Raw genomic sequence first — 122,221 nt, forward strand, 5'->3', positions numbered from 1 at the left:
TTGGTTTAGTTGTATTCAGTTATTTATTCGAGGACTTCATTAAACAAGGTAATGTAGGGACTACACCTTCTCCCTGTCACAATTGGAACATCAAAACCAGTACACTATAAAAATGACTGTTTTTTGTTTATTGCTAAACGTTTTTGAATGGTCAACCCTGTGGTCTCCCTGGTCCGGATATCTCTCAGGTTCCTTGCAAGACATGTGACTAACACCAGGGGGAGTCATTGCTTATAGGCCAAGTAGATGTATCTTTTTTGTTGTTGTTTCCAAGTTTGAGGACACCCAGGACAGTAACGTTAGCTAGGTTTCCATTCAATTGGCGACAGATTTTAATGCGAATATTGAAAAATTCGCATTTTATCACCAGTGGTGTTTCAGCCCAACTCATTTATTGCGGATACAAATCAGTGCGTGACGACTGTGCACACAAAATGTAGTTTTTACATAAGTGTACCGAATTAAATGTAGAAAAAAATCGCATTTTCAAGTCTTCGGATAGCTCTAGCAAACAGCTCGCAAATAGAGTAAGTACAGTGCAGGTAGGCTGTGCAGGTAGTTTAGTCTACATTATGAGATTATTTTGGATAAGAGCAAGAATATTTTTATTTGTCAAACGGTAGTCAAGCATCGATCATTGTCACCTCGATATTGGAAAGGAGCATCAAGCTCATCATTGTGCACGTTCACCCTCTGTGACGTTCATCATCATTGATTTCATCTCTAGCCTAATAAACGGCATGGTTTACCGAGTCGTAGTAGGATGACCGTACACCATATCATCACCGTGACTCCCAAGTTTACTTCGATATGTTATCAATATTTGCGTAAAAAGCGTTTCCACCGGAATTTCTTGAACAATTAATCTTACCAACACAAAAAGATCCCACCATGTCGAACGAACAAATTATAAAATTGTACCGAAACTTCCTCTTTCCGGCGCAGCTGTCGTTTCTTTTTATAGGTATGATAAAAAGGCATGATGGGTATGATTATTATGGTCATAAAAACTGGGTAAAACGTGGTTAATGTTCCGGGTTCCAATAACTTTAACTACACTTCTCAATATGTTATTGTCTGGGTATTATCACGTCTATGATCAAGTCAATGAGTTTATCGGACTTCCGATAGGTAACACGGATCAACAATTAGGCAACAGTTTGGCTTATGGAGCAACAACCATGACTCAATAGAATTTAAATTACCACAATATTACCAACCATATTTGGTAGTTTATTGCTAGTCTACAATCTGAATATGCTACTACTTGGAAAGCACATGATATAATTCCAAGAAAATACAAATACCCCAATCACGTTGAGATACTTCAAAGGAACTTAATTGAATGAACATGGAGGGAAAGGGTAATATTCCACAGAACATATATTATGGCCACGTTTTTAACATATGTGGATCAAATATAATATTGTTGTGAAATATGCATATCCATTAGTCATAGTCTACGCCTTTAAGAAGTAGCCTACAAGATAAGGTTTCTGTTTTTAGCTCTCGCCACTCATCATTAAAAATAGCGGAGAGGGTGTGAGAGAGTGCGGTAGCAACATAGCCCTCAATGGCAATTTGGTGGCTGAAGAAGGCTGCATGAGCCCCGGAATATGTATTTCGCTCATGTCCTCATCCGGGACCGACTCAACTTTAGGATACTTTGACAGCATCGTGGCTCCTTCCAAGCGGGTTCACCAAGTTTTTATTTTTTTAGATTGTATTTTTATGTCATCTTTTTTTCTTACACAGGCTATAAAATCATTTTGATTCCATATCTGAATAGATGTATTGCCAGTCAATGTATCTTTATGAAGCACTCAACTATTTGTGAATTCCTCTTGGAAGAACAGGTGTTAAAAATCTGCGGATTCAATACAAACTAAGGCAAAAAATTGTTACAAAGTTGCAATTTAGCGTTTGGATAGAAACAACACAGGAAGAGGTCTTGAAGACGGATGTAACTCCATGACCAATGTCGCGCGCGGTAACGAATTTGTGATTTGGCAAATGTTACTCCCAACATTGTGACAGTAGTACTTTCCTCGACGTGCTTTGGATTTGTCTTCTACGTTCAACGAATTGGACCAGTAGCCTAATTGTCGGTCAGAAACCAAGACATGGGGACTCAGGGCACCGGACGAAAAAGAAATCCCAATAAGGACAGGTCGACGGCCGAGGATGATGCCCTTAATCTCATATCAAGAGAGGTACGTATTTTACATGAAAACAATACGAAAGCTACTTTGCACTTCCATTCAACTTCCACTACTCAGTATTTCTATAATTTCACCCTCATTTTGTTCCCTTCCTTTCTCCCAGCGGCAGGAATATGTATTTTTGACACAATAAGCGCACGAGGAAATAAAGTATAGCGCACACTGGACCCCAAAAGTGAAAATGTCCTCATACTATATTAGTTTGCTTTTCTCTAGCAGGCTAGCCAAATTATTGGTTTGTAAATATACATTTCATTGTTGCTTTGGTTGCAACTTTAAATGGTGCCTGTCCAGTGCCAGACACGTGCCCAACATAAAGAACAAAGTGTGTCAATGACTAATTCATTGGCTAACTCACTGTATAGTTTTAATCCTACTTTATGTGCACAAAAGCACTGATGTATGTAGACTAGGCTATATGTTCTTGGAGCAGGGGGCAATGATCACCCTTATCCTATTTGTGGCCATGTAGCACTAACTTCTTATTTCACTTTCATTTTGCATTACATGTGCTAACCTGCAAGAATCCCTTCCCAGTATGGTTTAGTCTTGGCAGCAGTGATATGCTGTTGGTTCTATGACAGGTGCTGAAGTCGTGCCTTACTCATGTTGTGACTGGCGAATTCACTCTTCCTGGTGGACCCGCACTTCCTGTCTCTTTGTGATAAATTCAAAAGAAACTGGTGATCTTGATGCTTCACAGATTAAACCCTGATGAAGGCCTATTGAGATCAAACCATTTGTAATAGATCCATTATATCTGTGGAGCATCAAGATCTCCAGTGTGCTGGAATTTCTTTTCAATTTAGCACAACATTTTCTCCAAGCACTGTAATACGATAGGTGTGCGATCTATAGGCCTACGTGTTTTTTTAATCAGTCCCTTTGTTGTCATACTTCAACTCTTTGTTTATTTTAAATGCACGTTTTAATTCTTAAAGACATGCTCCGGGACTTTGGCGAATTGTGTTTAACTATGTCAGTATTTTTAAAACCTCCGGCTTTGGGCTGGATGTGTCAATATGTAGTTCATGCATGCATAATCTATGAGCAGAATTACTGTTTTACCTCAATTAGACACGAAGTCCGGCAGGTAGCCTAGTGGTTAAAGTGTTGGGCCAGTAACCGAAAGGTTGCTAGATCGAATCCCCGAGCTGAAAAGGTAAAAATCTGTCGTTCTGCCCCTGAACAAGGCAGTTAACCCACTGTTCCCTGGTATGCTGTCATTGTAAATTAGAATTTGCTCTTAATATAAAAAAATCTCTAGTTTGAAACTGACATTTTTTTTTGGAACCTTTGGTGATGTACTGCAAGATTGGCCCACAATCTAGCAATACAATTTCCAACCAATGAGCTACAGCCCCTCCCCATTTGAGTGACAGCAATTAAGATGCATTTGAGTCTTCATTGATGAGAGACAGACTGTAGCTAACGGAGTCTACACATGGATTGTGTAAACAATTGCCATTATTTTCAACATGTCAGCTGAAGAGGTACAGGGTACAGGGTATGCATATTGCTTTTAGGAACACTGATTTATGAACAGATGTACACTATATATACAAAAGTATGTGGACACCCCCTCAAATTAGTGGATTTGGCTGTTTCCGCCACACCCGTTATTGACGCGTACAGCCATGCACTCTCCATAGACAAATATTGGCAGTAGAATGGCATTACTGAAGATCTCGGTGACTTTCAACGTGGCACCGTCATAGATCGTCAAATTTCTGCCATGCTAGAGCTGCCCTGGTAAGTGCTTTTATTGTGAAGTGGAAACATCTAGGAGCAACAACGGCTCAGCCACGAAGTGGTAGGCCACACAAGCTCACAGAACCAGACTGCCAGATGCTGAAGTGGGTACAAATAGTCTGTCCTCGGTTGCAACACTCAATATCGAGCCTCTGGAAGCAACGTTGACACAAGAACTGTTCGTCGGTAGTTTCATGAAATGGGTTTCCATGGCTGAGCAGCCGCACACAATCCTAAGATCACCATGCGCAATACCAAGTGTCAGCTGGAGTGGTGTAAAGCTCGCTGCCATTGGACTCTGGAGCAGTGGTAAATGGCCAGCACATTATGAAACTAGGCCTATAAATCTTTTGTCAGAGTCCATATATGACACAACATGGGAAACATCCCATCAACAAAAGATTGCTAGTCCAAATCAAATCTTACCTGACGCCAAGAGCCTTTTGTATGCTTGATCATCTGGCATGTCTGCACCCAGCTCCGCAATAGAATATTAAAGTGATTTAATTATTATTTTTTGAATTATGTTTTGAACGTGTTTTAGTTGGCTAGACCGACAACTATGATGTTCCCTGATATGCATTTACCATGACAGATAGCTAGCGACTTTAGATTTGAAAGCATGCTATGACACAGACAGACTGTTGGGTAGCCTTGCTAACGGAGACACAGACCCGATCCTCTTTACACAAACACTCAAAATAGGCTTCTCACTGAAGACGATATAGCATTGTTTCTCATGCTAAAGCTTAGTCTCTTACCGTTCCACCGAAGAGAACTTTCTTAACACTGTTTCTATTCCTTGAAGCCATCTCGGAAAGCATCCAGTATCTACTATTTTTCTGGCTTTTTCTTTCATTAACTGCCCAACCATTTGATAGATCAATCTAGTTTTCTCTGACATAAGTACCGTAATTTCCGGACTATTGAGCGCACCTGAATATAAGCCGCACCTACTGAATTTAAAAAATTTATATTATTTTGAACATAAATAAGCCGCACATGTCTATAAGCCGCAGGTGCCTACCGGTACATTGAAACAAATTAACTTGACACAGGCTTTAACGAAACACGGCTTGTAACAAAAATAAATAGGCTTTAACGAAACACGGTTTGTAACAAAAATAAATAGGCTTTAACGAAACACGGTTTGTAACAAAAAATAAAAAATTAGCAGTAAACAGTAGCCTACCAAGAAAGTCATTGGTCACTATCTTCCTCCTCCTGTGCACTGAAACCACTGAAGTCATCTCCTTCGGTGTCGGAGTTGAATAGCCGCAGAATTGCTTCATCCGATATTGGATCGTTTTCATTGTCGCTCTCGTCACTTTCATCCGGAGGCAAATCCCCCGCTGAGCCCTCTTCAACACGCAGCAGTCCAGCCTTTTGAAACCCGTTGATGATAGTGGATTTTTTTGACAATGCTCCACGCTGTCAGGACCCACTGGCAGACTTGACCATAAGTTACTCTTCGCATGCGGCCCGTTTTAGTGAAGGATTTCTCCCCACTTGTCAACCAAGCCTCCCACTGAACACGGAGCACCACCTTAAATGCACGATTTACACTGATGTCGAGTGGCTGCAAGTACTTTGTTGTGCCCCCAGGAATCACAGCTGGAATTGAGTTTGTCCTCTTGATGGCTTCTTTCACAGAATCTGTTATGTGGGCCCTCATGCTGTCCAAAACGAGCAAAGCCTTGTTCCTGTGAAAGAATCCTCCCGGTCGCTTGCTGTAACACTCCGTATGCCATTCATGCATTAGGCTTTCCATCATCCATCCTTTCTTGTTGACTTTCACAACAATTCCTCTCGGGAATTTTTCTTTTGGCATTGTCGTGCGTTTAAAAATCACCATCGGTGGAAGCTTTTCTCCTGATGCCGTGCAGCTCAGAACACAGGTGAAGCACGTTTTTTTTTTTTTCATGCCCAGTTGTTTTCAGCGTGACGGATGATTCACCTTTCCTGTTGACAGTCCGAGTGAGAGGCAGGTCAAATGTCAGAGGAACCTCATCCATATTTATGATGTCGTGCTGGCCAATGGAATGCTCCGCTATCTTTGCATCAGTGAATTTGCGGAAGTTTGAAACTTTTTCCTCGTAGTCGGTAGGGAGCTGCTGACACAGACTCGTCTGTACCCTGATGGACAGGCCTTTACGTCTCATAAATCTGAGACACCACGATGGTCCTCCTCTAAAATCCTCAAACTTCATTGCGGTGGCGATTGTTTTGGCTTTCAGTCGGATCTGCACAGTTGAAACACCTCAGCCGTCTGCTCTCTGTGTGTTGACCCAGTCTTCGAGCTCATTTTCTAGTTCGGGCCATCTGCTTTTCTTCCCTCTGAAAGCTTTAGTTGTCTTCTTGCACTGAGTCAATTCCTCATGCTGCTGTTTCCAACGTCTTATCATCGACTCATTAAGACCAAGCTCCCGTGCAGCAGCTCTATTTCCTTTTCCAACAGCCAGATCAATCGCCTTCAACTTGAAAGCTGCATCATATTTACATTTAAGTCATTTAGCAGACGCTCTTATCCAGAGCGACTTACAAATTGGTGCATTCACCATATGATATCCAGTGGAACAACCACTTTACAATAGTGCATCTAAATCTTTTAAGGGGGGGGGGTTAGAAGGATTACTTTATCCTATCCTAGGTATTCCTTAAAGAGGTGGGGTTTCAGGTGTCTCCGGAAGGTGGTGATTGACTCCGCTGTCCTGGCGTCGTGAGGGAGCTTGTTCCACCATTGGGGTGCCAGAGCAGCGAACAGTTTTGACTGGGCTGAGCGGGAACTGTGCTTCCTCAGAGGTAGGGAGGCGAGCAGGCCAGAGGTGGATGAACGCAGTGCCCTTGTTTGGGTGTAGGGCCTGATCAGAGCCTGAAGGTACGGAGGTGCCGTTCCCCTCACAGCTCCGTAGGCAAGCACCATGGTCTTGTAGCGGATGCGAGCTTCAACTGGAAGCCAGTGGAGAGAGCGGAGGAGCGGGGTGACGTGAGAGAACTTGGGAAGGTTGAACACCAGACGGGCTGCGGCGTTCTGGATGAGTTGTAGGGGTTTAATGGCACAGGCAGGGAGCCCAGCCAACAGTGAGTTGCAGTAATCGAGACGGGAGATGACAAGTGCCTGGATTAGGACCTGCGCCGGTTCCTGTGTGAGGCAAGGTCGTACTCTGCGAATGTTGTAGAGCATATGCATTTCTCCGTGTCTTTGCCATGATGAGGGTGACAAAATGACTACCGTAATCAGAATGATTGGAAGTTTGAGAGCTCTCGATTTAATCTAAACAGTAAACAAAAAAGTTGTTTGACCTTAACCCGTTCGTCAATTTCATTGGTCTAATGAAAGCTTCATGCCGCCAAAAAACTGAGCACGTCACAGAATGTTTTTTTTGAGAGAGAGAAATTTGAAAGCGAGAAAAATCAGTCATTGTTTAAGCCGCGAGGTTCAAAGCGTGGGAAAAAAGTTGCGGCTTATAGTCCGGAAATTACGGTATCAATAGCATCCTAGCTACATGTTTGGTACAATTATGGCTGGACGAACCTTCCTCTATGGCTGGCTTGTGTGAGTGAGAGGGCTATCTACACTACATGACCAAAAGTATGTGGACACCTGCTCATCGAACATCTCATTCTAAAATCATGGGTGTTGATATGGAGTTGGTCCTTTGTTGCTATAACAGACTCCACTCGTCTGGGAAGGCTTTCCACTAGATGTTGGAACATTGCTGCGAAGGCTTGCTTCCATTCAGCCACAAGCATTAGTTAGGTAACAGAAACCATATGCTTTATGAGTGCGTTTGCACCGTTTTTTGAAAAATGCTGAATTGTTTATCAATTATCCATTACTAAAGGACCATAAGGATATAGTTTCATCTTATTTAATTTGATTTTATCCGTAAGGCCTATGTTATGTCCATATCAGGCATATAATACTCCAAATGGGCAAAATGTCCACTTGTCGCATATGATCATAGGAAGTCATGTTCCGAACCCAAAAGTCAGTGAATCATGTCCAAATGGTATATATAATGACCAAATGGTATATATCCATATGTTAAGTCCTGAATCAGCCTAGAAGGTCTATTAATCATGTTTGATCATAGGAAGTCAGAATTTCTCATTAGTGTTGATTACAGCCTGCCCATTTCCTGACAGTAAATCCCTATTCAAATATATTGGCAATGGACAGTGTCCAATTGTAGTATAACATGTTGAGACTGTCAATATATTATATGTGTAATGGACACTGTCCATTTAGCAATATATTGCCAATGGGCCTTTATTCATAGTGCATCTTATCCCTTACACTTACGTGTTCATTTCAGCATGTCCATTTTGTAATGTGAAGTCCTTATACATTGGCAATGAACACTGTCCAATTGCAGAATAGCATGTTCACACTGGCAATATATCATATGTGTAATGGACACTTTCCAATAGCAATATATTGGCAATACAGTTGAAGTCGGAAGTTTACATACACTTAGGTTGGAGTCATTAAAACACGTTTTTCAACCACTCCACAAATTTCTTGTTAACAAACTGTAGTTTTGTCAAGTCGGTTAGGACATCTTTGTGCATGACACAAGTCATTTTTCCAACAATTGTTTACAGACAGATTATTTCACTTATAATTCACTGTACCACAATTCCAGTGGGTCAGAAGTTTACATACACTAAGTTGACTGTGCCTTTAAACAGCTTGGAAAAATCCAGAAAATTATGTCATGGCTTTAGAAGCTTCTGATAGGCTAATTGACATCATTTGAGTCAATTGCAGGTGTACCTGTGGATGTATTTCAAGGCCTACCTTCAAACTCAGTGCCTCTTTGCTTGACATCATGGGAAAATCAAAAGAAATCAGCCAAGACCTCAGAAAAATAATTGTAGACCTCCACAAGTCTGGTTCATCCTTGGGAGCAATTTCCAAACGCCTGAAGGTACCATGTTCATCTGTACAAACAATAGTGCGCAAGTATAAACACCATGGGACCGTGCAGCCGTCATACCGCTCAGGAAGGAGACGTGTTCTGTCTCCTAGAGATAAACATACTTTGGTGCGAAAAGTGCAAATCAATCCCAGAACAACAGCAAAGGACCCTGTGAAGATGCTGGAGGAAACGGGTACAAAAGTATCTATATCCACAGTGAAACGAGTCCTATATCGACATAACCTGAAAGGCTGTTCAGCAAGGAAGAAGCCACTGCTCCAAAAGCGCCATAATAAAGCCAGACTACATTTTGCAACTGCACATGGGGACAAAGATCGTACTTTTTGGAGAAATGTCCTCTGGTCTGATGAAACAAAAATAGAACTGTTTGGCCATAATGACCATCGTTATGTTTGGAGGAAAAAGGGGGAGGCTTGCAAGCCGAAGAACACCATCCCAACCGGGAAGCACGGTGGTGGCAGCATCATGTTGTGGGGTTGCTTTGCTGCAGGAGGGACTGGAGCACTTCACAAAATAGATGGCATCATGAGAAGGAAAATTATGTGGATATATTGAAGCAACATCTCGAGACATCAGTCAGGAAGTTAAAGCTTGGTCACAAGTGGGTCTTCCAAATGGACAATGACCCCAAGCATACATTCAAAGTTGTGGCAAAATGGCTTAAGGACAGCAAAGTCAAGGTATTGGAGTGACCATCACAAAGCCCTGACCTCGATCATATAGAAAATGTGTGGGCAGAACTGAAAAAGTGTCTGCGGGCAAGGAGGCCTACAAACCTGACTCAGTTACACCAGCTCTGTCAGGAGGAATGGGCCAAAATGTACCCAACTTATTGTGGGAAGCTTGTGGAAGGCTACCCAAGTGAAACAATTTAAAGGCAATGCTACCAAATACTAATTGAGTGTATGTAAACTTCTGCCCCACTGTGAATGTGATGAATAAAATAAACGCTGAAATCATTCTTTCTCCTATTCTGACATTTCACATTCTTAAAATAAAGTGGTGATCCTAACTGACCTAAGACAGGGAATTAATACTTGGATTAAATGTCAGAATTGTGAAACTGAGTTTAAATGTATTTGGCTAAGGTGTATGTAAACTTCCGACTTCAACTGTATAACACTGTCCAATTGCAGTAGGAAATGTTTGCACTGGAAAAATATCTGTCCATTAGCAATGTATTACAAGGGGCATTTACTATCAGGAATTTTACATGTTGGGCATTTCAGCAATTTAACAATTGTTATGCTTGTTGAACTCGAGACCGCCTAGCAGTGATGGTGGTTCCTCTTCCCTGCTCGTTCGTGTTGATTTCAGCCTGTCCATTTGGTGATGGTAAATCGCTGCTTAAAGATATTGGAAATGGACAGTGTCCATTGACATATGATAAATTGCCAGTGCCAACATTTGCAGTATGAAATATATCAAATATTTACCATCACTAATTGGACATGCAGTTAGAGGCCTTAAACTAATAGTCCACAACTGGGACACTGTACATGTGCACTCTATCTATGCTGTCCTTAGACTGTTTGTTTATGATGATTCTGAGCAATGACACATGCTCTGTCCAATCAATTTATTGCCAGTGGACAAAATGTCCATTAACCGACCTCAACCCAGTTGCGATGGTTTTTGATGAGTTGGACTGCAGAGTGAAGGAAAAGCAGCCAACAAGTGCACAGCATATGTGGGAACTCCTTCAAGACTGTTGGAAAAGCATTCCAGGTAAAGCTGGTTGAGAGACTGCCAAGAGTGTGCAAAGCTGCCATCAAGGCAAAGGGTGGCTACTTTGAAGAATCTCAAATATATTTTGATTAAACTTTTTTTTGGTTACTACATGATTCCATGTGTTATTTCATAGTTTTGATGTCTTCACTATTCTACAATGTAGAAAATAGTAAAAATAAAGAAAAACCCTGGAATCAGTAGGTGTCCAAACTTTTCACTTGTACTGGATAGTGTAACTTTTTTTTTTGATTTTTCTCTGTCAGCACGTGGTCCTGTGTGACGACAAATGTAGTAGTCAGAATGGATCACTATTTAATTAAATATCTCAATTTGTAGCAAACTTCAAAATAATTCACTGTGGGGGATTGATCTTGATCATAAACACCATTTGGGCCCAATACATCGGTACATTTTTTGGGGGGGTTTTGCTGTTCTGGCGATCGTAATTTACATAGGCATTCTAGGGCAGACCTGCGCTTTTGACACCATTAGGTTGCTACACAGTACTGCCCTACCAAGCAAAAAGGCAGTAACTAACTCATTTTTAGACAAAATGAGCAATGTCATTTTTGCTACATTAAATACATGCTTAATCATGTGGACAAGTATCCTGCCTCTATTGTGTTTTGGAGAAAATGGGGGTCATGTTAGCAGTTACTGCATAAAGTTACTGTGAAACCAAAGTAAATAAAAGCAATTTTTCTCACTTCCACACTATAAGCAGTTACTGCCTTTTTGCTTGTTAGGGCAGAGTAGCCGACCAGCAGAGCTTGACTTCACACTCCAGACTGGGCACTGGGGGCCTGGGTTGCACAGTGAAAGAAGGTTGGCCCAGGCCTGCCCAGCATTATCCAATGAGGTTGCAGGGCAGGCCCAACAACTTAGTGGAAAGCCCATGCACATGTACACACAGCAGAGTGAGAGCAATGACGGGGTGCACATGTGACATAGTAGGCCATTTTTGGGGACCACTTTTGGCTCGTGAGCACTACTTTAAGAACCACTGGCTAAAAAGTATACAAAAGTTTACAGTGCCAAAATTCAATGTCTTACACTGAAATAACATGTTGCATTGGCTACATGATTTAATGAAGTGTGATGCCTCAGGACACTAATTTGTGGGGTGAAAGGGCACTACTTTCACGTTTCAACTATAAACTCTGGGTCTTTGAGACCTTTGTCTGAGGTGTGACGCACACAGGCTGAATGTAGGCCTTGAAATGCAGTTCCATATGGTGACTTCCTGAGTGTGCCAACACACTTTTTATAGTTCTAGTTGTTAAACAGTCCTATCATGCTGTAAAAGACAAGCATCTTGAGTCACTGTCTTACATGTGATACAGCTCAGGCAGTTTCAGTAGTACATGTCTAGAGGGTGTACTTTACCACTGTGCTCCCAGGGTAGGAACAGCACTGTTGAATGGAAGGAAGTGCGGTCTGTTCAGACTCATACCGGATGTTGCATCAAATGGGCATCTCACCTCAGACACCTGACTCACTAGTGACTGTTGCTTCATGATTACCCTTGCCAAGTCGGTAGCAATTGGCTATCTGAATGTTATCATTTTCTGGTATCAAGTTAGCAGATTGCTATTTACTTTACAGTCTGGGGTTACACTTTCTTGAAGTTTAGTCATTGTTGCTTGCTGTAGACCATGTGCAGTGGGGAGAACATGCTGTGGTTGGTGATGTCTGCTGGTAGTTTTTAGGGTTTGATACGTACAGTTTAAGGGCCAGTTCCCCACAGCTGCCCTTGCACATTTCCTGAGTGTTTTAAGAACACTGTCAGTGGACAGTTTGCTATTGTCATAGAAAGGTAGCTTGCTGTAGCTTCAGGACTGTAACTACTATACACAGTTAGAGAAATACTGTGCCTTTAAGTGCAGGCTGGGTTGAGTCCCACAATGGCAGCCCTCTGACAGGATGGTATGTCAGTCCTGATGAGCAGACCAATTCTGCAACACAGGCTTTAAAAATAGAAAGGCCCTAAAGATCAGCTGTTACTGCACCCTGCCTTCAGATTGGGTCTGTCGCGGGGGGTGGGGGTCTAATGGCGCATGCCAATAGCAAACTGGTCCACTGGAAATGGCCACTCCATGGAAAAGGCATGGCAAATGACTCTTCGGTAATGGAGCCTTTTTAAGTGTAGGCTTCGAGGCATCAGGAGCTTGAGCTGTTGAGGTGGTTCAACTGTATCTTGTTTCTATATGGGTTGTTGTGCAGAGCAGTATTAGGCTTAGGAAAAGTTTAAATGTATGGTTATATGTGTATCCTTGACTTAGTATGGACAAGGGAGAGGAGACCACACAGTAGGAAGGAATGTTCTGGCTCAGGAGGTTTGCACACTTGTAATTCTGTACTTTTTGCCAATGTCAAACACTTCAATATAATAATTCAAACAAGGATTTCTGGTACGTCACCATAATGAATCTTGCCAAGGTAAAAGTTCATAGAAAATGTTGAAATGTGTTTAATTCAATGGTGCATTTGAAAGATTAACACTGGCACTAACGCTGCCAGGAAAACTTCTATAAAGTTACATTTTGGGATACATATTTTGACGACATATCGTTTTGACAATATCGCAATATTTATTTTTGCAATAGTTGGCTGTACCTGCACCGAAACGCTATTTTTCCTTCATAACTTGTTCTCCATCCTTATTTTTATAAGCGAGACAATGTTTTCAGCACTTTTATTTCCATGACTGATCAAACCTCACTATTGTCCCTCAGCAGCAGACATATGGCGAGCAACATGTTTGGAACATCAAATCGCAATAAAATCACAGTATCAAGTCACTACATATTGAATCATGAGAATCACAATACGTATCGTATCGGCACCTAAGTATCATGATACCAAATCGTGACTTCCTTCCACTATGTGTTCAATACAAGAAAATCAGGAGCATTCTTTAGACCAAAGGGTGGGATATGGAAATGAAAGCAGTAAAAAAAAATACAGGCAAAGTGTCCTCACAGTTGAGTCTTTGAATAGTACACAGTGTTGATGATTAAGGAGGCATTGACTCCTTGGAATTAGAAGATGAATATGGATGTAAAGGGACTTACCTCATACATTGAATAAACAAAGCAGTGACTTAGCACGTGCAGAGGTGTTAGATTAGTTAAGCACAGTGTTTCGTTTGTCAAATGTTTTAGGATCATCTATCGATCACCTTGTCAAGAGAAGCTAGAGGGCATTTGATAGAAGATGAGAGAATTGCACAGTAGCTCCACTGTCTTCTTTCACCTCAGTTCCATTTGCCCTCCCAGCTATGTTGATTCCCCTAGTGTGGTGTTGGATGTCAAGTGCTGTGATAATGATGGCAGGCCTGGAACTCAGCCTGTGGGAAGTGCAGTCAGTTTGCATGAATGCACTGGTAAGAGTGCACCACAGTGTGCTGGGATCACCTCCTGTTTAATGTAGGCTATTCTGTGTTAATGTCTGCAGTAAACTCATTCCTTGATGCATTGTCAGCCTGTAAAACCTACATAGCAACCTTGGTTAGACATCAAATGCTAGCCTAATTTGATTTGTTTCTAGTGTTTAGACGCTGACTTGAATGTCCTAATTGAGGGATTATAGCAAAAGTTAAAATTAGTCACATTGTGACCTTGTTTTTAGCTGTCTGTATATGTGTCCTACATTCTGCAGTCTGAGTTAAATAGTGAAAAGTGTGAACACGAAAGCATGTATATTGAATACTTGTCCTCTTACTGTTAGAGGATATGACTGGATTATGTCTGTAGAAGGTGAAAGCTTCACAGTAGTGGACGTTGATTGACTGCAGCAGTCCCCACACTCTACTGGGATGTCTTTCTCAGTGATGGTGAGGGAAGATGACACAATTCAAATCCTGAGAAGGGTTCAAATAAGTTCCCGTTCGTCCTGCTGCATCTGCCTGACACTTTCTTTAGAAACCGGCATGTCTTGGATTGCTCTTTGCTGGATTAGGCTAGCATTCACGACAGCGGTGGACGGGCATCCTCAGGGTAGAGCATTCTCCTGTCTTGCCAAGTACCTCAACTACACAATGATTTAATCCACAGAGTTGAGCGCAGACTATAGTTTTTTTGTTGTTGTCATGAACCTCCAACTGAGTCTCTATGCAGTCGATACTTTAACAATTTCAATTCTTAAAACCATACAATGTACCAGTGGAGGCTCCTCAGAGGAGGAAGGGGAGGACCATCCTCAGTGAATTTCAGAAAAAGAAATTGTGAAACATTTAATAAAGGTGTCATTTTCAGATAAAACTATACTGAATATATTCACGTCACCAAATAATTGATTAAAACACATTGTCTACAGTAGCCTCAACAGCACTCTCTGGGGTAGCACCATGGTGTAGCCAGAGGACAGCTAGTTTCCGTCCTCCTCTGGGTACATTGACTTCAGGACAAAACCTAGGAGGCTCATTGTTCTCACCCCTTCCATGGACTGACGCAGTAATTATGACAACTTCTGGAGCAACTTTTTCAACCTATCAGAGCTCTAGCAGTATGAACTGCCAACCCAGTCAAAGGATCTGAAAATGAATCTAGTACTGAAAGCATAAGCTTCAGCTAGCTAGCGCAGTAGTGCATAAAATGTGGTGAGTAGTTGACTCGGAGAGAGAGACAATGGTTAAACAAATGTCTTCCAAAATGAAGAAGTATGAGCAAGAGAGCTAGCTGTATTTATTTTCACTTACCTAGCTAGTGAATGCAGCTAGCTAGTTTAGCTTGCTCAAACAGAGAGGGATACTATGATAGCTAGCTGGCTATGGCTATCAACACTAGAACTTTTCCAAATCAAGGTAAGCTTTTGGTTTTATTAATTTATTGCCACAGGGGCCCGCCGGTGTAACTGCTTACTGTACTGCAGGATTGTAGCGGGTTTATTAATGCATAAGTTCTAGTAGCTAGCTGTTGAAAATAACATTAGCTAATATGGTGACAATGAAGTAGGCTGTGTGTAGAGGTTAGCGGTTATGGTGTGAAGGTTTGGCTTCAAGTTTTTTTCACCTGGTCACAGACAGCTGTTGTATTGTGCACTGAAGTCCACAAGCGAAGGGAAAAGGCGAGAGGAGAGCACGTAGATGCATGCGAGAAGGAATTATACAACAAGCAAATCATGCTGTTTGTATGTGGTTGCTATGAAAGTGAACTGTGCGGTCATCAGGGATGTATTCATTCCGATTCTGTTGAAAAATGTTTCTTAAATGGAAGCAAAAGGAAGGGTGATAAACATCTGAATTTGTCCAATAGAAACTCTCGTTTGCAACTGTTGCACTAATGATTGTACCCTAGATAAGCTAGATGCAGGCAAGAGTGTGCAAGGTGGTCACTGTCTGTCACCTTGATTACTAAAGCGTTTCTCTCAACCTGTGCACCTACGTTGTAAACTTTAATTCGTAGACTAGATTGTAGCAACATCATGATGGGTATAGAGAAAATTGTATCATGTAGTAGCCTAAGCCTAATGATGTTACATTGAGCTGGGTGAATGTAATACGAGTAACAGTCATCCTATATGCTGTAAAAGAAATAAGGCCATGCTCATAAAAAAAATCGTCCTCCCTCATTTTAAACGGCACCGACCGCCACTGCCGTGTACCTATGCTTGTCCTCTGTTGCAGGCCTTTCTTTGTTTGCTGAAATCCATACTGTTTCCTCATTGCTGTTGCTCTAAAATGGCAACTCAGCTCAAATGTGCATGTACCAATTTGAATCTCAACAAGGAAACAGTCGGTGGTTGCATTTGATGAATGTCTTATTAAAAAGTATGGATATCAGCAAATAAAGGCACTCGACAACAGAGGACAAACAGGTACACGGTAAGGGTTGAAGAGTTAACATTTTGAAGTATCAACTCAGAGTCAGAGGTTAATTTACAAAACTCTAGTCTGCTCAACATCTGTGGATGAAATCCACTATCAGCGCTGATGGCTGTCGAGGATTCTGTTGACGTTAGTGTGTTTTGTCTCACTGCGGTCGGGAGACAAAGTAAGTGGAAGATTAAGTTGCCATGTCAACGTTAGGTGACAGACCAAGGGGAGTGGAGAATCAAGTGTTTAGATTAGTCTGGTACCCTGAAGTTAGGAGGGGCACAACCCACATCTTAAAAAATGTCACTGTCATCAATGGGACAGGCCAGATAATTGGCACATTTGAAAGTCCTACGCACACGTGTGTACGCAGTCACACACAAACATAAATACAGAGATTAATTTTAAAACTGCATATACACAGACATCTAGGCTACATTGTGTCATAGACCCAAATGCATGCATGCAGCAGTTACCAGTAGGCCATGTTTCTAAAAGTATACCCTTTTTTTATGGAATAATGAGCTGTCATTTCACTCCTGTTTCAACTTCAGCATTTCCAAATCCATTAGCTCAGCTAAAAAGTATGCCAAATAAAGAAGCAAATTGAGGTTTACACAAACATGGAGATGTAAACATTAATTCTCTAAATATTTCTTTATATGTTTAGACATGGACGAGTGGGTTCGGTTAGCCTAGCCTGCTCTGACCCTCAAAGGGAAGTTTCCATAAAAGGATATTGAGGCACTGTGCTTTTGCTTCCTCTTGATGACATCACACACAGGGCCCGTAGAGATAGTTATCACAAACGCCTTCCTGTTTATTCACTTCTAAACCCAGGGAGCACTGTTGATTGGTTGGTAAGAAGGAAGAAATTACATGTCAAGAATTAACAGTAGGGGAGGGTGGGTAAGTTGAGCCAAAGGAGTAAGTTGAGCCACCCTTGTTTGAAAGAAATCTTACACAAAATTAGCTTAGCAAATATTTAGGAGGATCAGGTCATTTCATGGAGTCTGTGATTTCTTCTTCACATGGAAGAATGGCAAGCAATTTGGGTTCACATAACAGATCATTACACAGGTGCACCTTGTGCTGGGACAATAAAAGGCCACTCTAAAATGTGCAGTTTTGTCACAAAACACAATGCCACAAATATTTTGAGGGAGTGTGCAATTGACATGCTGACTGCAGCAATGTCCACCAGCGCTGTTGCCAGAATTTAATGTTAATTTCTGTATGTCGTTTTAGAGAATTTTGGCTGTACGTCCAACCGGTCTCACAACCACAGAACATGTGTATGGTGTCATGTGGGCGAGTGGTTTGCTGATGTGAACCGCGTGCTCCATGGTGGCGATGCGTTTATGGTATAGGCAGGCATAGGCTATGGACAACAAACACAATTGCATTTTATCGATGGCAATTTGAATGCACAGATACTGTGACGAGATCCTGATGCCCATTTTTTTCCTTTATTTTTTTAAGCTATCTGTGACCAAGAGATGCATATCTTTATTCCCAGTCGTGAAATCCATAGATTAGGGCGTAATTTATTTATTTAAATTGACTGATTTCCTTATATGAACTGTAACTTGTTGCATGTTCTTTTTTTACATTTTTGTTTAGTGTACTTGTTACCATTGCTAGCCTTTGGATTAGCAGCTCAGTGGGGTTTGAAAATGACACCCCTTCAATGGCGTTTTTACCAGATATGCCTGGATAGCACAAGGTTGGTATGAAGGTACTATATCACAATCTGGATCATGTCCAAGCCTGAAGTCAATCGTCAAGTTTGCTGACGACACAACAGTGGAAGGCCTGATTACCAACAACAGTGAGACAGCCTATAGGGAGGAGGTGCGAGCAATGGCAGAGCGGTGCCAAGAAAATAACCTCTCCCTCAATGTCAACAAAACAAAGGAGCTGATCGTGGACTACAGGAGACGGAAGAGAGAGCACGCCCCCATCCACATCGACGGCGCCTCAGTGGGGGGTCTAAAGCTTCATGGTGTGCACATCGCTGACAACCTGAAAAAGTCCTTTCACACTGGCAGCATGTTGAAGGCGGTGCAAAAGCCCCTCTTCAACCTCAGGAAGCTGAAGAAATTTGGCTTGGTCCCTAAGACCCTCACAAACTTCTAGAGGCACCATTGAGAGCATCCTGTCGGGCTGTATCACGACCTGGTACAGCAATTGCACCGTCCGCAACAGCAAAGCTCTCCAGAGGGTGGTGGGGTCAGTCCAACGCATCACCAGAGGGACACAGTGCCTGCCCTCCAGGACATCTACAGCACCTGGTGTCACAGTAAGGCCAAGAAGATCAAGGACCTGAGCAACGACCTGTTCACCCCGCTACCATATACAGTGAGGGGGAAAAAAGTATTTGATCCCCTGCTGATTTTGTACGTTTGCCCACTGACAAATAAATGATCAGTCTATAATTTTAATGGTAGGTTTATTTTAACAGGTGAGAGACAGAATAACAACAAAAAAATCCAGAAAAACGCATGTCAAAAATGTTATAAATTGATTTGCATTTTAATGAGGGAAATAAGTATTTGACCCCCTCTCAATCAGAAAGATTTCTGGCTCCCAGGTGTCTTTTATACAGGTAACGAGCTGAGATTAGGAGCACACTCTCAAAGGGAGTGCTCCTAACCGCAGCTTGTTACCTGTAAAAAAGACACCTGTCCACAGAAGCAATCAATCAATCAGATTCCAAACTCTCCACCATGGCCAAGACCAAAGAGCTTTCCAAGGATGTCAGGGACAAGATTGTAGACCTACACAAGGCTGGAATGGGCTACAAGACCATCGCCAAGCAGCTTGGTGAGAAGGTGAAAACAGTTGGTGCGATTATTCGCAAATGGAAGAAACACAAAAGAACTGTCAATATCCCTCGGCCTGGGGCTCCATGCAAGATCTCACCTCGTGGGGTTTCAATGATCATGAGAAGAGTGAAGAATCAGCCCAGAACTACACGGGAGGATCTTGTCAATGATCTCAAGGCAGCTGGGACCATAGTCACCAAGAAAACAATTGGTAACACACTACGCCGTGAAGGACTGAAATCCTGCAGCGCCCGCAAGGTCCCCCTGCTCAAGAAAGCACATATACATGCCCGTCTGAAGTTTGCCAATGAACATCTGAATGATTCAGAGGACAACTGGGTGAAAGTGTTGTGGTCAGATGAGACCAAAATGGAGCTCTTTGGCATCAACTCAACTCCCCGTGTTTGGAGGAGGAGGAATGCTGCCTATGACCAAGAACACCATCCCTACCGTCAAACATGGAGGTGGAAACATTATGCTTTGGGGGTGTTTTTCTGCTAAGGGGACAGGACAACTTCACCGCATCAAAGGGACGATGGACGGGGCCATGTACCGTCAAATCTTGGGTGAGAACCTCCTTCCCTCAGCCAGGGCATTGAAAATGGGTCGTGGATGGGTATTCCAGCATGACAATGACGTAAAACACACGGCCAAGGCAACAAAGGAGTGGCTCAAGAAGAAGCACATTAAGGTCCTGGAGTGGACTAGCCAGTCTCCAGACCTTAATCCCATAGAAAATCTGTGGAGGGAGCTGAAGGTTCGAGTTGCCAAACGTCAGCCTCGAAACCTTAATGACTTGGAGAAGATCTGCAAAGAGGAGTGGGACAAAATCCCTTCTGAGATGTGTACAAACCTGGTGGCCAACTACAAGAAACGTCTGACCTCTGATTGCCAACAAGGGTTTTGCCACTAAGGCATGTTTTGCAAAGGGGTCAAATACTTATTTCCCTCATTAAAATGCAAATCAATTTATAACATTTTTGACATGTTTTTCTGGATTTGTTTGCTCTTATTCTGTCTCTCACTGTTCAAATAAACCTACCATTAAAATTATAGACGGATCATTTCTTTGTCAGTGGGCAAACGTACAAAATCAGCAGGGGATCAAATACTTTTTTCCCTCACTGTAGAAGTCAGAGACACTACAGGTACATCAAAGCTGAGACAGAGAAACCGCTTCTTTCTCCAGGCCATCAGACTGTTCAACAGTCACCACTAGCCTAAGTCACTGTTCTAGCTGGCTACCACCTGGTACTCTACCCTGCACCTTAGACTGCTGCCCTGTGTACATAGTCATTGAACACTGGTCACTTTAAAACAATTATGTTTACATACACAGTATATAAAATGGTGTGTTTTGTATCTATCTATTTCTGACATTGCTTGTTCTGATATTTATTTTTCTGGATTGTGTTTTTTTTTTTTATTGCTAGGTATTACTGCACTGTTGGAGCTAGAAACACAAGGATTTTGCTGCACCTGCAATAACATCTGCAAATCTGTGTACACAACCAATAAACTTTGATTTGAAATGTTGCAGTTTTATAACACATTTCCTGCACTTCTACAAATCGTGTAATGACTTATGCAATGTTAATATGATATCTGAGTGATAATGACTAACAAAATCAATGGGGGCTATCAGGAGTTCAGGTGCCCTGTGTGCCTGGTTGGTATTCGGCCATGATAGCTGGCTAGACTAACTAACAATCTAAAAGTTGTTAGATGACATGGCTAATTGAGTGACTGTCAGTGACTAAGAAACTGCTGATGCACAACCAAATTTTGAAATTTCACCTGGTGTATCCTACTATTCTTACTCTCAATAGTAAGTTGAGACCCCTTAGCTACTGCTTGTGTTGCTTTTGTTATTGATTACATTACCTACTATGCCAATTTCGATGTATAAAATGGGCCATAACTTTAAAACTAGCAGAGGTATGTCATCAGAGTGCACAACAGAACATTGTACTGTCTACACTTGGTTTGTTGTTTATATTAAAACATTTTCAGTAAATCCATTTTAATCACAACTTAAGTTTTGTTGCTAAGGTTTCCATGATGCGGTTAGCCTTACGGCTGGGACTGCAAGTTTGTTCCTTTTTTTTGTTGTTGCATGGATTCTGTGAGTGCTAGCTGGCTGTACTACAGACACCTGTTGTCGTGGGAAAGACTCATTGTTATCTTTTCGTAAAACAACTGGTTGCAGTAAAGAGCCAACCTGGATACTAAGGAGATCCTGAGGGAAATTGACGTACCAACAGCTTTATGCTATGGAGGAACAACATACTCCATCATGGAAAGATCTGACTACTTCACAAAATAACTTTAACCCTCTCCCACTCTTTTTTTTCCGTCTCATCCTCTCCCACTGAATGAATATTATGTTAAGGAAATCTTTCCAAATAATATAAAAAATGGAAAATTAACAAATGTACAGAAAGATCAGTGCAAAGGCCAAATTACAGAGGAAGAACCTTTTGAGGCTATTAAATCCTTTCAGTCTGGAAAACCCCCAGGGCTTGATGGCATACCGGTAGAGGTATATCAAGTATTCTTTGATATACTGAAAGCTCCACTGTTAGATTGTTTTAACTACTCCTATAGAAATGGTAGTCTGTCAGGTACACGGCAGGAAGGTCTGATTTCTCTATTATTAAAACAAGACCCAGATGGCAAATATAAAGTCCCAGTCTATCTAAAAAACTAGAGGCCCCTTACACTTCAATGTTGTGATGCAAAAATACTAGCGAAATGCATAGCACTCAGAATTAAAAGGGTTTTACCAGGTATTGTTCATCCTGATCAGACAGGTTTTTTTTACATGGACGATACATTGGAGATAATATACGACAACTACTAGAAATAATAGAACATCATGAAACGTATATGAAGCCAGGAGTGGTATTTATAGTGGATTTTGAAAAGGCATTTGATAAAGTAGATGGGATTTTATTTATAAATGCCTGGATTATTTTCAATTTCGGTAATTCTCATGTAAAAATAAATGTATAGCAACCCCAGGTGTAAAATAGTAAATAACGGATACTTCTCAGAGTTTTGAATTGTCAAGAGGAGTTAAACAAGGGTGTCTGCTGTCACCATATCTATTTGTTATGTCCATCGAAATGCTAGCTATTAAAATCAGATCCAATAACAACAATAGAGGATTAAAAATCCAAGGCTTAAAAACAAATGTGTCCATGTATGCCAATGACTCAAGTTTTATATTAAGTCCACAAGCTAGATCCCTGCAATGTCTCATTGAAGGTCTAGATAGGTTTTAGTCCAGAGAGTACAGAAAAGTTAATTATGATACGTGTGCAATATTACGTATTGGATCCTTAAATGCAACTTTAACATTACCCTGCAGTTTAACTACAAAATGGGCTGATGGTGAAGTAGACATACTCGGTATTCATATCACAAAATATATAAATAAGCTCTCCACAATGAATTTCAATAGAAAACTTGGAAAAATACTACTTGTATTATAGAGCATGCAGTAAAGCTTCATAGACGCCCCCCAAAAATTGTGTTGGAGCACATACAGATGAAACATTATGGAGTCTTAAAGGAGGCCTGTGTAAGGTCAAAATGTCAATGTTCCAACTTCAATTATGCTTTCAGATACAAATTTCAAATATACACTACTGTTCAGAAGTTTGGGGTCACTTAGAAATGTCCTTGTTTTTGAAAGAAAAGCAAAATTTGGTCCACTAAAATAACATCAAATTGATCAGAAATACAGTGTAGACAATGCTAATGTTGTAAATGACTATTGTAGCTGGAAATGGGTGATTTTCTATGGAATATCTATGTAGGTGTACAGAGGCCCATTATCAGTAACCATCACTCCTGTGTTTCAAATGCACGTTGTGTTAGCTAATCCAAGTTTATCATTTTAAAAGGCTAATTTATCATTAGAAAACCCTTTTGCAATTATGTTAGAACAGCTGAAAACACTTGTTCTGATTAAAGAAGCAATAAAACTGGCCTTTAGACTAGTTGAGTATCTGGAGCATCAGCATTTATGGGTTCGATTACAGGCTCAAAATGGCCAGAACCAAAGACCTTTCTTCTGAAACTGTCAGTCTGTTCTTCTTCTGAAAAATGAAGGCTATTCCATGTGAGAAGTTGCCAAGAAACTGAAGATCTCGCACAACGCTGTGAACTACTCCCTTCACAGAACAGCGCAAACAGGCTCTAACTAGACTAGAAAGAGGAATGGGAGGCCCCGGTGCACAACTGAGCAAGAGGACAAGTACATTAGTGTCTAGTTTGAGAAGATGCCTCAAGTCCTCAACTTGCAGCTTCATTAAATAGTACCCGCAAAACACCAGTCTCAATGTCAACAGTGAAGAGGCGACTCTGGGATGCTGGCCTTCTAGGCAGAGTTCCTCTTTCCAGTGTCTGTTCTTTTGCCCACCTTTAATCTTTTCTTTTTTTTGGCCAGTCTGAGATATGGCTTTTTCTTTGCAAATCTTCCTAGAAGCCAGCATCCTGGAGTCGCCTCTTCATTGTTGATGTTGAGACTGGTGTTTTGAACACAACACTGAATACCTCTGTGCACACGACACCAATGTGCAGTGATTACAGTGGGGAAAACAAAAATGCCCCCCAAAAATCCACTCTCAAATTGCTTCCTCTTAACAATCTCTTGTTTTTACTCAAACGTGGTACTAAAAGATATGGCGTAACATCCTGTGTGGATTAATACTTTGGCGACTTACCCCAGCATGCAGATCAAATTTGATTTGTCAAATGCTTCATAAACAACAGTTGTAGATAGATAGACGAACAGTTTAAATGTTTACTTACAATTCATGTTCCAACAATTCAGAGTAAATATAAAGTACCAGTACCAAATCGATGTGCAGGGGTATGAGGTAATTGAGGTAGCCATGTACTGTACATATACAGTTGAAGTTTACATACACTTAGGTTGGAGTCATTAAAACTCGTTTTTCAACCACTCCACCTATTTCTTGTTAAACTAGTTTTGGCAAGTCGGTTAGGACATCTACTTTTTGCGTGACAAGTCATTTTTCCAACAATTGTTTAGACAGATTACTTCACTTATAATTCACTATCACAATTCCAGTTGCTTAGAAGTGTACATGCACTAAGTTGACTGCCTTTAAAACAGCTTGGAAAATTCCAGAAAATTATGTCATGGCTTTAGAAGCTTCTGATAAGCTAATTGACATAATTTGAGTCAATTGCAGGTGTACCTGTGGATGTATTTCAAGGCCTACCTTCAAACTCAGTGCCTCTTTGTTTGACATCATGGGAAAATCAAAAGAAATCAGCCAAGACCTCAGAAAAAAAATTGTAGACCTCCAAACGCCTGAACTTATCACATTCACCTGTACAAACAATAGTGCGCAAGTATAAAAACCATGGGACCACGCAGCCGTCGTACCACTCAGGAAGGAGACGTGTTCTGTCTCCTAGAGATGAACGTACTTTGGTGTGAAAAGGTGCAAATCAAACCCAGAACAGCGGTAAAGGACTTTGTGAATATGCTGAATGAAACGGGTACAAAAGTATCTATAGCCACAGCAAAACAAGTCCTATACCGCTCAGCAAGGAAGAAGCCACTGCTCCAAAACCACCATAATAAAGCCAGACTACGGTTTGCAACTGCACATGATCATACTTTTTGGAGAAATGTCCTCAGGAACTGTTTGGCCATAATGACCATTGTTATGTTAGGAGGAAAAAGGGGAATGCTTGCATGCCGAAGAACACCATCCCAACCGTGAATCACGGGGGTGGCAGCATCATGTTGTGGGGGTGCTTTGCTGCAGGTGCACTTCACAAAATAAGGCAATGCTACCAAATACTGATTGAGTGTATAAACTTCTGACCCACTGGGAATGTGATGAAAGAAATAAAAGCTGAAATAAATCATTCTCTGTACTATTATTCTGATATGTCACATTCTTAAAATAAAGTGGTGATCCAAACTGACCGAAGACAGGGAATTTTTACTAGGATTAAATGTCAGGAATTGTGAAACTGAGTTTAAATGTATTTGGCTAAGGTGTATGTAACCTTCCGACTTCAACTGTAGGTAGGGGTAAAGCTGCTAGGCAACAGGATAGATGATAGACAGTAGCAGCAGCGCGTGTGTGTGTTGGGTCCAAGTATGTGTGGGTAGAGTCCAGTGTGTGTGTGCATAGTCAGTGCAAGAGTTGGCGCAAAAAAGGGTGAATGCAGGTAATACGTGTATCCATTTCGTTGGCTATTTAGCAGTCCTGTCACTTAGGTTCTGAAATCACAATCACCCACTCATTAACTGTTTTTTTGCAGATTAAGTGTTTTGTGTTAGTAATGTATCAATATTTACAGTTTAGAAATTAGCTATGAGAAAGTCAATGAACATATAGCACAACTTTGGATTTTACCCCATCTCAAAATTGAATGGTTTTGACCGTTTGGAAGTTTTTGGTGAAATTATTTTCTCCTCCTGCTTTGGCCATGAGTGAGACTGTCTCAAGTTATGCCTCATTATACAGGGTAAAGTTGATCATTTCATATCTAAAAATGTCCATATACACATTGCTTAAAGCAAACCTACCAAACCTATTGCTGACGGTGAACCTGAACAATCAAAATAAAATCTATTGTAAGCCCCTTTCAACAGGTATAGCCAGATTAGTTGTATCTCTGGTAGCGTACTTTTATTCCGGTAAAACACCATTTTCAACAGTGCATAGATAACATTAACTTAGAAAATTATACTGAACAAAAATATAAATGCAACATGCAACAATTTCAATGAGTTATAGCTCAGAAAGAAATCAGTCAATTGAAATGGTTTCACGTGGTCTGCGGTTGTGAGGCCGGTTGGATGTACCGCAAAATTCTCTAAAATGACGTTGGTGGCAGCTTATGGTAGATAAATGAACATTCAATTCTCTGGCAGCAGCTCTGGTGGACATTGCTGCAGTCAGCATGCCAATTGGACGCTCCCTCAACTTAAGACATCTGTGGCATTGACAAAACTGCACGTTTTAGTGGCCTTTTATTGTCCCAGCACAAGGTGCACCTGTGTAATGATCATGCTGTTTAATCAGCTTCTTGATATGCCACACCTGTTAGGTGTATGGATTATTTTGGCAAAGTAGAAATGCTCACCAACAGTAAACAAATTCAAACAAAAAATCTGAACTTTTTGTGCGTATGGAACATTTCTGGGATCTTTTTTACAGGTTCTGTTTATATTTTTGTTCAGTCACTCGACTAATAAAGCCTAATATTGCGCAAGCAATTTTAGCATTTGAATGCTAAAGGTGCCTTGCAAATGTACAAGATCAGAAACGGGCCGCCTTCTCCACGTTCAGGAACAGGCAGCTTACTCCACATTGGTCAGTGCACGAAGCTGGGCAGAGTGCGCAGTTTGACTAGGCTACTGATATTCCCTAGGGTTGTTCTACAAGTCATTTTGCATGCTGATCAATGACTGTCAGCAGTTACATGCTTAGTTTGACACTGAAGGAGAGGATGCATCAGTTTCTTTAAACGTTTGATTTTTGGAATGTAGAAAAAGTAATATGAGCAAAAAAAATGTGATTCGACAATTCTTAACGTTTGAATAGATTTTCGGACCGATGTAAGCTACATTTGGATTGGTTTGGGGTCCGTGGACCAATGCAGTCGTATTTTATGCATTGGTCCCAATTGAAATGTTTCTGTGAATTGTTACATCCCTAGTGTTGCAATGTAAACCGATACTGCCTTAAATCTAATGCCACTCTGTCTTTCCTCCCTACCCTGAAATGGAAAGCCAGACTGAGTTATTTTGTTTCTCCTCAGGGACAACAGGGTGGCCCATACTGTGTGAACCAATGAGAAACATCTGGACGACCTTCCCAGAACAATTTTTAGCTTGGTGATGCTCGCCTTGGTTGCAGCCCCTTCCACAGTATCCACAACTGCTTTTCTGTGAAATACTAACATGCCAGCTTCATGTTACCGACTGTATCATACCACGCATTGGAGAATTTTCTAAAGTAAACTCCATTGTCTGCAGGTGACTGTGCTATCAAATTGGGAGAACAGGTGAGATATTTTTGTAAGCAGTCTTGTGACCATGCTTGGATACCAGAGTACACTTCAGTGTTCCACTGAACCTCATCAAAAACTGCTTTTATTATTTTCACTGCTGTCTAGTTTTGTAAATTGCACTGGACTATTTCACAGATTGAATTACACTGCCCCCTTGAAGGAAGCTTGAAGCATACTGTTTATTTTACCCTGGTGCACTCGCGCGCACACAGCTGCTGACCAGTTTTTCTGAAGAGCTGAGAAAGCGGCAGCTGGTCGCGTGTGTGTGTGTGTGTGTGTGTGTGTGTGTGTGTGTGTGTGCTATAAGGCCTCGGGTGACATGTTCTGTCATTGAAGAACAGGGGGCAGCTGTCAGTTTCTTTTCCATTTCCTCTGATCCTGGGGCCTGTACAGAACTTTTGCACATTCTATCCTACCCTAGACCAGGCCTAACCATCATACCAGCCATGCCTAACTGTTAGGCCAATCGGCATGCTGTTCATGTTCAACAATGCATGTTTCGAGTGGGTTGTAAGTTCCACAGAACTAGACGAATGGTATATCATGAGTTTTATTTCGTAAACTTAAAAACATTAAATATAATAATTCCCCTACAAAGCAATTTTTTTCATCCACAGAATGAATTATTTTACCGTGACACAACCATGTGAGAGAATAGTATTTTTTTTAAACCGCTGTGCTCAGTGACTGACACTTTCTTTTGGATGTCCCGTGTTGTGTACCATGGCTCTGTTTTTTTTCAGGCAGTCTGACTCTCTTATCTGGCCACGTCTCTACGCAGCCATATTTTGGTCATTTAGAAAGGTTGTTTAGCCGATATTGCTCCTTGTCTGTGTGTGATGCCGTCTCTTGGTTAGTGTCTGGCATAGAACCTTGAGTCACTATGTCTGTGGGCATAGAATAGGCTGGGACTTGGCTCTGCTGGGATGCTATTGCTAGGTCATTGTTAGTGCCTGCTCTGCGCCCACACCCTGTTTGAAAGCAACAGAGCTTGTGCAAGTTTGTAGCATTACACGTACGTCTATACTTGGTAATCAATGTGGGTCTTAGAAATAGTCCCTAAAGCAGGTTATAATTATACTCTTGACTGTGCCAATCAAGAGACTCTGCTGCTTGAATCCATTTTCTGGTTGGACCTAATTTTTCCAAGTTATTTTAACCTCCACTTAATCAAATATCGGAGTTGTTCTGTGTCCTCTCTTTGTCCAGTCTGTCAGCGCCCACTGCCTTTTATAATGCCCGGACATGTTGGTTGGCTGGCAGTCAGGGTGGAGGGGCTTGGGAGCGAGCCTCACTGGGGGCACAGGCCAGAATGGCATTCAACTGGGGTGGCACTGAGACCTGCGATAAGAGCTCTACACTCTCTCTGAGAACGATCAGCAATGGGATCAGAATGACGGGATCCAGGCCAACACCCCTGCCCCTAGAACCAGAGGCAAGGCACTGAAGGCAGCAGGGCCTCATTTGAGAGCCATGGTGCCTTCTGGTTTTGCTGATCCTCCTTGGCACTCTAGTTTTGATTTGGTGTGGGATCACCAACCACTAGGTTATGAATTGTTGATCGAAGTTGAGGATGAAATGCTACTCACAGTTTGCTTCATGCACAAAACAAATAGTAGACGGCAAGTCTGTTCATCCAGGAGGGGATTCTCTGCTGTTACCATGAAAAGCTTGAAGCTAACTAACTAGTTACTAAGTTAGCAAACAAAATGCACAACTGCAGAGCATTTAGCACATTTCAGACAGTTAAGTAGTTCTAAGATATCTAGCTGGCAAATATTTACTTTTGAATTCCATACTGTAAATAGATTTGCTTTCTTGCGTCGTTGTGTGCATGTAAAGAAACGGCGTGACTGGGACTACTGTTAAGCTTCATAATGAAAAACAATTTGATGGGGAAATGAAGAACGTGATCTGCTTTTTCTCCTAATGTATTGCACAAGTTGACTGCAGGTATTTACTTAAGTAGCTACAAATATTCACATTATTAAAAAACTTCAATGGTAAACATATTGGGGACATTACGTTATTGAAAATTATACCGTCTATTTTAAAATACCCTGGTATGCAGTACATACTAGGTTTGGGCGTTATACTGTATATGTAACAGTGTAGGTTCCGTTCCTCTCTTCGCCCCAACCCGGGCTCGAACCAGGGACCCTTGCACACATCAACAACTGACACCCACCGAAGCATCGTTACCCATCGCGCCACAAAAGCCGCGGCCCTTGCAACGCAAGGGGAAACCCTACTTCAAGTCTCAGAGCGAGTGACGTCACTGATTGAAACGCTATTAGCGCGCACCACCGCTAACTAACTAGCCATTTCACATCGGTTACATATATACCATATATGGGGTATTTGGAAATACCGATGGTAAGATTTTCAATACCGTACCAAAAATTAAAGTGGCTAGCATGCAAGATCAAGTTTCTTGTTTACAGTAGAGACAATCCCCTCCTGGATCAGAATCCCTGCTGTCTAATTAAAAAAAATAAAAAAATACGTTTGGAAAGAAAGCGCCCCTTGTGTGCACTGCTGGTTATAGGAATGGTGTGAAAATCTGGATACCGCCCAGCCCTACCCTCCGTACATACTCACTTTGCCCACCTACTCGACCATGTTTTTTTCCCCCAGGTCCCATCTCAAGTGCAGCATGTTTATGGAACATGCACTTTGGATCTCACACCAAAAGTAGACAATTGAGGGACAGGCAAGGTTATGGTTCCTGCAGCACTTTGGATCTCACACCAAAAGTAGACAATTGAGGGACAGGCAAGGTTATGGTTCCTGCAGCACTTTGTAGAATGACACAGAGGTGTGTCAACATCACACATTTTTGATGCAGTGAACTAACTCTGGGTCTCCAGAGGACAGTCACTCTAATGAAATCCAACTGAACTGGAGCGTTTTTGATGGAACTCGGGTCCATGTAGGTCATTAAAAATAGCTGTGCAAAAGGGGAGCAGCGGGAGGAGAAAGAGATTATTTCTCTCTGTCGCTCTTCTCTGGCCCAGTTAGATGTGGTGTTTGTATTTAGTAGCAGCAGGTAAGAGACTTTGTGTGTCTGGTAGTGTTGTCACAATACCAGATTTTTTACTTCTAAAGTTTAGTTCTAAAGTACTTGATATCATCACGATACTCGATACCAAAACGATACCACCTAAAAAAAAAAGTGTATTAGCCAAAGTCACAGAATGGCAGTTGATCCAGACAGATCTTTTGATTTCAATATCATTACCTTTTTGAGCTTTTTAAATGTATGCATTAAAGAATCAAATATACAATGAATTTGACTTTGTTTTTATGTAGATTGATAAAAAGCAATGGTAATCTTTTATTTGAATGGTAAATCTCTAGTCTATTGATAAACTGGGTAAGTCAACATGTTGCCTAGTCCTATTCACAATACAGGTGAATGCATATTCAGGGAGTTTGTGCATGCATTATTGAGCTTGTTTTGGCTGATTTCACGAGGCTACAGATGAAAACAGATTGGTTTCCCTTCCTTTTGGGACTCATTTTATTGTACTAGTTAACAACATTTGCATAGAAGAAGTACTCTTCTTTTATAAAAGTGTGCGCCGTCTCTTTAAAACCCATGATGTCATTCACTCACAGTCAGTTTGAGGCTCAAGCACTAAGGTATAATAAGAACTGGAGGCTGCGTCCAAGATGACCAACCGTTGTTTAAGGTAATCTACTCGCATACGCTGATTCATGGACCATATATATCCAGGTTGCATTCGGTTTATACGGACCAACATCACATGTGCACTAGCAATCAGTGCCCACAGAGAGCAGCGACAACGTTATCACATCATGGCAGACATTGGATGAATATAAAATGTTAATATCTGAGAAGGGGGTAGCTGCATCCTAATATGGTGACCGGAGGTGGGTCGAAAGAAAAGTAGTGGGCGTGTGTAAAGGAGTGGGTGTGTCAAGTGCTCTGCTATAGGTTACAGTTTTGATTGAGCACTTTTTTTAAACTCTGTTTCTTACCACGCAACTACCGTACATGTAGCTACCGTACTGTGAGAGTTTGGACTTAGTCCTATTTCACTGTTTTACACAAATGTACTTTTTCAGTTATAAAATTGACGATTGTTTATTAAAAGTTTGATGGTATACTGTTACTTCATACATTGTATGCGTGTGCTTACTGTGACTGTCACCCTGATATTGGCTACTAGGTAAGTCCTTCCCACGTTGTTGCCTGACACAGTAGTGCTTGTCAAGCAGGAGCGGAGGGCACTGTGTCCCGGTGTTGCCGTTCATGCCCTCCCCATTGAGTAGTAGACTGTATGTAGGCTTTGTATCAAAGTGACATCTAGATGGTTATCAATATTAGTTATTTGTTGTGTATGCTGTGTCGTGACTTGACTAACATTAATCTGAAGACAGTTAATGAGATAAATAACAATGTTTAATTGTTACCAATTTTAAATGAATCATGTAACAATTAACTCATCAGGATCTGGGGCACCATGAGAGCGGTTCTTTAAAGAGTTACCATCTCTCGAATTAAACCCTAAAATGTATTTACCTATCACATCTATAAACAGTCAACTTAATCATATTAATCATAACCTTGTATCATATCACCATTCTGAACAGTCGTAACCTCCATGAATCTGCAAAAACCAGAGCCGTATGATTCGGTACTACACAAATTGGTGTAATGTATTTACCAGCTAATTAAATGGTAACACAGAATAAACATATACATTAAAAACAGGTCCCTAGCGGAATGACACAACATGGCTGCTTGTTACAAAAGAGATGGAGAGAGGGACAGAGACACTTAACATTGGTACTTTAAGAAACTACTCTCACTGCAGTAATCTTGTACTTTGCACACGAACCTCCGCCCTCTGAGTAAAATCATGACTGTATTTACGTTAAATGCCAGGGTTCGCCGTGTATCTCTCTCGGTGGACAGGGCCTCCTTGGAAATGGAATTGGGCCTTTTCGCGGCACACTTGTAAGGCTCTGATTGTCCAAAAGGATTCCAACAAGTCTTCTACTGTTCTTCTCTGTAGTTGTCCGGTGACTTGTCATGTAATCCTGAACAGAACTACAGTTTATTTTCCTTCCATTAGCTCTTGTAGATGCTGCTTTGAAGATAGGCTAGCCAGCTGTGTCGATGGTTCCCATTCGGGTGACGAGAGTAGCCTAATATGATGGTTTGAGCAGAGTAGTAGAATGGACCCACTTAAATTAGCTTTTGAAGACCCTTTACTTAGGACAGCTAATCAGCCGTACCAGTGATTGTCCGGGAAGTGAGTTTATCGTCTCTACCTCGTGTTGAGATTCAAAGTTCAGGCTGATACACACTCTGACCTCACTTGGGGGTGTGACTTTTATAACAAAGTTATGTAAAACAATTTATCTCATAGTTCATCAAATCACATCCCTCTGTTAACAAAAACAATCATTTGTCATATTACATGCACAACGCATAGTATTGGAACTTCGTGCATGTAGTGGGTATATTGTCCAAGTTACAGTATTTCCTTTATAACATTGTTAATGACATCACAAAATTACATTCGTGTTCTGTAGATCGCCTCTGACCATTCCCCACGTTCTATGTTAGAAATATTGTTCCAGTATTTCTCGTCGTGAAGCCCAATCAGCGACGCAAAACTTCTTGAGTGACAACATCTGCCCAATTAGCTGTTTCGCTTTCCATACACCCACTCCTTTTAACACACCCACTCGCCCATACTCCGGTCACCATATTGGGCTGCAGCTACCCATACTTGTAATATCTTCGGCTGTGAGCGATGGCAAAAAATCTGCCTCTGCAACAATTATTTGAATAATTAACTGCATGTTTTGTGTTTGAAGGTGATGACTAAAGTGCCTTCCTTATTAGGAGTTTTCTAATCTGACTGCTCTGTGGCCCTCTATGGAAATTGTCTTTCTGGGCGAGAAGGGTCTACCAATATGCATCACTTACTAAAGGCCATTTCCCACTGCCATTAAGGCTGCTAGCTAGCTAGGACACTGGCACACAGTACTCGGCAGGCAGGGGTGAAGGACATTGTGTACTGGTGTCCCCTATCTAGCTAGCAGCTGGGTAGAGGACACCAGTTGGGGTTCTTTGACAGTTGGCATCCAACGTTGCTGCATTATCGTCACCTACTGTGCTGGGGTGTGGGCCAGAGACCACACCAGCAGCCTCAATCGTAGCGGGCGCAGCATGTAGTAACAGCAGTCTGCAGATAGACATTGTTCTGGGCCAGATGTCAGTAAAACTGCAGTACGAAGCCAAACTGTAGGAGCATTTGAAGTTGTGCTTCTAGACCAGAACCTTGGTCACTTGGGCTCGAGCAAAGATTAACTTGACTGGGAGAGACATGAGGCGGGTAAGACTAAGTGAATGAATAAAGCGTTTGGTGACAATCAGCTTTAAAATCAGCAATAGTTTCCGTTGGATCAGAAACAAGATGATCGGGTAGTAAATTGATTTTAGCTTCCGCTGTAAGCTAGCAAGGAAAGTTAGCCTACAAAGCTGGAATCAGTATCATCTTGCATTCTAAAGTGTTCTAGCCTGTAAGAGACATTTGTTTTGCAGACATTAATATGTAACTTTTTTGGGCGACCCAACCAATTCACATAGAAATATGAGTTATAGATCTCGTTCCCATTGAAAGCAATTCTAAGAAGCGTTAGATGTGTTCTTTGAGCGCTATGTCTATGCTTCCCGTTCCTAATTTTCGTCTTTGCATCTTACTTTCGATTTTGTACACCAGCTTAAAATACAATATTTTTGTTTGTGGAAAATATATTTCACAGTGGTTAAGATGATAAAATGATTCTCTACACTATACTTGCATGTTTTGTCTCACAAACAATGGTGGAGCTATTTCTGCATAGTGCATCTTTTAACAGTGTCAACAATTCTACATGCCATACCAGGAGTGCAGCTATGACCATAGAAAAACAATATCCATAATTATATACAATGCCTTCAGAAAATATTCACACCCCTCTAACATTTGTGAAAAATAACATGATTAAATGAGTATTCAACCGAGTCGATACATGTTACAATCACCTTTGGTGATCACAGCTGTGAGTTTTTCTGGGTAAATCTCTCTAAGAACTCTGCACACCTCGATTATACAGTATTTGCACATTATTATTTTATAAATTCTTTAAGCTCTGTCAAGATGGTTGTTGATCATTGCTAGACAGCCAATTTTAAGTCAAAACTGTAACTCGGCCACTCAAGAACATTCAATGTAATCTTGGTAAGCAACTACAGTGTATATGTGACTCACCACCTGGATTCGGTCTTACGTAGCAAAATGTGAAATGGTGCTTTTTACGTTGGATGAAAGTAGAGACTCCGAGCTACAAAATGGTATATCATACACTGCATTTGAGGAACAATGGGGAAAGTAATTATGCTTTAAAAATTGATCAACTTGTAAACTCACTTCTGAGAAAATCGTCTTTGAATGTTTGGGTGTCTAGTGAAGAGCTCTTCTTTGTCTACACCCATTCAGCATCGTTCACACCCATCTCGTTTCGCTCTCGGAGCGCACACTTGACGCTCTGACCAATGATTTGTTTACCTCTGGATAACATGAAAACAGCCTAACCATCTCTGCTGGCAACAATTTCATTCTGCTTTTTTGCTGACGTTTACTGACACCGGCCATATTCAATGAACGTTGTACACACGTAACGTTAGCTAGCTGGATGACTCGTTAGCTAACACTACACTTTAGCTTAAGACATATAGCTAGCTAGGTAAACAATGAACCTAGCTAGGTAAACAATGAACCTAGCTAGGTAAACAATGTTTAAGATCACACACGTAACGTTAGCTAACGAGCCAGCCAGCTAACGTTAGCTAGTTAAACAACAATGAACAAAGTGGCAACAATGCCTAACATTTGACTCTAACTAGAAAAGCAAACAGCTCTGGGGAATCATAATAACCTCCACTAGGGAGCCAGCCAGCTAACGTTAGCTAGCTAGCTAACAGTACACTTTAGCTTGACATGAAACCACTTTCTGTCAAAAGTAGAAACGCGTAATATCTGAAAAAGTAGCTAGCTAACACTCGACAATCTTACCTGTATACATCATCATGCGTGATGGACACGTCTCCCTGTCAGGAATGCCATACCACGGTTGCCCTTAGTTTGAAGATGTAATCTGGAGACAGGTGTTTTCTCCATCTCTTTAGCGATCGTAGTCTAATTCCACTGATTTCAAAACTTGATCCTCCAGAAAGTGGAGAGCAACACTTATGCAGCTCCACTACACAATACATTTTTTTAAAGCAGCATTTGACATGATTACCAACACAGACTGACGAGCTCAAATAGACAGAAGCCTTGAATATGGCAGACCAATCCTCTATCCTCTCTCAGCATGTCCAGCCCACTCATTATCTCAGCCAATCATGGCTAGTGGGAAGGTTGCGCTCTTTATCCGTGGCTTAACCAACAAGGCTCGTAATTTAACAATTGTATTCAAATTTACAGATGGCATACGAGTTTGTTACTAAGGCACACGAAGTTCACATGTTCGAGAAGGCATTTCTGCCCAAAAATATGTTTACATTCAAACGACTCTCCTGTGAAGTCGTGACTTGCGACATACGTGAACCGATTCAGGAAACTAGGTGTATTTGGCCTTGTTTTAGGCTATTGCCCTGCTGAAAGGTGTCTTTGGAAAGAAGACTGAACCAGGTTTTCCTTGAATTTTGCCGAAAACCTCCCTGGTCTTTTGTGGTTGAATCTGTGTTTGAAATTCACTGCTCGACTGAGCGACCTTACAGATAATTGTGTGTGGGTACAGAGATTAAGTAGTCATTCAAAAATCATGTTAAACATTTACTCCATACAGAGTGAGTCCATGCAACTTGTTATGTGACTTAAGTAAATGTTTACTCCTGAACTAATTTAGTTTTGCCATAACAAAGGGGTTGAATACTTACTAAATACATTTTCAGCTTTTCATTTTTAATTTGTACAAATGTATAAAAATATATTTCCACTGAATTTGGAGTATTGTGTGTACGCCAGTGACCAAATTTAATCAATTTTTAATTCAGGCTGTAACCAACTAAATTTGAAAAAGTGTAGGGGCGTGAATACTTTCTGAAAGCACTGTGATATAATGAGTCTATAATATGCACAATCCTCCACCCTCGTCTTAGTCTGGGCTGCATCACCACTTGATTAAGTGAGTGCAGTGGTTCCTCAGCACAGGCTAGAGCTAGCAATGCGTGGAGCAGGGACGGTGCTCTCGCGCTTCAAGGGAACATCAGCTGCGCTGATAAAGACTTGATCTCAATCAGTAGAAAACAGACAGAATTACCGAAAGTAACACATTCTAGTACCGAACAGTTTGATCTAGTATCGAAAAAGTACAAACGTTTCAATATACTGTGCAACACTAGTGTCTGTGGGACTACAGTGGGGGAAAAAAGTATTTGATCCCCTGCTGATTTTGTACGTTTGCCCACTTACAAAGAAATGATCAGTCTATAATTTTAATGGTAGGTTTATTTGAACAGTGAGAGACAGAATAACAACAAAAAAATCCAGAAAAACACGTCAAAAATTTTATAAAATGATTTGCATTTTAATGAGGGAAATAAGTATTTGACCCCTCTGCAAAACATGACTTAGTACTTGGTGGCAAAACCCTTGTTGGCAATCACAGAGGTCAGACGTTTCTTGTAGTTGGCCACCAGGTTTGCACACATCTCAGGAGGGATTTTGTGCCACTCCTCTTTGCAGATCTTCTCCAAGTCATTAAGGTTTCGAGGCTGACGTTTGGCAACTCGAACCTTCAGCTCCCTCCACAGATTTTCTATGGGATTAAGGCCTGGAGACTGGCTAAGCCACTCCAGGACCTTAATGTGCTTCTTCTTGAGCCACTCCTTTGTTGCCTTGGCCGTGTGTTTTGGGTCATTGTCATGCTGGAATTCCCATCCACGACCCATTTTCAATGCCCTAACTGAGGGAAGGAGGTTCTCCACCCAAGATTTGACAGTACATGGCCCCGTCCATCGTCCCTTTGATGCGGTGAAGTTGTCCTGTCCCCTTAGCAGAAAAACACCCCCAAAGCATAATGTTTACACCTCCATGTTTGACGGTGGAGATGGTGTTCTTGGTCATAGGCAGCATTCCTCCTCCTCCAAACACGGCGAGTTGAGTTGATGCCAAAGAGCTCCATTTTGGTCTCATCTGGCCACAACACTTTCACCAGTTGTCCTCTGAGTCATTCAGATGTTCATTGGTAGACTTCAGACGGGCCTGTATATGTATTCTTGAGCAGGGGGACCTTGCGGGCGCTGCAGGATTTCAGTCCTTCACGGCATAGTGTGTTACCAATTGTTTTCTTGGTGACTATGGTCCCAGCTGCCTTGAGATCATTGACAAGATCCTCCCGTGTAGTTCTGGGCTGATTCCTCACTGTTCTCATGATCATTGCAACTCCACGAGGTGAGATATTGCATGGAGCCCCAGGCTGAGGGATATTGACAGTTCTTATGTGTTTCTTCCATTTGCGAATAATCGCACCAAATGTTGTCACCTTCTCACCAAGCTGCTTGGCGATTGGTCTTGTAGCCCATTCCAGCCTTGTGTAGGTCTACAATCTTGTCCCTGACATCCTTGGAGAGCACTTTGGTCTTGGCCATGGTGGAGAGTTTGGACTCTGATTGATTGATTGATTGCTTCTGTGGACAGGTGTATTTTTTACAGGTAACAAGCTGCAGTTAGGAACACTCCCCTTAAGAGTGTGCTCCTAATCTCAGCTCGTTACCTGTATAAAACACACCTGGGAGCCAGAAATCTTTCTGATTGAGAGGGGGTCAAATACTTATTTCCCTCATTAAAATGCAAATCAATTTATAGCATTTTTGACATGCGTTTTTCTGGATATTTTTGTTGTTATTCTGTCTCTCACTGTTCAAATAAACCTACCATTAAAATTATAGACTGATCCTTTCTTTGTCAGTGGGCAAACGTACAAAATCAGCAGGGGATCAAATACTTTTTCCCCCCACTGTACATTGTTTTTGCGTAAATGTGAAACCCTAATAGAAAATGGGGTGGGAGACTACTTTTAGGATGTTGTTCTCTCTAAATGGTATAGGAAAAGGTGTGTGACTGGTTGCGAGACCTGACCACTGTATGAGTCAGCGTTCTAACTTCCTTCTAGTGGATAAAATACTTGAATAAACAATGGTTTTCTTCCAGTAGGACCAAGAAACAAGTGTGTTTGGCAAAATTATAGTCAAGTGCATGTTTCAAGATTCTTTATTTGTATATTTTTGGGCATGTGGTCGAGGTGAGGGGGATTATTTAAGATACTCTTTGAAGAGGTAGGGTTTCAGGTGCTTCGGAAGATGGGACAGAGGGAAGGTGGTTCCACAATTGGGATGCCAGTACAGAGAAGAGTTTGGACTGGTCTTACTTTTACTAGTTGAATGTGGACACACACATTATACTTTTTTGTGTATTAAATTATGCAAATTAGGGAATATGTCTTTTATATATGGTCATATTTGCATATCACACAAATACATTTTTCCAGATACTGGATCAAGTCAGCCTAAATATTTTCGTTTCACCTTAAGACACTCCAGGACCGGACTTATAGTACACACAGCCATTTGTGGATAAATACATATATTTTTTCATCGTATCTGTAAAATACAAAAAGTACTAGAAAGAAAATTTGACAAAATATCAACATTTCCCAAAATCAAACTTGTATTGGTCACATACACATGGTTAGCAGATGTTAATGCGAGTAGTGAAATGCTTGTGCTTCTAGTTCCGACATTGCAGTAATATCTAACAAGTAATCTAACAATTCCCCAACAACTACCTAATACACACATCTAAAGGGATGGAATAAGAATATGTAAATAAAAATATATAGATGGCTGAGCGGCAAGGTGCAATAGATGGTATAAGGTACAGTGTATATACATATGAGATGAGTAATCTCTTCTTACATATGTTAACATTATTAGTGGTGTTGTTTAAAGTGTCCAGTGATTTGAGTGTCAATGTAGGCAGCAGCCTCTCTGAGTTAGTGATTGCTGTTTAGCAGTCTGTTGGCCTTGAGTTAGAAGTTGTTTTTCACTCTCTCGGTCCCAGCTTTGATGTACCTGTACTGACCTCGCCTTCTGGATGGTAGCGGGGTGAACAGGCAGTGGCTTGGGTGGTTGTTGTTCTTGATGATCTTTTTTGCCTTCCAAAAATGTGTCATGGAGGGCAGGTAGTTTGCCCCTGGTGATGCGTTGTGCGGACCGCATCACCCTCTGGAGAGCCTTGTCGTTGAGGGCGGTGCAGTTGCCATACCAGGCGGTGATACAGCCCGACAGGATGCTCTCGATTGTGCATTTGTAAATGTTAGGGTTTTGGGTGACAAGCCACATTTCTTCAGCCTCCTGAGGTCTTCTTCACCACACTGTCTGTTTGGGTGACCCATTTCAGTTTGTCTGTGATGTGTATGCTGAGGAACTTGAAGCTTTCCACCTTCTCTACTACTGTTTCCTGAAGTCCATGATCATCTCCTTTGTTTTGTTGACGTTGAGTGAGAGGTTGTTTTCCTGACACCACACTCTGAGTGCCCTCACCTCTTCCCTGTAGGCTGTTTCGTGGTATTGGTAATCAAGACCACTACTGTTGTGTCATCTGCAAACTTGATGATTTGAGTTGGAGGTGTGCATGGCCACACAGTCATGGGTGAACAGGGAGTACAGGAGGGGCCTGAGCATGCACCCTTGTGGGGCCCCAGAGTTGAGTCAGTGAAGTGGAGATGTTCTTTCCTACCTTCACCACTTGGGGGCAGCCTGTCAGAAATTGCACAGGGCGGGGTTCAGACCCAGGGCCTCCAGCTTAATGATGAGCTTGGAGGGTACGATGGTGTTGAATGCTGAGTTGTAGTCGATGAACAGTACAGTATGGGTATTCCTCTTGTCTCGATGGGATAGGGCAGTGTGATGGCGATTGCATCGTCTGTGGACCTGTTGGGGCACTGTGCAAACTGAAGTGGGTCTAGGGTGGCAGATAAGGTGGAGGGTATATGATCCTTGACAAGTCTCTCAAAGCACTTCATGATGACAGAAGTGAGTGATACGGGGCGGTAGTCATTTAGTTCAGTTATCTTTGCCTTCTTGGGTACAGGAACAATGATGGCCATCTTGAAGCATGTGGGGACATCAAATCAAATTTATTTATATAGCCCTTCGTATATCAGCTGAAATCTCAAAGTGCTGTACAGAAACCCAGCCTAAAACCCCAAACAGCAAGCAATGCATGTGAAAGAGGCACAGTGGCTAGGAAAAACTCCCTAAGAAAAACTCCCTAGAAAGGCCAAAAACCTAGGAAGAAACCTAGAGAGGAACCAGGCTATGAGGGGTGGCCAGTCCTCTTCTGGCTGTGCCGGGTGGATATTATAACAGAACATGGTCAAGATGTTAAAATGTTCATAAATGACCAGCATGGTCAAATAATAATAATCATTGTAGTTGTCGAGGGTGCAACAAGCACGTCCGGTGAACAGGTCAGGGTTCCGTAGCCGCAGGCAGAACAGTTGAAACTGGAGCAGCAGCATGGCCAGGTGGACTGGGGACAGCAAGGAGTCATCATGCCAGGTAGTCCCGAGGCATGGTCCTAGGGCTCAGGTCCTCCGAGAGAAAGAAAGAGAGAAAGAGAGAATTAGAGAGAGCATATTTAAATTCACACAGGACACCGGATAAGACAAGAGAATACTCCAGATGAAACAGACTGACCCTAGCCCCCCGGCACATAAACTACTGCAGCATAAATACTGGAGGCTGAGACAGGAGGGATCAGAAGACACTGTGGCCCCATCCGATGATACCCCCGGACAGGGCCAAACAGGCAGGATATAACCCCACCCACTTTGCCAAAGCACAGCCCCCACACCACTAGAGGGATGTCTACAACCACCAACTTACCGTCCGAAGACAAGGCCGAGTATAGCCCACAAAAATCTCCGCCATGGCACAACCCAAGGGGGGGGCGCCAACCCAGACAGGAAGACCACGTCAGTGACTCAACCCACTCAAGTGACGCACCCCTCCCATGGACGGCATGGAAGAACACCAGTAAGGAAGTGACTCAGCCCCTGTAATAGGGTTAGAGGCAGAGAATCCCAGTGGAAAGAGGGGAACCGGCAAGGCGGAGACAGCAAGGGCGGTTCGTTGCTCCAGCCTTTCCCTTCACCTTCACACTCCTGGGCCAGACTATACTTAATCATAGGACCTACTGAAGAGATAAGTCTTCAGTAAAGACTTAAAGGTTGAGACTGAGTCTGCGTCTCTCACATGGGTAGGCAGACCATTCCATAAAAATGGAGCTCTATAGGAGAAAGCCCTACCTCCAGCCGTTTGCTTAGAAATTCTAGGGACAATTAGGAGGCCTGCGTCTTGTGACCGTAGCGTACGTGTAGGTATGTACGGCAGGACCAAATCGGAAAGATAGGTAGGAGCAAGCCCATGTAATGCTTTGTAGGTTAGCAGTAAAACCTTGAAATCAGCCCTTGCCTTAACAGGAAGCCAGTGTAGGGAGGCTAGCACTGGAGTAATATGATCACATTTTTTGGTTCTAGTCAGGATTCTAGCAGCCGTATTTAGCAATAACTGAAGTTTGTTTAGTGCTTTATCCGGGTAGCCGGAAAGTAGAGCATTGCAGTAGTCCAGCCTAGAAGTAACAAAAGCATGGATTAATTTTTCTGCGTCATTTTTGGACAGAAAGTTTCTGATTTTTGCAATGTTACGTAGATGGAAAAAAGCTGTCCTTGAAACAGTCTTGATATGTTCTTCAAAAGAGAGATCAGGGTCCAGAGTAACACCGAGGTCCTTCACAGTTTTATTTGAGACGACTGTACAACCATCCAGATTAATTGTCAGATTGAACAGAAGATCTCTGCAGACTGGGATAGGGAGCGATTGAGTATGTCCATAAACACACCAGCCAGTTGGTCTGCGCATGCTCTGAGGACACGGCTAGGGATGCCTGGGCTGGCAACCTTACGAGGGTTAACACGTTTAAATGTCTTACTCACGTCGGCCACGGAGAAGGAGAGAGAGAAGGAGAGAGAGAAGGAGAGAGAGAAGGAGAGAGAGAGAGAAGGAGAGAGAGAGAGAGAGAGAGAGAGAGAGAGAGAGAGAGAGAGAGAGAGAGAGAGAGAGAGAGAGAGAGAGAGAGAGAGAGAGAGAGAGAGAGAGAGAGAGAGAGAGAGAGAGAGAGAGAGAGAGAGAGAGAGAGAGAGAGAGAGAGAGAGAGAGAGAGAGAGAGAGAGAGAGAGAGAGAGAGAGAGAGAGAGAGAGAGAGAGAGAGAGAGAGAGAGAGAGAGAGAGAGAGAGAGAGAGAGAGAGAGAGAGAGAGAGAGAGAGAGAGAGAGAGAGAGAGAGAGAGAGAGAGAGAGAGAGAGAGAGAGAGAGAGAGAGAGAGAGAGAGAGAGAGAGAGAGAGGTCCTTGTTAGCAGGCCATGACTGTGGCACTGTATTATTCTCAAAGCAGGCAAAGATGTTTAGTTTGTCTGGAAGCGAGACGTCGGTGCCCGTGATGTGGCTGGTTTTCTTTTTGTAGTCCGTGATTGCCTGTAGACCCTGCCACATATGTCTCGTGTCTGAGCCGTTGAATTGCGATTCCACTTTGTCCTTATACCGACATTTCACTTGTTTGATTGCCTTGCGGAGGGAAAACTGCACTGTTTATATTCGGCCATATACCCAGTCCTCTTTCCATGTTTAAATGCGGTGGTTCACGTGAATGCCGCCCTCCATCCATGGTTTCTGGTTAGGGTAGGTTTTAATAGTCACAGTGGGTACAACATCTCCAATGCATTTCCTTAAAATCTCAATCACCGAGTCAACATATAGGTTAATGTTGTTCTCTGAGGCTGCCCAGAACATATCCCAGTCCGCATGAGCAAAACAATCTTGGAAGCGTGGATTCCGATTGGTCAGACCAGCGTTGAATAGTTGTCACAGGTACATCCTGTTTGAGCTTCTGCCTATAAGACGGTAGGAGCAAGATGGCGTTGTGGTCGGATTTGCCGAAGGGAGGGGGAGGGAGGGCCTTGTATTCATCGCGGAAGTTTGAGTAGCAGTGATCGAGTGTATTGCCTGCGCGAGTGTATGCTGATATAAATTAGGTAGCCTTGTTCTCAAATTTGCTTTGTTAAAATCCCCAGCTACAATAAATGCAGCCTCAGGATATATGGTTTGCATAGAGTCCAGTGAAGTTCCTTGAGGGCCGTCGTGGTGTCTGCTTAACCTCTCTAGAGGGTGTGGGACGCTACCGTCCCACTTGGCCAACATCCAGTGAAATTGCAGACCGCCAAATTCAAAAACAGAAATACTCATAATAAAAATTCATAAAACATACAAGTGTTACACATCGGTTTAAAGATTAACTTCTTGTTAATCCAACCACAGTGTCAGATTTCAAGAAGGCTTTACGGCGAAAGCATACCATGCGATTATCTGAGAACAGCGCCCAGCAGACAAATCATTACAAAGAGTTACCAGCCAAGTAGAGTTACACAAGTCAGAAATAGTGATACAATTAATCACTTACCTTTGATCTTCATATGGTTTCACTCACAAGACTCCCATATACTCAATAAATGTTAGTTTTGTTCGATAAAGTCCCTCTTTATATCCAAAAACCTACGTTTTGTTCAGTAATCCACAGGCTCACAGGCAGTCACAACAGACAGACGAAAAATCCGAAAAGTATCAGTAAAGTTCGTAGAAACATGTCAAACAATGTTTATAATCAATCCTCAGGTTGTTTTTGGTCATAATAATCAATAACATTTCAACTGTACAAAATTTAAAAAATCCCACTTCCTGGATGGATTTCTCTCAGGTTTTCGCCTGCCATATCAGTTATGTTATACTCACAGACATTAGTTTAACAGTTTTGGAAACTATAGAGTGTTTCTATCCAAATCTACCAATTATATGCATATCCTAGCTTCTGGGCCTGAGTAGCAGGCAGTTTACTTTGGGCACGCTTTTCATCCAGAGGTGAAAATAGTGCCCCCTACCCTAATGAAGTTAAGGGGGTATATACATGGCTGTGACGATAACTGACACAAATTCTCTTGGGAGATAATATGGCCGTTTGATTGTAAGGAATTCTTGTTCGGGTGAGCAGCAGGACTTGAGTTCCTGTATGTTGTTATGATTGCACCATGAGTCATTCATCATGAAGCATTCACACCCGCCCTTCTTCCCAGAGAGGTGTTTATCTCTGTCGGCGCGACGCATGAAGAAGCCCGGTGGCTGAACCGACTCCAAGATGTCGATTGCAAGATGTATAATATTGGAGAATATGTCTGATAACCACACACAATTTGTTGAATGCAGATTCTTCTGAGGCTGAGAAAAATTAGTTTGTGTGGGAAGAGCCTGACTTTCGGGGAATGGCAGTTAAAGACAAGGACACTGAATTTAGACTACCAAACACTAGTAGTTTTACTTCTTGAGTAAAATGTCATTAAAGTAACAGTACTTCTACTTGAGCAGGATATTTCACTACTCTTTCCACTCCTGCTGAAATGTATATGTAAAGCTGTTTACTTGCTATGCCACACAGTGTGAGAACATCTAATCAAGAATTGTTACACTGAAGAAGGAGCTGTGTTTCAAAATGTTGGTTTAGTCATCAACCGTTGAAAATAAACAAACTAGGAGTTCATAAGTATGGCTTTTCAAGTCAGGAAAAAAGATTACTAGTCAAATGAAGGGGAAAAAGCTGCTGTGGCAATTTGCATACTAACTGCCAGCTTTATAGTGGAGTTACTTGTTTGTTTCTTTCTTCACTTGTACAAAATATTCCTTTCCATTAGGTCGCCAGTCATTAAGCTGGCATGAGATCAGATCCTGATGCTTGTAACTTCGAATCTCTATATGTGCTGGTCTTTGTGCTTATTTAAATGAATTATTGGCCAGTCATGCTTTATACTCAATGCAAAACAGCGAAAGATGATAATATGCATTATTTACAGTCCTTAGCCTGTGAGACAGTTATGTGGCCAGACTTGGATTTAAAGCGTATAGGCTAGGCTAATGGCAATGACAACTGCTTATACTACAGGGCTCACAAGGAAAACTCTGCCCTCTGGCTCGAGCTAGCAGGAAATGTCATCCTACTGAGCTCTTACTATGTAACTCATACTCTCCCCAGGGAGCTAACAAAATACCTATAGGCTTGGGCAATACCCCGGTATACTGTATATTTCAAAATACCGGTGGTATGATTTTCAATACCGGAGGCTGTGGGGGTGTGAGCTACGCCACTGCTTAAAAGTTACGTATAACTATAATAAATCTAAGATGTGTCAAATTGTATCCAGCTCAGGGCTACAGCTTTGCATTTGGTTTGCTAACTTGCTAGCTAAGTGGGTAGATGTCAACATCAAGCATCTTCGTTACAGCAGAGACATTCAATCCCCTCCTGGATCAAGATCCCTTTTGCCTTAAACTGGGTAGGCACTACACAACTTTTAAAATCCTAACATCGTAGGGCCTCCCGAGTGGCGCAGCGGTCTAAGGCACAGCAGTGCTTGAGGCGTCACTACAGATCCGGGTTCGATCCCGAGCAGTTGCGACCGGGAGACCCATTAGTCGTCCGGGTTAGGGAAGGGTTTGGCTGGCCGGGATGTCCTTGTCCCATCGTGCTCTAGCGACCCCTGTGGCGGGCCAGGCTCATGCACGGTCGCCAGTTGTACGGTGTTTCCTCTGACACATTGGTGCGGCTGGCTTTTGGGTTAAGCGAACAACGAGTCCGTACGGGAGTTGCGGTGATGGGACAAGACTGTAACTACCAATTGGATACCACGAAATTGGGGTGAAAAAGGGTAAAAAAAAATACTAACATCGTTGAGCCTCTCACATTAAACAACAGTCTTTCCTGTAGTTTTTCTTTTGTGTTGCCAATATAGTGGTGCGCACTCTAAACGATGTGGCACAGACAGGGTCAAGATTCTTCACTTGGTGTTGAGTATTCTCCCTACCACGCTGTCTCGTGAAAACAATGATGTGATTAGTTTGTAACGTAGCTACGAGCTCTGGCTCAAAGCAGCCTCATAATCATTCAGACATTCACAATTGCCATACAGAGTTGAAATATCTAGCCAACATTTTGAATTGAATTACATTGCTTGTGAACTTCAAAGCTGTAACGATTTTACACTTTACCTTTGGATAAAGGCAAGTACGAATGCATACTAGTAGTAGTCATCTCTCCTGCTCGAGTCTACACATTCTGTGTGACTCGAAACAACGTCATCATCTCACTGGCTTCTTATCTATTACTAATCACCGATCTCAAAACTTGTCGTTGCACATCTCACACTACAAAGCATTGCAGATTTTTGTGCCGATAAAATCAAACATGTTTGAGCAGTCCCAGACGTCCCGATATTTTCAAAGACTATATCGGTAGCCCTCCAGATTGTGTCAGATGCTTCCAAGCGCAGAATAAGGCTTATGGGCTTGCCAGAGTCCTATTTAAACCCCCTCAGCTGACATTTACACTCCTCTAACCACTACTGCGTCATCCACCTTTCCTCAATTGGACTCTGTGTCCTCTGCCAGTGGTGTATGCTGGTACAGAAACAAAGGCCCTATTCCAATCGAAAATGCATCCTCCTTCCTTACTCCGTTCCTTAAAGGGATCCCTGATCTCACACGGTTGAATAGGTGAAGGCAGGGCTAGCTTTCATCTATTTTAATCATGTGAGATCAGTGATTACTTCGAGGAAGGCAGGACTAATTTCAACAGGGCCTAGATCTGTAGTGTGGAGTTCACCGTTCAAGGCAGTGGAGTGTAAACTGGTCTAGAATGTGACAACGACAGGGAGTTCTCTCTCACTCTGGCCTGTATGTCACACCCAAAATGTGAATGAGGAGGACCTTTTTAAACACATTGAAATGTGTATGTATAAGATGCAGGGCATAAGGAATATATTTCTGTTTCAGTGCATGTGGGAGTGTGTTTTTGTGTGTACCAGACCTTTGCTTTATGGGAGTTTTCCTGTTACTTGAGCAAATGGGCCGCAGTTGGGGAAACGCAGAAGGGCGAGGGAGGAGGGGTTACAGTATTCTGTGCATGTCTAGCTTACACAGTGACCCCGCCTAGAGGCAACATGTTCCCGGCCACATTCTGACAGCCTCAGGGGCAGGAAGGAAGTGCTTACTCACTCTCTCTTACGCACACACACTCTCTCGCTCTCGCTCTCACTCACCCACCCTCTGAGACAGATCCTTTTAAGGAAAAAGCCTTGCTCTCACTCAAGTGAAGCCGAGTCAACACACACAAGTACACACTGCTTGCGTAAACACACTGACACGCAAACATAAAGCATTGCCACACCCAAAGTAATGTGTTCACGTAAATATACAAACAAGAATACACAATCTAAATGTGGAGTACTGCATATAGATTTTTTTTATCAAGGGTTGCATGTAGGGCTGTGATGGTCATGGGATGACTGTAATTGGGCAGCCAAATGACCGAGGTCTCCGTAATAATCGTTCAAATCGATTTTCTCCTCATCTGCCCCTGAATGAATGTACTACCATAGACATAGAATGAATAGAACGGGTGTCCCCTTTCAAGTCAATGGTGGACAGGCAGCCATTGCGAGTCAACCATAGGAGCAGAGCAGGAAGTAAAAGCAGGATGTGTACCCATCAATTTGTGCTGTGATTTCTTGATTCAACTCAACTGACATTACAAAAAATACATTCCATTGCATGAGCCCCATCAGTTAACATAATTTGAATGAACATTCTACATTTCAGCAAGGAGGAACAAAGTTTGATCACGTTGTTAAGTCTGTTACCGCAGAAACGAAATCAACTGCACTAATGCCCTGCCGTCCTGTCTTCAGTCAGCTGTTCGTTTCACTATTTTTTTTAAATTTGAATTAAACGGTTAGGACTGTTTTATTTTCATCACGGTCTTCATCCAAAACCGCCGGTTACACGTTATACATGAATTGTCCCTGCCCTAGGGAACAGGAGCCCTATCAAGGAAATGGATATCTGGTCACATTGTCTCTATTCATATATGTTGGTGTTAATGCTAAACTAACAATCTCTCTCATTCTCCTTTGCTCTTTATTCATCCTATCTTTCTCTCTAATTTAGGCAGAGGCCAGGCTGGCAGCAAAGAGGGCGGCCAGGGCAGAGGCCCGAGAAATCCGTATGAAGGAGCTGGAGAGACAACAGAAAGAGGTACAACTAGAGGGCACTATATTCCCAATACACACATAATGTACACACTTACGTTATACAGCACATAGACCACATGCACACAGACATGCATGCAAAATTAGTATCCATATCTGCAGAACTTCAATACAACTACACTTCCAAATGACAGACATAACAGACCAGGTGCAATAATGTACCTTACAAAGACTTGGTCCCAAAACTACACCAAGCTTTAGGCACCATGAATCACGTCACAAGTTTAGGGAGACGGTTCGGGAAGCTGGAGGGTCACATGGGGCCAGGGTTGGTCATTAAAGGCGAAGGCATTTCCTCTGGACAGTGTTTCATGAAGCTGAGGGTCCTTTCATCCTGTGCCAGGGTGGGGACAGAGGTCACCAGTGTTAATGGTGTACTGTTATCACTATAGCCCAGCACGAGAGTGCACAGCTGGGGATTTCTACCAAACAAATTAGCATACACTCTTAACACCGTGAGTATAAACAACAAGCAAGAACATTGTCATTAGAGATCCGGGGAATTAGGGATTCCAGTTTTGCCTTTTTGGAACCATCTTTTCTTACTAAGATGATTCTAATCTTAAAAAGTGATCTTGAAGTTATACAATCTTTACATCTAGTATATTCTGGAACACATGGTGCTTACTAGTTGCCAACCCTGATTTTGGTTTACCCTTCGTACGTACAGTAGCAGAAGCGGTCAAATTGGTGGGAAATTGGACTGCTTATGCTCTTTGACCCAGTGAGAGAGCATGATAAAATCCAGTTGACCTGGAGGTCTTAAAAGCACTTAACCCTCACCTGAGCTTGACCAGTACCTGCAATGGCTGAACTCACCAAATAGCATCGGTAATTGACGCTCTTGTTCAGTTGTCATATGACCAAGGATGCATCGGTGAATGTGTACTATTTCTTAATGTAACGGAACTATAAAGCATGTTGCTTTGGTCCAATAGATGTTTACATTGTGTTCAGCTGTTGTATTTGGATAGTTTTTTTTTATTGGCTGAGATTTGTATTAGTAGTGTCTCTAGGTTAGTTTCCAGCTGTGATATTAAGTAATGGCTCTGATTGGACCATATGAGATTGTAAATCCATCAGTCTCAGTTAGTACTCCATCAAGCAGGACTGGGGTAAATTCCATTTCAGTCAAAATTAAATACATGAATTGGACATTTCCTATTAGAAAATATTGGGTAGTTTTCAGTTCATTAAAGTTATGTAAATCAGAGTGATGTATTACCTGAGAGGGACTAAAGCATTGCATTATGCTACATGCTCCCTGCTAGCTTTGCCTCCCTCTTGGTTCTGCAGACTCAAGAACCTTTTAGGTTCATTAAATCACCATTTGGCTTGACTCTGCCGATAGAGGCTCTAATCTCTAGATTTTTACTTGTGTGTGTGTGTGATCTGATGTGTTACATGGTGATTGTGTCTTGCTGTGGTTTAGTACCTCTGATCCCTACCTAAGGGAGCCTCACCTTTCTTGGGTCACTATTCTTAGACCACAATAATCCTACAGAAAGCTTTACAGTCACTGCTCACTCTTACTCCAACATTGCTACCCTGCTCTAAGAAACCATATGTTCTTGCCTTAACGTACAGAATGATCACTGTGATAGTACACTAAACAAGTAAAGTACTATGATGTGAGTTTCTCATTACATTTAGCATTTGTCCCATTTTAGATGTGAAATTTGCCAGCAATGAGAGACGAATGCCATATGCTCACACATTTAAAACATGTGGTTGAGCAAACAGTGCACCATCCCTGTGTTATGGTAGACATGCATGAGCAGGCACACCCCCTCCTGTCATACTCACCGGATTAACAGTCAGTGTTCAGATTAGTCTGGTCAGGAGGTGTGTTTGGTATGTGTGTTTGTGTGAATGTGTATGTGTGTGTGTAGCTTAAACCCTCAACCCAAGTCCCAAAGTAGCTTAACGGGCTGTCCTCCTTAGTGAAGCCTCTTGTTGACTAACAGTGGTTTGTTTTGCTGCTCCAACGATGTTATGTCTGGACAACACTACTATGCTTTCCACTACTGTCCGGATGATAACTTTAGGAGATATCCTCTTCAATTGTAGAAGCACTCAAGCCAGAAGAGTGGATTGCTAGCTGTATGTCTACAGTAGTGCTAACCTAAATCATCAGGTTGTGTTTGTAGTGTCGTCTGAGTCTCTGGACTGGGAACTTTTAACCTCCTTGATCCCGTCTGCATGGCAGGCCATCGTCATTGGCGACATCTGTATGGAACACCCTAAGTTTGCACCGTGACCGCAGCAGGACGGCCGGGCGGTGGTTGGCGGGGAGGGGGTTTCGGGCTGCCCTTAAAGGGCGTCCGGGGACCCCTCCAAATAGAAAGGTGAGCCGGTATGTCTGAAGCTAGTTCGGACGGGAAGCGAGAGGTACAGTACCTAAGCTGATTGTGTAACTAACTCATCTGATGAATGGTCTTGCACTGAACGAGGCAAGGTAATTGTTTACGGGTTTATTTACACTTGAAAAATTAATAGTGATGCTTTTCGTTCTTGACCATTTATCAAATACTTTGGTCGGGCCCGGATATGAAGTTTACCTTCATTTGCAATCTCTGCTTTGAAATCTTCTTAAATCCCAAACAATTTCTGTAATGAAATCGGCAGAAAAATCGGTATTCTTGATTGACATGTTGCTGTGAGGCACTTTAAGCACGCTGGTTCTCAGAACAACTTTTCCAGAATGCTGACTCCAACGTGCCTCTCAGACGCTGAGCCGAAAAGCTTGTCACGTTTCCTTTGTTGGTAGAAGCTAGGTATCTTTTGCTCTGAGGTCAAAGAGAGCTCAGCTGTCAAAGCTTGGAAGAAGAGGTTCCAGTATCACCTTTGTTTGTTTGGCATACCTGTGGCAATGGGACATATGTGTATGGTACTGTAAGTACACATGTTCCTGCATGATATTTTGGAGATGAAATGGCAAACGCATTTGTTCAGCTCTCAGGTCCTTGAAGGTGACCAACTTCGAAAGAGAAACGCTGACACAAAGGTTAACTCTAACAATAAGTGCTTTCCCGACAGGTCTCAGGCATTAACCTTAACAAAGGGTCAGTAAATCTGCCGTGAGGGGAGTTTGTCAAGGTTGGGGCAAGATCTTTTGGCCAAACCAATGGAGCAAGCACGGACATAGACGTCAGGCAGAAAAAGCATTAATTGAGACTGATGGACTTGTGGGGTCAAGAAGTGGTAGGGCGTCGTCTGAACAGCACTTCTAGATAATGAATGAAGAGTAACAGTGGATGAAAGGGTCAGCCCAACTGATGATGGATCTGTAGAACTGAGAATCGCACACCAGCCAAAGCATATACTGCAGGGCTGAAAGCGAGAGAGTGCTGTTAAATGTGGATTAGTGGCCCACTGACAGGCCAGTGAAACTGGAGGGGTAGGGTGTCTTTAAAACCAGAAAAAGCATTGTTGGCTGGGGATTGGGGGACAGTATAGAAGAGGTGGCACATTTTTCACATAGTTCGTAGAGCGATTTTGGTTCAGCGACCACAGCTTCTAGACTGAGCTCAAAGGTACAGCATATGAAACATTGAAACATGTTGTTCAACAAAATCGGAAAGAGTTAGCTTGTTTGCTCAAGTGGACCTCTACCGAGACAGATCATATACTTTAAGGAACCACTCAGGGAGTTAATCAAACTTCGCTTGGTCAGTGCAATAACTAATGCATTTCATGATAAATACATTTCTAAGCTTGTATGAAGTGAATGCATCTCATAGTGTTGTGGGAAGGTTTGGTCTCCAGCTTTGTCTTTGGGGTCTGTTTTGGATCATTTAACGCTGTAGTTTCCCCAATTCAGGTCTATTAGAATAGTTTTTTTTTTAACTGCATGTACCTGCTAATGAAGACGGCTAGTGCCGTTCTGAGTGAAAACTGTTTTTGTCTATGTATAAACTATAAATATCCCAATGCTTAAGATGTTTAGAGGGGTTTACTACATAGCGGGTTTGAGGACCTAACTTTGGTCAGTTCTGAGTTCAACTTGGTATAACCGTTGACATAAAGGTGGCTCACCTTCTAGCCAGGCCAATTTCTATGGCAACGAATACTTCAGCTCTAACCTGTTAACTCCACGTTATCCTGAAAGAAGTCTCTGGGCCGTGAGTTGAGCAATTAAATCAGATGTCCTCCCTCTCACAAAGACTGCATTATCATCCCTTCATCTGGAGAATAGTTGATGATCTTTTATGTTAAATATAGTAATAATGAAAGACCTGTCACACTACAAATTTTGTAATGTCAGGATGCATTTAGAACTTCAGTTGCTGTAAAACCTTCGTATGACTTAATACAATTATTTTATCGATAGTGGGGGGGAAAGGGTAATTGATAAGCAGAAAGACTGCATTAATAATACACGTAATGAAATGAAGACGGCCCGTCTAATAGCTTTTTTCTCATAGCCTGAATTTGCAGGATTACCTTTCTTACACACAGTTACTCGCTTGGATTGAGTTAGTGACGAGTGCGGGATCAATATCCACCTTCGAAACATGGATGAAGCCTGAGTTTGAACTAGTCTTCAGTAATGTGCTAGGTCTTATTTATTTAAACAGCATATTGAAGTTAGAAGCAATAGGATTTGAAGCAATAGCCTACAACTATTTTAACACCGTTTCGCGCTGCTCTGAGACAAGCATGGGGACTGGTCTTGATAAATCAATTTGATTTTGATTTTCACTGAATCTCCATTTGGGTATTGGTTAGACTAGAATTAGAAAATGAGGGTGAAGAAATGTAATGCTCTTAGTGTAACCTTTATTTAACTAGGCAAGTCAGTTAAGAACAAAATCTTATTTACAAGGACAGCCTACTCCTCCCTCCCTGTCGGGGAATTGAACCCCGGTCTCCCGCATGCCCTGGCCTGCCCGCACAACATGGGGATTCTTTCGCTAAATAGCCCAGTACTGTACTACTGACCGTAACGTTGTGCAGCGCCATATTTTCCATTCCGTGCTAACAGAAACCGAGCGTTTTTCATTTATCTTGTAATAGAAACACCATAATATTATTCCAATTAATTAAGCAAGTACCAATCAAAAGTTTGGACACACCCACTCATTCCAGGATTTTTCTTTATTTTTACTAGTTTCTACGTTGTAGAATAATAGTGAAGACATTGCAACTATGAAATAACACATGGAATCAGTTAAGAACAAAAAGAAATGTAATGCTCTTAGTGAAACCTTTATTTAACTAGGTAAGTCAGTTAAGAACAAATTCTTATTTACAAGGACAGCCTACTCCTTACTCCCCGTCAGGGAATTGAACCCGGTCTCCCGGGGTGCCCGCATTCTCTAGTACAGCCATTATTGAAGGTGCTTGAGGTCACCAAGACATGGTCTGCTCATCCTTATGTAAGGAATTAGGCACTTTCCCATGTTTACTACAGTATGTATTGTAGGCTATGTTTACTTGTCAGACTGCACAGTAGCCTAATAAACAAATGCAGGTGGCTTATCTTCAAAATGCTTTAAATGCTTTATCCAAATGTAAAAGCATATACTGTACACTACTGTATTTCTTCATCAGCATCTTTATGCTTTCGTTAATAAAATAATGATAAAAATACTCTTTCAAAATGCAGATGTTGATTTAGTTATGGATCCATAACGAATTACTATGGGAATAAATATCACATAATTACAGAAATATTGGAACAAAGATGTCTAATGAAGGCAAATAAATTGTTGTTTACTGAAATACGCTTTCAAACCCACATGGTCACATTGTACAGCGTCATTATGGCTATTAGCAGGGCTATATTTTGGCCTTTTATAAATATTATTTGGGCCTTGTTATTCAGATTACAATCGCTCAATGTCATTTTTTTTTAACGAAATAATCTCCAAAATATCGTTATATATAGTCTTCCCGCTGTGGACGTCTATTTCAGCACCATTTCGCGCTGCTCTGAGACAAGCAAGAAACGAAAATGTTCAATTATTTTCCATGCTGTTCTTAAGATATGTGTTGACTGAATATAAGCTGTTGATGTCTGCTAAATAATCAAGTTAGGTTTCTCCAGAAATAAATGAATCTAAATAACAAACTGGCTTTATTTACAAATTAGTGAGAATGTCTCACGCCATGTTCAAGAATTGCCTTTTTTTTCGCTCACTCTAGGTTAAATGAAAACAAAATCTCCAAAATATCGTTAGTTTTTAAAGAAAGCTATTATTATTATTAATTAATTTCGAATTAGATAAAAAAGACCCTTAGATATTCTCACAGATCCTAATGGAAAATGCCCCTTAGATATTAATTTAGAATCCTCCAATCCCCTAAATGTAATTATTGGCGGAGAGTCACGTCATTGAAAAACATATTTTTTTTTAGATATACTGTAGGCCTACCATAGGCGAAGTGAGTGTTGGTTACGCTACAATTAGGGTGTGGAAATGTTATGCCCGTTAGATATTTAATTTAGAATCCTCTAATCCTCTCCTCTAGCCTACTCCCGACTGTCACGTTGTACAGCGCAATATTTTCCATTCCATCCTGATGGAAACCCTGAGGGTTTCATTTTTCGTTTTTCTCGGAATAGAAACACCATAGTATTAATCAAATAAATTATGCCAAATTTCGTAAAATCAATCCCATCTACCAAGGTTTTAAATTCTCTAGTAAAGCCAATATGGGAGACTATCAAATGCTTCTCAAAGTTGCCCTCTGTTGATCAAACTAGCACATTAATGTTAAAAAATGGCTGACAATTGAATAACGTGCCACGGAATGCTGCAGCAGCCCGCAAGGTGTGCTGCAGTATGACGCAACTTTTAAAGGAGGAACCACTGTAGATCTAGCTAGTGTCGTAGTATACCCTTTCGTTCTTTAGGAAATCTGGCTATGAAAGTCTAGTTACTGGGGTTTTGTCTGCTACCTATTTGTACAGCAGCACTGACTGAAATGCATGTCGTTTTTTAGGATCTCTTCAAAGGTAATTGAGATTTAAAATAAGGCAATATTGGTGAATCATAGAATAATGTGTTGACACTGTCGCTGAGGAACATCCCCTCCTAGAAAGAAACAGGCCATGTTTTGGATCTTGTCAAAACATGACTTGACTTGAGAAAAGTGTACAGTATTTTGGCTGATTGCCTCGTGTGCCAGGTGACACGGGTCATGCTACTGTTGAGATGCCAACATGCTGTCACTAACCTTAAGGAGCCACGGTCGGAAAGAATCCTGCTTACCCTGGTGACTCCAATCACATGGTCCCTCCCGAGACCATCATGTGAACTCTTGAGACGTTCCTGGGGTCGGTTACTGTTGGCCTGCCACGCTATGTCCATGCCACATTCCACAGCCAAGTCCCTGTCATAAGCAATAACCTGCCTCTGTGTGGACACCACCCTAATTATTGTACTGTTCTCTCGCTTTCTATGTAGCTTTAAATACATACCGTATACAGCTTTACATTCTCTCTCGCCCTCCTTGCGGTGGTCTATCATGTTTTATCTCTCTCTGTTCCCCAATGTCACTCTTTTTTCTTTTATTCTTTCCCTTTCTGTCCCTGATTCCTGGTTCCTCTCCTCCATTGCCCTGGCTGCTCCTCCTGTGGTGTTAATTTATAGATCTATCAGGTTCAGAAGGTAGGATTCTTTCCCACCCCCCACATTTTCTGTACTGTTTTTCTACTTTCATTATCATCTTGTAAAATGATTTTTTACTACTGACGTTTTTTTCTTTCTTCAATTTAGACATGCATCCCGGTATAAATGTGTTAGTTATTTGTTACAAAAATGTCTATGCCAATATAAAATCACCATGGTTTAGACTACATAGTACATATAGCTAGATAATAATGATTGTTCGATGAGCTGTGAGTTTCCACCCTTCCTTCCTCTTCTCTCACGCTCTTTCCTCAGAAATATTACGGCTTGGACAACAAATCAGACAAAGTAGACAGCGAATGGGGACACATCGAGCAATGGATGGTACAGTCAATAACAAGATTGACAAACTAAGCGTTGTTAATGAATTAGCTGCACTATCAGTTGTGGAATAATTGCTTGTATTGAATAATGCATGAAAGTAATTCACTATCACTCTCTTTCAATATTCAAAGCTGTTAATAATGCTAGAGAGGCAGTGGTATGTTGTGAATGTTCTTAGCCACGGGGAATAGCTGAGATTAAAAAAAGGGCTTTCCTCTTAAACCTATATGGCATTTGCTTTTCATATTTTTTTGAGAGGCTTTTGTGTGCAATATACCTTTAGCCTACAAGTTCTAGAGCGGATTGTTGATTTATAAGGCCGCACATCTAATGATAATCAACAGAATTGATGTGCATGTTGAATGGGTTTGGATCTGCATGTCCTATCCCTTTTCGTGTAGACTGCCTGTGTTTTGATGATCCCCTTGACTGCCAAGCGACGGTCTTATTCTTGCAGTTTTCCTGGATGGTTCAGATCCACCAGACTGGACACTGTGTGACATAGGTCTCTCCTGTCATATTGTGTTTTTAAAAGACAAATGCTGAATTATGTGAAGATATTGGAAAACGATAACAAGTAACCAACCACAACGTGTGATGAAAGCTACAGTTGCAGGACAGGAACTAATCTCTGTCCTGTCTGTCTGTCTGTGTAACCATGTCTGCTTGAGTGGTTGGGTGACAGGATCAGTATCCATGGCCACAGTGATGTGATGAACTGGAGGCATGGCTGCTTAGGGAATGAATGCAGTGCACTTGACCATTGAGAATTGTTCACTTTCAAAGGTTAGCAGGCAATTACCCTTCACTTTCAATTCTCCTCAGTTTAATAGCCACAGTTGAATTGGAAAAGGTGTGCATACATGCTAGAAGTCCTCCTTGGGAATAATGCTGTGTGAGTTTTTGCACGTAAGTGTGCGCGTTTGAGTTTGTCTGTTTGTTTGGGTGCTTGCTGAAACCCCTCTGACGTGCCTATATGAACATCAATGTTGACATTGTCCTAAGTGTTTCATCCTTCCCCTGTCATTTGAACCTTGACCTCTACCTGTGTCCTATTTTCCTTTTTCATTCCTCCAGGAGGACAGTGAGAGGTACTCACGCCCCACACAAAGACATACTTCGGTGTGTATTCCTCTCCCCCTATCATCCACCATCTCTCTTTGCACCTTCCTGTCTCCATTAATTTCTTTGAACTGTGACTTGATACCTTGGGAACTCAGGTGCTGGAGAGTCACAATGTCAGCAGGCTTTTGTTCAAGTGACGATGATATTTGTCTCCTATCAGTCAATACACTCCAATATCCAATCCATACTAGGATACTATTTAGTATGGGTTGATAGGCAATATTTTGCCTTATATCATGTAGTATGCTTGTTGGGATAAACAGTGAGGTCTGAAATTATTGACACCCTTGATAAAGATGAGCAAAAATGACTGTATAAAATAAATAATTCAAATACTGAGTTATACTGGGGAAATAATTTTATACTTATACAATTGCTCAGAGAAAAAAATGTAATTTTAACCCTTATCTGTTAGAGAAAAACAGTACTACTTGTTAAACAAGTAGTACTGTTTTTCTCTAACAGATAAGGGTTAAAATTATTGACACCCCTGTTTTCAATACCTTACCTTGGGAGGATAACGGCACTGAGCCTTTTTCTAAAATGTTTTATGAGTTGGAGAACACATTGGGACCATTCCTACATACAGAATCCTTCCAGATCCTTGATATCCTTTGTCTGTGCTTATGGACTGCTCTCTTCACTTCAAACAGGTTTTCAATGGGTTTCTGGTCTGGAGACTGAGATGGCCATTACAAATTGTTGATTTTATGGCCAATTAACAATTTATTTATGGATGTGTTTGGGGTTATTGTCTTGCGGGAAGATCCACTTGCACCAAGTTTCAGCCTTCTGCCAGAGGCAATCGGGTTTGTGCCTAAAATGTCCTGGTACTGGGTAATGTTCATGATGCCATTGACCTTAACAAGGGCCCCGGGACCAGTGGAAGCAAAATAGCCACATAACATCAAATATCCACCACCATATTTTACAAGGTTATTTTTGAGTGACATCTGGCAAAAGGCACATCATATACCCATAGCATAGCGAAATAAAGAGCAATGACGTGGTGCACATATCTGCACATGTGATGTGGGTACGCAGTTTTCGGGGACCACTTTTGGCTCGTGAGCGCTACTTTCAGAACTACTGGCTAAAAAGTATACGAAAGTACCGGAGAATCTCTTTAAACATCTCTTTCCGTGAGCAATTCCGTGAGCAATAAAATAGGATAATTTCCCAATCTTTTTGAGCATACAATATAGCTCAGTATAGTATTTATTTATCATTTTTGCTAAGGGTGCCAATAATTTCACACACTGTCATTCAGTGTGGCCCACTCTGACTCCACTTCCCTGGGCCATTGAGCTGTCCTCTCGGGCATATAATCTGGTTTGTACAGCCAGTCTGGGGAGCACAGAGAAAGAGGTCACAGTCAAGTCATTTACAGACCGAGGGGGGAGATTCATTTCTGCGGTGTTTCAGTGAACCATGTTAAACATCAGGGTTGGGGTGAAATTACATTTCAATTCATGGAGTAAATTGTGTATCAAAAAATGAATTGGAATTTCTGTTTCTTTCTTAATTTGACTGTTAAACCACATATTAAATATTTTTCCCCCCCAAGTACAGATGTTGTACTGGACAATCGAAGAACATCTACTTAATTTTTTTGTTTCCCACACAGATCTCAGACGATGATGAGCGGATGTCTGTGGGCAGCCGAGGCAGTGTGAGGGTCAGTATCACTCTAACGCTGCCATCTTTTGTTTTCAATCTAATTGCAGAATTTCTGACTATCGGTAAAGAGGCTTGAGGTAGAAGTTGCCCCTAAACACAGATCTTGGATCAGATTTTCCAGTTACAAATCCTAACTGTAACCATTAGGGACAGTAAAACCAGTGGTTAGGGCAATTTCTACCAACTTGCATAAAGAGGTAAGCATGAGTGTTTCCATAGCTGCTCAGAAGGGGGTAACCAGTACAACCATCACTTGGTGCTTAAACCCTTGGTGACGATGCTCTTATGTCTTTGGGCAGTCGGATCTTGATGCAATAGGGGCCTACGGAAGAGGGGTAAGACTTAACCTGCTGTGAGATTAACCTGGAGTGATCATCTAACCCTACTGCATCCCATAATGGTCTTTATGTCAGTTTTTAGTAACACCATGTAGTTGTTAGTTTACCATTTAAACTCTATTCAGAACAAGGCAACAATGGATTACCAAAACATGACAGTCCTCTTAGGAGAAAATCAAGCATACCAGGATCAGACACCAGCCATGTAATTTTGTCCCTTAGCGACAGCAAAATAGTTTCACAGGAAAGCTTACAAATTGTTGGGTAGATGTTGGTTCATTATTATTTCATTGTTAACTCATCAGTTTGATTAACTGCAGATGTGATAGTTACTAATCGTGGTTTAATGTGTGTTGGGAAGATTGCAATGCATTGTTAACCTACAGTGGTTCGTCCTTTAAAGATGCAGCGTACTGCGGTGCAGCTTGCATGGTCTTTCAGAATTATATGGCACGTTATTTGAGTGTGAACCACTGGTACCATTAATGCTAGTTAGTGCTAGTTTGACCACCAGAGGGCATCTTTGAGAAGTATTTGATTGCCTTCAATAGTGGCTGTACGAGAGAATGCAGGCATGCGGGAGACCGGGATTCAATTCCCTGACGGGGAGGAAGGAGTAGGCTGTTCTTAACTGACTTGCCTAGTTAAATAAAAGTTACACTAAGAGCATAACATTTCTGCACCCTAATTGTATAATTGTAGTCTAACCAATACCCAAATGGAGATTAAGTGAAGATAAAAAATCTAATTGATTTATCAAGACCAGTCCCCATGCTTGTCTCAGAGCAGTGCGAAACGGTGCTATAATAGTTGTATGCTTTTGCTTCTAACTTCAAAATGCTCTTTAAATAAGACCTACAACACTTTTAACAGCAAATTACGCAACACTAGTATGACTCATGTCATCTTTGATAGGCCTACAGTATATCGAAAAATATGACGTGACTCTCCGCCAATAATTACAAATAAAGGATATTTCTGTAATTCAGTGATATTTATTCCCATGGTCATTCATTATGGATCCATAACTAAATAAACATCGGCATTTTGAAAGAGTATTTTTATCATTATTTTATTAATGAAAGCTTAAAGATGCCATTATTAGTTACATTGTTTTAGTTTGAACGTGCAGACTGCCACTTAGAACAGAACAGCGGGAATGTTTCCCTAGTCAGCACCATTATTAGTGCAGTGCCCCTTAAATATTTTGAAGACTATTTGGTTTTCAAATAACGTAAAATGAGCGAGGGGGAAAAAGGATTCTTGAACATTGGGTGAGACATTGTTACTAATTTATAAATAAAGCCAGTTGGTTATTTATAATTTATTTCTGTTTGTAGAGGGGGAGAAACCAAAAACCTACAGGTCAATACCCGAGGCCGGCACGGGTGTTGAACCAGCATCTGTAGCAACACAGCTTGCACTGCTATGCAGTGTCTTAGACCGTTGCGCCACTCAGGCACTGTACAATGTGACCAGCCGGGAGTGGCCTACAGTACTACAGTAAGAGCAAAATAATCATAATAAAATCCTTAGTGTAACAGTTTTAGTAAGTAATACTAAAGTCGTGCACAATTATCAGTTTCTATTTAGGTTTATGTCGCCCATTCATTGTCAGAGACACAGTAGGACCCAAAAGCATAATCAGTGCTCTAACCCCCCTTTGTGCTGGTCTGGAGCAATGAAATGGTGACGCAGGGTACCGTACTAAACCACAAATTACCTCGAAATCCCGCAGTATAATCGCAAACCTTTTAGTGGAGCAACCACTTTATCCAGCTTTGGGTTTGTGTGTCTGTATTTGTCAAAAACATTAGCATGGACGACTTATTGTAGGGTGTTTCAGACATGGTGTGTACTCTGGAGAAAGTTGACATGATTGTGTGATGACACAAAGCCTGACTAATTGACGTTTGTGTTCTAAAGTTGAGTTGAATGTTATATTTAACAATGAGGCCTGAGGGATGTGGTATATTGGCCATATACCACAAACCCCCAAGGTACCTTAATGCTATTATAAACTGGTTACCAATGTAATTAGAGCAGTAAAATTAACTTTTGTCAAACCCGTGGTATACGGTCTGATATACCACGGCTGTCAGTCAATCAGCATTCAGGGCTCGAACTACCCAGTTTAATACCATTTACCATCTGAACCACTAATGATTGCCCCTCTGAGGTATGTGCTTCAATGCTTAATAACCCTAAACAAGCACTTGTCTTACATGTTTATTTAATCAAACCATAATTAGCTTGTTTGGTTACATTATAGCTTAATCTTGGGTGTTAGAATGGTTCATTTCTTCAGTGGACTACTAGGTTTGTCCCTGGCTAGTGCGATGGAGTAAATCGACTGTTATAGAGCTGGCTAGCCTGACTGCCAACTGTCTGCTCCAAAACAAACACAAGTTGCATCATAAATGGCACCCTATTCCTTTTATAGTGACTACTTTTGACCAGGGCCCATAGGGATCTGGTCAAAAGTAGTGCACTATATAGTGAATCGGGTGCCATTTGGGACTTAGACACAGACTCAGAACTATTTTAGGCACTGTTGTCTGAGTTCTCATAGAGAAATGTTTTATGGTGAGTAATCATGGAAAATACTGTAGTGTTAAAGAATTGTAGTTAAATGAGAAATAAGTCCTTAAAGGGAGACAGACGCAAGTTTTTAAAACCGAAAAAGGGATGGGTCTAGACCTAGTTGTGAGTTTGGGGTTTTCTTGGCTGCTGCAATGGTTTGCATGTTTTACCCAAACTAGAAAGTAACCTGTGGCTGATGTCTTTATCAGTTTGGTGGTGATGGGAATCCATCCACAGTTTTTATGCGAGTAAAGTGATACTGTATAAAAAATAATCATGGCAACTGTGATGGAAACAGGAAGTTTTTATAAATGCTGACAGATCATTTGTTCGCTCAACATGGTGCGATCTTTTTGTATCCTGAAAATGTATTATGTGAGAAATGGCAATGGAGTCACATAGTGTATAGTCCTCCCACTACGACTCGGGAAACTAATGCAGGCTACAGATTAAATGAATTATGATGAACTTCACAGGGTGGTGAAAGTGCACGGTGATCGAGATGCTCCTTTCCAATAAATATCAAGGGTCTTATTCTGGTGACATGATGGATCGATGCATGACTGCCGTTTGACAAATACAAATATTCTCGGTCTTATCCATACTAATCTCATGTAGACTTCCCTACCCCCACTGGATCTGCGAGCTGTTGGCTAGAGTGTGGCTAGAGAGCACGTGCCAAGATCAGAGTAGGCACATTTTGCTATTTAACGCAACAGTTTTTGTGACAAAACTATTGGTCGAGTTGAATTGTATTCACTACATAAAAACTGAAGCGAAAAAGTAAATCACGCACTGATTTTTATCTGCAACAAGTCAGTTTGGTGGAAACTCGCCACTTGTGGGAAAATGTGCATATTTTCTTTTTGTGGATTTTAGAATATCCACATAAAAATCTGTTGCCATTTGGATGGAAACCTAGACACTGAGGCAAATGCAAGGTGTCTTCCTGCCTTGCACGTGTTGTATTTTATTCTGTGACATTAATTTGACATGTCAGTATTTAGTGGGTGTGGCTCCACGTATACCGTTTCCATGATGGCTTTTCCCATTGGGCGGGAAAGGCATCCTGACACACACCTTTACCCGCCTCCTCAATCCCCCTCTCCCAGGGCTCCTCGTCCCTTTCACAGGAGAAGGACAAGAAGTCCAAGAAAAAGAAGAAACACAAAGACAAACACAAAGATCGTGACGTATGTAAAGACTGTGACCTTTAAGAATAGCCCAAATTGAAAAATTATTGCCGTTTTGTTGCTCATTTGCATGTCTTCTGTTCCTTACAGAGCAACGGCTATGACAATGAGTACAGTGCTATATCCAGTCGGGTTAGTAGTGCCTTTTAACCTGTAGTACCTGGCTAGTGTCCAGCAGGGTGAATGGATGGATGCCAATAGGTTCAAGTGGACAGGTTTTAAAGTTGACTTCAGTTAAATGATTGCAGACGAAATGTGTGTGTTTTAGTACGTACGCATTGAGGGAATTTCAGGATACTGGGGTTTTCATACCACACAATTCAGTACTTTTAGTTTCCGTATTCCTTATTCCATCAGTCCACTGTTTATATTGACAAAGGTCATTCTTGACCACATTGAACTATTCCAGGATACTTGCAGTTTCTTGACTGTTTCATTTTGTTCAAATTCGGCTTCAGTGAGGGTAGTTATGGTTATTATTTTGCAGGCAGAGGGGTGCTATTTAGCATGGTGTGCTGTAGTTAAGTGCCTTGCAGTTAATTAGGCTTTATCTCCCTCTCCTCTTCGCCCACTCTCAGAGCTCCAGACTCGGTGATGAGAGCACTAGCAGGGTCTCTCGCTCGTCCAGACTAGATCTGCAGCCGGTGGGTTCCCTCTCTTCCTCTTTCCCTCTCCCTCTTTCTTTCTTTTAGAGTTTTGGCAATAGCCCTACTGCTTTTATTCTACCAATAAGGAACCATTTTTTAATTCAATCAATTGATCTGTATAAGATAGAAAGCGGAACTTGCGGAGGTAACTCTAAGGGCTTGAATTGAGGCAAAAATGTGGTCTGTTTGGTAGCAGTCTTTAATGTTAATGTAGACACCAGGGGTTATCTCTCTCTCTCCTCCTCACCCACTCTCAGAGCTCCAGACTCAGTGATGAGAGCATTAGCAAGGTCTCTCGCTCCTCCAGACTGGACCTGCAGCCGGTGGGTGTTGTGTGACTGACTGTGCGTTAACACTTTGGTGTTAACTACTGAATGCTGGACCCCACTTCTGACCCCAAATGTGTTTAGGGATATGTACTGTACCAGTCAAAAGTTTGGACCTACTCATTCAAGGGTTTTTCTTTATTTTTACTATTTTCTACATTGTAGAATAATAGTGAAGACATCAAAAATATGAAATAACACATATGGAATCATGTAGTAAACAAAAAAGTGTTAAACAAATCAAAATATATTTGAAATTCTTAAAAGTAGCCACCTTTTGCCTTGATGACAGCTTTGCACACTTTTGGGATTATTCTACAATGTAGAAAATAATCAAAATAAAGAAAAACCCTTGAATGAGTAGGTACAAACCTTTGACTGGTACTCTGTATATCTTACTTTATACTCACTCGTCTCTCTTTCTCCGCATGGCTTGTCCACTAACCATTGACTCAAGTGATATCTGCAAGTCTGACACCTCTCACCGAGTGTGTTGTTTTTTTCTTCCAGTTCACCTGTGTTTTTTTGTTCTTTACTTGTTTTGCTGTAACACTCTCTTTAGAGTAGCCGCCTTTAGCTTTAAATGGAGATATGTTCTCTTGTTAAGCATCTATGCCAAATGTATTTATGTCAGAATTGTGTTTGAGTCGGCATGTTTTTTTATTTATTTTTATTTTATCACCATTGATACTTTGGAACGACACTGTAAATTTGTGTGAATTAAATTATGGGTGCAAAAATAATGGTCATGGACAAAGACACCCCTTGAATTCATGATATACACTGAGTGTGCATAACATTATGAACACCCGCTCTTTCCACAACAGACTGACCAGGTGAATCCAGGTGAAAGCTATGATCCCTTATTGATGTCACTAGTGAAATCGTCTTCAATCAGTGTAGATGAAGGGGAGGAGACAGGTTAAATAAGGATTTTTAAGCCTTGACAGTTGAGACATGGATTTTGTAAGTGCCATTCAGAGGGTGAATGAGCAAGACAACAGATTTGTGTCTTTGAACGGGGTGCTAGGTTCTAAATAACAGGGTAAAAAACAGACGGACGTCTATAAAAGCTCAAACAAGTTTATTCACCCAAAGGGTCAGACAGCTGAAAAATATATGTTCCCACCAGCACAAATACACATACTCCAATTTAGGTGAACTCCTCCTTCCCTCTAAACATTACATATTTATTGCTAGGCAGGAAGTTAAGTGATGTGGGTAATAAATTGTTCCTTCTCCCTTAATCTGACCTGACCTCAGCCCCCATTCCTCACTAATCCACAGCTCTTCACCCTTATCAGTGACCGCAACCATGTGATTGCCTTTCCTTTACTCAGTACATTCCAAGCCCCTGGCTCATATCCAACATGAATTGACCCCACCGTATACATTCCTTCTACAGATAACCATTAACTTTTGGTATTGAAATCAGACTGTGGTCCTTCTCATTTTCATAGGATACCTGATAATTAACAATATTTCAAGTTTAGAAGTCAGAACCCATCAGTGGTATGGTAGTAGGTGCCAGGCGCACCAGCTTGTGTGTTAAGAACTGCAATGCTGCTGGGTTTTTCACGTTCAACAGTTTCCCATGTGTATTAAGAATGGTCCACCACCCAAAGGACATCCAGGCAACTTGACACACCTTTGGGAAGCATTGGAGTCAACATGGGCCAGCATCCCTGTTCGAAAGCTTTCAACACCTTATATAATCCATGCCCTGGCGAATTGGGGCTGTTCTGAGGGCAAAAGAGGGTATAACTAGGTGCAAGTGGGTTTTCCTAATGTTTTGTATACTCCGTGTACATTCTGTAGTGTTGTGTGGAGTTCCTCTGAATGGTATTGTCATTGGCCATTTGCCTTTACATCTAAACACATTTCAACTGAGGTTTCTTAGTCATTTCCGTTTCCTCTCTCTTGCTGTGTTGTTTCTCTTTCAATCCCTCTCCCTCTTTCCCTCGTCTTAGGCAACCTATGCTTCCTCTGACCTTAACAGCAACAATGGTCTGTCCTCTTCTAGGCAACGGCTTTCTTCCTACGAGGTCTGTTCACGCATGCGCGTGCACACACCCAAACACATATACCTCAAATCCTATATCAAGGCAATATTACCTCTCCTGAGCTGTGCACTCCCAGAACTGCTCCCAGATCAGTTTTTGCAGTCTTGCCAACAAGTTGGCCGTGACAATTACCGTAGTAGTTGGCAAGGCGGCACATACAGATCTTGGACCAGGCTAGATCACATGGCCTTACCATTGTTGTTACCCAGGCACTGACTACAGTGTGAATACATGTTGTGACAAGTCTTACCCACACTCCATTTAGTCATCCGTGCTACTCAGCCAGATCTCCTACCGGCGCCGTCACAGGGTTTGTGATGCCATTCATTAGTGTGATCTTTGACCCCACCCATTATGATACTTCATATGCTACCTGTAACACACGCATTGCTCTGCCTGTTGTCACCTGAAAGACACTGTTTTTATCACAAGATCATCTTTAAAGTAAGCACTCAAGTACTTTTTAGTTTCATAGTGTAACCAGTGGCTTTAGGAGCCATTCTGTAATTATCAAGAAGTTCTGATCACACTTATAGTAGCAACAATTTACTTTTGGGTGTTTGGATTTTACTGGAGAAGTTACTGTGCACTGAAGAAGCTATGATTATGTCACTGTGTCGTGTAGATTAGCAAGCATGTCTCCGAGAGCACTGCTGCGAATATTATGTTATTGCAATCCTGTTTGTGTGTGTGTGTGACGTCCGATCCCATCCCTGCAGGGCTCTTTATATGAGGACAGTCTGTACAGTGGGTCTCGACGGGTGACCGGCTCCAGCTCTCGTGTAAGACTCCCAATGCTTGTGTTTGTGTGTGTGGCAGTAAACCCAAGTGTCCTAAACACGTGACATTCCCTTACTTGTAACATCTTATATCCCCTCTGCATCTAATAGATGACATGCGGTCACTAACCTTTCCGTTTGAGTGCTCAACCGAAAGATTGATAGGAATATTATCGTCCGGGCCTATAATTGAGATAGTTGAGGAAATTGCTTCACTAATTGCAATGCGAGTGTTTTAAATTAGGCTTATATGTGTATGTAGGGCATGTCTGTGAGTAACTGGAATGTATATGACATATGTTCTGTTCATGGTTATTTTATTAGCTTTTGCATGATGTGTTCTGTTTTTCCGTCATGAGTTTTAGTTTCCAGAGTGTTTAGCTGTGTTTGTGCTGTTGTTATGACACACATTCACTTTGGTGCAACTGCTCAGTTGGTTGGCGCATGGTGCTTGCAGGTCGTGGGTTCGGTTCCCTGTGAACGTTAATGCACTGAATAGCTCTGTTGGCTCAGGATTTCTCTACTTGTCGCCTGGTGTGCGTATGTGAGTGGGTACTGCAGACGTGCATGTGTGTGTTCTTGTGTGTGTGCACACTGATGATGGTGTATGTGCCCTCCCCAGCATTCAGAGTACAATAGTTATCGCGGCAGCGGTTCCAGGGCGTCCTCCAGGGCCAGCTCAGCCCGTGCCAGCCCAGTGGTGAGCTTCCCTTCTCAGTCACACTGTTCAGCCATGGAGCATTAAAGTGGCACGACCCTCTCGCAAGCATTTAATCACAAACCGAGTATTCTTTTACACTGGATTAGTTATATTGTTTTAAGATTTAAAGGTAGACTTAGCGAAATTACGTTGCCAGCAGCAACGATGGAGGTTTTGAGATGAGCGAGAGATGCAACATTTCGCTCTCACGCAGTTACACACAGTATCTGCCCATGTGCACGGTTTTGCTTCACGCTGTGTAGAGCGTGGTAGCCAGGGCACCAAAACAGCAGAGAAGTTGAGTTTTGCGCTTCAACGTTCTTAGTTGTTGCAAAAATTGATACACTATGCTGTTCACTTTCTGTGTCTGTCAAATATCGCTGAGTCTACCTTTTAAAGTAAACCTTCAAAGGTCGTTTTTTTCAGGTGAATTTTATGTATGGTGATATACAGTGCATTCGGAAAGTATTCAGACCCCTTGACTTTTTCCACATTTTGTTACGTTAGACTTATTCTAAAATTGATTTAAAAAATTTTTTTAATCTTCATCAATCTACACACAATACCCCATAATGACAAAGCAAAAACAGTTGACATTTTAGCAAATGTATTAAAAATCTAAACTGAAATTTCACATTTACATAACTATTCAAACCCTTTACTCAGTACTTTGTTGAAGCACCTTTGGCAGCAATTACAGCCTCGAGTCTTCTTGGGTATGACGCTACAAGCTTGGCACACCTGTATTTGGGGAGTTTCTCCCATTCCTCTCTGCAGATCCTCTCAAGCTCTGTCAGGTTGGATGGGGAGCGTCGCTGCACAGCTATTTTTAGGTCTCTCCAGAGATGTTTGATCGGGTTCAGGTCTGGCCTCTGGCTGGGCCACTCAAGGAAATTCAGACTTGTTCCGAAGCCACTCCTGTGTTGTCTTAGCTGGGTGCTTAGGGTCGTTGTCCTGTTGGAAGGTAAAACCTCCGCCCCAGTCTGAGGTCTGGAGCCGGTTTTCATCAAGGATCTCTCTTTATTTCATCCATTTAAAATAAGGCTGTAACGTAACAAAATTTGTATAAAATAAAGGGGTCTGAATAATTTGTGAACTTGTGAACATGTTAGTGGTTTAGGCATTGTTTTCTATGTCATTTTAAAATGTTTATCCACTAAAGTATTTGTCCATTGCAATACAATTATACTATAACGTTGAAAATTGGCTCCTGATTTGCTGATTCAGTCCACTGTTCATAAGCGGTTAATAGAGAATTGGAATGGAAACAGTAGCCGATTTGAGGCAATCGGTCACAATATCCACCATCTCAAAGGTCTTTAGTTTATGGTTGTTAGTGATGATTGACACAGCATGATGCTGCGTCATGCCAAAATATATCTTGGATTTGCCCTGTGCCGTTTGGATTTTGTGTTTTGTTAGACAACCAGGATAGAAATACATATACATAACTTTAGATAAGTACTAGGGCTGTGAAGGTCATGGAATTTAGGATGACGGTTACTGGCAAGCCAAATGACTGCAGTCACCTTAATAACCGTTCGAATAGTAACACACAAAAATATATTTCTTCCTCCGTTCCTGACGGCATGTGCTGCCATAGAAATAGAATTAATAGAACAGGCGTCCACGTTCAAGTCAATAATGGCATAATGTGTGGACTGGCGGCAATTTCAGGTGTACCCATAGGAGTAAAGCAAGGAGCAAAAGCAGGAGGAGTACCTATCAATGTGTTATTCAACTCAACTGACATTACAGAGCCACATTCGTTAACACCATTTGAATTAACATTCTACGTTACTGTGGAATGTAGAATGTTTGCTACAACACCTTGCTCATTTCAGAAAGGCGCAACCGAGTTTCATTACATTGATAAGAGTCCATATTACCGCAGAAATGGACTCAACCACTCGAATAACCGGCCATCCCGTTTTCAGTCAGCTGTTCGTTCCACCCCCCAAAAAATGGTATATATACAATCTAAACTGTTATGACGGTTATTTTATATTCCAAAACTATCGGTTACGTGGTTATACAGTAATTGTGTCATCCCTAATAAATACATAACTGGCATCTTTCAGACTGAGATTGTTGTAACAGACAAGGTGATATCTGAGACCCAGTACAATTTCTTGCTGTACCTCATATATTTGTGTTGAGAGGTTGCCCAGAAATGCCTCTGATTTTAATTGTCAACTCTGGGCAGATATTTTATTAACCAGGGGCAAGAATATGAAGACTAGTTGACATCTGGTATGCTGGGGCATCCTACCTTAACAAATCATCAAACTTTAAGGTCTTTCTTTACAGGAATGAATTAACATGTGGGCTACTGTATGCCCTGTTTAGTATGCTCATTTCTCTATACAGCTGTAGCCCGATCCTTGTTCCGTTTAACACAGATTCTCCATTTGGCCATGATTGTGTGTTTTCATTCATAGATGTGTTTTGGTTGGAAAAAGGCAGTGTGTGAGAGGGATTCAGACAGTGCCCAACCTGAATATACTTTGTCCTATTGCGCCCCCTGGTGGGCAACTAGGATGATGACTGCAACTCTGTGGCCAGTTTCCTGCGCAGCGCAGCCACCAGCAGTGGCCTGCCCAGAGACCTGGATCACATGACCATCCCCAATTTATCGGACGTGAGTGGGGCAGCACTGCCCGCCCAGAGTCATGCCAGGGCATGTCAGTGTGGTCTCAACTTACATATAAAGACTGGCTTCTTCTGTGTGGAGTGGGGGGTAGACCTAAAGAGACTAATTACTGTCTGACTTGCTGTGTGAAGTGGTAGCCTGGATTGTGCTGTCAACTCCTACTGTATGGTCATTGTCATTGTCACACCTGGAAGATGGGTGAGAGGAGACCTTAGAAAGTGTTTTTAGAACTGAAGAGATGTCATCAACAGGGGTACTAGTGAATAAAAAATATGAATTGCAAATCTATAGCATGCAGGTGGATGGTTTCTTATAGATAGACCAAGAGTCTTTGTAGAATGGGACTAACAACAGTATGGTCTGTGTCGTGGACTAGAAGTACCATTAACTATTTTAGAATGTAGGAATTCCTGTAACCAGCATTGATGCTGATTGATACTCATATTGTTCACTTCCCAAACATAGCATGCTGAATACTCTGTACAGTTTGATGGCCATATGTAACATGTTGCAGTATGTGATGGATCATAACAATGAACATTGCACGGCATTGAAGTTGAGACAGCTGTACATTTTTTAAATTAACTTACCCAGTAACTGGTGTGTTATAACAGCATTTAAACTGCTCATGGTTTATGATTGGATGGAAAGATTACTGACTTCCCCCCCACAGCTTGTTAGGGATAATGTGATTGGACAAAGTGGAGTAAGGTAAAGATGTGATGAGGACATTGCGTGTGAATCCGTGGCCTACCGGACCCTTCTCTAGGCCCTAAAGTCATAATGTTACCCCTGTTCTAATAGTTTCTGCCCGTTGTTCCCAGGTGGAGGACAGAGATTACCTGGAAAAGGGATCTCGAGCCGCTTCCACCCTATCGGCAGCCACCCTCGCCTCGCTGGGTGGGTCTTCCTCCCGGAGAGAAAGTGGTGAAACGTCAATCACTGGCGACACAGAAACCTCCATACGAGAGATCAAGGTAAAGGTTACAAAAACATGGGTGTCCTAGAACCATCTTCCATCAATTCCACTCTTTAAGAGCCCATCACTGTACAGCACACACTGCTCTGCAAGTCATTCTCTACCTATCATTGTGCTTGTCACTTCACCTATCGAACCCTGTCGCAGCATGCTTCTGTCTCTCCTCAACCCTGCCACACTCTTCACCCCAGGAGATTCATGAGCTGAAGGATCAAATCCAAGATGTGGAGTCAAAGTACATGCAGAGCCTCAAAGAAGTCAAGGTACATTACTGGACTGACCCAACGCAACCCAGCCTGAGGCCCTGTTAATATTCATATGATTTTAGTCTTCCCTAGCTTTTGAGTTGACCATTGATAGGTTTAGAGTCTAAACTTTAGACTACCCTACTATTAACCAATAATCATTTTGAACTTCCTTAGAATTAACCAATGGTAGTTTTAGTCGTCAGTGTTAAAGTACCTGAGACTCCTATTAAGAAATGATTAGTCTTCCTGACTAATATTTAATGAATGTTTTAGAATTATTTCCTTACATTTCCTTTTACTTACTATCAACTACAGATTTATGTTTAGACTCCTACCTTGATATTAAATGGTTGCCAGAATCTTGGACTGCTCTAATCGTTTACTAAGGTGATAAGTACCTATGATTTCAGACTAGTGATGTTGAAAGCCCAGATCGGCATGATAATTGACAGAATTATAACTTTCGGGAAGTGCTAACTTTATAGTTTTATTTTCAGACTACATGGCTTGCTTGCCTTTTCCTATGCATTTTTCAGCTTCCTTTCAAAGCAGTCAAGTTAAGCTGTCCTGATGTCAGATTCAATCACCCCACAGGCATGCAGTAGGCAACTGTTGCTTTGTCCTAACATCATTACATAATTTCCCTCTGAATACGAATTATGTCCATTGAATTCTATCCATGCCCTCCATTTTCGATCATGTTTCTGATCGTTCCTCCTAGTTGAAACCGTCAGAATGGAGTATAGAAAATGGAAGTGGCAGCGGTAACAATACCCCCTTGGATATTGGTGTGTCTGTGTTGGGGTCTGTGTGTCTTTCAGTCTGTCTGTCTGTGTTCCCATGTGCATACACCAATGGGCATCTCTTCCTATAGGATACCTTAGTGGAGGTGGAGGAGAAGTACCGCAAGGCCATGGTGTCCAACGCCCAGCTGGACAACGAGAAGAACAACCTGATGTACCAGGTGGACACGCTGAAGGACTCGCTCATGGAGCTGGAGGAGCTGCTGTCCGAGTCACGCCGCGAGTACGAAGGGAAGAGCAAGGTATGGGATACAACCGAGGGAGGGAGGGAGAGAGAGAAGGGATAGGGCCAGATCAAGAGAAATATACAATTACAGTAAGATGAGGGGAAAAGTTAGGATCGAAAGAGAAAGGTGTATTGAGGAGGGCGATATTAGGTGGAAACTTGGATTGACATTAGCCAGATGGTACATTTTGGAAACTATAGTAATGCAATACTGGATGATTATAAACATGAACTGTATGTATATACAGTGCATTCGGAAAGTATTCAGACCACTTCACTTTTTCCGCATTTTGTTACGTTTCAGCCATATTCTAAAATGGATTAAATCGTTTTTTTCCCCTCGACAATCTACACACAATACCCCATAATGACAAAGCAAAAAAAGGTTTTATGAAATCTTTGCAAATATATTAAAAACAAAAAACTGATATCACATTTACATACGTTTTCAGACCCTTGTTTACTCAGTACTTTTGTTGAAGCTCCTATGGCAGTGATTACAGCCTTGAGTCTTCTTGTGTATGACGCTACAAGCTTGGCACACCTGTATTTGGGAATCTTCTCCCATTCTCTGCAGATCCTCTCAAGCTCTGTCAGGTTGGATGTGGAGTGTTGCTTACCAGCTATTTTCAGGTCTCTCCAGAGATGTTCGATCAGGTTCAAGTCCGGGCTCTGGCTGGGCCACCCAAGGACATTCGGAGACTTGTCCCGAAGCCACTCCTGCGTTGTCTTGGCTGTGTGCTTAGGGTCGTTGTCCTGTTGAACCTGAGCGCTCTGGAGCCGGTTTTCTTCAAGGATCTCTCTGTACGTTGCTCTGTTGATCTTTTCCTCTATCCTGACCAGTCTCCCAGTCCCTGCCACTGAAAAACATCCCCACAGCAGGATGCTGCCACCACCATTCTTCACCATAGGGATGGTGCCAGGTTTCCTCCAGACGTGACGCTTGGCATTCAGGCCAAAGAGTTCAATCTTGGTTTCATCAGACCAGATAATCTTGTTTCTCGTGGTCTGAGAGTCCTTTAAGTGCCTTTTGGCCATCTCCAAGGGGGCTGTCATGTGCCTTTTTACTGAGGAGTGGTTTCCATCTGGCCGCTCTACCATAAAGGCCTGATCTGTGGAGTGCTGCAGAGGTGGTTGTCCTTCTGGAAGGTTCTCCCATCTCCACAGAGAACTCTGGAGCTCTGTCAGAGTGATCATCGGGTTCTTGGTCACCTCCCTGACCAAGGCCCTTCTCCCCCTTCCTAGAGGGGCCAGCTCTAGGAAGAGTCTTGCTGGTTCCAAACGTCTTCCGTTTAAAAATGATGGAGGCTGCTGTGTTCTTGGGGACCTTCAATGCTGCAGGAATTTTTTGGTAACCTTCCCCAGATCTGTGCCACTACAAAATCCTGTCTCGGAGCTCTACGGACAATTCCTTCGACCTGGCTTGGATTTTGCTCTGACATGCACCATCAACTGTGGGACCTTTTATATGGACAGGGCTGTGTCTTTCCAACTAATGTCCAATTAATTAAATTTACCACAGGTGGAATCCAATCAAGTTGTAGAAACATCTCAAGGATGATCAATGGAAACAGGATGGACCTGAGCTCAATTTCAGTCTCATAGCAAAGGGTCTGAATATTTATGTAAATAAAGTATCTGTTTTTTTATTTGTAGTAGATTTGCAAAAATGTCTAAAGTTTTTGCTTTGTCATTATGGAGTATTGTTTTTAGATTGAGAAAAAATATATTTAAGCAATTTTAGAATAAGGCTGTAACGCAACTAAATGTAGAAAAAGTGAAGGGGTCTGAATACTTTACAAATTCATTGTACGTAAATGATATGTACGATTTTATACATGTGAAACTGTTTAAATGTTTAAAAAATATAGATGTACAACACACTTTGATCAAGAATCAGTTTACAGACCGAAACGGACTTCATCCACAACTAATGTAGCTATGGCAACTTCCTGGATTGTAAGGCAGCTGTTTTGGGCCACAATGATCACTGCATCTATTGCAAATCCATTAAAACATCTCCTCTGTCATTTCTCCCAGGACTTTGAGCGTGAGAAACATGCCCACGGCGTGCTGCAGTTCCAGTTCAACGAGATGAAGGAAACGCTAAAACAGAGCGAGGAGTTACTAACAGTGAGTCCTCCAAGGCATCCTCAAAATGAAACCCCAAAGCTTGTCAGGACAGCCAAAATGACTTTACCTGTCACCTTTCAGTTTTCTTATTTCTGAACTTCCCTGTCTCCTCACCTCCATGCTGATCGTCTATTGTTCTCACTGCTTTCACACACACTTCATTTTCTCCTATTTATTCCATCACATCTTCCTGCATTTCCGCTGTCCAGGAGATCCGTCAGATGCGTCTCAAGCAGGACGGCTTTGTTAGGGAAATCTCTGACCTGCAGGAAACCGTGGAGTGGAAGGATAAAAAGATTGGGGTATGCCCTGTGAACTCTAATCCATTAGTTTTGTTAGTACATGTTCAATTTGATAGCATTTGGTGGATGCAAATGGTAACCCCCACACATAATTGTGTTGTGTTCACCTGCGTTGTGGTGTTAAAATACACGTATTTACTTAGCTAGCATCAACTTCTCTGCCTAAGTGCATGAATGCTTGATACTGTATACTGTTCCTTCACTTTCTCTATGCTCACTTTCACTTCACCCATATCTTTCTTTGTTCTTCACCTGCGCTTCCACCTCCCCCACTGGGGGAACTGCTCAGGCCTTAGAGCGGCAAAAGGAGTATTCGGATGCCATCCGAAATGAGCGGGATGAGCTCAGGGATGAGGTGGTCCAGCTGAAAGACATTCTGAAGGTACTTAGTCATCTCAAGGGAGTCGGAGCTCTGAATATGCAACAGTGGCCCCTTAAACAGGGTTTCTCTATTGTAGTTATGCAGCTATAATGTACTGTTGTGAGACTCTTAAGCCTCTCATCAGTTTGTGTTCATGTCCTGCCCAGAAACATGGAATTGTCCTCAGACCTGACCTGACTGCCAATGGGGAAACGCTGGAGTTGGGAACTGAAGGGTCAGCCAGTGGAGATCCAGCTTCTCAATTGGCTCAGGACTCCCAGACGTCGCCCATGGAAGTGGGGAACAGCATGCTTGGTAAGCACCATTACTGGACAAAGATCGCTACATGTTGTAATCATCTCCTGCTTACTTCATAGCTTTGCCAAATTATAGCTAACTTGTAAGCTTAAATCATGCCCACACCTGATCTAATGCAACCCTGTAGACTTAACCTGAGTTTGGTTGACTGACATAGGTTTTGGACTTCTTCTGCGGCTAACTTCTAAGCTTTCACCACTGATTCTCCTCCCAACCCAATGCAACCCTTGCACTTGATGCATGTTAACTAATCCATGCATCTGAACCATGATTTAAAGCAGATGGTGTAAACACCCTTGTTTTGGTGCCAAAATGTGTATCCTACATAGTAGTTTAATATTGAGGTAAGTCCAGGGTCATTAGGCTGATTGCTTTTGCGAAATGATGTTGATCTTGTGTTTGTCTATTATAAACTTTTTGCTTCAAGCTGATAAATGTTAATGGTATTTGAAGTGTTTGCTGTGGTGGTATAGTTGGTTGGTGTTTACACCAGATCATTACACGGGTCACAATCAATAAATCCATTAATTGGTCTATTCAATGTAGATTATCGATTATTTTTTGTACATGATCAGGATTTTTTTTGTGTGTGTGTTAAGTCACAAACCTGTCAATTTCTGGCCAGTCCCAAAGCAATATAACACCACAGTAGACATTTCAGAGTTTAAGATTTGCAGCTTGCCAAGGTGCCTCTGACCTGCTCATCTGCCTTGAAGATTAATTTGGGATCAAGGGTTTGTTTGGTGCTCTCCTCCTCTTCTTCCTTTTCCACCTCTTCCATGCTGGTTCGATTTTTACCCAATTCTTTCAAATTCTGCTTTGCGCTAATTGGCCCAGGTTCAACTGGCAGATCTTGATCATCAGAAAAATGTCTATTTGAAACTCCAAGACACAGTGTTTGGCCTATTTCTCCCTCATGGTATCCCTCATGGTCTCCTAGGCAGAGCTCAGGAGACGGAGTTGGGAAGTAGAGGAGATAAGGTGGTGGATCCAGGAAGGTCCAGGCAGCAAGAGGATACACACGAGGAGGAGGCTCAAGAGAACCATCTGACCTCGCCCACCCCCTGTAGCCTTGTTGGTGTTTCTGAAACAGAAACATCAAGGGAGGCTCAGCCAGTCTCGCCCACATTGGGGGAAGAGGTTGAAGGCAGTGATGTCAACAAAGACTCTGACAATGGCATACCAGTAGTAGAGGTCAAAAGTGGACCGGTCTGTGATTCTGAGGTACTTGTGGTTGTAACAGGTCCTGAGGAAGAGGTTACAGTAGCGGGGGAGGGGTATGAAGCAGCAGGTGTAGAGGGGACAGGGCAAGGCAGAGTAGAGGTTGCAAGCGAAGGGGAAATGGGAATAAAAAATGACAAGGCAGATGAGGCAGAGACCAAAGTTGTCAAGAGCAGTGACGACACCAAAGAGACGTCCTCAAAAGAGCCTACCTCAGAATATGGTGCAGCAGCTGAACAAGAGAAAAACGAATCAAGTAAAGAGGACGTGAAATGTTTAGACTCGTATCCTCTGCCTAGGGAAACCATTGAGGACACCATGAAAAATGGCACACAGATTAGCCAAGGGACAGACCTTGATACTCCTAAGAGCCCAGTCGAATCAAACCCTGAGCCTCAACTTGAGCCTCAGAAAACAAAAAAGGCTGAAGCGTTACCAGAGAGAACTGACCTGCAGCCACAGGCCCAAGCAGGCAACAAGAAGAAGAAAGGCAAGAAGAAGAAGGGAGAGACACAAAGCGATGTAAAGCAGAAAGACCATAAGAAGAGCACAACAGAAACGTGTGTAGTCTCCATGACAAATGGCACACAGATTAGCCTAGGGACAGACCTTGATACTCCTAAGAGCCCAGTCGAATCAAACCCTGAGCCTCAACCTGAGCCTCAGAAAACAAAAAAGGCATATGTGTTACCAGAGACCACTGACATGCAGCCACAGTCCCAAGGAGGCAAGAAGAAAAAGAAAGGCAAGAAGAAGGGAGAGAAACAAGGTGATGAAACACAGGGAGATAAGATGAGCAAAACAGAAAAGGATGAGGTCTCCACCCCAACCGATAAGGAGCCAGTAGAGGCGGTAGGAGAGGGGGTTATCACAATAGAGACACAGCAGCATCTAGAGGGGACCAATAGTTCACCAGATCGAGAACTCCAAAGCCCTGAACAAAAAGCACAAATCATAGCTGAGGAGGGACTGAACCTGAAGGAAGAACAACTAGAAGAAGACCGAGTAGAGGTTAAAAGCGAGGAGCCTACCATTGAAGTATCTCTGACTGACCAAGCTAAGAGTGAGGAAGTTGTCTCAAAGAAGAAAAAGAAGAAAATGAAAAAGGACAAACAACCTACAATGGAATCAGAGAAATCAGAAGGCGAGATATCAGTATTATCCCTTGAGTCCAACATTGGTATTGTTGATCCTGTTGATCACTCCAAGTGTATAACCAGCGCTTATAACCCTATGGAGGAATTAGAATCGACAACAAATACTGGTACCCAGAAGGACGAGTCAGGGTACACAACCAACCCTGATAACTTTGGAGACTGTTTGAACTCTTCAGCTGACCCAAAATGTCCATTGGACTCGAAACAGTCCACAGCTGGGAATTCAAACAATGTCAAAGAGGAAGATACAATCAAGGTCTCAGTTGAAGAGGCTCAAACAATCCAAGACACAAAGGAACAGGGGAATAACTTTCACAGTCCCATCGTTCTAAGACCAGAGCTCAAGAAGAGCATGGAACCTGAAGACCTTATCTTCCATGATGGTGTCACTACTCACCCAGACCAGGCTAATGAAAATGCGACACAAGACCTAAAAGAGGCAGGTCAGGATAAACAAAATGGGAGCCCAGAAGAGCGTACAAATGCACTTGAACATGAATACACTTCAATGGCACTGCCAGCAAATGTAGAGAAATGCAACAATTCAGCAGATGAAAAATGTTGTAGCATATCGCTTGACTGCAACTGCCCTGCTGCTGAGACCATAAGACTGCCTGAACAATTGGTGGATCTACCTGGTTGTCCAGTTACTGACAGGCACTTGTATGAAAACAACAAGCCAGAAACACTTGATGCAGAAGAGGCATCAAATGGAGGGATCTCTATAGAGACCGAGCTGAATGATACAGAAACACGACTACAGGACCCATTAAAAGAAACTCCGGTGACAATTGACTCTTTTAGGGAACAGAGCCACAATGAAAGTGGACCATGCACTATGCTGGCTAAAGCAGAAGAGCAAGACGATCCCATTGAGGCCAAGCTGGAGGGTAACAAGGTACCTGGACCCAGTGAGCAGTGGAATGACGAGGAGAATGAAAATGAGGGTCAATCGTTTGACTTTTCTGACCTAGTTTCAGTGGTTCCTGCAAATGTATTCCCAATAACATCCCAAGAGGAGGTCAGCCAGGAAATGAGAACGATGTTGGTAGGATACAAAATAGAGGTAGAGCCTGATAAAGAGAAGGCTAACAAGGAAGAGGAGGAGGACAAACCTCAGGACACAGAGGGAGTTAGCATGATAGTGGCACAGCAATCAATTGATGGGGGGTCAGATAATGCACCAGAGAAGCTCCGAAGCACTGAAGAAAAAGCACAAACCATAGTTGATGGCCAGAACGTGAATGAAGAACAACAACTAATCACATTAGAGGAAGGGGTTAGTGTAACATACAAACAGAAAGACATTGCAGAGGAGGGAATGAGTGTGACTGTTGAACAGCAAGGTGTAGAAGAGAGCGAGAGGCAGCAGAATGCAACTGAGGTAGAGGCTTTGCCAGTAGAGGAGGGGGAAGAGGCAATCCAGTATGGGTCACAGCAGGGTAGAAGAGAAAGTAGTCAAAGTACAGAGGATTCAGCAGAGGGCAACAATGAGCAATCTAGGACAGGCTTGAAAAAAGGCAGTAAGAAAGTAAAAGGCAAGGGAAAAGAGGACTGCCGAATGTCCTAGTTTTTAGGTCTGCACTCAATATAAACAACAGCAAATATTTATGAAAGTGCAAAGAGTCTCAACTACTACAGCCAAAGCAAGTACCATTCAAATTCCTTCCAAAGTTATAATTCGATGTACTGTATTTTGAGGTCCAAAAGTATTTGTGACACATTTTTTGTTTTGGCTTTGTATTCCAGCACTTTGGATTTCAAATTATACAACGACTATGCGGTAAAGTGAAGACTGTGAGCTTTAATTTGAGCGTACTTTTTGTTCAGCACTTTTTGTACATGCTCTAGTCCCCCCATTTTAGGGAACCAAAAGTATTTGGACAAATTCATTTGTGTGTTAAAGTAATCAAAAGTGTAGTATTTGGGCCTATATTCTTAGTACTCAATGACTACACTAAGCTTGTTGGATGCATTTGCAGTTTGTTTTGGTTGTTTCAGATTATGTTGTGCTAATACATTATTTACCATTACATTTCTATTGTCACTTTTATTGTAAATAAGAATAGAATGTTTCTTAACACTTCTACATTAATGTGGATGCTACCATGATTACGAATAATGGTGAATAATGATGAGTGAAAAAGTTAGAGGCACAAAGACCATAGCTCCAAAACATGCTAAACAGGAGAGGTTGAGGGGGATGATGTGTATGGCCCAGTCATTTTCTCACTCATCAGTATTCACGATTCATTCATGATTATCCATAATCATTGTAGCATCCACATTAAATGTAGAAGTGTTTAGAAATATTATATTCTTATTTACAACAAAAGTGACTCCAAAATGACACAATACATTATTTACCATACATTTCTATTGGGCATAAGCTTGATGTAGTCATTGCTTGGAATATGGGACCAAATACTAAACATTTGACTACTTTAATACACATAAGTGAATTTGTCCAAATACTTTCGGTTCCCTAAAATGGGTGGGACAATGTACAAAAAGTGCAGTCTTTTCTAAACGGGTACCCCAATTTGGATGAAAATACCCTCAAATTAAAGTTGACTATGATAAACATTAGACATATAATGGCCATGCAACAACAAATATGCCACTGTCCAAATACTTTGACTTCACAGAATGTGGGTATTTTAGCTCATTTTTAGGGAAGTTTGTCATAAGGGGTGGGTAATCTTACCACGCAGGCTGTTTTTCCCCAAACAAGCAGTAACACACCTGATTCAACTAAGATAACCATTAATTTAAGACTAGTAGTAGTTGATAAGTAGAATCAATCAAATGTGTTACTACTTGCCTGGCCCTGGTAGGGTACATTGCCCATACTCTCGTATAAATCTGCAGCACCTATATACCGATACTGTAATAATATAATACTGATTGATTGAATTACAGTATGTATGTTTTTCTTCATCTATTCAAGGCACAATGTTTATATTGCAATGCATGATATTCGTATCGTCATACCATCCTTCTCTCATTCCGTGATTTATGGAATTACCGGCCTAGTACACAAGGGGGCGCCAAAAAAACAAAACCCATTGGCCGTCTTACCAGAATGCTAACAAAATTGGCACAAGTAATAGTGAATTTCCATGGAGGCTGCTAGCTAAATATGTTAACGAGCCCAAACGAAAATAAACAAATTGCAAAGACAGGCAATCCAGCTCATAAAGGTATACATATATAGGTAGGAGCTACCAAATGTCATTTTTGGACATTTACAAGCGAAATGTGAATGACAGACATTGTGCAAATTAAGTTTTGACGCATGCTTGTCTGAAGTAAAAACAGTACTGGCACTGGAGCAGCATGTGTACACACTTTGTCTGTGTGGAGTCGCTAGGGAAGGGGCCTGCCTGCTCAGACGGAACGTGAACGAAGAGGAGAAAAAAACGCAAGGAAATCAAACAGTGGCAGCCTTACAGATAATTTATCCAAAGGGCTTTGAACTCTCAAACACAGCAGAAAGCTGACACCATACGATGCCCCGTCACCTTATTAATTCAGCCACTTACTTAGACAACTAACAAGTTCAACTTAGGGGTCACGTTAATGCAGAATTCTGTGTTTTTAGCGCAGGGGGAAAAAATAAAACATATATCTTGCTGAATTTTGTAAACGCAGATCTAAAATGCTTATTAAAATTTCAGCTCAGCATCAGACTACTTTTGTGCTTCAGTTTCACAAACGAGCATTCTATCAGCAGACAGTTCTCTGAATGATGTGTAGCTACTTTCCTGATACTTTTCTCAGTTTAGCCAGACTACTTTTCTCTTGTAAAATGCAAGATTAACTTTAAGCAAAACATTAGGAAAAGTAGCTGGCTACATTCTTTCTATGATAAACATTCTAAATACAGGTATGATGGCCATGCATCGTTTTTGCAAGAAAGACCTTGCTTTTTCATTGTGAGCTCATTTACTTGTGTGGCTGCCAACCAAATAGCGTTGCACTTCTGTTGATAAAAAGGAAGCTATTTTCTGTCGAATGTGCTGCACTAATGTATTTTCTGTGAAGGAAAACTATAGTTGCACTTCCCTGATCACTCTTGAAGCAAAATATAAAACTTGACCCTTGTCAATACACAGCTGGACTGCTCCCGCTTTCTCCCATTGTACTATTTACAAATAAACATGTTAAGAGTAGGGGTGTTAACCCCGGTGTTTTGGCTAAATTCCCAATCTGGCCCTAATACCATCATCGCCACCTAATCATCCCCAGCTTCCAATTGGCTCAATCATCCCCAGGACATTGCTGTAAATGAGAATGTGTTCTCAGTCAACTTACCTGGTAAAATAAGGGTTAAATAAATAAATGAAAAATAAACTGTTCTCAACTGTTCTGGGGGAAATACGGTAAGCTTCATAATGTGAAATGAAGAAAACAATCTGCTGTATCTGCTAACATATTGCACAAGTTGACTGCAGGTGCTTTACTTAAAAAGTAGCTACAAATATTACTATTTTTTTTAAATCATAAAATAAATAGTTTCCCCTGGCTATTTCCAAATACGGTATACCGCCCAAGCCTAGTCAAAAGTTTGCACAGAACAAGAAAAATGTTCTTGCTTGGTGTATTTTGATGAAGAGAGAAACTAACCGAATGAGATTGTCTCATGCCATAAAATAATTGGCAGAAAAATCCTCCATGTTACAAGTCCATTCCATGTAGGCAATGATATCAGGTGAAATCCAAGCCCTAGGATATCATGTGCATACTGTAAAATTGCTTTGTGTTCAGTATATGCCATGTTTCCTGAATTCATATGATGATATGACTGCTAGACAAATTGTATACAGTGTAAGAATATGACTCCCTTGTTAATCACTGGTCTGAATGTTTCTTCATGTGCACTTTTTGTAAGGAAATACCTTCTGACCCTTTTCAGGATTTGAATAAAATAAGGAATTACACACTTTGAGAAATAAACTTTAGTAATGTATAATACTAATTATGTAGTGTTATAGTATAATAGTACTTGTGTGTTGTCTGCCTGTCAATAGCAGTCTCATTGACGCACAAACATAATCTCTTCGGGTCAACTTCTCTCATCCATTAGCTGTTTAGCATAAAAATGCCCTAGAGGCTGTGTGCCCTCCTGTCCAGTTTCTGCATGCTAACCATAACCCCACCCCTCACCTACGCTCTCCCAATGGACACCTGCTCCATTGCATGCATCAAGTGATTCTAAACTCCTCCCACCCTGACTCAGCCCCTCCCCATCCATGTACTTGGCTCCTCCCACCCCTGGTATGTTAACATTGGTTTTACTGTATGCTCAAGTTGTTCTTATGATTGTTCTTGCATGAACATAATGAAAGTGTGTATTGATTGGGTTATAGATGCTTACTCAAAGTTATACAGATAATGGTGAGAAGTTCTGTGAAACTTTTAACACTGTAAGCAGATCAGCTCTAAAGACTTTTTTTTTCTTTCAGAGATCCGGCTGAGGAAGCTGGTTGACGAGCGGGAAAACTTGATAGGACAGGTGAGTAAGGACATCCATCCATCCATAGTCTGTCACCCATTACGCTAGCTGAACTCTTCAACTGAATTGGCCATAGACCTACAGGCAAATAAAATACAATTTTATTTGTCACATATGCTGAATACAACAGTGAAATGCTTACTTACAAGCCCATGACCAACAAAAAAATAGAGTAAATAAAATATTTACTAAATAAACAAATTATTTTTGTTTTTTTGTTTAAAGTAACACAATAAAATAACAATAATGAGGCTATATACAGGGGGTACCAGTACTGAGTCAGTGTGCGGGAGTACAGATTAGTCAAGGTAATTTGTACGTGTAGGTAGGGGTAGAGTGACTTTGCATAGATAATAAACGGTGAGTAGCTGCAGTGTAAAAACGGGGGGGGGGGGGGGGGGGGTCAATGCAAATAGTCCAGGTGGCCATTTGATTAACTGTTCAGCAGTCTAATGGCTTGGGGGCAGAAGCTGTTAAGGAGCCTTTTGGACCAAGACTTGGCACTCCGGTACAGCTTGTCGTGCGTTAGCAGAGAGAACTGTCTATGACTTGGGTGGAGTCTTTGACCATTTTTGTGGCCATCCTCTGACACCGCCTAGTATATAGGTCCTGGATGGCAGGAAGCTTGGCCCCAGGGATGTACTGGGCTGTACGCACTACCCTCTGTAGCGCCTTATGGTCGGATGCTGAGCAGTTGCCACACGAGGCGGTGTTGCAACCGGTCAGGATGCTCTCGATGGTGCAGCTATAGAACTTTGAGGATCTGGGAACCCATCTGGGAGCCCCCGTGATATGCAACTTTTCAGGGAAGTTAGGAACAAATATACACAGGCAGTTAGGAAAGCTAAGGCTAGCTTTTTCAAGCAGAAATTTGCATCCTGTAGCTCAAAAAGGTCTGGGACACTGTAAAGTCCATGGAGAATAAGAGCACCTCCTCCCAGCTGCCCACTGCACTGAGGTTAAGAAACACTGTCACTACCAATAAATCCACTATAATTGAGAATTTCAATTAGCATTTTTCTACGGCTGGCCATGCTTTCCACCTGGCTACCCCTACACCGGTCAACAGCCCTGCACTCCCCACAGCAACTCGCCCAAGCCTCCCCCATTTCTCCTTCACCCAAATCCAGATAGCTGATGTTCTTCAAGAGTTGCAAAATCTGGACCCCTACAAATCAACTGGGCTAGACAATCTGGACCCTCTCTTTTTAAAATGAACTGCCGAAATTGTTGCAACCCCTATTACTAGCCTGTTCAACCTCTCTTTCGTATCGTCTGAGGTTGCCAAAGATTGGAAAGCTGCCGCAGTCATCCCCCTCTTCAAAGGGGGGGACACCCTAGACCCGAACTGCTACAGACCTATATCTATCATACCCTGCCTTTCTAAGGTCTTGGAAAGCCAAGTTAGCAAACAGATTACCGACCATTTCGAATCCCACCGTACCTTCTCCACTATGCAATCTGGTTTCAGTGCTGGTTATGGGTGCACCTCAGCCACACTCAAGGTCCTAAACGATATCATAACCGCCATCGATAAGAGACATTACTGTGCAGCTGTATTCATCGACCTGGCCAAGGCTTTTGACTCTGTCAATCACCACATTCTTATTGGCAGACTCAACAGCCTTGGTTTCTCAAATGATTGCCTCGCCTGGTTCACCAACTACTTCTCTGATAGAGTTCAGTGTGTCAAATCGGAGGGCCTGTTGTCCGGACCTCTGGCCGTCTCTATGGGGGTGCCACAGGGTTCAATTCTCGGGCCGACTCTCTTCTCTGTATGCATCAATGACGTCGCTCTTGCTGCTGGTGATTGTCTAATCCACCTCTACGCAGACGACACTTCTGTATACTTCTTGCCCTTCTTTGGACACTGTTAACTACCCTCCAGACGAGCCTCAATGCCATACAACTCTCCTTCCGTGGCCTCCAACTGCTCTTAAATGCAAGTAAAACTAAATGCATGCTCTTCAACCGATCACTGCCCGCCCGTCCAGCATCACACCTCTGGTTGGTTCTGACTTAGAATATGTGGACAATTACAAATACCTAGGTGTCTGGCTAGACTGTAAACTCTCCTTCCAGACTCACATTAAACATCTCCAATCCAAAATTAAATCTAGAATTGGCTTCCTATTCCAGAACAAAGGCTCCTTCACTCATGCTGCCGAACATACCCTCGTAAAACTGACCATCCTACAGATCCCCGACTTCGGCGATGTCATTTATAAAATAGCCTCCAACACTCTACTCAACAAATTGGATGCAGTCTATCAGAGTGCCATCCGTTTTGTCACCAAAGCCCCATATATTACCCACCACTGTGACCTGTACGCTCTCGTTGGCTGGCCCTCGCTTCATACTCGTCGCCAAACCCACTGGCTCCAGGTCATCTACAAGTCTCTGCTAGGTAAAGCCCCGCCTTATCTCAGCTCACTGGTCACCATAGCAGCACCCACCCGTAGCACGCGCTCCAGCAGGTATATCTCACTGGTCACCCCCAAAGCCAATTCCTCCTTTGGCCGCCTTTCCTTCCAGTTCTCTGCTACCAATGACTGGAACGAACTGCAAAAATCACTGAAGCTGGAGACTCTTATCTCCCTCACTAGCTTTAAGCACCAGCTGTCAGAGCAGCTCACAGATCACTGCACCTGTACATAGTCCATCTGTGAACAGCCCATCCAACTACCTCATCCCCATACTGTATTTATTTATTTATCTTGCTCCTTTGCACCCCAGTATCTCTACTTGCACATTCATCTTCTGCACATCTACCATTCCAGTGTTTAATTGCTATATTGTAATTACTTCGCCACCATGGCCTATTTATTGCCTTACCTCCCTTATCTTACCTCATTTGCACTCACTATATAGACTTTTCTTTTTTTCTACTGTATTATTGATTGTATGTTTATTTATTCCATGTCTAACTCTGTTGTATGTGTCGAACTGCTGTGCTTTATTTTGGCCAGGTCGCAGTTGAAAATGAGAACTTGTTCTCAACTAGCCTACCTGGTTAAATAAAGGTGAAATAAAATAAAAATGACAAATCTATTCAGTCTCCTGAGGGGGAAAAGGTGTTGTTGTGCCCTTTTTGTGACTTTCTTGGTGTTTAGACCATGATAGTTTGTTGGTGATGTGGACACCAAGGAACTTGAAACTCTCGACCCGCTCGATGTGAATGGGGGTGTGTTCGGCCCTCCTTTTCCTGTAGTCCACAATCATCTCCTTTGTCTTGCTCACATTGAAGGAGAGGTTTTTGTCCTGGCACCACACTGCCAGGTCTCTGACCACCTCCCTATAGGCTGTGTCATCGTTGTCGGTGATCAGGCCTACCACTGCTGTGTCGTCAGCAAACTTGATGGTGTTAGAGTCGTGCTTGGCCACGCAGTCGTGGGTGAACAGGGAGTACAGGAGGGGACTAAGCACGCACACCTGAGGGGCCCCTGTTTTGAGGATCAGCGTGGCAGGTGTGTTGTTGCCTACCCTTACCACCTGGGGGCGGCCCGTCAGGAAGCCCAGGATCCAGTTGCGGAGGGAGGTGTTTAGTCCCAGGGTCCTTAGCTTAGTGATGAGCTTTGAGGGCACTATGTTGTTGAATGCTGAGCTGTATTCAATTAACAGCATTCTCACATAGCTGTTCCTTTTGTCCATGTGGGAAAGGGTAGTGTAGAGTGTGAGGTGAGATTGTGTAACTGGCCAAATAAATGGAACACTTGAGTAAATGAAGGTTCTAGTGGCTCTTTTATGGTATGGGGGTGCATTTTCCTGGCATGGTTTACAGTTGAATTCGGACGTTCACATACACCTTAGCCAAATACATTTAAACTCATTTTTTCACAATTCCTGACATTTAATCCTAGTAAAAATGTCCTGTCTTAGGTCAGTTAGGATCACCACTTTATTTTAAGAATGTGAAATGTCCAAATAATAGTAGAGAGAATGATTTATTTCAGCTTTTATTTCTTTCATCACATTCCCAGTGGGTCAGAAGTTTACATACACTCAATTAGTATTTGGTAGCATTGCCTTGAAATTGTTTAACTTGGGTCAAACGTGTCGGGTAGCCTTCCACAAGCTTCCCACAATAAGTTGGGTGAATTTTGGCCCATTCCTCCTGACAGAGCTGGTGTAACTGAGTCAGGTTTGTAGGCCTCCTTGCTCGCAGACACTTTTTCAGTTCTGCTCACACATTTTCTATGCGATTGAGGTCAGGACTTTGTGATTGTCACTCCAATACCTTGACTTTGTTGTCCTTAAGCCATTTTGCCACAACTTTGGAAGTATGCTTGGGGTCATTGTCCATTTGGAAGACCCATTTGTGACCAAGCTTTAACTTCCTGACTGATGTCTTGCCATGTTGCTTCAATATATCCACATAATTTTCCTTCGTCATGATGGCATCTATTTTGTGAAGTGCACCAGGCCCTCCTGCAGCAAAGCACCCCCACATGATGCTGCCACCCCCGTGCTTCACGGTAGGTTCTTCGGCATTCAAGGCTCCCCCTTTTTCCTCATAACATAACGATGGTCATTATGTCCAAACAGTTCTATTTTTGTTTCATCAGACCAGAGGACATTTCTCCAAAAAGTACGATCTTTGTCCCCATGTGCAGTTGCAAACCGTAGTCTGGCTTTTTTATGGCAGTTTTGGAGCAGTGGCTTCTACCTTGCTGAGTGGCCTTTCAGGTTATGTCGATATAGGACTCGTTTTACTGTGGATATAGATACTTTTGTACCGGTTTCCTCCAGCATCTTCACAAGGTCCTTTGCTGTTGTTCTGGGATTGATTTGCACTTTTTGCACCAAAGTACGTTCATCTCTTGGAGACAGAACGCATCTCCTTCCTGAGCAGTATGACGGCTGCATGGTCCCATGGTGTTTATACTTGCGTACTATTGTTTGTACAGATGAACGTGGTACCTTCATGCTTTTGGAACCAGACTTGTGGAGGTCTACAATTATTTTTCTGAGGTCTTGGCTGATTTCTTTTGATTTTCCCATGATGTCAAGCAAAGAGGCACTGAGTTTGAAGAAAGGCCTTGAAATACATCCACAGGTACACCTCCAATTGACTCAAATGATGTCAATTAGCCTATCAGAAGCTTCTAAAGCCATGACATCATTTTCTGGTATTTTCCAAGCTGTTTAAAGGCACAGTCAACTTAGTGTATGTAAACTTCTGACCCACTGGAATTGTGATGCAGTGAATTATAAGTGAAATAATTTGTAAACAATTGTTTGAAAAATTATTTGTGTCATGCACATAATAGATGTCCTAACCCACTTGCCAAAACTATAGTTTGTTAACAAGAAATTTGTGGAGTGGTTGATAAACGATTTTTAATGACTCCAACCTAAGTGTATGTAAACTTCCGACATCAACTGTAGGTCCACCCAACCCCTTAGATGGCAAGATAAACGCCAACAAATTCACAGCCATTCTGAGTGATCACCTTCAACCTATGGTGAATAATTTCTATGCTGATCGGTGTGGTTTCTTCCAGGATGACAATGCCCCCATCCACAGGGCACGAGTGGTCACTGAATGGTTTGATGAGCATGAAAACGATGTATGCCATAGCCATCTCAGTCACCAGATCTCACCACAATTGAACACTTATGGGTGATTCTGGAGCGGAGCATGAGACAGTGTTTTCTACCACCATCAACAAAACACCAAATGTGTATTTTCTCGTGGAAGAATGTTGTTGCAACCCTCCAATAGAGTTCTAGACACTTGTAGAATCTATGCCAAGGTGCAATAAAGCTGTTCTGGCGGCTCGTGGTGGCCCAACGCCCTATTAAGACAATGTTGGTGTTTCCTTTATTTTGGCAGTTACCTGTATGTTTGTGTTGCTGTTTCCTGTTGTTGTTTTTATACAGCTACAATTTGAATAGGTTTTAAGTGTCTACCTATGTCCTGAATGTGGTCCTCCCTATAGGTGAAGAAACTGAAGGCCCAAGTTGAGCAGAAGAAACAGAGGAACGAGATTGAGGAGGACTCCAGCCCAGAGGGCGAGGTTCTGGAGAACGGCACAGACCCACACATACAAGACCTGCAGAGTAAGATCCACAGACACTGTAACGTGTTATGACTGAAATGAATAGCTCAAGACAAAAATGTATGTTAGTCCTAACTATGTTATTTTAATAGGATTCATATTCAGTATCTACTGCATTGGCACATCAGCCCTTGTTTTCTTTTTTCCCACATTTGCAGGAGATGCCAGCAGGCAACTTAGTGACCTAAAGTTCAAACTTGTCAAATCGGAGCAGGAAGTGACAGCTTTGGAACAGAATGTAAGTGTACTGTCATTAACCTGGTTGATTGGAAAGAGATAATTATCACAGATCCAAGTACTGCTAATTTGACTCGTTATAGGCTGAGATTCTCATGTACTCTATCCAATCACCAATCTGCAGGTTACTAGGCTAGAGGGTCAGGTGACCCGCTACAAGGGTGCGTCGGAGAACGCAGAGAAAGTGGAGGACGAGTTGAAGGCTGAGAAACGCAAGCTGCAGAGAGAGGTATGGCCCCCAGCTGTCAGTTATGTGGCTTAAATCAAGCTCCTATGCAGAGACCAGATGTCAGGGGTCTGCAATGTTCAGAACATTGCTTCTGAAATGGATATTAATTACATGATCATATGGAATAGTTTCTCCCTCCTTTACCCGAAGTGTGCACTTCCCTGCATGGATTTGAAAGGAATGGACTAATCCTTTCAAATCTTAGGGGGAGTGAACAAGTGCACACTTGGGTTATAATGTACACAATTTGTGTTTTGTCATTGTTGATTTTGAATGAGTCTCTGAATAAAATCTAATGATTGTTCTTTCTGTTCCTTGATGGCAGTTGCGGTCAGCGCTGGACAAGATAGATGAACTTGAGTCGAACAACAGCCACCTCTCTAAACGTTTGGACAAGATGAAGGCCAATCGCTCCACGGCAACGACTCCCTAATGATGACCTGGCAGCATAACTCCGTCCCTATCCTGTCCGTCCACCAATGGCTGCCCACGTTGGAGGGAGTGTCCCGCCTTGCATTGGGCTTGCCTCTCCATCTGCTTCGCAACCTTATGAAAAAAAACTTTAAGTAACTTGAGTTATCCTAATCGCTAGCGCACACAACACAGAACACAAACACGCGCAATGTGCCATATTCTTAATGTATTTGTTTTTGTTTGTTTTTCCAATGATGAGAATTCTTCATAGGTGTATATATGACACAGTAAATGACACCCAGAAAGCCCTTACCAAGCACTAATTGGCAGGGAAGAATAAGTCTGTATGTCTTATTTTCTGGGGGAAGGCACTGCTCTGCACCAGAGAATTGTTGGGAAATACGGTGCAACTAGGGGTGACTTGGGACTGGATAGGGTTCTTTGGACCGCGACTGACTACTTGGGCTACATAACTTTCCTATCCCATCCCCAGTGTACAGACTAACACTGAATGTCCCTCTGTCCGGAACTATCCGCTGCCTCACTCAACCCCCTACGTTCACCTTTAATAAACAGAGAGGACATGGCCCCAAGTCTCAGTGGACTGAACTGAACTGGGTTAACATGGTGTGCTGTGGATGTGAGAGCATTTTGTGTGTATTTACATTTCTTTCCTTCTTATACCCTGCATTTCTCTTATCTGTGTCCTAAAAGCCAAATTATGAGCACATTTTACAAAGGTTGGGTGTGTATGTTTGTCTCTTTTTGTGTTTACCTGTTGTCTCTTAAAGGGCAACTCCACCACTTTTCAACCTCGTTTTCATGATCTCCATCACATTACCAGTGTCAACGGCGCATTTGTACATTTTGAAGAAAAAACATATACAGTTGAAGTCGGAAGTTTACATACACCTTAGCCAAATGCATTTAAACTCAGGTTTTCACAATTACTGTCTTAGGTCTGTTAGGATCACCATTTTATTTTAAGAATGTGAAAAGTCAGAATAATAATAGAGAGTGATTTATTTCAGCTTTTATTTCTTTCATCACATTCCCAGTGGGTCAGAAGTTTACATACACTCAATTAGTATTTGGTAGCATTGCCTTGAAATTGTTTAACTTGGGTCAAATGTTTTGGGTAGCCTTCTACAAGCTTCCCACAATAAGTTGGGTGAATTTTGGCCCATTCTTCCTGACAGAGCTGGTGTAACTGAGTCAGGTTTGTAGGCCTCCTTGCTCGCAGACACTTTTTCAGTTCTGCCCACAAATGTTCTATGGGATTGAGGTCAGGGCTTTGTGATGGCCACTCCAATACCTTGACTTTGTTGTCCTTAAACCATTTTGCCACAACTTTGGAAGATTGCTGGGGTTCATTGTCCATTTGGAAGACCCATTTGCGACCAAGCTTTAACTTTCTGACTGATGTCTTGAGATGTTGCTTCAATATATCCATATAATTTTCCTTCGTCATGATGCCATCTATTTTGTGAAGTGCACCAGTCCCTCCTGCAGCAAAGCCCCCCCACAGCATGATGCTGCCATCCCCGTGCTTCACGGTTGGTATGGTGTTCTTCGGCTTGCAAGCCTCCCCCTTTTCCTCCAAACATAACGATGGTCATTATGGCCAACAGTTCTGTTTTTGTTTCATCAGACCAGAAGACATTTCTCCAAAAAGTACGATCTTTGTCCCCATGTGCAGTTGCAAACCGTAGTCTGGCTTTTTTATGGCGGTTTTGGAGCAGTGGCTTCTTCCTTGCTGAGCGGCCTTTCAGGTTATGTCGATATAGGACTTGTTTTATTGTGGATATAGATACTTTTGTACCTGTTTCCTCCAGCATCTTCACAAAGTCCTTTGCTGTTGTTCTGGGATTGATTTGCACTTTTTGCACCAAAGTACGTTCATCTCTAGGAGACAGAACGCGTCTCCTTCCTGAGCAGTATGACATCTGCGGGGTCCCATGGTGTTTATACTTGCGTACTATTGTTTGTACAGATGAACGTGGTACCTTCAGGCTTTTGGAAATTGCTCCCAAGGATGAACCAGACTTGTGGAGGGCTACAATTTTTTTCTGAGGTCTTGGCTGATTTCTTTAGATTTTCCTATGATGTCAAGCAAAGAGGCACTGAGTTTGAAGGTAGGCCTTGAAATGCATCCACAGGTACACCTCCAATTGACTCAAATGATGTCAATTAGCCTATCAGAAGCTTCTAAAGCCATGACATTTTCTGGAATTTTCCAAGCTGTTTAAAGGCACAGTCAACTTAGTGAATGTAAACTTCTGACCTACTGGAATTGTGACACAGTGAAATAATCTGTCTAAACAATTGTTGGGAAAATTACTTGTGTCATGCACAAAATAGATGTCCTAACCGACTTGCCAAAACTATAGTTTGTTAACAATAAATTTGTGGAGTGGTTGAAAACAACAATTTTTTTTGACTCCAACCTAAGTGTATGTTAACTTCTGACTTCAACTGTTATATAAAGTTAATTTCTACCTGATAAGAAGTTATTACATTTTAAAAACAGTGATTTTCAAACAGAGTCGTGGTGACGTGGGGAGCAAGAAAACACCCTACCTTCAGTTAGAAACTCGTTGAAGATTTTGAAAATCAATGTTTTTTTACTTTTAATACTACCCTGTAATGTCACACGGAAACATTATTTTAGGACCACAGGTCATAGAAAAGTGCTGTTTTCCCATATGGAGATAAAGGACAACTCTACCAGTTTTCAACCTCATCAAGTCCAAGGGCTTGTGTAGTCGATAGGACACAGGAGTTGTGTATGCATCCCACCTTCCCAAGCTACACCTTCTCTCTTACCACAATTGCTATAATCATTGTCACACAAACCGAATGTACAGTATTTAACCCGCTTTCTACTTCAGATGTATTCATTTTTCAATTAGTTGTTTTTTTGGGGGGGGGGGCAAAATAATAGAATTGAAAGACCGATTTGTCTTTGAATGTACCCAGATCATGTTTATTAGGCGCCAAATGGAAGAAAAGGCTCAAACAAGGAGGGACTACCTAGAATTGTCCAATAAGATGCGCTTATTTTAGTTCTGTTGCCATTGGTTTGAAATGTTTTGCTACAGTGTGCAGGTGCCCTAATGAACACGACCCAGGTGTTTGGTTCATTCGTTTGGGCAGGCTGTTTAGGACCTGTCTACTACAGCCGCAGCTATGAGTGAGCCTCAAAGCAGCCAATGACATGAAGACTCAGAGCAGCCTGCTAACCCCCCCCCCCCCCCCCCTTCCAATCAGGTAGAGCCTCACTGACGTTTGTCTCAAGCAATAATGTGAAAAGGCCACCTCACATCCTCTTGCTTGTTGAGACATGCTGCTGATGATGATGCTTATGGTGATGAAGACTACACAAATAAGGGGGAATGTTGACAGGATAACCCTCAAACACACACTCTGGGGAGATGCTGCTTCACTCTTAACAAAGCTTTAAAATGTTTTTAAGAAGACTTAAGGAATTGTAATCGCTGTGCAATAAAATGTCCAACCATGCTGTATCGGCAGTTGAGTGTTTAAATCAAATCATTGCAGGAAATTAGCTGTAAAACTGCAACATTTTCTCTACACCCTTGTTCTTACCATTGGGGTCCTTCTTGTTGTAACCTTCTGCAGGCAGGTGGCACCAGAAGATGTTGACACCCATGCCAAACTGTAACGCCATGGTATTATGAAACCACAGGTCTGAGGGAGAAACGGGGACAATGTTGAACTGATGTAACTCTTGTACAGTAACTGCACACTAATGTTTACTGTGTAAATTCAGGTAATTACAGTAAATTCCATAATTTAGTATTGGGGACAAATTTAATTCAATTTGTTTGACTTGTGTGTAATCAGAATTTAGGGCTCTATTCAATCCGCGTAGCAGAAGTTCAGCTTTACAGCGTGATTGCAATTGAAAGGCAACGTTCCCGCTTTAGTGTAGACCGCATTCACGGTAAACACTGCATATGTCTGCTCAATCGGAAATGACCTTTACATTTCTAGTGCAGAGTCTGTAACTCTTCAGCTTTACAGATTTGAATAGAGCCCTTAATTTCATCATCCAGTCTGCCCATACCAGCGATGGAAAAACAAGTCTCTAGGTTCTAGTACACTAGTACCACCAAGCCTTCACAAACTCTGGGAACCATCCCAGGTCTGAACAGTATATGGCCAGACCCTCAGATTTGTCACCTGATACTAAGTTAGATGTGAAAGTAAATAGACAGGTATGTACATGTAGAGAATTTGCTTTTGTTACTGTGGAAGTATTATACCATTTTCCTGACACAAGGAGATGTAATCTCCCTCCAGGGGTCTCACCGGTCAGGAAGCGGAGCAATGTATCCTGGGGGCTGTAGAGCACCACACGCTTCCTCCCCGTCACCTGGGCCAGCAGGTTGTCCATCCCCTGACAACGAGGATGGATGGGAGGACACCACAGAACAGAGAGATTGAGTGACTTTGAAGTATTCTATAAGGGATCATCCTAGAAAAGTGGAACTGACAGCGTTTTAACTACTTTGCATATATGAAACAAGCATACAATCACATCAGTCAAAAATATTGAATTCCCAGTTTATGCTTCAAAGCCAACTATTTCACTCAAAATTCCATGACAGAGTTAGGCATTGTTGGCAGAATAGATAGATGCAGTTCATATAATTCACCAATACATTTCTTGGTAGTCAAAATATATTGCTATCAGATTGTAAATCACAGCTGGCCTGGTACATTGTTTGCTGCCACAACCGTTCGGGATGCACTTTCAGTTTCAATGACTCAATATTTTGAGCAAAAATGGACGACTAAGGGTGGGAAGTCAATACAATCAAACTTGCAAGGGAAAATGCTATATACAGCATCCTATGTACATAAGTGGACATTAAAGGGACATATTTTTTCAAATAAAACAATTGCCAGTTTGGGTCGCAGTTACATGTTTTTTTTTTTGTATATATAAATAGGCTATGTCTGGCCTGCGAATTCAATGTGTTATTTCAATATGGTCCGTGCGCTGATTGAGTTTGACACCCTGGTCTTGCGTATTTATGTAGCTTGCTATTTATTTAGCAAGCTAAACACATGGAGCCTAACGTTAGCTAGCTAGCTGCTGGGAGGATGTCATGTCATTGGAGGTGTGTGTGAATGACCAGCTTTTCTCCATCTTTTTTCAGTGGCTACAGCTAGAGATGCAGGTGTCATTTGGTTAGCTAGCAAGAAATGGGGATTGCTTGCTAGCTGGCTAGCTATGCTGAACTTCAATGACTGTTAAGAAAGCATATCTCTTATCTTGACAAAAGATAAAAATGCTCACTAACAGGGATGTAAACAAATTTCTGCACAAAATTTAAGAGAAATAAGCTTTTGTGCATATGGAACATTTCTAGGATCCTTTATTTCAGCTCATGATACATGCGAACAACACTTAACATGTTGCGTTTATATTTTTGTTCAGTATAGGTTGTCCAATCGTCAATACAGCTGCTATCAAAAGCAGCAATAGTTCCAATATATCCCGAAATGTTTATTCAAGTAAAGGTTTTCACAATTATTAGCTAACTTTCATGCAAAGTCATTCTGTGCTTTTTCACTTGACTCACGCATCCCTCTCCCTAGAATAGACAGTGCCGTCTGACGTTGCATGCATCGGGTGGCACATCGGTAAGATGCAGGTTCAATCTTGTTGCCAATTTGTCGTGTTTGTACCCTTATAAACAGATCTACATGAAACAAATAAGACTCTGATGTGGCCATGTAATCCTTGCTTCAATGACACACACAATAGATAAATAATTCTGAAAATCACTCCACTCTGTAGCTATGGCTACTACGGCAAACTATGAAAAACCATGCTTGATCAGCTGAGCAAATTTGCTCCAGCCAGCAGCCTAGCACAAGCTTGTTTGAATGGCCATATGGTAGCTAGTTTGCCAGCTTGTTGATGAAGGTGTACGGCACCAAAGATATGAGACTGTTCCCAGAAATCTAAATGTATCGGAGTCTGTGCCTCGCTACTTTGTAACATTTGGCCAATGCAATAACGTTGAAGATGGCAGTCAGCTGTACTGTAGCACACTAATCAAGGCAGAACAGATCATGAAAACGAATTTGTTTATTAGCTAGAACTTCACTACTTGTTAAAAAACGGCCAGCTTCAGTCAGCTGATTCTAGCCATCCCTTCTGGTTAGTTCTAGTCAGGCAGCTTAGTCTCCCATTCAGAGGACCACCACTTTTGTTAGTGTCTTATTGGTCAAGGTCATGGCAAAAACGTATCACCAAATCTCCTTCAGCTTATTAAATAACATTTTATTTGTCACATACACATGGTTAGCAGATGTTAATGCGAGTCTAGTGAAATGCTTGTGCTTCTAGTGCCGACAGTACAATAACATCTAACAAGTAATCTTACAATTCCCCAACAACTACCAAATACACACAAATTTAAAGAGGTGAATGAGAAAATGTACATGTAAGTATATGGATGAGCGATGGCCGAGTGGCATAGGCAAGGTGCAATAGATGGTCTAAAATACAGTATATACATGTGATATGAGTAATGTAACATAAGTGAACATTATTAAAGTGGCATAATTTGGAGTGGCATTGTATAAAGTGACTTGTGATCCATTTATTAAAGTGGCCAGTGATTGGGTCTCAATGTAAGCAGCAGTCTCTCTGAGATAGTGATTGCTGTTTAGCAGTCTGATGGCCTTGAGATAGAAGCTGTTTTTCAGTCTCTCAGTCCCAGCATTGATGTACCTGTACTGACCTCGCCTTCTGGATGGTAGTGATGTGAACAGGCAGTGGCTCGGGTGGTTGATGTCCTTGATGATCTTTTTGGCCTTCCTGTGACATTGGGTGCTGTAGGTGTCATGAAGGGCAGGTAGTTTGCCTCCGGTGATGCATTGTGCAGACAGCACCACCCTTTGGAGAGCCTTACGGTTGAAGGCGGTGCAGTTGCTGTATCAGGCTGTGATACAACCCGACAGGATGCTCTCGATTGTGCATCTGTAAAAGTTTGTCAGGGTTTTGGGTGATAAGACAAATTTTTTCAGCCTCCTGAGGTTGAAGAGGCGCCATTGCGCCTTCTTCACCACACTGTCTGTGTGGGTGGCCCATTTCAGCTTGTCTGTGTACGCCGAGGAACTTAACTTTCCACCTTCTCTACTGCTGTACTTTCGATGTGGATAGGGGGGTGCTCCCTCTGCAGTTTCCTGAAGTCCACGATCATCTCCTTTGTTTTGTTGACGTTGAGTGAGAGGTTGTTTTCCTGACACCACACTCCGGGTGCCCTCACCTCCTTCCTGTAGGCTGTCTCGTTGTTGTTGGTAATCAAGCTCACTACTGTTGTGTCGTCTGCAAACTTGATGATTGAGTTGGAGATGTGCATGGTCACGCAGTCGTGGGTGAACAAGGAGTACAGGAGGGGGCTGAGCACACACCCTTGTGGGGCCCCAGTGTTGAGGGACAGCGAAGTGGAGGTGTTGTTTCCTACCTTCACCGCCTGGGGACAACCCGTCAGAAATTCTAGGACCCAATTGCACAGGGCGGGGTTGAGACCCAGGGCCTCCAGCTTAATGATGAGCTTGGAGGGTACTATGGTGTCGAATGCTGAGCTGCAGTCAATGAACAGCATGCTTACATAGGTATTCCTTTTGTCCAGATGGGATAGGGCAGTGTGATGGGGATTGCATCGTCTGTGGACCTGTTGGGGCAGTATACAAACTGAAGTGGGTCTAGGGTGGCGGGTAAGGTGGAGGTGATATGATCCTTGACTAGTCTCTCATAGCACTTCATGATGACAGGAGTGCTACAGGGCGGTAGACATTTAGTTCAGATAACTTTTCCTTGGGTACAGGAAAAATGGTAGCCATCTTGAAGCATGTGGGGACAACAGAATGGGATTGGGAGGGATTGAATATGTCCTTAAACCCACCAGCCAGCTGGTCTGCGCATGCTCTGAGGATGCGGCTAGGGGTGCCATCTGGGCCAGCAGCCTTGCGAGGGGGGCGCAGTCCTTGTTAGCGGGCCACAACTGTGGCACTGTATTATCCTCAAAGCGGGCAAAGAAGGTGTTTAGTTTGTCTGGAAGCATGATGTCGGTGTCCATGACGTGGCTGGTTTTCTTTTTGTAGTCCATGATTTCCTGTAGACCCTGCCACATACATCTCGTGTCTGAGCTGTTGAATTGCATCTCCACATTGTCCTTGTACTGGCATTTCGCTTGTTTGATTGCCTTGCGGAGGGAATAACTACACTGTTTATATTTGGTCATATTCCCAGACCTCTTTCTATGGTTAAATTTGGTGGATCGAGCTTTCAGTTTTGCGCGAATGCCACCATCCATCCACGGTTTCTGGTTAGGGTAAGTTTTAATAGTCACAGTGGGTACAACATCTCCAATGCGCTTCTTTATAAACGCACTCACCGAGTCAGCGTATAGGTCGATGTTGTTCTCTGAGGCTGACCGTAACATTTTCCAGTCCACGTGATCAAAACAATCTTGAAGCGTGGCTTCCGATTGGTCAGACCAGCATTGAATGGTTCTCATCACTGGTACATCCTGTTTGAGTTTCTGCCTATAAGACGGTAGGATCAAGATGGAGTCGTGGTCAGATTTGCCGAAGGGAGGTCGAGGGAGGGCTTTGTATGCATCGCGGAAGTTAGAGTAGCAGTGGTCGAGGGTATTGCCCATGCACGTAGCGCAATCAATATGCTGGTAGAATTTAGGTAGCCTCGTTCTCAAATTTGCTTTGTTAAAATCCCCAGTTTGCATATAGTCCAGTGAAGTTCCTTGACGGTTGTCTTGGTGTCTACTTGAGGGGGAATGTGCACAGCTGTGACGATAACTGACGAGAATTCTCTTGGTAGGTAAAATGACCGGCATTTGATTGTAAGGAATTCTAGGTCGGGTGAGCAGAAGGACTTGAGTTCCTGTATGTTGTTATGATTACACCATGAGTCGTTAATCATGAAGCATTCACTCCCTGCCCTGAGTGAGAGAAAGCGATGTGAGTTAAGAGTTTACTAGATGAATGAAAAGTGACGATCCATTCAGACCAGACTTACTGATTGAACTTTCATAACTACGTTCCTGTGGGCGAAAAACAGCTGTAATGCTTTCGTTAGAGAAGTAGCGGAGTCAGGCGAAGGACACAGGGATGAGTGCAAACAAAACGTGTTTACTCAAAACTTCAATAAACTTCTCCCACAGAAAAATAGCATGGTTGGGAGAAACACCTCCAACAACCACAAAACAGGAAACAATCACGGACAAGACAAACAGGGAAGGCAGAGTGTTAAATAATGAACATAATCAGGGAATCATAAACAGGTGTGTATAATTAAGACAAAACCAAACGAACAGGGAAACATAGATCGGTGGTAACTAGTAAGCCGGTGACGTCAACCGCCGAACGCCGCCCGAACAAGAAGAGGGGCCGACTTCGGCGGAAGTCGTGACAACAGCTTGTTGATGAGAGGTCGAAGGAGAAGGGCAAGAATTGTGCAATCTAACAGGCGGGCCACAAACAGGCAAATAACAGCACAGTACAACAGTGGTGTGCAGAACGGCATCTTGAAACACACAACTCGTCGGTTCTTGTCACGGATGAAATATTGCAGCAGACGACCACACCGGCTTCCACTCCCATTAGCTAAAAACAAGAAGGAGCGGCTCCAGCAGGCACGCTGTCACCAACACTGGACAATTGAGGAGTGGAAAAACATTGCCTGGTCCGACACATCCCGGTACCTGTTGCGTCATGCTGATGGCAGAATCAGGATTTGGAGTAAGCAGCACGAGTCCATGGTCCCATCCTGCCTGGAGTCAACGGTACAGGCTGGTGGCGATGGTGTAACGGTGTGGGGAATGTTTAGGTCCCTTAATACAAAGTGTGCAAAGCTGTCATCAAGGCAAAGGGTGGCTATTTGAAGAATCTCAAATATAAAATATATTTTGATTTGTTTAACACTTTTTTTGGTTACTGCATGATTCCATATGTGTTATTTAATAGTTTTGATGTCTTCACTATTATGCTACAATGTAGAAAATAGTAAAATAAAGAAAAAACCCTGGAATGAGTAGGTGTGTCCAAACTTTTCACTGGTACTGTATGACGCATAGAAATCTGAAGAGGGTGGCCAGCATATATAGGTGGGATGGGTTGAGGGAAGCTGTAATTGGAGACAAGTGGAAGTGGAGTTGCTGGGCGGGGGATAGAATGACGGTCAAAGATATTTTTTAAAAGTTTTAAGTCAAAATAAAACAAAACAAAAAGTAAGTTTGAATGACACTGAGGGGCAGTGTTGTTACAGCTAATTCCTGTTTGCCTGAGGCTGATGCCGTGCAGGTGTTAGTACACATGCATATACACACACTCTCATTCAAATGCACACACGTGCACATACACGGACACACACACACATACACACATGTATATAGCGCCATACATGCACTCAAACATATTCAGTTGGCCTTGCTGTTATGATTTTTGTTGTCCTTGATGTCTTTAGTTTTTTGCATTGTTGTTTTCTGTTTTTCTTTTGTTAATTTTTGTTGGTTGTTGGTGAATTGGGTGATGGGGTCTTGGGGGCGGGGAATGGAATAATTATATTTTTTCTTGGGGGGGTGGCGGACGGTTGAGGGGCAGCTCTTGGGGAACTGTGGGGGGGGATCTTGGAGAGCTGGTGGCCTGGCGGTTGGGAGCTTGGGCGGGTGGCTGATCGGTCTCTGGTTCGGGTCCCCGTTTTTGACCTTGTGGGAGATCTGTCGACGTGCCCTTGAGCAAGGCGTTGACCCTGGTTGCTTCTGTGGGTCGCTCTGGATGGGAGTCTGTTTGATGACAATGTGATGTAGATGTTAAGCGGCTTCACTGCAAGTAGGTTGTTTGTTTTAATATTCAATACAGAAATACTTGTATAATGACTGGATCAGACCGACAGCGTCATTGGTAGGGCTGGCATAATTACCACATAACCATGTAACCGACAGTTATGGATGACGACCGTCATGAAAATAAAATAACTGACATAAATGTTGGAATAAATCAGTTTAAATGTTTAATTTTGGGTGGAATGAACAGCTGACTGAAGACAGGACAGCAGGGCATTAGTGCGGTTGAATCTGTTTATGCGGTAACATGGACTCTTAACAACGTGATGAAACTTTTTTTCTCCTTGCTGAAACAAGCACGGTGTTATAGCCATAGAAATCCTATTAAATTACCAGAGGGGCTACATCATAAACCCTCAAAAAAATGGCAGCCATTGTGGTCAGGGAGAAAAAAAAACTAGGCAAGTCAGTTAAGAACTAACTTTTACTTACAATGTTGGCCTACACCAGGCAAACCCGGACAAAGTTGGGCCGCCCTATGGTACTCCCAATCACAGCCAGTTGAGATACAGCCTGGATTCGAACAACCTCAGCCTGGATTCGACCGCTGCACCACTCGGGAGCCCAAATCCAAACCAGTCTCATTGAAATGAATGGTAGTAAGGGCGTATGTTATTTATTGCTTTTACTTATGCAGGAAAATAAAAGTAAGGCATCTGATATCAGAAATATACCTAACATATTGACATATAATTATAAATGCAGTTTATACAGGTTTTATACACATTTCCTGTATATATAGCCTCTAAAATATATGTAAACAGACCATATATGTCTCAATTTTTGTTTTATTTTAAAGCTGGGAGTGTTATTATGATACAATATCAGTACTTGTTACATTTACAACTCATTTCAGCCAGTGTAAGGCTGTGTATTGACTGCATTATTTGACTGGAATGTTGGCATATTGGCAGTTATTTTGAAAAATGTATGGAATCATTCCTCTTAAACTGTCTGGCTAACAAACACACAGTGCAAATAATGTTCAAATTCATTGTTTTACACAATATCTTATTGCAGCACTGGAAAACCAAGGTTGACCAAATCCTTCCAAAATGGCTGACCTTTTATACCATCATAAGAAGGTTCATGTCCATTCTAGTATTCTAATTCCTAATTCTATGGTTGTAGCAAATGACTCTTCGGTTGCCTAGACAATGCCCCTCTCCATGCAGCAGCAGCACACATAAAAATATCATTAAAAAAAATATATACATTTCACCTTTTATTTAACCAGGTAGGCCAGTTGAGAACAAGTACTCATTTACAACTGCGACCTGGCCAAGATAAAGCAAAGCAGTACGACACAAACAACACAGAGTTACACATGGTATAAACAAACGTACAGTCAATAACACAATAGAATAATCTATATACAGTGTCTGCAAATGTAGTAAGATTAGGGAGGTAAGGCAATAAATAGGCCATAGTGGCGAAATAATTACAATTTAGCATTAACACTGGAGTGATAGATGTGCAGAAGATGAATGTGCAAGTAGAGATACTGGGGTGCAAAGGAGCAGAAAAAGAAATAACAATATGGGGATGAGGTAGTTGGGTGGGCTATTTACAGATGGGCTGTGTACAGGTGCAATGAACGGTAAGCTGCTCTGACAGCTGATGCTAAAAGTTAGAGAGGGAGATATAAGACTCCAGCTTCAGTGATTTCTTTTGCAATTTGTTCCAGTCATTCTCAGCAGAGAACTTTAAAGGAAAGGCAACCAAAGGAGAAGTTGGCTTTGGGGATGAATAATAATGAATAGAACAGGCTTGGAACTCATGTGTACACTCGCAATGGCTGCCTGGTATTGTGATGTAATAATTTCCATGGTAATGTAGAATGTTCCTACAAATGATGTTAACTGATGCGGCTCATGCAACAGAATATATTTTTTGTAATGTCAGTTAAGTTGAATCAACAAATCACAGCACATATTGATGGGTACACTTCCTGCGTTTACTCCCTGCTTTGTTCCTCGCAATGGCCGCCAGTCCACCCATTATGCCATCATTGACTTGAATGGGGATGCTTGTTGCAGGCAGAAGTGGAGAGGAGAAAATGTGTCTTAAAAAAAATAAGTATAATGTAAAATGTTTATAAATATTATGCTGACAGTGGTAATTTGGCTGGCCAATTACCGTCATCTAAATTCCATGACCGTCATGGTGTGATGGAATTTTTTTGTTGGTGCTTTTCTATAAACCAATTTCTGTGTTCATTCAAGTGACTGATTGAACGAATCCTCACTATCAGTATCTGGAATGTGGCAGAACCCCCAGCACCTTGTTTACAGAAAGGGATATCTCCGTTTCAAGGTCTCAGCTTAGAGAGAAGAAGCCTTGTGAGGTATTGGTCTGTCACATGCATGACCCAGTATTGGTTGTCACATGAATGAAGCAAACGTTAATTTTGAATGATGAATAAGCTAAATCATGCAAATATAACGAGTCAGTATATAAGGGAACTAACGGGACTGCTCCGTAAGAGCTTCTGACAGATGTTCACTATGGCGCATTAGGTTTGTTGGAACCTCTCTAGCGCGCTGACAATAAACAATTATTAATTTAAGATTGACTTCAAGTGTCCCTGTGTAAGAATTTCCACGACAAGGGCAAACCATTTTGCGTACCTACGCAACTACAATTTTTTGTATTTTTTTGGTGTCTGCCTGTATGACGCGTTGTTGCTGTTGATCGAAGAACTTGAGTGTTGGAGCATGGATCGGAGCTGTTTTGAAATTCTTCAGAGCTTTCTCATGCACGTGCTGCCATTACCAGGCCATGTCTTTTTGTAGCCACTGTCGTAATGGTGATAAACACATCTCGAATCGGTATGGCATTCTCCCTAGCACAGATCCTCATGGGCAGAATACTCAGGAGCACTCTTCCAAGCTCCAGCACAGGCCTCCAACCTGCAATACCACAAGGTGTCCACACAACTATAAGAACAACAAGAGCAGTACTACAACAGAAGTGCAAAACCACTCAACCAGGTGCTACAGTGCACATGGAGACTCCACAAGGGTGGCGTCCAACTGTAGTCAGCCCAGAGAAGTGAGCAACGGTCCTACAGCATCGAGTCATCATCAGGTCAACAGTACAGACGCAGAAGTAGACACCTGAGGAAAACACCAAGCAACACAAACATGTACACTAACGTACCTGAAGAAGAACCACACATCACAGTTCCAGAACAGGAGCGTGAGAACACAGATCTCTCACCCAGAACAAGCACCACACACACCTGGGGTGTAATCAATAGCCAAATAGTTGCAAAACTAAAATGAAAGTTTCTATTGGATAAATTCAGGTCGGTCCCTCCCTGTTTCATTCCGTTTGCTTTAGTTTAAGAATAGTTTTGCAACAGAATCATAATGAATACGCCCCAGAAGTGGCAGAGAAATCAAGCCAACGGTAAGGTATAAAGACTTCCTTGTCAGCCGACGGTAAATGTTGAGCTCCACCAAAGGGTTTTAAGTGCTATTAACCTCTGAACCTATAGCCTTATTCCTTCCATTCTCTCATTAAAAATAAAATACTTTGAGAGAGAGAGAAAATATACATTGAAGATGTATTTTCTCATGAAAAGACTTTGAAAATAGTGAGAAAAGAGACATTGATTGAACAGATTGAAAGTGAATGTGAAAGGAGAATGTTCATTGTGTTCTGAAATGTTCTTGACATTCATTTAGAAAAGCTACCAGTTGAAACTTACCTATAACAGAAGAGCACAGAGTTAAATGAAATGTGTGTTTATGTTCATGCTGAATAGAAACATTGAACTAAAATGTTGTCTTTTATTTATTATATACAGTACCAGTCAAAATTTTGGACACACCCAATCATTCAAGGATTTTTCTATATTTTAACTATTTTCTACATTGTAGAATAATAGTGAAGACATCACAACTATTACATAACTATTACACTATTACATATGGAGTCATGTAGTAACCAAAAAAGTGTTAAACAAATCAAATTATATTTTAGATTTTATATTCTTCAAAGTAGCCACCCTTCGCCTTGATGACAGCTTTGCACACTTTTGGCATTCTCTCAACCAGCTTCACCTGGAATTTTTTCCCAAAGTCTTGAAGGAGTTCCCACATAGGCTAAGCACGTATTGCCTGCTTTTCCTTTACTCTGCAGTCCAACTCATCCCAAACCATCTCAATTGGTTTGAGGTCGGGTGATTGTGGAGGCCAGGTCATCTGATGCAGTAGTCGATCACTCTCCCTGTTGGTTAAATAGCTCTTACACAGCATGGAGGTGTGATGGGTCATTGTCCTGTTGAAGAAAAAAAAGATAGTTCCATTAAGCGCAAATCAGATGGGATGGCGTATTGCTGCAGAATGCTGTGGTAGCCATTCTGGTTAAGTGTGCCATGAATTCTAAATAAATCACTGACAGTGTCATAAGCAAAGCACCCCCACACCATCACACATCCGTTCACCTACTCTGCGTCTCACAAAGACACGGCGGTTGGTACCAAAAATCTCACATTTTAACTTATCAGACCAAAGGACAGATTTCCACCAGTCTAATGTCTATTGCTTGTGTTTCTTGGTCCAAGCAAGTCTCCTCTTCATATTTGTGTCCTTTAGTAGTGGTTTCATTGCAGCAATTTGAGCATGAAGGCCTGATTCACACAGTCTCCTCTGAACAGTTGATGTTGAGATGTGCCATATAAATTGCAAAATAGTTTGGAAGAGATTTTTGATGTACCGATTCCATGGCACATGGTTTATGAATTGACACGCAAAACAACGCCGGATTCAAAATTTCAAATGTTTCAATTTAATTTATTATACAAAGAATTCTTTCAACCAATAGAATGTTTTATATATGGGGGATACAATCTTCCCAGCTCTGCAGATTCTGCTGTGAGGAGGCAGAGTCATTAGATAATTTATTTTGGTACTGTCCATTTGTAGCTCGTTTTTGGTCACAGGTCAAAGAATGGCTGAAGAATTGCAACATTTAACTAGAACTAACGCTGCAGATAGCAATACTGGGTGATTTGAAAAGTCATAGTCAATTGATCAATAATTTGATAATTATTTGAGCAAAAATGTTTATCTATAATTTACAATCTGTAAAAGCTATGAGAGTAGAAAGGTTCAGTACTTTTGTGAAACATCACAGAACAGTTGAAAAATATATGGCAAATAGAAATCCAAAATGGATAGTGTTAAGAGATAGATGTGAGGGGTTGAATGGAGTTGAAGGGTGGGACTAATAGCAACAATATAACAAATGTAAAACATACGGGGTCTGTAAAATGTATATAGGTTCCAAAATTTTGTGAAATAGCACAATTACAAATAGAAATCAAACTGGATTGACATCCGAAACAGTGGAAGGCCAGGACTAAAAACAAACACAATTATAACTATTTTAAAATAGATTATGTCTGTAAAATGTGTATTGTATGAATAAACTGAAGGTAGAAGCCTAAGTGTTATTGTTTATTACTTTACTCCAATTGGGGGAGGGGTGGTAGGGATTGCGGGGAATAAAGGTATATGTATGTACAGTTGAAGTCAGAAATTTACATACACCTTAGCCAAATACATTTAAACTCAGTTTTTCACAATTCCTGACATTTAATCCTAGTAAAGATTTTCTGTTGTAGGTCAGTTAGGATCACCACTTTATTTTAAGAATGTGAAATGTCAGAATAATAGTAGAGAGAATTAATTATTTCAGCTTTCATTTCTTTCATCATATTCCTAGCGGATCAGAAGTTTACATACACTCAATTAGTATTTGGTAGCATTGCCTTTAAATTGTTTAACTTGGGTCAAACGTTTCGGGTAGCCTTCCACAAGCTTCCCACAATAAATTGGGTAAATTTTGGCCCATTCCTCCTGACAGAGCTGGTGTAACTGAGTCAGGTTTGTAGGCCTCCTTCTATAGGATTGAGGTCAGGGCTTTGTGATGGCCATTCCAATACCTTGCCTTTGTCCTTAAGCCATTTTGCCACAACTTTGGAAGTATGTTTTGGGTCATTGTCCATTTGGAAGACCCATTTGCAACCAAGTTTTAACTTCCTGACTGATGTCTTGAGAAGTTTCTTCAATATATTCACATAATTTTCCTACCTCATGATGCCATCTATTTTGTGAAGTGCACCAGTCCCTCCTGCAGCAAAGCACCCCCACAACATGATACTGCCACCCCCGTGCTTCACGGTTGGGATGGTGTTCTTCGGCTTGCAAGCCTCCCCCTTTTCCTCCAAGCATAACGATGGTCATTATGGCCAAACAGTTCTGTTTTTGTTTCATCAGACCAGAAGACATTTCTCCCCAAAATACGATCTTTGTCCCCATGTGCACTTGCAAACCGTAGTCTGGCTTTTTTATGGCGGTTTTGGAGCAGTGGCTTCTTCCTTGCCAGGTTATGTCGATATAAGACTCGTTTTACTGTGGATATAGATACTTTTGTACCTGTTTCCTCCAGCATCTTCGCAAAGTCCTTTGCTGTTGTTCTGGGATTGATTTGCACTTTTCACACCAAAGTACGTTCATCTCTAGGAGACAGAACGCGTCTCCTTCCTGAGTGGTATGAAGGCTGCGTGGTCCCATGCTGTTTATACTTGCGTACTATTCTTTGTACAGATGAACGTGGTACCTTCAGGAATTTGGAAATTTCTCCCAAGGATGAACCAGACTTGTGGAGGTCTACAATTTTTTTAATGAAGTCTTGGCTGATTTCTTTTGATTTTCCTATGATGTCAAGCAAAGAGTCACTGAGTTTGAAGGTAGGCCTTGAAATACATCCACAGGTACACCTCCAATTGACTCAAATGATGTCAATCAGCCTATCAGAAGTTTCTAAAGCCATGAAATTTTCTGGAATATTCCAAGCTGTTTAAAGGCACAGTCAACTTTGTGTATGTAAACCTCTGACCCACTGGAATTGTGATACAGTGAATTATAAGTGAAATAATCTGTCTGTAAACAATTGTTGGAAAAATTACTTGTGTCATGCACAAAGTAGATGTCCTAACCGACTTGCCAAAACTATAGTTTGTTAGCAAGAAATGTGTGTAGTGGTTGAAAAAACGAATTTTAATGACACCAACCTAAGTGTATGTCAACTTCCAACTTCAACTGTACATGGAGGAAATGTTGCTTTTCATTTGCACTCAAACAGTTTGAGATGTTTCCTCTACCTTCCAATAAAAGCTCTCAAATACAATTTTTTCTTTCTATTTTATATGGATTAAGAGAAGTAGAGACAGTTTAGTATGGAATACCAAAGCTGTCTGTCTGCCTTGCAAGATGGTCTGGAGCAGGGGTGTCAAACTCATTCCATGGAGGGCCTAGTGTCTGCTGGTCTTTGGTTTTGCCTTTCAATTAAGACGTGGACAACTAGGTAAGGGGAGTTCTGTGACCTTTAATTTATCAATTAAGTGCAAGGGAGGTTGGAAAACCTTCAGACACTCGGCCCTCCTTGGAATGAGTTTGACATGTGGTCTGGAGTGTTAATGCACACAATTGTGTTATTCAAAGGCTGTTACATCCCTAGGAAATCTGGCCAGCAAAGTTATACAAACAACAGCATTACTTGTTGAGTCAGACGAGCATGAGCATCATTTCTATGTATTGGTTGATCACATCAGAGAGAAAAAGCAAAGTAACAGTTACTGGAATTCTCACTAAAGGATAAAATTATTAACAGATATTAAGCATGAGAAACATACAAGACATGAAATAATACATTTTCTTTCATTCACCCCAACTGAGTGTAACTCTTGCGATTGCCATATCAATAGAGTTTATTGCATGAGCTGTATTTAAACAAATTCCTAACAAAAACAGTTAACAGTAAAAACCGTATCCCATCCCAAAACAAAAAAGCCTTCATATTGGATCAGTACTCTAGATCTCGAGTGCCACTGTACATACTAGCGACAACTGCAAATCAGAATACTATTGTCCTCACTAAAGTGCCTGTGAGTGGAAGCTGCTACAGTCGTGGCCAAAAGTTTTGAGAATGACACAAATATTAATTTTCACCAAGTCTGCTGCCTCAGTTTGTATGATGGCAATTTGCATATACTCCAGAATGTTATGAAGAGTGATCAGCTGAATTGCAATTAATTGCAAAGTCCCTCTTTGCCATGCAAATGAACTGAATCCCCCAAAAACATTTCCACTGCATTTCAGCCCTGCCACAAAAGGACCAGCTGACATCATGTCAGTGATTCTCTCGTTAACACAGGTGTGAGTGTTGACGAGGACAAGGCTGGAGATCACTCTGTCATGCTGACTGAGTTCGAATAACAGACTGGAAGCTTCAAATGTAGGGTGGTGCTTTGAATCATTGTTCTTCCTCGGTCAGCCATGATTACCTGCAAGGAAACACGTGCCGTCATCATTACTTTGCACAAAAAGGGCTTCACAGGCAAGGATATTGCTGCCAGTAAGATTGCACCTAAATTAACCATTTATCAGATCATCAAGAACTTCAAGGAGAGCGGTTCAATTGTTATGAAGAAGGCTTCAGGGCACCCAAGAAAGTCCAGCAAGCGCCAGGACCGTCTCCTAAAGTTGATTCAACTGCGGGATCAGGGCACCACCAGTACAGAGCTTGCTCAGGGATGGCAGCAGGCAGGTGTGAGTGCATCTGCACGCACAGTGAGGCAAATACTTTTGTAGGATGGCCTGGTGTCAAGAAGGGCAGCAAAGAAGCCACTTCTCTCCAGGAAAAACATCAGAGACAGACTGATATTCTGCAAAAGATACAAGGATTGGATTGCTGAGGACTGGGGTAAAGTCATTTTCTCTGATGAATCCCCTTTCCGATTGTTTGGGGCATCCGGAAAAAAGCTTGTCCGGAGAAGACAAGGTGAGCGTACCATCAGTCCTGTGTCATGCCAACAGTAAAGCATCCTGAGACCATTCATGTGTGGGGTTGCTTCTCAGCCAAGGGAGTGTACTCACTCACAATTTTGCCTAAGAACACAGCCATGAATAAAGGATGGTACCAACATATCCTCCGAGAGCAACTACTCCCAACCATCCAGGAACAGTTTGGTGACGAACAATGCCTTTTCCAGCATGATGGAGCAGCTTGCCATAAGGTAAAAGTGATAACTCAGCGGCTCGGGGAACAAAACATTGATATTTTGGGTCCATGGCCAGGAAACTCTCCAGACCTTAATCCCATTGAGAACTTGTGGTCAGTCCTCAAGAGGCTTGAGGATTCTGACACACTCCAAGCATTGATTATGCAAGAATGGGCTGCCATCAGTCAGGATGTGGCCCAGAAGTTAATTGACAGCATGCCATGGCGGATTGCAGAGGTCTTGAAAAAGAAGGGTCAACACTGCAAATATTGACTCTTTGCATCAACTTCATGTAATTGTCAATAAAAGCCATTGACACTTATGAAATGCTTGTAATTATACTTTAGTATTCCATAGTAACATCTGACAAAAATATCTAAAGACACTGAAGCATCAAACTTTGTGGAAATTAATATTTGTGTCATTCTCAAAACTTTTGGCCACGACTGTAAACTATTGAGACGCAACCACAGTGTGTGTCCTCAATGTGAAGAGGTGTTGAAGGGTCTCCCCGTGGGTCAATGGGAGGCGAACATGATGATGTCGCTCAGTTTTCATTGTAACAGGAACTGCAAGTCATCATGGCGCAGAGATTTGGGTGCTGCGGTAGGTTTATGACATGTTCCACCTTCAACTTCTCCTGTAACACCATGTGTAACACACACACAGAAGTCAGGTCATGTTGGAAATGTAGGGGTTAGTGGTTTGAGAGTAAGAGGTAATGTGTCGGGAAATACTTAATATGTCACCTTTCTGTCCAGGAAATTGGAGTGCATCTGCATGTTCACCAAACACACCAAGCGCCTCTTGTCAAATACTGGCTTATCATCCCACACCTCTGACACACATACACCCGAACATGTAAATAGGGGGAACACTTCTAATAGTGTGTTTGTGTGTGTAATGTCCTCTTACCCATCGGGGGAGGTCTATTAACCTGAACCACGCACCTGGCAATGGCGCATGACGTGAATGGGCAAAAGTGGTGAGGGAGGAGCGCGGTTGTCAAATCGAATAGTAATCTGTGCTGCTCGGTCATGTTGTCAACAAGGCATCATGGTGCATCATTCAGAAACATACAACATTTATTTTCCATAAAATATATGTTCAAATTCTCAACCAATTATTTTCTCCCCAATTGAAAGTAGTTACAATCTTGTCTCATCGCTGCAACTCCCGCACGGACTCGGGAGAGGCGAAGGTCGAGAGCCATGCGTCCTCCAAAACACAACCCAACCAACCACTGCTTCTTGACACAATGCACATCCAACCCGGAAGTCAGCCGCACCAATGTGTCAGAGGAAACGCCGTTCACCTGGTCAGCGTGCACTGCGCCCGGCCTGCCACAGGAGTTGCTAGTGTGTGATGAGCCAAGAATATCCCTGCCGGCCGAACCCTCCCATACCCGGACGACGCTGTGCCAATTGTGTGCCGCCCCTTGGGCCTCCCGTTCACAGCCAGCTGTGACAGAGCCTGGGCTTGAACCCAGAATCTCTGGTGGCACAATCAGGTGAGATAGATTATGGTTGGAGTGAAAACCTACAGGATGGTAGCTTTCCAGGAGAGCCCTGCCGTACAGTGTCACATCAAATGCAATGCAAGCCAACAATAATAGTTCCCAATCAAGTGGCATCTTATGTTGCAGCTGAGTATACCTGAAAATATATTTTACATATTCTCCACAGCTGAGGCAAGCCGACTGTGTTGCATCCCAGCATATTTTACATCCTTCAGGATTCAATTATGTTTATGTTTTGCCTCCAGTCCTTGCTGATGTCTGCCAGGGAGTTCTGGATGTCCTTCACGTTCCCCAGGGTATAGTGGAACTGACTGAGGCCTGTACGTGCCCCATCTGGTAGTGGATGGCAGCCTGAAGAGAAGGGTCAAACAATAATTGTAAATGGTTTATTCTCACCCCGAAGTGAGTATGTCAGTTCTCTCCTCAGGCTTGATGATGCGTCCACTCATTTTCAGATATTACACGTTTCTAATTTAGTCAGAAAGTCATTTTAATTTCAAATTAAAGCATATTGTTAGCTAGCGAGCTAACATTACATGTATGATCTGTGTAGTACTATTATTCGTATCTCAGAGCCATTTTGTTTGATAGTTATAGCCTAATGTTAGCTAGCTAACATTGAACCCGGTTGGTTAGCTATCTGCAGATTCATGCAGGGTAGTAACGTCATGAGTTGGGATTATGGTTAATTGTTTAGATAGCTAGCTAGCTACATGTCTTAACAAAGTACTCCACTATGCAAGTATCCATTTCAATAGAATGTTCATGATGTCACTGCGACACGACAGCTGTTGATAGATGAAGTTGGTAAATTTGCTCTGGCTATCTACTCCAATTTCAGAGCACTCTCGTCTGAGTGTGCCAGAGCGCAGAATAACTGATGAATTAACGAACGCTAAACACCTGTTAAATATGGCCGGTGTCAGTAAACATTGGCAAAAAAGCGTAAATTGTTGCCAGCAGCTCAGTTGCAGTCAGCAATGCTCTGGATTACATGAACACAGCCTAACCAGCTCTGATAGGGTGAGTAAAATGGTGAGAGTGAGCTGTTCTCTCATTTGTGTCTGGAAGTAGTTAGCCAACGTGAGCCAGTTAGCTTGGGTTCTTGACCTCTGTTGTTAGGACAGAACACTCGGATCAACCCTTAAATAGATGGGTGTGGCTAAAGCTTAAGAGGGTGTGAACGATGTTGAATGGGTGGAGACAAAAAAGAGCTCTCCAGTAGGTACAAAAACATTCAAAGGCCATTTTCTCAAAGGTGAGGTTACAAGTCTATCAACTTTCAAAGCAGAATTACTTTTCCATTGTTCCTCAACTGTATGGTATGATATACCATTTTGTAGCTCTGAGTCTCTACTTTTATCCAATGTAAAAAAAACACTACTTCAAATTTTGCTACGTAAGACCGAATTGAGCCGGTCGATCACAATTGGTCTACACGGACAAGTTCTTGCCTGGTTTAGATCCTATCTGTTAAAAATATATCAGTTCCTCTCTGTGGATGGTTTGTCCTCTGACAAAACAATGGTAAGTTTTGGTGTTCCTCAAGGTACCGTTTTAAGACTACTATTGTTTTCACTATGTATTCTACCTCTTGATGATGTCAACTTTCACTGCTATGTGGACAACACACAGCTGTACATTTCGATGAAACATGGTGAAGCCCCAAAATTGCCTACCCTGTAAGCCTGTGTTTCAGACATAAGGAAGTAGATGGTGGCAAATGTTTTACTTTTAAACTCAGACAAAACAGAGATGCTAGTTCTAGGTCCCAAGAAACAGAGATCTGCTATTTTATCTGATAATTAATCTTGATAGTTGTACAGTCGTCTCAAATAAAACTGTGAAGGATCTTGGCGTTACTCTGGAACCTGGTCTCTCTTTTGACGAACAAGGGCACATTTTTTCCATCTTCGTATGCAAAAATCTGTAACTTTTTGTTCAAAAATGATGCTGAAAAGCTTGCATTTGAAAAATCCAAGCTGGCATTTGAAAATCCATGCATTTGTCACTTCTAGATTAGCTAGATTTTTGACGAACAAGGGCACATTTTTTCCATCTTCGTATGCAAAAAATCTGTAACGTTTTGTTCATAAATGATGCTGAAAAGCTTGCATTTGAAAAATCCAAGCTTGCATTTGAAAATCCATGCATTTGTCACTTCTAGATTAGCTAGATTAGACCAATGCAATTTTAGCGGTTTCAGGGGTTGTGTGGTGGATGGACGGTATGTGCCTGGGAGGTTTCTTGGTTTTCTGGCTGCCAGGCCCACGGACAGCAATGTGAAGTATTCCCCAGAGGCAGGACCATGGACAGCTCAGGGGAAGACTTCCAGACTGCAGGCACCCCTGTCTCCAGTTGTAATCAGAGCCAAACTGCAGTCTTGACCTTTAAGCCTTTACTGAAGACTCATCTCTTCACTAGGTCCTATGATTGAGTGTGGTGTGACGGTGAAGGCGCTCTTTCATAGGCTATACTCAGCCTTGACTCAGGGTAGTAAGTTGGTTGGCTGTTGATATCCCCCTAGTGGTGTGGGGGATGTGCTTTGGCAAAGTGGGTGGGGTTATATCCTGCCTGGTTGGCCTTTCCGGGTGTATCGTCGGATCGGCCACAGTATCCCCCCCATCTCAGCCTCCAGTATCTATGCTGCGATAGTCTATGTGCTGGGGGGCTAGGGTCAGTCTGTCCTATCTGGTGAAATTCTCCAGTCTTATCTGGTGTCCTGTGTTAACTTAAGTATGCTCCCTCTAATTCTCTAATCTCTCTCTCACCTCCCGGAGGACCTGAGCCTTAGGACCATGCCTCAGGACTACCTGGCCTGATGACTCCTGGCTGTCTTCGTCCCCATTTCACCTTGTCGTGCTGCTGATCCAGTTTCTGCTGTTTTTCCTGTGGCTATGAAATGCTGACCTGTTCACCAGACGAGCTAACTTGTCGTGCTGCTGCTCCAGCTTCAAATGTTCTGCCTGCGGCTATGGAACCCTGACCTCTTCACCCTACGTGCTACCTTGTCCCGGTCCTGCTGTTTTTGACCCTCCGTCTTCCTCTCTCTTTCTTCCACACCTTCTGTCTCAACCTCTGAATGCTTGGCTATGAAAAGGCAACTGACATTTACTCCTGAGGTGCTGACCTGTTGCACCCTCTACAACCACTGTGATTATTATTTGACCCGATGCAAGCTTCAACGGAAAGTATGCAAAGAAATATGATGCAAATACCCCAAAAAATGATGCATACTTTCTTGAAATCAATGGCGGCCATTATTTTAGCTAAAGCGAGAGAAAACACACTACAATATTTTATCTTGATACGTTAAATAGATGCTGTGTTACTTTTGGCATGGTTACCTGCCTACAATACCCACTGTAGTGTGCGTAGATCGCAAACCCATAGTAAGTCAATAGAGCTAACAGGCTAGCTACTACTGTTAGCTAGCCAGATAGCCACGAAGAATTGACATCTACCTTGGACAAAATTGGTTTTAGCTCATTTTTGCCTGATACTATCTGGTTAGCTACATTATTACGATTCACATATAGCTAGCTGATAGTTATGAAGTTGTCACACCCTGATTTGATTCACCTGTCCTTGTGATTGTCTCCACCCCCTACAGGTGTCGCTTATTATCCCCAGTGTATATACCCCTGCTTCCTGTCTATTTGTGCCAGTTACCTTGTTTGCCAAGTCAACCAGCGGTTTTCCTTGTTCCTATTTTTCCCAGTCTCTGTTTATTCCTTGTCCTCCTGGTTTTGACCCTTACCTGTCCAGACTCCGAACCTGCCTGTTCTGACTACCAGCCTGTCACGTCCTGACCATAGTAAGTTGTTATTTTCTGGGTAGAGTAGGTCAGGGCATGACGGGGTGTTTGTCCGTTTTTGTATTTCTATGTTTAGTTTCTAGTCTTGTATTTCTAGGTTGGTTTTTGTTTGGCATGACCTCCAATTAAAGGCAGCCGGTTGTCGTTGTCTCTAATTGGAGGCCATATTTAAGTTGATGTTTGTCCCACTTGTGTTTTGTGGGTGATTTTCTTTTGAGTAGTGTTCCTCTCTGCGTCACGGTTTGTTTTTGTGTTTTCAAGTATTTAAGTGTATTGCATTCAGTTTAACGTTTAATAAAAATGTGGAACGAAACCGACGCTGCATTTTGGTCCGATAAATCGAACAACCGTGACACAGCCTGCCTATCCTCTGGTACTGTTTGGACTCTGACCTGGTTTATGAACTCTCACCTGTCCCCGACCTGCCTTTGCCTTCTCCCTTTGTTATAATAAATATCGGCGCTATCGCTTTCTAGATTACAACGATTCACACATACAGTACCAGTCAAAGGTTTGGCCACACCTACTTATTCAAGGGTTTTTCTTTACTTTGACTATTTTCTACATTGTAGAATCATGAAGACATCAAAACTATGAAATAACACATGGAATCATGTAGTTACCAAAAAAGTTTTAAATCAAAATGTTTTATATTTTTGATTCTTCAAAGTAGCCACCCTTTGCCTTGATGACAGCTTTGCACACTTTTGGCATTCTCTCAACCAGCTTCATGAGGAATGCTTTTCCAACAGTCTTGAAGGAGTTCCCACATATGCTTAGCACTTGTTGGCTGCTTTTCCTTCACTCTGCGGTCCAACTCATCCCAAACCATATCAATTGGGTTGAGGTAGGGTGATTGTGGAGGCCAGGTCATCTGATGCCGCACTCCATCCCTCTCCTTCTTTGTCAAATAGCCCTTACACAGCCTGGAGGTGTGTTTTGGGTCATTGTCCTGTTGAAAACCAAATGATAGTCCCACTAAGCGCAAACCAGATGGGATAGTGTATCACTGCTGTGGTAGCCATGCTGGTTAAGTGTGTCTCCAATGCTGGTTAAGTGTGTCTTGAATTCTAAATAAATCACTGACAGTGTTACCAGCAAAGCACCATAACACCTCCTCCATTCTTCACGGTGGGAACCACACAAGTGGAAATCATCCGTTCACCTACTCCGCGTCTCACAAAGACAGAGGTTGGAACCAAAAATCTCAATTTTGACTCATCAGACCAAAGGAGTGATTTCCACCGGTCTAATGTCCATTGTTTCTTGGCCCAAGCAAGTCTCTTCTTCTTATTGGTGACTTAAGTAGTGGTTTCTTTGCAGCAATTCGACCATAAAGGCCTGTTCAACACAGCCTCCTCTGAACAGTTGATGTTGAGATGTGTCTGTTGAACTCTATGACGCATTTATTTGTGATGCAATCTGAGGTGCAGTTAACTCTAACAAACTTATCCTCTGCAGCAGAGGTAACTCTGGGTCTTCCTGTCCTGTGGCAGTCCTCATGAAAGACAGTTTCATCATAGCACTTGATTGTTTTTGCAACTGCACTTGAAGAAACTTTCAAAGTTCTTGACATTTTCTGGATTGACTGACTTTCATGTCTTAGAGTAATGATGGACTCTCATTTCTCTTTGCTTATTTGAGCTGTTCTTGCCTTAATATGGACTTGGTCTTTTACCAAATAGGGCTATCTTCTGTATACCACCCCCACCTTGTCACAACACAACTGATTTGCTCAAACTTACTAAGAAGGAAAGAAATTCTACAAATTAACTTTTAACAAGGCACACCTGTTAATTGAAATGTATTCCAGGTGACTACCTCATGAACCTGGTTAAGAGAATGCCAAGCGTGTGCAAAACTGTCATCAAGGCAAAGGGTGGCTACTTTGAAGAATCTAAAATATATTTTGATTTGTTTAACACTTTTTTGGTTACTACATGATTCTATGTTATTTCATAGTTTTGATGTCTTCACTATTATTCTAAAATGTAGAAAATTGTCAAAATAAAGAAACCCTGGAATGAGTAGGTGTGTCAAATTTGGACTGGTATTGTATCTAGCTGTTAATTATGAAGTAAAACGTCTGCTTTGTGTATATCTTGTTTCATCTCTATTGTTGCCATTGTCCTGGCTGGAGAAGGTTCAGTGAATGGGGAGATGCAGAGTGAGGTAATACAGTAGGAGGAGAGCGAGTGCTTCTCAAATGTTTTGTTTATGCGTTCTCCACAATCTCATCCTCACAAGAACGTACTCAAGAGAATGTCATCAGAGAATGCACTTGGAGAATGAGAGTGTGGAGAATGGTAGAATGCATATTGAAAACACCCTTTGTTTCTTGTATGTAAAATGTCCTAGTGAAGGAAGAAATTAACAACTTATTCAGTAGCTTTGTTTTCGTTTGAATAATAATATATTACATCCTTTAAAATAACTTCAGTCACAATTTGTAAAATAGTTTCCCCTTCGTAATCACAAAGGAATGTCCATTAATTTAGACAAGTTATTACAAAGGTATATTTTGTGCATGATTTTAAAGTGAATTTCACTTACATTATTTCTTCCATTAAATATCAGTAAAATGTCAAATTTCATCTAGGAGAGAAAAAAGTGAAAAGTTCCCTTAATGTATTATAACATTTCTTATCCAGCAGGGGGAAATCTTCTAACATACAGTAAGTTGTGCATGTATCTTTACATGTTCTCCAAAACTCAAATGAGATTTCATTTTTGAGTAAGTCCTGAAGGTATTGCTTTGCATATATAATTAAATGATTTGTAATGTATTGGAAAGTTATATGTTTCTAAGAACTTTCTATAATAGTATCATTCTTTATCAAATAAATCAAACCACTTAGAGAAGAATAAAAACGTGTTTTTAACAATATCTTTGTTGTTCCACAGAAGTGTTTTGTGTGACATGACATCGTTTCCAGGCTAAAAGGGCTTGTTCATGATATTTGAACAGTTGGATGGGTAATTTTGATGGAGAATAGTTGCACTTCCAACAAAAATTTAAGAGCACCCAATTTCTTAAAAATATGACAAGGAATAAAGTACCATATAGATTCAGAGCTAAGCATACATCTTTTTATACAGTTTACTTTAAAGGTATTGTTGATATATTTGAAATCTAGTATTTCAAGCCCACCATCAACTCTTTGGTTTAATAGTACAGATTTCTTAAGTTTGTTTATATTTCCATATAAAGTCTAGAAGTTTTGTTATCGTTGCTTGTTTGATCAGCTACAAATATAGACACATCAAGAAAAATGTAGAAGTTGACGGACAATATTGTTTTTCGCCATGTGCAGCACAAAATATTTCACATCTTTCACTGGAGTATTCTAAATAGATTGGTAATTTGAGTTATGCAGACAATATTTCACATATACTTAAGTTAAGTTCCAGACCAGAAGCTGAAGAGAATGATTTGATAGTATTAAGTGCAATAGCAACTTGAACCTTTTCAAAAACAGTTGTATCATCTGCTTACTGAGATTTTAATTTATTTTCAAAATATATAGAAATAACTTGTAATTCAGGGTTGTTTAAAATGATAATAGATAGTAATTCTACAACTACTGTAAAAAGGAATAAAACTGAAATAGGGCAACCCTGGCGTACACTACATTGAAAATAAAATATTTTAGATGTGTTATGATTAATCATAATAGAACTATTAATGTCTTTATTAAACATATTCATAACAGAGACAAAGCTAGTCCCAAAACCAAAAGTGTACGATTGTGTTCTATTGTATCAAATGCTTTGCAAAAGTCGAGGAATAAAATAAGTCATTTGAATCGGCGTAATCAATCAAGTCTAAAACTAATCTGATGTTACAGTTGATGTGGCGTCCTTTCATGAAACCAGGGGATCTTTATCAGCTTTTGTTATTAAGGGAATCACCCCTTGTTCCATGGTAGTAATCATCTCACCATTAGCTAGGCATTCTTGGAACATGTTGAATATTGGTTACTCTAAATGTTCCCAAAAGTGTAAATAAAATTCCACAAAGTCTGTCTGTTTCAGGTGCTTGCCCTTGTTCATAGATTTAAGAGCATCTCTAATCTCTACTATAGAAAACTCATCTTCACATATGGACTTGAACTCCATGGGACATGTTTCATTAAATGTTCACATTCAATCCCATTAAAGCTAGATTTATACAGATTTTCATAGAAAGAATACAAAGTTAGATGATCTTATGGTCTTTACACAAGGTATTGTCAATATTTAAGGCAGAAAGAGATTTGCAAGTGCAAAAAAATGCCTTGTCTTCTCAACCTGTTTTGCTCCAGGTCTAATAAAGGCCTCTTTAGCTAAATCAATGTACATAGGAACTACTTCTATTCGAGAAGTATTCAAATATGTTTCTTCCTCTGCTGAAAGGGTATCCATTTTTAAAATAACATTCAATTTATTCATAAGCTCATCTTCTTTCAAAATGTTTGCTTCTTTAGTTTCTTACTGCTTGTAATGGCGATAGATCTTACTTTGAATTTAAATATTCTGGGCTCGGTGTCAGTTAAACTGCAGTCTCCTCCTCTGTCAGTGATTTATTTAGAATTCAAGTTCCAATCGGAACCCTGGCCCCCTGGTTCACACGCGTATCTGCCCTCTGGCTTGAATGGTCATACCTGATCTCGCTTCTTCTCGCCTGCCTTCCACGTTTGAGGACATACATTTCCATTGTTAGAATGGTCACTCGACTATCTTGTCAATATAATAGAACATCTTTGGTCGATGTCCATTTATTGAAATCCACTCGAAGTTGTCATTGGTCCGTCTCCATGATGCTTACTCTCTCATTGGCCAATTAACCTGTCAATCATTCATGTTCCCGCAGATGGAAGGTGGTAGTACCAAAGACAGTACAGTATGAAGATATGCTAAAACTGCTTCTTGATTAGAAATCCCCGATCACACATGTAGGCGATGTCATGGCGACGTTGGCTAGCAAAGCTCATGCGTAAAAACGCTTAATCGGGTCTGAAGGTCGTCTCGCGCCGAACTGCGCATGTGCAGGTTTTCAAAGGCACTCCTATATAAAGTTGTTTTTGACAAATGAAAACGTGTCAGTTTGTCACTTTCACTAGGTTGGAGTAATAGCATGTTCAACTACTTAAGACATTGGTTCGAATCTAGGTTGTACCTTTAGATTTCGAGAAAAGGAAAAATTAAGGAAGTATATTTCACTTCTCAAACCGCAGCCTGGTCTGATTGGACTCTTTCTCAAGTGTTCCTGGAGGTCTCGTGATGTTGCGCCTCTGGGTTTAAAAATCTATGGTAGTACTTTATGTATGCCTCTCGTAAATTAGGTTTGGCAGAGAGAGGATTTGCACAAGGAACATTTTAAACATGGGCACCGTGCACCTGTAAACAGACAAGTCGAACGACCGTAGACATGAGAGCCGCCACTGTGGCCTTTTATGGGTGTGCGCTGGGTCTTCTGGCAATGGCCCTGCGAGAATTGTTGTTGGGATTTGAAGAGAATAGGTGCAGCATGACCTATATGTTTGAGCATCCACAGTACCGGGTGAGTAGCTTGCCTATTGACCTAAATTAAATGGCACCACGCACGATTCAGAGTAATAATTGGTCACTGTCAACTTGCTAGTGTTCTAGCTGTCATTTTCGATAGCCATAATTTAGATATAGCTAAACCCTTGGTCGATATATGAAACTGTGATGCTCGAGCTACAGGTAACTGCCAAAATAATGGAAACACTTGACTAAATGAAGGATACAATTGAAAGTAGGTGCTTCTACACAGGTGTGGTCCCTGAGTTAGATAAGTAATAACGTTCCATCATGTTTAGGGTCATGTATAAAAATGCAGGCCATTATTTTTGCTACAATGGCTATGCCCCCACACGATGACCAGGGTTGGGTAGGTTACTTTCTAAATGTAATTGGTTACAGTTACCTTTCCAATATTATAATCAGTAACGTAAATTTTGGATTACC

At 41.9% G+C, this 122,221-nt stretch overlaps 1 protein-coding gene across 21 annotated transcripts; it reads left to right on the forward strand.

Moving 5' to 3' along the window:
* The first annotated feature begins 1,511 nt into the window (after positions 1-1,511).
* LOC115156214 (leucine-rich repeat flightless-interacting protein 2) lies at positions 1,512-91,668 on the forward strand. 21 transcript variants are annotated; one of them, XM_029703622.1, is made up of 28 exons: positions 1,512-2,213; positions 48,567-48,653; positions 56,269-56,286; positions 56,563-56,631; positions 57,709-57,753; positions 59,384-59,434; positions 59,736-59,771; positions 63,470-63,550; positions 63,641-63,682; positions 64,129-64,194; positions 64,455-64,520; positions 66,494-66,568; positions 66,852-66,896; positions 67,306-67,368; positions 67,988-68,065; positions 70,605-70,706; positions 71,543-71,695; positions 71,889-71,960; positions 72,820-72,990; positions 75,015-75,107; positions 75,317-75,409; positions 75,699-75,791; positions 75,938-76,085; positions 83,935-83,984; positions 89,927-90,047; positions 90,205-90,284; positions 90,408-90,512; positions 90,838-91,668. In XM_029703622.1, the coding sequence occupies exons 1-28, from the start codon at positions 2,124-2,126 to the stop codon at positions 90,943-90,945; spliced, it is 2,301 nt and encodes a 766-aa protein (XP_029559482.1). In that variant the 5' UTR covers positions 1,512-2,123; the 3' UTR covers positions 90,946-91,668. The 21 variants fall into 21 exon arrangements, with proteins under 21 accessions (XP_029559482.1, XP_029559473.1, XP_029559460.1 ...); XM_029703613.1 differs by lacking the exons at positions 83,935-83,984; positions 89,927-90,047; positions 90,205-90,284; positions 90,408-90,512; positions 90,838-91,668 and adding exons at positions 77,029-77,655; positions 77,911-80,271 and having other exon boundaries at positions 1,519-2,213; XM_029703600.1 differs by lacking the exons at positions 83,935-83,984; positions 89,927-90,047; positions 90,205-90,284; positions 90,408-90,512; positions 90,838-91,668 and adding an exon at positions 77,029-80,271 and having other exon boundaries at positions 1,524-2,213.
* The last annotated feature ends 30,553 nt before the right edge of the window (positions 91,669-122,221 follow it).

Source organism: Salmo trutta, chromosome 20, assembly GCF_901001165.1.
Source record: "Salmo trutta chromosome 20, fSalTru1.1, whole genome shotgun sequence".
NCBI classification, from domain to species: Eukaryota; Metazoa; Chordata; class Actinopteri; order Salmoniformes; family Salmonidae; genus Salmo; species Salmo trutta.

What these genes read in the sequence shown, in the direction of transcription:
- LOC115156214 (XM_029703600.1), top strand. Translation starts at nt 2,124, where the DNA reads ATGGGGACTCAGGGCACCGGACGAAAAAGAAATCCCAATAAGGACAGG. An exon ending in AGAGCCTCAAAGAAGTCAAG is followed by an intron (nt 71,961 to 72,819) that starts GTACATTACTGG and finishes CTCTTCCTATAG; the next exon opens with GATACCTTAGTGGAGGTGGA. An exon ending in AGTGGGGAACAGCATGCTTG is followed by an intron (nt 76,086 to 77,028) that starts GTAAGCACCATT and finishes ATGGTCTCCTAG; the next exon opens with GCAGAGCTCAGGAGACGGAG.